This window comes from Arctopsyche grandis, chromosome 9 (genome assembly GCF_051622035.1).
Source record: "Arctopsyche grandis isolate Sample6627 chromosome 9, ASM5162203v2, whole genome shotgun sequence".
In the NCBI taxonomy this organism is placed as follows: domain Eukaryota; kingdom Metazoa; phylum Arthropoda; class Insecta; order Trichoptera; family Hydropsychidae; genus Arctopsyche; species Arctopsyche grandis.
The window spans coordinates 21,944,915-22,059,572 of record NC_135363.1 but is presented as its reverse complement, the minus strand read 5'-3'; the positions used below and the strand labels follow the sequence as shown (position 1 = coordinate 22,059,572).

Genomic DNA, 114,658 nt, shown 5'->3' with positions numbered 1-114,658 from the left:
ATCTCATTTCTCGAGAAATTTTGTAAAACATTTTTTATTATACAAAATTTGTTTTTTTTTTAATATTTTCAAAAATATTACAATCACTGCCCTTTATAAAGCTACGTTACATTATATACATTAATAATTAATGTATATATGTACATATGTAATGTAGCTTTATAAAGGGCCTTTATACCTAATGTGCATACTTCTTAGAAGGGGTCTAGGAATGATTTTTAACTTTCTAACGTACCTTTTCTTATCTTATTTTGACCTGGACATTACAAATGTGTCAATCTTTCGAAATACTCAATTATCCTCTGAATGCATTGAATACACCGTAATTTTTGACCTGACTTTTTTTCTATTACTATTTATGTTTATTACTCTACCCGGCTTATTATAGATTATACAAACCTCTCCGATAAGAACAAAAACGTGGGAATCGGCAGAATGCAAAAAGATTTAAGAATATTTTACATTTTTGGTAAACCAAAAAGGTTTACTTTTCATGTTGTTTTTGTAAAATAGCAACGGTTATTAATGGAGAAAGAATTTAGTATATTTTAATCGATGGCCAATAGAACAAATGATTTACAGTGCTTATTTGAAGCCTTGTTGTCAATTAAACCAACGTCAACACAAAATGAGAGAAATTTTTCCACAGCCGAAAATTTCTGAACAAAATAAAGAACCGGGATGTCTGTCTCTACTTTAGATGTCATGTGTTTTTTAAAGGCATATTTTAAAAATAATATGTAATAATGTATCTAATATTAATTCATACATATGTAATAATAAAATAAAATCAACGTTGTAAGAGATAAAGTTATGTAAATTAACGTTATAATTAGAGACCGGAATCTGAAGGGACTGTTTATTGTTCAAAGATTGTAAATGCATTGTTAAAGGTTTGCCGAACCTCTTTTACAAAGGATTTACAACAATGGAACAATAGGCGGCGCGTTTCCGGCCCCTTCAGATTCCGACCTCTAGTTATAATTAATAAAATAATTTATAATTTCTAATTTTTTTTATTTTAATTATGTATACACTAAGATAATACATTCAAAAATTACATAACAATAATGCCAAAACATTTAACATAACATAACAATAATGCCAAAACATTTAACATAACATAACAATAATGCCAAAATATGTATTAGTATTCTTGAATCCAATTATGTCGAATAAACGATACTTTACTGTGTTATATACATTTTTTGGTTTATCAAAATTTCTCGAGAAATTTAACAATGGATACAATGGATACAACAATGAACAATGGATAGTCACAGTGCTATCCATTGTTCGGCAAACCTTTAACAATGCATTTACAACCTTTGAACAATACACGGCCCCCTCAGGCTCCGGTGACTACTTATCAGTGAGCTTTACGATTTTTTTTATATATTTGTTTTAAACACGTTTGAGAAAAATAATTTAATCAAAAAAAGAGAGAATATGTCTATAGAAAAATCTCTTCGCCAATCTGCACCTACATTTGTATGTATGTACATACGTACATATAAGGATCTTATATTTCAAGTTTTATAATCCCAATTGGTTAGTCAAGCTTAGTATTTTTGATATTTTAATGCTCTCCTCACAACGTTTGGATATTTATCTAATTTTTTTCTGTCAGCTCGTACATGCACTAAAAATATCTCATTTTTTTTTGTCGAGACGTTATCTGCAACGAATTCTCTGAAAGTGCTTGCATCGTGACACAATTTTTTGATGTTGTTTTGTGAATTGGGTTACAATTTGGATAACGGACAAATCGCCCACTGTTCGCCAAAAACAATAAAAAATGAACGTTGAGAAACGCCTCGAAATGCAAATTAAAATGGTGCTTGAAGGCTTTAATGGCGAGTGTGTCTAAGTGAGCCCCCGCAAACAGTTCGACCACTTTCCTTTTTAACCAATTTGGCAGGAGATGTGGAGAAACAATCAATCTCCAAATATCTTCTCGACGAGATGATTCAATTTTGCATAGAATCCATTTTTAAATTCAGCATCACATTCGATGTGACCTTCAAGTGCAGCCATTATCAATTCAATGAAGTTTTCTTAGACTACACTGTAGATTGTCCTGTTCCAGTTTGATACGGCTTGTGCAATTTTTTTCGTCGACAAAATCAACCTACCGTGAATGCTATTGCAAAATAAATTAACACTAACCAAGAAAAAATCTAGTACGGACCAATGTACTGTTACGCTTTGTCGAACAACGGTTTTTGCTCTTGAAAGTGGTTAAAATTTGCACCCGTGCTGGAATTTATAAACACAATCTTGCCAAAAATTGATAATTGCATGCTATCGAGAATTTTTTCCCTTTCCCTTTCGCGAACTGCAAGGTTGTTTTATATACATAAGTATATAGTTATGTGTACATTTTTTTTGTTTATTTTTTGTTAAGCACTATTCAGATTGATTCTTAGAAGGATTTGACCCGAATGAAACTTTTAACCATAATTTTACCGGAGTATCTATTATTGTTGTTGCTGATGGATGGCAAGTGTGAAATATGAGCCTATTGTACTGTCTGGAGTATCTTTTGGCGGCTCAGCGTCAATGGGTCTTTTGAAAAACTTGAGAATTCTTCGAAATTCCAGAAAATAGCATGTTCTTACAAGATTCTTCCTCTCGTTAAGAACACACTTGTAGGAGTACGATTTTTTTTTAACAAATTTAATTAATTTTGGTTGAAAAAAATGACTTAATTATCATGGCAAATTGTTTGTCATTCCAATGTCGAATAGGCGAGCCTCAAAAATGGACGCCATTGATTGGTTACGGACTAAGAGAAAAATAATAAAAAATGTAATAAAATCATATAACACTTGCGTCATGATACTTAAAACTTCGACAAGGCCAAAATTGAGTAATGAACCAGTTATAAAATGCGCCCAAAAAATCTTTTAGTACAATTATTGAATTATATTATTCTACCTTCACTTTTTCTGCAATACTTTTTAACGCTCATAGTATAGTGAAGTTTTAAAATTTTTTTTGATTTTTAAATGCTTTTTATTATTACGAAATTATGTTCACAATACATCTTATATCTATTTTAATAGCTACTGATCTACTGATCATTTTCTATTTTACAATTTAATTTAATTTGGTTATTAATCATTTCAAGTTTTAAAATGAAAATAATATAACCTATGCAAATGTACATAAATGCAAACGAGCTTGTAAAATAGACATTAAGAGGGCTGTTCACCCGAAACCTTAATTTTGTTGCCGTTCCTTTCTTCGATATACATATATATTGAGTGAATGTATATATTGAGTGAATGCGACAATATATATCAATATATATATATTGATTGAATGCGACAATATATATCAATATATATATATTGAGTGAATGCGACAATATATATCAATATATATATTGAGTGAATGCGACAATATATATCAATATATATATATATATATATTGAGTGAATGCGACAGTTGCGCTTCGACCAGATAATACGTATTTTAAATTGACAAAATCGAGGTTTCGTATTCTCCAATTTTCTCCTCCGACCCTGAACCAATTTTTAAAAAATTTCATCAACGGTATGAGAAAGATAGTTTCTATGCAACTGTGCGCGTATTTTTTTTTAAATCGACCGTTAAATAAGCACGCTGGACTCTTTTCGTTGGTGTAAAAAAGAGGCGATTTTATTGATGTTTGGCGGCTCCTAGCTCCTATAAAAAATAACTAATCAAAAAAATAAAAGCACAGATGCATGCCAATGGTGGATATCCATAGCATATTAAAAAATAATTTCTCTAGTGCCATAATTGAGGAAGGGAGAATTGTAATACGTTTGTATGGACGAGGCGCTGGTGTCCAGCCCTCTTAACCGTAATAATCATGATTAAGATGATTATATAAAGAAAATAATGGAAGGATTCATTTTTTTAATATTTATATGAAGCGTTCGAAACAGAAGCATGTGGGTGAGAAGGTTGAATAAAAGCTCTTAAAAACGTAAAGGCGGTATGTAAAAATAAAACGGTACATATGTATGTACATCGAACTAGTCTGAATGGCAAATGAAAAGTATCAGAATGATACACAGAAGTGTGTAACATGACAAGGATGATCAAATAGAAGTATGAAATAAGGAAAATATTTTTGTGGAAAATATGGAATACGAAGATTAAATTTTTCCAAGATCTAATTAGATTTATAATGACTAAAATAATCATTTTTTATTATACAAAATCTATATTTTTATAGGTATACAAAATCATTTTTTTAAATACCTATAAATAAATCGGCATAATTTAGCACAAAATATTTTTCATTCCCTTTCCCCTCATTACAAGTTATTTGTCTTAACCAACAGATGGTCATTGTTGTGTCATGGGTCAATGTTTAGAATATCTGGTCAAAGTCCGAAGTTAAAAGTATGTTGATTTTGATTAATTTGCATTGTAATTATCGCACTACATTTGCTTTCAAACCATTGTAACATATAAAAATTCTTAACTGTTGTAACTATGCGATACGGACTAGGATAATAAAGGCACAAATGCCCTAGTTTGTCACTAGAATAAATTTTGCCGACGGCCAATTAAGTGATATAATCAATTTAATTAATTTATTGGTTCTAATTTTTTGTCTAGGCCATAAATATTGGCCGAGTTTGCTGTAAACGGTCGAACGAAGATGAATACTACGACAGATTTCACCAAATCAGGGGTCGACGCAACATTTTGCCAATTTTTTCTGTGATTCTAAATTACCAAAAAAGTCAATTAAATTAATGTTTTAAATCTTATATATTTTCTATAATTTTATTTAGATATTTATTTTATTTTTACATATGTATATACCAAGAAGGCCTGACAGGTAGACCCCAATTCGCCTTCCTAGACAATTAATTACAAATTGCAGCATTTTTTTACATAAATTACTGTATTTTGAGAGGCTGAAGAACAATTAATTAAGGTTGTGGCTATTTGCAGGTACTATATCTGCGACAGGCGCAAAGCCTTCTGCGCATGCGCGTGAACATTCACTGTCAGCGTGTTTACTGTTAAAATTTTGTTTTAAACCTCTTAAAATTTAGTTCGAACTCGTAAAGTGACGTAGAGTAAAAAATATAATCCAAATTAGTTTATATCATTAATTGTTAGAAAATTATTATCATATACAACGTATAATACCTATGTACATACAAGTACAAGCGGCGAAATAGCCAAATGATATAAATCTATTATAATAATGTGCGAAATTTATTTGCCTCATGTATAATGAACGATTGATTAATAACAAGACTAGCATACATTAAATGTAAGAAATTATAATCGGATTATAAGTTCACGCGCATGCTCAGTAGGCTTTGCGCCTGTCGCAGATATAGTACCTGCAAATAGCCACAACCATTAATCAATCCATTGAGACATCTATGGATTTAGACTTCTACATAATTTTTTACATAATGTACAAAAATCAAATTCAGATATTTGTAACACGGGTAGGATGATTATTACCAATTTGAGGAACCGTTTCAACTATGAAAATCAGATAAATTGCCAAACTCTGATAAGAAACGATCGACTTTGAGTTACAAATATCCAAATCCAACCAGCAGTATTAAAGATTAGCACGGGATCTAACCCAGTAATCTCTCGGTGCTAAACATAACCTCCAAGCCAAACTTCTGGCTATAAATATAAAATAACAATAACAAGTCATTTTTACAAGCTATTTATCTGTATTGATACTTACTTTTACTTAAAAACGTAAATAGACAAAAGCTGACAGCTTTGACATTCAGTACGACATGATGTGGTTATCAAGCCGTTGTAGGGTTCACGACTCGACACAATTTTCAATATAGATTAACTGACACATAATATAATACAAATATGTATATATCATATGTGACAACATTATCAAAATGACCATATGAACATTATTATTATTATCGAAGCAAAAATTGTGAAGATGTGTAATGGTCACAAATACAATTTAATAAATATAAATTCAGATATGTACATACATATGCATCGTTAGAAACAAATTTCTAATTATACCTAAACCTAAACTGACAAACTAATAACTCTAATGTTATAAATGATGAATAATAACCATTCATTTGGAAATTTCCATATCCATGGTACACATAATACTGATTTGTGTAGTGTTATTTTATTTTCAATTGAAAAATTAATCTAGTTTGTTGATTACCAATGGTTGACGTTAATAGGGCTGTATACCTGAAACCTTAATTTTGTTGTCGTTCCTTTCTTTGATATATACATATATTGAGTGAATGCGACAGTATATATCAATATATATATTGAGTGAATGCGACAGTATATATCAATTTATATATATTGAGTGAATGCGACAGTTGCGCTTCGACCATATAAAACGTATTTTAAATTGACAAAATCCAGGTTTCGTATTCTCCTATTTTCTCCCTCGAAACTGGACCAATTTTTAAAAAAAATTCATCATCGGTATGAGAAAGATATTTTCTGTGTAACTATGCGCGTATTTTTTTAAAAATCGACCGTTAAATAAGCACGCTGGACTCTTTTCGTGGGTGTAAAAAAGAGGCGATTTTATAGATGTTTGACGGCTCCTAGCTCCTATAAAAAATAACTAATCAAAAAAATAAAACGATAGATGCAACCCAATGGTGTACATCCATAGCATATTAAAAAATAATTTCTCTAGTGCCATAATTAAGGAAGGGCGAAGTCTAATACGTTTGTATGGACAAGGCGCTGGTGTCCAGCCCTCTTAAGCCACTTCATAACATAACAAATGTACTTAAAAAAATTTAACAGGGAATATATAGTTCGAAAATGTTGTTATTGATTGTAAATATTGATTAAACGAATGAATCGATAAAATTGCTTCCATTGTTTATATAATAGATAAATACTTGCACTGTAACCTTTCCTTATGTATTAAAATGTACACATGTACGTACATGCATTGATGCAGATTATGCAAAACATCAACTTTGTTAGTATTATGTATATGTAAATATAAGATATGTAATTTTATTATTTGCCATATATCATGTTTAAAGTTTATATTAAATATGTATTCAATCGTATTGTTCAGATTGAGGAATACGTCTATTTTCAAGAATGTACTTTCAATCGTGTACATACATACATATATATAAATATGTATTTCTGTAACCAAATCAAATTTTCAAATTCTATAATAGTATGTACATCAGCAGCAGAATAGACTAGTGGTTAGCATATAATGCTTTGAACAGAGTGGTCACGCGTTCGATTTTCACTGGTTTCTGCTGGCCAGACCTTGTATTTGTGACTCCAGTTCGATCGTTTCTTATCAGAGTTTGCCAATTTATCTGATTTTCATTGAAACGGTTCCAACAAATTGGCAAGCTTACCCATTTTCTCGCAAAATCTCGAGTTTTCAGCAATCTCGAATTTCGCTGAATTGTATAAAATTCTGCAACTTTACAAATTTGACCGTGAATGTCTCTTTGGATGTAAATTGATATGTATTTACTAAGTTGTTTAAAATGCTGCAAATTTACAAATTTGGCCATGGATGTCTCTGTGATTATTAATTGATATGTATTTATGTGCATATTTGTATAATATTAATAATATTTGTATTAAATGTACAATATCTCTGGCCAGGAAGGCGCATTGGGGTTATCTGTTAGGCCTTCCTGGTATAAATTAAACATTAAAATAAATAAATAAATATCAACAAATATATATTTTGTGGACAAGTTTCAAAATTGTAAACAATAGAATTTTCATATGCATATTAAAAAATATAAATATTTTTTTCTTTTGTTAATTCGTTTTGTGATTTGAATAATTGTATTTTATCAAATGCCGTTTCAGGTTATATGCAATTTCAAAATAATTGTCATTTAATGACTTTAAATACAATAATAAATTATTGCATTTATGTTGAATATAAATAATATTGTTTAACAACTTAGTTCATATATTTTATTTCGAGTGATTAATCTCAAATGATCACCTACGCATACGAAGCGTGTTACATATACAGAAGGTCATATGTACGTGATAATATGCGTAAATTCGTTTAAAAATCTGAACGGACATGTTTGTTCGTATGTAGACATATGCATATAGAATTTGTCAAATAAAAAAATGTAATGTTCATACATAAATATGTTGAACGATACCGAAAACAAGACAAGCCACAAAGTTTAGTGGTTTTACGTAGAAAACTTATAAATATAATTATTATTTAATTTCTTACTGTTTTTTATACATATATTTATTTGTCGATTCCTTACAAGTGACGTGCAAGACTATAATAAAATAGGGGGATGTTCTAATGACATTTGTGATAAAAAAGACATCATAAAATTGATGAATTGTATCACAAATTCTTAGAAATTACACAAAAAAAATAAATAATGGCACACTTAAATAGTTATGTAGTTCCGGTTTCGAAGTTAATTTATTTTTTTAGTTTATTTAAAATAAATTACGATGTATAAATAAACAAGGACGGCTAGTTTTCAATCTCTGCACAATGACAGGTATGATCTATGTATTTTCACCAGGTATATATTCTATCACTTACCTATATACACATCTCGCATTTTTGGCGAGATCAGAATGGACCCCAGATTTAGTGAATGGATTTGTTTCCCTTTTAAAAATAACAACACTCACCAATCTCACCATTAAAAGGTAGGCGCCGGATAATAGAGGTTGAATTTTTACCTGAATTTCGGACACTCAATGAACGCATCATCGCTCGAGTCAAGAAATTTGGGAAACGATTATATGTGTACGCGACAAATGAGGGTTGGACACCCCTGGTAAGGTTGCGGAAGAGCAATAGGGTGGTCTATCGGTTCGTTGACAACCCTATCCAATTTCAAAACGTTCAGGAAACGAGCGGAAAAAAACCAAGAAGTTAAACAAGACAAATTTAGACATCCGCACCTTTAGATAATTACCACATTTGATCTGTTGGAAAGAATCAGGTGCAGTTCATTTCGGAACATAATTAATAAAGGAGAGATCGAACGGTTAATGTTTGTACCTCTGTATATTAAAGTGCAATTTTATCAATAATAATGTATGTATATATGAATACCTGAGACACGTATACATGTTTCATATGGTCAAGTTTTCTGTTCATTTTTCAGGTTGAAACTTTTTCTAAAGTTAACGGGATCTTGAAACATTGGATCGAGAAGAGCTTTTACTCATATAGCTTAACATTATTTATTTGAAAGAAGTCAGTAAACTGCAACAGCCTCAGAGACTCGTAGCTTCAGTTACATAGTTCAGTATCAATTTGAAGACCGTGGTGTACGGTTGCGCTTCGCCGAATGCGCACGCGACTTGCGAAAACAGTCAAATTTTGAATTAAAAATCAATGTGAATGAGTTCAGAATTGATGTACTGTAATAAAATTATAATTTTGAAGAGTTTCGCAAATTTCCCGCGCAAAAAATATCTCCGTTTAGCGACACGTGGTTGAAGTATGTCTAATATCTTTTAGTTTGTGTCAAGTGTTTTTTAGTTTTTCTTAAATTTATTTTGAACATAAAATAATAAAAAAACCGTGTGAAATCATCCCGGGTTCGAAGAGAGCGTCACTTCAGTGGAAAGTTTTGGAATTCGGAAGACTCAAACCGGTGGTTTATATCTGGTTTTCTTTTTTGACTGGTAAGTCAACTTGGATTCATATCCATACACGTCGACTGCAAGGTATTTTTTTTTATTTATTTATACGCATTTATTCTTTTTTCGTGTCGAAATTAAGTTAATGTTAAGCAATTATGTTGTTGTAGCTAGTTTAAAAATTAAAAAAATTACACTCCCAGTAATTAGTCGAAAACAAAATGATTGCGAGAAAGTGTTTTTTTTTTTTTTCATTTAATTTTTACAATATATATATATATATATATATATATATATATATATATATATATATATATATATATATATATATATATATATATATATATATATATATATATATATATATATATATATATATATATATATATAAAACGTACACGTATCATACGTACGTTATTTTTTGCGCTATTGTATTTTCACGTAACTTTGTATACAAAAGATATCTAAAAATCTGATGTAACATCTTACGCAAGTAAGATTACGTAAATTGAAAACATAAAAGCATGCTGTCAATTTACGGAAAGCATGCTTTTATTTTTAAAAAATGTTCAAGATTCAATTCAACCATAAAATATAACAATTTATATTTATGTACAGTGGAAAATAATTATAATTAGAGATGCTGTCTTGTAATTTAATAAATGACGATTTTAGAACACAAAATCTATACATATCTACATACATACATACAATTAAATAAAATGAAAATTTATAGGAGACATGTGTACATAATTAGCTTTGTTTTTACAAGGCTTTTATATGTTTTTTGCTTTTACAAGTTATGTTATTTTACAATGTGCACTCATTAAACTGATAAGTATAGCCCTGTAAATCTCAGCATCGATAATACAATTAATCAGCAAAGTTTCTTTACATATATCAACGGTAGTTGAGTTTGATTTTCGTGTTGTATATTTGATAAATAGTGAAACATTGAATTTAGATCATAAACATACATATGAACAAAGGTATAATTTTCCATTTGAAAATGTTTGACAAAAACAAATAATGGTACAGCTTCTTTCTACATATAAATTTTGCATATTTACATAGAATAGAAGATGAGTTCAAAATGGTTATGAATCTCAACGGTAAATTAGAAATAATCTAATATTTTATTTTATTTTACTTTATTTCATAGAACATGAATTCGCCTTTACAGATCGCTCCAAAGCGACGAATTTACTTTAAACAGATACATATCAATCAATATATACATACATATATAAGCATTTTATACCAACATCTACAGTGACATCTATGGAGAAATTTTATAATTAAATTGGCGAACCTCAAGACGCTGAATAAATTGAGATTAGCAAGAGAGATAGAAAAGGTGATGCCGATTTTACAGGAATCGTTTCAATGAAAATCAGAAAAATTGGCAAACTCTGATAAGAAAAAATCGACCTGTAGTCACAAACCAAGACCCGGCCTACAGCGGGACTCTAGTGAGACTCGATCCCGTGACCACTCAGCTCGAAAGCATAATTCATATTTACTATACTATATTACTATAGTAGTATTTAATTTTCACCGAAATCATACACCAGGCATCCAAAAATCAAATACAATAATCAGTGGCGGACTGGGACTGAAATCAGTAGATGCCAGGAGTCAAAGGGGGCCCACCCAGGGTTAAAAAAATTTGTCCCCCCCCCCCCATATAACAAAATTTTCTTCTTTCCATCACGCTAAAAATCAAGGATAAAAAAAATTCAAAAATGGGAATAAACAAATTTAAGCAAAAGCAAAATAGATCCATAAATTACATGGTATATTTCGTTTTAACCCTTGTCCTAGGTAAATAGAATGCATCATAAAAGAATGCGGCATAAAAGCGGCTTTTACTTTCGGTAGAAAACAGACGGGGACGTCATTTCAGCTTTTTCTTGGGAGGGGCAGGCAAAGATTGGTCAAATTGAAAAATTTTCAATAAATCTTGTTTATATCGGAATAAAAATGGAAAATATTATTTGCATACACCTTATTGAGTTTTAAAATATGAAAAAATAAGCTTATTTTTGAAAAAATAATTATAAAAAAATATTATCTAAAAAGCGAAAAAAGTGGCGCAGGCGAAATTTTTTTTCTATGTACATACATACATATGTACGTAATAACAATAGAAAAAGTTTTGAGATCATGCAAAAATTCGAACTCATAATCGATCGCTGATCACGTTTACATAATATAGAAAAATGTGTATGGCTCTGTGTGACTTATTATTATTTATATTAAATAACTAAAACTTGTTTTGGACCGAATTCGTTACACATGAAGTTTAAATCCATCTCATTCGTTGTTTTGTGAGAATGGACGTCTGCAAATAAAATAAAATAGGAGAAATAAAATCATTTGTGATTTAACCGATTCAGTAAAATATTAATTTAAAACCTTTCTTGAAAACAAAAAATATACGAACATTCGGAAAAATAAACGTTACACATCTGTTTTTGAGACAAAATAAAGTAAAGGGGACCTTTCTAACGATTCGCTCCATAGGATGAACAATTTCTAAGAATTTTACCCAAGGCATACCACTTAAAAACCAAAATATACTTGTTTCGAAATAATAAAATCTTTTTTTTTCAAAGCACATAGCAGCGATTATTTTATTAGATACCCAAAAGTAACATACAGTAGCATTCATAGATCCATAGTATCTCATTAATCGTTCTCATTAATAATTCATAGTATTTTCTAAATTCACACTATTCCTTAATTTAGGGAGGCGAGCGCCCCCCTATTACGTCCCTGAAAAAAATGCATAATATTTTCAGTTGATGTTAATCGAAAATCGGGATTTTGGGGAGGGGGCCCCTATCCTATATTTCTGTATACATGGTTGTGTCTAGATTAGGAATAGATTTTATATTCCGAAACTGTTTAAAATTGTGTATTTAAATCTTACTATATCGTCGAAGTATAATTAAATGTTATTATGAAGTAAATTTAAATCGCTGGTTGATGATGAATCGTCCTATCAAAATTGTTTTAAGCAATTCAGTTTATATTATTCACAGAAATTTGTTTATTCCCATTTTTATTTCAGTATGTAGTTGTTACATAGGTATTGGTATATACATATACATAATCTTAAGGTTGGAAATGGGCCCGGCAAAAGGGCCCACGCAAATGTTGAAACTTACATTTCGAGCCGAATAAAAAAAAGTTAACCGATCCTTGGGCTGTTAAAGCAGGTATTAATTGTTTGTGTATATCGTAAGAAATTCGTTTTGTTAAAATACCCAAACTTTAGGTCCCAAAGTGCAATATCCTATAAATTTTTACACACGTGAAATAGTTAAAAAGTTATTTAATTTTACTGAGAGCCCATATTTTCTAACAGATAGTGGGGCCCACATGCCATCGGGCATGTTCGCTTGTATAGCCAGTCCGCCACTGAAAATAATCTAATGTTGAAGTTCAAATATATATTTACCTTACAGAGACGCAAGTCAACAAGTAACGAAAAGGATATCGAATTCACAGAAATCAATCCGGATAATCGATATACATACATACATATGTACATGTGTATATAATAAAAATTTTCCCAAAATTACCCGCACACGAAGTCGATTTTGAGTTGTGTGGAATTTGAACAACACGTGACGTTTATTTGTCGACATGTTTACCTTTTTTTACATGTTTGCAGCGATAGACTGTCGTCAGATTTGTTTAATGTAAAAAATATTACATAATGTATCAAAAAATGTATTGATTTATGAAGCTGCCTTTAGAGTTTCGACACATTTTAACACATTGACGTCGGTGCGACGATTTTTTTTTACTCTTTAATTTAAGTGGACAATTATTCGATTATAATCTTTGATAATATCAATTGACATAGTAATTGGAAAAGAATGGATACTTTGAATCCTCCTTTGCAACAGACAAATCGGACATTTTAAACTACATAATTACTTTAAGTTGTACAACATGTCTTATCTACATCAATACTAAATTTTGAAATGATTGACATTCGAATTAAAATCCGATCTTTTTAACAGCACAAATCCTTCAAGTCGAGTCGCCGAGTGTGCGGACAACTCTCAATTGAATTACCAAATATCTTCAAGGATTTCCCAAGTTTACATTTCACATCTGGTTTATTGCTAAAGCACACTGTATAATGTATGTATACGAGTAGTGTAATATCATAGTAACCGGATTAGATCGGATTTTGTCTCTTCCGTTTATTATTTCACTGGATAAAAGCGAACCACCACGCATAAAATTGGTGTGCGTAAGGCTTATTTTCGGATGATCTTTTATTTGTTACTAAATTGTGTTTACCCTGATCAGCGCCCAGTAAACCAGTCAGAAGTCGAATTGCTAATAATTAATTGAATACGAAAAACAAATAGGAGTAATAATAATCAGCCTTGTGCGTACAAATGGGTACGAGTGCGAATTGCGTCTCATATTTGATACATACATATGATTTTTTCTGTATTGTTACATACAGACGTATTGTAATTAAAAAATATGGGTCTGAATCGAACTTGAAAATTGGTGTCAATGCAAATTTTGATATAGCGTGTGCTCTACCAGTAAAAACCGCACGTGTACTACCAGCGGCAGACATAATAATTTATGTAGCTTTATAATAAGTTTCGACAAATTTCTCTTACATTTCCATTCACTGTTATTAATACAAGGATTTAATCCTGGGTGCCATAGTTGATTATGCGTGCTACCTAAATATCTCATGATAAGAAAAACACGTCCCGCGTGCTTCTCCGTGTCTACGCCTTAACCGACAGCAAGGATGTACATATGTATGTAGGTCTATTACTGAGAGTTGGCGCAAACAAATTAAAAAAAAAAAACTTGTGTAGTGTCTGTAAATAGGTGTATAGCATGCTGTCACACTGCATTCAATAATACAAAAGACGCTGTCTCTTTCGCGCGCATGTGCGTGAGTATAAGAACGCGCCAACTCTCGGTAACAGACCTGTATCTCCACAGAGTCTAATTTGCTTGGATTTCTTCAAGTTGGAAACAGATTGCTTCCAGGAAGGACTTTTTTTGTCTAATTTTTGCCCAAAACAGTCACCTTTGCTGAAGATTTGTCTATTCATCTGTCATCATCACCATCATCTATAGCCATTTAACATCCACTGCTATATGAAGGTCTTTCCAACACGGTTCCACCGTGTCTGTTTTGCGCAACTCTCATCCATCTCACCACACACATTTTCCTAATTTAGTCTACACATCTTCCCTGCAATCTTCCTTTTACCCTTTTGCATTGTCTCGGGTACCATTCTAGTACTTCTTTTGCTTACCTTTCGTCTATTGTTTTAGCCACGTGGCCCATTGTCATCGCTTCACTCTATCCACTATATCCACTACTCTTATAAACTGCTAAATTCCACGAAAGTAGCCTGTTACTGAAATAATTTTATATGGGGCGTGAAAATAGGAATTTTTGGAAAATAGTTCTACTATTTAGAATGAATTTCAAGAAATTATTGTCAACTTTTCAAATTATTATCAACTCTTTTAAAGTGAATTCACATAAATAGAGAGATTATTGTATACGTTACAGTCCAAGTGTTCGCTCCGGGTAATTCATGAATATATTAGTTTCTTCATACATGAACTATTGGTTTCAAATGCTAACAGTCAAAAGCTATCTGTAAATATTCTCACCAGGTGTCAAAACTTTTGAGCTATCAAAACCATTGATATGTCAAAAAGCTAAAATTCAAAGTGGAAATTCTATGGAAACTGTATTACCTCGTTGCTATAATTTCTATTTCCGCTAATATTAAAAATAGTGCAATCCAAGGTAAGCACACATACTCGTACATAGAGGATGGGACAAACGATTGGGAATACTTAAACCTATTAGATAGAGTATGAACAAACTACATAGTTAATTTTTCAATTTGCTATTTTGTGTGCACTATAATTGGCCAGACTGGTTTGTGTATAAGAACACACTAGATGTTCATGAATGAACTAAATGTACCTTGGATTGTAACATACATACATATACAAAGTTCAATGATAATAAAATCATTGAAAGCAAACGAAAATTATAACTTTTACATTACGCCCGTAACGTATTTTATGTGTGTTATAAAACATTTTGATAACCAATCTCAGAAACATCAAGAATAGCCAACATCGATTCCAGGAATGAATCTAAGAAACGATATTAACCCTTTCTTAGCACTTATTTATACTCATTTCGGTCAATTTAAAAATTAGTGAGGTAAAAATATATATGAAAGATAATGAGAGCATGTAATGCAAATTTTATAAGTCAAAGTGTAAAAAATATAAATATATAGGCGTTTAAACAATTAAAATCTGACAAAACGAGTGGGTGGCGGAAAGTCAAACATATAAGGCCACTAAACGTCATCGTCTCTAAAATTTTTGGATTATTAAACGAGTATATTACGATTCTTTTTCACCATCAATCTATCGGAAGCGATTTAAACTTCTATCGGTGACCAAACCGCGACAAAGTTTCAAACCGATCGGAAGAATGTAGGAAATAGTGTCGGACCAAAAGGCGAAGTGAAACTAATAAAAGCCTCAAAATAACCAATTCCTACTAACTAACGGGAGTCTATAATGCTAGAAGTCAAGTTAACTAAATTTTAACAATTACCACGTACATATGTACATATGTAATATGTATGACTAAGTAAACTCATACTATTGTTGAAACGTGACGAGCACACCCTATAGTAGTCTTATAAAAGCATCATACAAATGCTTCGAAATGCGGAATAACATATTAAAATACTTAATTTTATTGTAATTTATGTGTTTTGCTTCACAATTTCCTCGAGTATCATGTAAACTACATACATGAATACATACAAAATCTCTAATCGGTCTAGCCAAGAATAGCACAATCAATATTTATTTAGAGCAAACAACATTCTTCAAACAAATTCTTACATTTTATTCGATGGAGCATACATACATACATATATTGTTGTAAAATTTATCTTGGATAGTGGAAACCATAGTACTAACAGTAGTATTTCATATTACGGTATGTGCTGAACACTGCTGTGTATGAAATTTGAGAACCACTCGTATGTATGTACATATGTCGACCCTTTGCCCTTTTTTCCGGACTGATTCGAGTGTTTTTCCAACTAATTAATCGCCGATGACACGCTTGATTCATGGGTCAGTTCGACGACCCACCAGAACAAAGATGCGAAACATCGGTTCTAAAAATGTAAAGGATTATTAAATTTTATAAAATAATGTTATTCTTTGCCTATTTGTATTGTATATGTACTAACTGGTTCACACACGATCCAATCTAGCCAGTTATATATGTACATATATATATATATATATATATATATATATATATATATATATATATATATATATATATATATATATATATATATATATATATATATATATATATATATATATTGTACATAAAAGAACAAATTGATAAACGATATTAGGCACAAGTTGTCTATTGATATTGTCAATCATTTGCCCCGTCTTCCATTCGGTTTTCTATGTCATGTTTGCTTACCCTAGTTTGCAATATTTAAAAAATTAAGACAATATATAAAAAAACCTAATTAAGATATCACCAATTCTCTCCGTAAACTTTGATCATGAGTATGGCAAAGTGCTTAATATATCATAGCGAGAGGGGGGCGAAAATGGAAAAAACGATCAGAACAGTGTGGAAAAATGGGACAGTGTGGACGATAGACGTCACCGTGAAGGAAGATGCAGTATTTTAAAACGTGTCAATTACGATTATTATGGTAATGGCGGACGTCATTTCCACTTATATTGATGACCAAACCGAGCAAAATGGCAAAGTTTGAAAACGATCGGATTACAACCCAAACTTCGTCAGACGACAAAATCAATTCTGAACTAAGAAGAGGTTAGTAATTAGTAATAATAAAATAATCAATCGGAAACAATAATTATAGTAACGTTGTATTGCAGTTTCCGTAGGATCTCCAAAAGATGTTGATAGCTAAAAGTTGCATGCGGCACGTGGTGGGTATCTATTTATAGGTAGCTTTTGACTATTAGCACTTAAACTAAAACCAATAGTTTGTGTATGAACGAACCGGAGCGAACATTTGGACTGTAAAATACGGGTCTACCTCACGGCACCGAAAGTCTAAAGATCGAAAAAGCAAATATCGGAAGGCAAAGATCGAAAATCGAAAGATCAAAAAAAAATGGTGCATGGTAAACGGTACTATGTACATATATATATATATATATATATATATATATATATATATATATATATATATATATATATATATATATATATATATATATATATATATATATATATATATATATATATATATATATATATATATATATATATATATATATATATATATATATATGGAGTTCGGTCTTTCGTGTCATGCGGGGAAGACGTGCTTCTGCGTTCTTCCCGCTATTACTCGCTTAAACCCGGCTATTGCACGAAATTTAATCTAAAAATTTAACCATCTAATCACTTATTTTACTAATTGCATCCTAGTATAATTTAAGTGTAAAAATAAACAGACGATCGGCCGTTAACAGCGTTTTTAATATCAGTGATTGCAAAAAATTTTGTGTTAATTTTGTGTCAGTTACAAAAGCGTATACGAACGAGATACATCTCCCTACCTGAATACAAAAAAAAATAAGGGTCGCCAGTCAAAATTCGGTCCCACAGAAGCAATAAATCTTCCACATAATTGCTTTCAGACAAAAATTTTTAACGAACTTTACTTAATAGAATAATAGCAAACAGAAACGGTGTTTCCCAACTGTCTAATAGTTCTTTTTCATATTTAATTTATATTAAAGTAATTCGTGTAATTTTATATTCTTTACTAAATTTATTATTAAAATATTAAATTGCAAACCGCACTCACATATATAAATCCGTTGTCTCCAAAGAGGCGTCTCACGATAAAGATCTGTAAAAAAGTAGTATAACAATTGCTAATCTATTATTATCATAACTAACTACTTTCACTTACAAAGTAACCCTGTTAAATGGCATGTAATAACTCATAAGTGATCCAAGTGATACCTAGGATGACTATCTGTCAAAGCTGACCACAGAGAAGAGTCTATGGCGGTAAGAACTCACTCCTTGAATGGAAATCTCTCTCAAGTACCGCCTTTTTCTCAACACATCTTGGATAAATGCGAGAAAAATAATATCCAAACCTCCAACAAGGTAAGAGTGACGATGGATGATAGCTTAGCTAATAGAAACCTGTATTTAGCCACGTACAATGTAAGAACGTTATCGAGTGAAGGAAGTGTGCTTGCATTAGAGAATGAATTAGAAAATATCAAATGGGATATAATAGGACTTAGTGAAGTAAGACGAAAACAGCAAAACCAAATAATCCTAAAAAGTGGTAACTGTCTCTACTGGAGAGGGCTACCAAATGGTAGAATAGGAGGAGTAGGGTTTCTTATCAATAAGAGAATAGAAAGAAATATTATAGAAATAAGCGACATATCGGAACGTATATGCTATATAGTATTAAGAATCTCGAGCAGGTACACTTGTCAAATCTTCCAAGTGTACGCCCCCACATCTAGCCACCCAGACGAGGAAATAGAAGACTTCTACGAAAAAATACAGGACGCATACGATAATAGCCGTCACCACTTTAAAATAATCATGGGCGACTTTAACGCAAAAATAGGACAAAAGGCAAATACTGAAAGAGCAGTAGGCAATTTTGGTACCGGCCAAAGAAACGACAGAGGCGATCGCCTCATAGAATTCGCAGAACACAACAGGCTCTTTATCACTAATTCATTTTTCAGGAAAAACACCAACAATAAGTGGACTTGGGAGAGTCCTAAAGGAGACAGAAACGAGATCGATTTCATCCTAACAAATGCCCTGCACTCCGTTAAAGACGTTAGTGTTTTAAGTAAAGTAGATATAGGTAGCGATCACAGATTAGTCCGTGCCAAGATGGCCATTAATATAAATTGCGAACGTAGGAAATTAATAAAAGGATGCAGTAACTCTCCAGATTTCGCTCAACTAAGGTCTAGGAAAAAGGAATTCGAACTCGAACTTGGAAATCGATACGGGAAATTAAACCCAGAAGCAGACATCGAGGAATTGAACACTGTAATTAGTTCGGTTCTAACCTCAACAGGTAAGAAATTAGGTGGATTCAGGAAACAGATTAAATTAAGCAAAATTTCAGCGGAAACAAAAAACCTAATTAAGCATAAAAGGAATTTAGATAGGGATAATAATAAGCAAGAATACAATCTAGTAAATAAGGAAATTAAAAAGAGAATAGTCAGGGATGTCAGGGATTTTAACAGCAAGCTAATAGAAAATACCATTAAGAATAACCGTAGCCTGAAAAAGTGCAAACAGGATCTTTTCTTAGGCAAAAACCAAATGATCGCAATCAGATCAGAGAGCGGAGTAATAATTAGGAATAGAGAAGAAATCATAGACAGAGTTTACACGTTCTATGCAAAACTATACGAGAATGACAACGGCCAATTCCCCGCTCTGGAATCGACACACGGCCAAAGGGTTCCTGCAGTATTGCCTAGCGAAGTAGAGGCCGCGCTAAAAACTGCAAAGAACGGTAAATCCCCAGGGGAAGATAATATTCCCATTGACTTACTAAAATGTGGCGGCCCCCCCCTAATTAATATCTTAGCTAGGCTTTTCAGCAAATGCATCCAGAACCAAGCTATACCAGAAGGATGGAATAACGCAACTATCATTTTAATACACAAAAAAGGCGACAAAAGCGATATCAAGAACTACCGACCCATTAGTCTACTTTCAGCGGTCTACAAGCTCTTCACGAAGGTTATTACAGAAAGGCTGAAGAATATCCTCGACGAGAACCAACCTGTAGAGCAGGCAGGGTTTAGGGCAAATTTCAGCACAATGGACCACCTCCAAGTAGTTGGCGAACTAATCGAGCGCGCCAACGAATATCAACGGCCATTGTGCCTAGGTTTCGTCGATTATGAGAAAGCCTTCGATACAGTTAGTCATAATGCAGTACTTAACGCTCTAAAAACACAGGGAGTGCCGGAAACCTATGTGGGACTGTTAGCTGCAATATATAAGAATGCCACAGCTTCGGTTAAAATTTTTTCAGGTACAGATAGATTTAGCATAGGAAAAGGAGTAAGACAAGGAGATACAATCTCGCCCAAGTTATTCAATGCGGTGCTTGAGGGAGTTTTCAGGAAATTGGATTGGGATACAGCCGGAGTAAGCATCAATGGTCGCTTTTTGAGTCACCTTCGGTTCGCAGACGATATAGTTTTAGTAGCTCGTGATTCAGCTGACCTACTTATCAGACTAACACAGCTGGACAGGGAAAGTAGAAAAGTAGGATTAAAAATTAACGTAGATAAGACTAAACTAATGTTCAATAGTTATTGCATGCCTGATAGCATCCCCTTAGATGATAAACCAGTAGAAGTAGTAAATAATTATTTATATTTAGGTCAAATAATTGACATGTCTGGTAGTAAAAATGAAGAGATAAAGAGACGTATGAAATTAGGGTGGAGTGCATTTGGACGGATGAATGCTGTTTTTAAATCAAAAATGCCACTCTGCCTGAAGAAAAGGATCTTTGATCAATGCGTTTTGCCAGTGATGACGTATGGATGTGAAACTTGGACACTGAACGCCAAGATGCAAAATAAAATCCAATGCACTCAAAGAAGTATGGAACGCTGTATGCTTGGCATAACGAGGAAAGACAGGAAGCGGAACACGTGGGTGAGAAATATGACAAGGGTAGTGGACATAGTGGATAGAGTGAAGAGATTGAAATGGCAATGGGCGGGTCACGTAGCTAGGAGGATGGACGAAAGGTGGACAAAAGAAGTGCTTGAATGGTACCCGAGAGAAGGCAAAAGAGTAAAAGGAAGACCGCAAGGAAGATGGGTGAACGAAATTAGGAAAATGTGCGGAATGAGATGGATGAGTGTTGCGCAAAACAGAGACGAGTGGAAGCGTGTTGGAGAGGCCTTCATCCAGCAGTGGATGGCGAATGGCTGTAAATGATGATGATGATGATATATATATATATATATATATATATATGTACATAGTACCGTCACCCGTAAAATACACACATAAATACAATCTAATCTATATTTTAATCTATAATTTGGAAAGAGACTTTGTATGTATGTAAGTATCCTTGGTCGTCGTCGTCGTCGTCCGTAGATCGGTGACGTCATCGAACACGTGATTCGATTTTTTTTTTTCGATCCATGGGCGCCGATTTGTTTTTTTCGTTTCGCAAGGCGAGGCGAGTAGCTTCATGGGGCCCCGCCAGCCCTACGGGGTCCCGAAGGGGGCGCAGCCTCATGGGGCGCAGCCCCATGGGGTATGTACATATGTACATAGTACCGTCACCCGTAAAATACACACATAAATACAATCTAATCTATATCTAATCTATAATTTGGAAAGAGACTTTGTATGTATGTAAGTATCCTTGGTCGTCGTCGTCGTCGTCCGTAGATCGGTGACGTCATCGAACACGTGATTCGATTTTTTTTTTTTCGATCCATGGGCGCCGATTTGTTTTTTTCGTTTCGCAAGGCGAGGCGAGTAGCTTCATGGGGCCCCGCCAGCCCTACGGGGTCCCGAAGGGGGCGCAGCCTCATGGGGCGCAGCCTCATGGGGCGCAGCCCCATGGGGCCCCAAAGGGGGCGCAGCTTTCATGGGGCGCAGCCTTATGGGGCGCTGCCTTCTGGGGCGCAGTCTTATGGGGCGCAGCCTTATGGGGCGCTGCCTTATAAGGCGCAGTCTTATGGGGCGCAGCCTTATGGGGTGCCGCCTTATGGAGCTTAGCCGCATGGGGCCCCAAAGGGGGCGCAGCCTCATGGGGCGTAGCCCCATGGGGCCCCGAAGGGGGCGCAGGGGGGCGTAGCCCCATGGGGCCCCGAAGGGGTCGCAGAGGGGCAGCCTCAAGGGGCCCCAAAGGGGGCGCAGCTTTCATGGGGCGAAGCCCTAAACGGCAACTGATCATGGGGGCGAAGCCCTAGACGGCATTTGATCATGGGGGCGAAGCACTAGACGGCATTTAATCATGGGGGCGCGGAGGAACGAAGCCCTAAAAGGTATTAACTAAGGGGGGCGAAGCCCTAGACGGCAATTTATCATGGGGACGCGGAGGGGCGAAGCCCCAAAAGGCAACTGATCACGGGGGCGAAGCCCTAGACGGCATTCAATCATGGGGGCGTGGAGGGGCGAAGCCCTAAAAGGCATTAACTAAGGGGGGCGAAGCCCTAGACGGCATTTAATCATGGGGGCGCGGAGGGGCGAAGCCCTAAAAGGCAACTGATAATGGGGGTGAAGCCCTAGACGGCAATTAATCATGGGGACGTGGAGGGGCGAAGCCCTTATCGGCAACTGATCATGGGGGCGAAGCCCTAGATGGCAATTAATCATGGGGACGTGGAGGGGCGAAGCTCTTATCGGCAACTGATCATGGGGGCGAAGCCCTAGATGGCATTTAATCATGGGGGCGCGGAGGGGCGAAGCCCTGATAGGCATTTACTAAGGGGGGCGAAGCCCTAGACGGCATTTAATCATGGGGGCGCGGAGGGGTGAAGCCCTGATAGGCATTTACTAAGGGGGGCGAAGTCCTAGACGGCATTTAATCATGGGGGCGCGGAGGGGCGAAGCCCCAAAAGGCATTAGCTAAGGGGGGCGAAGCCCTAAACGGCATTTAATAATGGGGGCGCGGAGGGGCGAAGCCCTAAAAGGCAACTGATAATGGGGGCGAAGCCCTAGACGGCAATTAATCATGGGGGCGCGGATGGGCGAAGCCCTAAAAGGCATTAACTAAGGGGGGCGAAGCCCTAGACGGCATTTAATCATGGGGGCGCGGAGGGGCGAAGCCCTAATAGGCATTAACTAAGGGGGGCGAAGCCCTAGACGGCATTAAATCATGGGGGTGCGGAGGGGCGAAGCCCTAAAAGGCAACTGATCATGGGGGCGAAGCCCTAAACGGCAATTGCTCATGGGGGCGTGGAGGGGCGAAGCCCTAGAAGGCAAAGGCTCAGGGGGGCGCCGAGAGCGAAGCCCTAGAAGGCAAAAAAAATTGATTTTTTTTTTATTTTATTTTTTATTTTTTTTTATTTTATTTTTTATTTATTTTTTTAATTTAAATTTTTTTTTTAAATTTTTTTTTTAAATTAAATGTTGACTATTAGCTAAGTCATGTTTAAGCGGTTTATATTATAAATACTGAGCGAAGCCGGGTAATACAGCTAGTATAAAATAAAGGAAAAATTGAATTGTATTAGACAATAGTTTTCTGTACATCTTCATATAGTGAATTACGATATTTTAAATGTAATTTAAATGATGTTTACAACTAATTTCAATTTACATAATCTCATGATCATACTTGGTACAGGAAGTTGATAGAAATACACATTAGTCTTTGTTGTGGTGCAGCATTCAGATTGTCATTATCAGCTTACGAACAACAAAATAGAAAACTCTTAAACTTAATAAAAGTCGCAAATGTTGCATTTTATACGGCATTTGCAGCTTTCCGCATAACCTTAGCTATTCAAAATTTTATTTGTTTTTTTTTTGTTTTACTTTAATTGTTAAACCGGAGCCTTACTCTTTAAAGTGAACAACAAATCCAAATCAAGTTCGATCAACTTTCACCGTTTCCATTGATTGAAGTTGTGCAATTTAATTGCAACACTGGGCTGAACAACGAAATTATGTTGTGGGTGAACGGTGCATTCAAAAAAGCTATCAGACGAATTCACCAAAATAGCTATTTATAAAAAAAGTATAATCAAAATGCAATGTAGCTTAATATCCATAAGATGCTATGTAAATGCCGGAAACATTAATAATTTCTTCAAAACCAAAATGTATCAGAAAGTCTTAGCTAACAATGCAGCACGTGTTTTTTTATACAGTTTTGCACATGCAAAAAAAACGCTGGTAGGCCAAATCAGTACCGTCGTGTCCCTTCGCAAACCTCACACCCTGGAGTATTTTCGGTGATATTCATTGTACTGACATAGGTTTGACAGTGATCTATAACGATAAATCTCATATTTGAAGAAACGTAGGAGAAATTTTTTGAAATAATAAGATCATATAGATTAACCAGTAGTATAGCTTGGTGATATGTTTGATCCAGTGGGTTGAAGTCGACTGAAAATAATCTATTGTGAGTATTATCTGTAGTGCTGCTGGTCAGACTTGGATATATGAGACTCCGAGTCGATCGTATCCTATCAGAGTTTGCCAATTTATCTGTTTCCATCGTTGAAACGGTTCCTCATCCTCACTATGTCACCACTATTTGAATATAATAAAGTTTAATACCAACGATGTCGCTCAGGGGCAACCCGATAAAGGCATCAGGGGAAAATATAAAATTGGGTCCATCGGCTATGCTGCCTTTCCCAAATAATAAAATATAAAAAAATAAATTTGAATTAATAATAACGTGAAGATACGCTTCTCACAGCTAGAGTCAACCTACGCGTCCCGTGCCGCACTTTTGAGTGTGGTTGAGATTTAGTTTAAAGTTTAAACTAAATTTCATACATGGCTATCAATCAATAGAAGATGAGAACTTAAAGCCCACAAGCGGCTTTCTCAACACTTTGAGTGCTGACGTCTTTTCTGTTGAAAGCACGCCACGCTGAAAATTTCGCCAACATTTCCAGCTAGCATTATTTAGAAATCCAATAGAAAGTTTGTAAAGTTGTGTTTAGACTCTCTAATATGTAAATCTTGCAACAATATAAAATAAACAAAAGAAGTCTATTAATTAATGAATGTATTTTTCCAAAACTAGTTCCATCTTCTTCATTTTTGTTAAAATGTAATGCTCACAATCTATAATAAATGCCAAACCACAATCTAAAATACTCAGCAGTTAGGGATTACCATTGGGAAATTCTGCTATGGTTATAAATTCAGAAATTTCGGTGTAAACCAATCTTTATAAACGTTGACATATGAATGACATGGATTATACGACACATGTTCAATGCATTTTTTTTCAATGCTACCTGGAAAGGCTTAGCGGATAGTATTCTTTTTTACTTTGTATGTACATATATATGTATGTATAATGCCCTTCCTGAAAGCATTAGAAGTTCTAATAGCATTGCTGCTTTCTTGAAGGGTGTTAATGGATACCTTTGTGGAAGATGATTTATAATTTTTTGTTGTTATTTTGTTATTTTTTATTGTATGTATTAGCAGTTTTGCTATTTGAATAAATAAATAAATAAATATATATATATATATATATATATATATATATATATATATATATATATATATATATATATATATATATATATATATATATATATACATATATATGCTCAAAATACGTATTTCAAGCCCATGGACTTGTTGGCAAAACGCCGATCGGCGTTAGTCAGCATTCAAAGGGTTAACGAACGCCACTGTGGGTACTCAAGGTTTGTACTCTTGCTGTTCCTCTCCCTGTATTCTGTAGACAGCTATTAAATAAAATATTTAAAAAAATACTTTACTCAAACTATTTGACTTTATATGTATATGTATGTATGTATGTATGTACATACAACGACATGTCTACTATCCGGTACGGAATTCAAACTATTTTTCATCCTAATGTGTTAAACTATCAGTAATATACGAGGTAAAGAATCTAGTCAGATTTTACAAAATATGTACATACCTATTCATACAATACTTGAACTGATAATACGTATTTGATCAATTTCCAATACGAATTTGCAATTGCTGAGCAAACTTTGTTGTCAATTATAAGCTTAACCCACATACCCCATTTAAATTTCAAACATTGATTAGATAACAGTTATGTCACATTAATAATAATTACTTATTGGAAAATACACATCGATGAATGTATTTGCATGATGTGCGAAATTATACAATTGTGGGTCGAGAGTAATGTAGTAAATTAAATGATCAATGAGCAAATAATAAAGTACGCTTTATATACATAGTTTGCATAAATTCAAGGTATTCCATTCACCGTGTCTTGTGGTAATGAAAAGTGAGAAAAGTTGTGTTGGTGGTCAAGGTGAACATTTTACAATGTACTCATTCCGTTCTGACCTAATCTTAAAGAGATTATCTCCGGTTGTAAAGGCTGTATTTTTTAGCAATTAATTGCAATCGACCTGCATTCGCCGAGCATTCGATGTCAATTGCACTTTGACATTATCTATATAATTGCATTTACTACATATTTAAATATACATATATGTATATATATCAGACCCCTGTCTGATATAATTTAATAATTTGTGAACATGAATGAAGGGGGTGGGGTATACAAAACGTCACAAAATTAACAAATTATAATTCCCTTATTGATTTTACACAGCTTTTATATTAGGTATCTTAGGCTTTGACTCACTATCTTCGAGAAGGATTGTTGTCATTTCCAAATTTGTATTTAAGGGGAAGTACGGACAGCCCTTCGATTTTATCGGAGCTTAATTTTGGGCTCCTGAATATGGTAGAGCTTTAAATCATCGTTGAATTTGCTGATTTATAAAAATCAGCATTTTATAAATCAGCAAATTTTAGATGCTGTAAACTCGAATTTCGCGAGAAATAGGACAGGGTTGCCAATTTATTGGAATTGTTTCAATGAAATCAGATAAATTGGCAAACTCCGATACGAAACGATTGACTTGGGATATCCAAGGTCTGGCCAGCAGGACAGTCAGGGATTGAACCCGTGACCACACAATTGAACACATTACACGGAAACCATTGATCTACGCTGCTGGTAAGATAATAATTGATGAATAATTGGATTTTTCAATTATTATCTAACCCAGTAACCTGTCAGGTCACAGGGGTTATTATTTGTCATTAATTTTTTTGTTATCCGTTTTTTAATGTATTATATCGTTTTTACAAAGTATGCGATAAAAATTGTAACTAGGGGTGAAAGATTTTATCTTGGAATGGAATGATAAATTGAAAAATACCAAAATTCGTGTGTCGTCACACCTTACTTCTATCAACTGAATTTGTTAGTTTGTACCCACTCGTGCGAAATTACTCAAATTTGACGTAAATACTTTATCTTTTTATGTTAGCAAGTAAATATAAGTAGTATTTTTTAAATCACTGACTTATAAACTGATAAAGAAAAAAAATGCCACTCATATTTTATATGATGGATGTAGAAAGGATTTTCCCACTTACGTTCATTTTTACCGTTGAATTGAAAATTATTTTTAAACTATCACTCGATTATAAGTGAAATTGAATATAATTATTTGCACGATTGAAATTCATATAGGATCAAACTTCGACCCCAATGTCTGCGTCATTGATATCACAATCACAAATGTACTGGTAATAGATTGAACTCATGCGTATTCATAACACTATTCGAAAATAAAGTCTTTGAACTTAAATGCATAATTTTAATCGATTAAAGGGACCAAATAGGATTTTTTTAATCAACAACAATTCGATTCCAAATATAAAATAATTGTGTGGGTTGATTATTTAGAGTTCAATCAAACTTCACGCATTTCTAAAAACAATGGATTTTTTTTTAATTCTGTATCGAAACGGATTTGGTCGTATTGTGTTCGTTTATGGACCGATTTGCGCGAAACGAACGCTTGACAAAACTGTGATTGTTTTTGCAAATTCCATATGATAAAAATAATCCCAAGGTTGATCACATTCGTGGTCAAAAATCTTGGACCAATCGATGGTGGCGATAATGAATCCTTATGAACGAGCCGTAATAGAGATAATTGGTTTGATTAAATCTGCAATTCGTTGAAGAGCTTGTTGTCGACTGAAAAAAATAGGTGCCGAGTGGACTGACGTCGAAATTGTTAGATAAATTTGTAATAACAGATGGCGATTTTTTATCTTCAAATATTTGGATTGAGCATCTGACTACCTTTGTATGCTTACGTACATATACATATACATACATACATAATATCTACTTATCGTATCAAAGTACAATTTATATGTTTGAAACACGTGGTTTTGAAACACAACAATGACTTTAACTTATTACTGAATTTTCCTGGTTCGGTGGTTTTTCCATGTTTTTGTCCGTCAGTCTCGAGATTGTTTACTGATAATCTATTTCTAATAATTTATACATAAAGTGACTGAAAATGCAGCTATTAGAAAACTACAAAGTAAAAATTATAAAAAACATAGCAGTATCTCAAGCTTTGACATTTAATTTACATATTACATACATATGTATGTATATTTCAAATAAAGTTCAAATGTCCAAAAATGTGACTTATCAAAAACATATCATTGAAATTCAGTAAAATAAAAACTAAATCTGGTCCTATTAGGAAAAGGAAAAGACGATTTCATAGGTTTCAAACTAATCTGATTTAAATTTAAAAGCACACAGCCATATGTATGTAACATTTTTATTATCAAACTTAAGAATTTTGATTTAGATGATGGCTCACATAATTTTCAATTGCAACCCCAAGCTTTCTAGAAATCAAAAAAGCCCCTATAAATATTTTACAAAATCTCAAAACCAACTCTTTTAGATTTTATAATTAACATAATTATTGTTTAAGTATAAAAAAGAGCTTTGTCTGTCTGTGCTAAAAAAAAATCTGCTAGCCACTATGCTAGACGCCAAGTGTCCAGATAAATGTGTGTTTTAAGTTGAAATAATGCAAAATCTGTTGATTATTGTAATCTTATATATATAAAACCGAAACGGCGTCTGTAATTCGTTTCTGATTGGCTGTCGTCAAAGTCTATTCTGATTGGCTGGATTGGTCAAAGACGTTTGTGATTGGTCGGTCGTTAAAATTTTTTTTTTTTCGATTCAAATAAAATTTATTAAAAAACAATCTGGTAGTGACACTATTTTCACTACCAGACTGCATTTCCATTTCAATTTACTTCTATTATATCTGTACTAAAACGGAAGAGATCGTCAAAAGTGGAACCGAGCGAAGCCGGGTAGCTCTATTAGTTAGCTATAACAATCATTTTATCATATATTAAACGTCGAATAATATAAAATAAATGTAAGAAATAAAAAAAAATAATGGCTCAAGCAAAACCGTCATTCTAAGGTGGATATCATTCTCACACTGACGTATAAATAAATCACATATACCATATATATTTGCTTCCTGCAAAAATAATTATTCCTGTTGATTGATCAATGTTTTTATTTCGTAATGACATAATTCGGATCATAGAGGTTTTGATGAAGAATACATAAAATATGAAGAGCCTGCATTCAGTATTTGTAGAGAAAAGTAAAACATGAGTCATGGTCACTCGCTATCCATCATAGTGCGGCAAGTGTTAATGTTTCCAAAAACTCTAGAAACAGGTCATTTTCTATTTTTTTCTACGTACATATATGTATGTAGAAAAATAGCTATTGCACAAAGCGTTTTGAGTTTTTTATAACCAATACCGTTTATAGAAACATGAAATTACATAACGAAACAATTCGGTTAATAGCAAGTCAGTGGAGATGTATCTTGAGATTGTATACATAGGTATGCATGAAGTGTCACGATAGTATCGATAAGTGTGGCAAAACACAATACGTCCGATGAGAACCTATTATTAAACGTCGTATATTATAGGCATACCCACATGTAATATATCAGATGAAAGAGTAACGAACCCGCAGCTTGATCCGGTCACATTTCACCTCCGGTACCTTTTCGTACCTGTGGCAGACGTATATTGTACCCGGTACGAAACTGGATATATGTACTTACATGGGTATTGCCATGCGAAAAGGTAGAGGTTTTGTCCTTGAACTCGTCATCGATTTCCAACGGTAGGCTTTGGTATTTCCAGACTTTTTCCTCTTAACGTCAATGTCACACTTTTCAGACAAAGAAAGTGCATCGGTTTGATTCCAACTTATGAAGTGATTATTGACACATTATATCGAACATGAAAAAAAATGTGGTAGGTCAATAGAAAAGTAATTATATAGTATCTAAGAAAAAGCAGAAGAGTGTGAGAAAATCCTAATACTCCTTTGAGTAGATAAAGTAAGGTGTGGATTCCAATGATATATGTATGTATGTACATATGTTGGCATAACGAGGAAAGACAGGAAATGGAATACGTGGGTGAGATGTATGACAAGGGTAGTGGATATAGTGGATAGAGTGAAGAGATTGAAATGGTAATGAGCGGGCCACGTAGCTAGAAAAATGGACGAAAGGTGGACAAAAGAAGTGCTAGAATGGTACCCAAGAGAATGCAAAAGGGTAAAAGGAAGACCGCAGAGAAGATGGGTAGACGAAATTAGGAAAATGTATGGGATGGGATGAATGACAGTTGCGCAAAACAGAGACTAATGGAAGCGTGCTGGAGAGGCCTTCATCCAGCAGTGGATGGTGAATGGCTGTAGATGATGATGTATCTTGAAACAAAAGTTACAGAAATGGAATTAATTATTGATAATTTAATGCATTTCTTTTATTTGAAAGTAAATAGATAAATTTTGACGATAACTATGGTCCAATGATGAAATCATCATGATCATATTTACAGCCATTCGCTATCTACTACTAGATGAATGTCTATGTATAATATTAGGCAAATATTATTCATCTCATGCCACATTTTTCTGATTTCATCCATCCATATCTCCTGTAGCCTTTTACATTCTCTCAGGTAGCGTTAGAGCACTTATTTCATCCGTTCATCTAGCTACGTGACCCGCCCATTGCCATTTCAATCTCTTAACTCCCTCAATTATATCAACTATGCTTATCATTAGAGGTAGGATAGTCACAATGCTATCCATTGTTCGGCAAACCTTTAACAATGCATTTACAACCTTTGAACAATACACGGCCCCCTCAGGCTCCGGTGACTACTTATCATACTTCTCCCCCCCACTTATGTATTTCGTTTTCTATCTCTCCACATTATGTCAAGATAGGTTATATAATGAGGAAATTATATCTAAAATTTAACGAACTTATTGGTTATGAAAAAAAAAGACTACACCTATGAACTAAGCTGTAGTATTCTCTCGAATGAGATGATGCTTTTAACAACTCGAATGAAAAAAAAATCTGAACGGTTAAAGTTATTCGTCTGCTGTGTATCTCTTGATGCTTTCCAGATGTGTCTGTGTCTGGACAAGTCATTTCCTCTGCCTCACCATTTAATGTCCCCTAAAAGAGCAACACAGTTCGAAATCCTTTTTCTGCTGACATTATTTTATTACTTTATTTTTTATATCTGAATCTGCGAATGACACTTTAGAGCTTGAGTTTCCGAAACTAAAAACGAGAAATATCTTAAAATTGAAATTTATCACAATTTTAAATCGAAAATTAAATTTTTACTCTATTCTCGACATTGACCGTGGTTTTATGGTGCGATAGACCACTTCCGGTTGCGATTTTTGGAGGACTACGAGTCGGCGAACTGTTCCACGCACCGATCCAAGTTCGGTAACCACATTTGTATGCAAATTGAATCTGATAAATTCCTTTAAACTTGCCTTCCATATTGTAATTCTGGTCGTTGCGTAACTGACGGAGAGTGATACGTGTAAACGCGCAATGTTTTAAAGTCGCTTCTTCATTAAATTAGCAGCGAAGCGTGTTATGACAGTATTTTTTCATTTACACATGTAAATTCAAAAGCAGATTATTAATCTCTGAACCAAGGGTCAACTGTTGAAGCGTGTACGCTGTTTATACGATTGAGATGGTCGCGAGACTGTTAACCCTATTGGATCTTACATATATCTTAACGTGGTGTAATAAACAATCTTAATGTAGTGTAATAAATTGATATTGAATTAAAAATAAACTGTTATCTTATAGAAAGTTACCTAATAAAACGAAACTGGCGATTCTTTTCGTTGATAATACGCGCCATATTGTCCTAGTTTTAAGAAATGATTTAGAATAGTACTCGTATTACAAGAATTCAGGTATATGAATATTATCAAAACAACAGAGCTTTATTTTAGTTTAGTCAGAAACAATTGAATTATGTAATAGTATTTTTAATTTTTTTTTTTTAAATTATCAGTTTGCCTTAATTTTTGAACAATAATTCAAGTATTATACTAAAAAATTGTATTCTTTGTACAATATCATCTCAAATTCGTGTACATTATATGTATGTACATATGTATGTACAACAATAGGTAAGCGTCCACTGTTAATTTATTGATAACGAAACGATAAATTATCGTATTTACAAAAATTATGAAAAATGTCAATATGTGAATTGTTAAACAAATATTTTCATAGAACCAAATATGTAGATAATGTAAAAAAAAGCAATCAAAAAATTATGCAAACACACATTTTTGATATTCGTGATTTTAACATTAACGATGGAAAATTTTTATTTAGCGTTCATTTGCGAATGTATTATGTATGTATGTTATTATTGACATTCAAAATCTCCGCCTCGTCACGAAATTCAACCATTGTATTATATTTTTTCGATGAACGATTTGAATAACGGTTCATGAATATGCAATCGCTCTTTTCGGCGCCCACTGTGTATTGAAAACAACGATTTGGGCAAGTTGCTATGCCCAATAAAACTACATAATTATAATATCCACCAGACAAAAAATAAATAAAATAAGAGTATTTTATAATTTATTTTATTATTCAAAAATTTTTGCGGGTCGTGTTCAGTGGTTTTTAAGTTCAGATGTCACTTTGTGAATTTGTGAGAATGCCTTCAATAGCGGTGGTTGCGTTTATATTTAATGCCAATCTTTAATACTGCTGGTTAGATTTGGATATTTGTGACTCCAAGTCGATCGTTTCTTATCAGAGTTTGCCATAATTTATCTGATTTTCATTGTTGAAACGGTTCCTCAAATTAGTAATAATAATCATCCTACCTGTTGTCACAAATATCTGAATTTGATTTATGCACAATATGTTAAAATTTATGTAGAAGTCTAAATCCATAGATGTCTCAATGGATTAATTAATTGTACTTCAGCCTCTCAAAATACAGTAATTTATTTAATAAAAATGCTGTAATTAATTGTCTAGGAAGGAGAATTGGGGTCTACCTGTCAGGCCTTCTTTGTATGTACATATATATCTATGTATAAATCAAATAAAATAATTCCCTCGTCATGCGTCCAGGTGTCATGGAACTAAAGTATTCATTATTGTCTTGATTTAATTTAATTTAATTTAATTTCTTTCTACATTCTATTTCATTCTACATTCTACATTCTACATACAGGATATTTATACAACTAGCTCTATATACATTGTCTATTTATCCGGCTGAATCATTTGAGGATGAAATCTTATCAATGGTTTCACTTTTCAACTATCACAACACCTAGTCACCTATATGTACATATGTATTTAATATTATAGTATATATGCGTCAGCTATGCTGACGCATATATACTATAATATTGCCATAATATATACTATAACTATGCCAGCAGCATAGCTCGGACGTTAAGCTTCTGCTTACCGTCAAGAAGGTGCCGGGTTCTATCCCTGAATGAAAATGAATTTTTCAGAGTATGCTGTTGGTCAGACCTGGATTTGTGACTTCAGGTTGATCGTTTCCTTATCAGAGTTTGCCAATTTTCTCTGATTTCATTGTTGAAACGGTTCCCGGAAAAAAAAATTGGCTAAAAATCCTTCCTACCTACTATGTCACCACTATTTGAAAAATTTGATTGATGTACAATAAAAATTTATGTACAATTCATAGATGTCTCGTTAATTTGCGAGTTTTTTCAGTGTCTCGCAATTCAACGACTTATAATAAAAATGCTGTATTTGTATTTGTAATTGGCCAGGAAGGCGCATTGGGATTTACCTGTAAGGCCTTCCTGGTATATATGTAAAATAAAATAAAAAAATATGTATATATATATATATATATATATATATATATATATATATATATATATATATATATATATATATATATTATTTTTTTTTAATACGCATGTCATATTTAGTTTTACGTGTTTTTATCTTATTAGAATTGCAACCCACAAACCAAGACCATTGCCTTTTGTTTTATAAAATATTTTTATTTATTATGAAAGATAAATGACCACATCCTCTACATATTAAAATGAAGTAAAAAGCGATATCATGGTTAATGGTGATAAGTTAATCAAAAAACATTATATGTACATAAAAAAAAAATTGATTATGTATAATATCTGAACCGAAAAAATAACGACTGGCTCAACTCTCATTATGTTAACAATAATATTCTTACAGATACCATAGAGAGACGATTTTATCTAATTTCATAATTTATTTCACAACCCTATTATATTTTCTTATTCAAAATGCGGCATAAAACCTTTTTACCATTTTAAAAAGGTAATTTTGCCGCAATTTTAATATATGTATGTACATATGTTGCATTTGACATTAAATTTTAATTTATAATATATAAAATTCCATTCTCAACATAGCATTGACACAAAGCAAAAACACATAAATAAGTTTGTTGACTTATAAATAATAATCATAGCTCTTAATTGATTCCGTTGCATTAGTAAGCTAACTTCAACGATAATAATGAATAATTAATTACGCTTCTGTCCACTTACGCGAATCTAATTGACAGTGTAAAATCAATGTTTTCAATCGTTCAATATAACGAATCGATCAACGACAATCTATCAATGCATGGATAAAATCTAAACTACAAATGAGGATTAACTTTATGACATAAATCCAATTGTTGCCAAGCCGTGTATGTAAACTGATCGTAATTTTCGTTTCAAGTAATCTCTGATAACGATCACTTCAATGAAATCGTGTCAGATACGAGATGATGTGAGTTGCATTATTTATCTTACACTTTCGAAATCTATTAATATTTCAATCTTGACACTATCATAAAAGCAATTAACTGTGGAACTTTTGATAAGGGCGTTAATGAAATTGAGAAAACATGGAACCCACATATGTATTAGGTGAATTCGCTTTTATTCGTGAACGAAAATTGGAATTAAAATCCACTTTCAAATCGATTTTCATTCGTTTTGAAATTTCACACAGATAATAAATTATTACAAGTGCATTCAGGTAGTTATGTTCGAATTATGCAGTCAGAAAATACTAAATTATACGGTTTTCATTGTTATTGGCTTTGTTGCGTGTGGTGAAATTTACAATTTATAAACCCAGAAATGGTGATACTGTTTATTCTTCCACTTTATTTGTTCAAATGTCCCGCATGGTCTGAGTTGTGTGAGTTAGCATCTGATTTATGTTGAATCTGGAAACATTTTTGATAAAAAATTCATATTTTTGTTTAAATATATTGTATTTTATACAAAAAATCGTTGCTGATAATAATTGATCCTTGTTGGTATTGGTAACAGTGAGTATAAAGTTCTAGCGACTTCGTAAATTAATATCAATAACTGACGAATGTACTGAACACAAGTTCATAGGTTTTTTTCCTTTGTCCATGTTTTTCTAATTTTGTTCCACTGCAATACAAAACAATATTTTATTGTAATTGTGTGTTTTCCTAATATGGTATTTTCTGTAATAGTTGTGTGTTGGTCACAGGGATTTATTTGAGAAATGCGTTGAACTCTTCGGAATTTTTCACCATTGAGTTACTGAAACCAGTTTATACTGTTTAAACGCACTTTGCCAGTTAATAATTTGCGCGGTATTTGAAGTGTAAAAATTATTCCTAAATATATTTATTTCCTGAATCTAACAACGATAATTGCCCCTCAACAATGCACTAACAATTCAAGGCAATGAAATAAGACTATTTATAGTGAAATTAGTCTATTACGCCATCAGCAGAATGTTGATTTTGAATAATGATTAAAGTGATTTCTTAAATATCAGATTATTCATCAAAATTACTAGTTGATAGATCAAACAAAACAAAGTACATATATCTAAATAACTAATGTTTGAGTTGGGTGACACTTAGTATACATACATATCTGCTAGTAAGCTACATGAAAAGTTATTAAGAGGGCTGGACACCAGCGCCTTGTCCATACAAACGTATTACACTTCTCCCTTCCTCAATTATGGCACTAGAAAAATTAATTTTTAATATGCTATGGATATCCACCATTGGGATGCATCTATCGTTTTATTATTTTGATTAGTTATTTTTTATAGGAGCTAGGAGCCGCCAGACATCTATAAAATCGCCTCTTTTTTTACACCCATGAAAAGAGTCCAGCGTGCTTATTTAACGGTCGATTTAAAAAAAAATACGCACATAGTTGCACAGAAAATATCTTTCTCATACCGATGATGTAATTTTTTTAAAAATTGGTCCAGTTTTGGAAGAGAAAATAGGAGAATACGAAACCTCGATTTTGTCGATTTAAAATACGTATTATCTGGTCGAAGCGCAACTGTCGCATTTACCAATATATATATATATATATATATATATATATATATATATATATATATATATATATATATATATATATATATATATATATATATATATATATATATATATATATATATATTGATATATATGGTCGCATTCACTCAATATATACATTCACTCAATATATATATATATATCGAAGAACGGCAACAAAATTAAGGTTTCGGGTGTTCAGCCCTCTTAAGGGCAAACAATAAACAGCTATGTATATATACATGAAATGTTCCTAGATGTACATATTGTTCTTAAAATATGGTTGATTTTAATTTAATTTCTTTGTTTATTTTAATTTAATTGTTTTATTTTTGCAACTATGAAGGCTTAAAAGTGATTTGCTAATCTTGACAGAATGATACCAATATTTTTATGCGTTGATTCAAAAAGTAAACAATCTTTTAAACAAATGACTATTGTCGTCATACAATTTGAAATATGCATTCATTTTATTCGTCGTTAAATCGTCTGGTGGAAAAATGCTTATGCATATTAGCTTAATTTATTGTTCAATTTAAGTATATACATATACTAAAAGCAAAATTTCAAATGGATGTTTACATATTACTAGGACATTAAATTAGTCCATAAAACCATTCACAAAGATTCCAGAATGATATTGAAGAATTGTCACTCTGTGAATAGTTAGGGCGAAAACACACTGAGTGAGACATGGTACGTGTTTTTTTTAGATACTTTAAAACATGTGAAAAAACGCAGCATCCCTAGCATGGTACATGGCACACAGTTCCAAAAGTCACCCCCTGGTGTGTTTTCAGTGATATTTTATCCTTGTATTTATCCTTACTTGACAGTGCTCGATAACGGTGAATCCCATATTTGAAGAAATGCAGGTAAAACATATGCACTATCCACGTGCAACGACAGCCGAATTCGGTTTGGGGAACACCCACTGTCACAGCGTGGAGCCAAGGACGTGACGTTCCGTACTATTCAGTGTGTTTTCGCCCTATAGTTCCTTCATAGTTTCATGATCCTAAAGTATTTAAGTTTTTAAAATTAAATAATTTAAATAATAAGTTACGTATTATACTGATACTAGTATTGTACCCAATGAAGTATCATCGCATGGGTTATGGCATATTAAGTTATTAAATAAAAAAATAAAATAAAAAAAATATATCGGTGCTGTGTTCGATCCGCACGCGGTCGTACCTTTTAATACCTTTTAAATACATTTAATTTAATATTTATATTTAATTGTTTTAAGCATAAAAGGAATTTAGATAGGGATAATAATAAGCAAGAATACAATCTAGTAAATAAGGAAATTAAAAAGAGAATAGTCAGGGATGTCAGGGATTTTAACAGCAAGCTAATAGAAAATACCATTAAGAATAACCGTAGCCTGAAAAAGTGCAAACAGGATCTTTTCTTAGGCAAAAACCAAATGATCGCAATCAGATCAGAGAGCGGAGTAATAATTAGGAATAGAGAAGAAATCATAGACAGAGTTTACACGTTCTATGCAAAACTATACGAGAACGACAACGGCCAATTCCCCGCTCTGGAATCGACACACGGCCAAAGGGTTCCTGCAGTATTGCCTAGCGAAGTAGAGGCCGCGCTAAAAACTGCAAAGAACGGTAAAACCCCAGGGGAAGATAATATTCTCATTGACTTACTAAAATGTGGCGGCCCCCCCCTAATTAATATCTTAGCTAGGCTTTTCAGCAAATGCATCCAGAACCAAGCTATACCAGAAGGATGGAATAACGCAACTATCATTTTAATACACAAAAAAAGCGACAAAAGCGATATCAAGAACTACCGACCCATTAGTCTACTTTCAGCGGTCTACAAGCTCTTCACGAAGGTTATTACAGAAAGGCTGAAAAATATCCTCGACGAGAACCAACCTATAGAGCAGGCAGGGTTTAGGGCAAATTTCAGCACAATGGACCACCTCCAAGTAGTTGGCGAACTAATCGAGCGCGCCAACGAATATCAACGGCCATTGTGCCTAGGTTTCGTCGATTATGAGAAAGCCTTCGATACAGTTAGTCATGATGCAGTACTTAACGCTCTAAAAACACAGGGAGTGCCGGAACCCTATGTGGGACTGTTAGCTGCAATATATAAGAATGCCACAGCTTCGGTTAAAATTTTTTCAGGTACAGATAGATTTAGCATAGGAAAAGGAGTAAGACAAGGAGATACAATCTCGCCCAAGTTATTCAATGCGGTGCTTGAGGGAGTTTTCAGGAAATTGGATTGGGATACAGCCGGAGTAAGCATCAATGGTCGCTTTTTGAGTCACCTTCGGTTCGCAGACGATATAGTTTTAGTAGCTCGTGATTCAGCTGACCTACTTATCAGACTAACACAGCTGGACAGGGAAAGTAGAAAAGTAGGATTAAAAATTAACGTAGATAAGACTAAACTAATGTTCAATAGTTATTGCATGCCTGATAGCATCCCCTTAGATGATAAACCAGTAGAAGTAGTAAATAATTATTTATATTTAGGTCAAATAATTGACATGTCTGGTAGTAAAAATGAAGAGATAAAGAGACGTATGAAATTAGGGTGGAGTGCATTTGGACGGATGAATGCTGTTTTTAAATCAAAAATGCCACTCTGCCTGAAGAAAAGGATCTTTGATCAATGCGTTTTGCCAGTGATGACGTATGGATGTGAAACTTGGACACTGAACGCCAAGATGCAAAATAAAATCCAATGCACTCAAAGAAGTATGGAACGCTGTATGCTTGGCATAACGAGGAAAGACAGGAAGCGGAACACGTGGGTGAGAAATATGACAAGGGTAGTGGACATAGTGGATAGAGTGAAGAGATTGAAATGGCAATGGGCGGGTCACGTAGCTAGGAGGATGGACGAAAGGTGGACAAAAGAAGTGCTTGAATGGTACCCGAGAGAAGGCAAAAGAGTAAAAGGAAGACCGCAAGGAAGATGGGTGAACGAAATTAGGAAAATGTGCGGAATGAGATGGATGAGTGTTGCGCAAAACAGAGACGAGTGGAAGCGTGTTGGAGAGGCCTTCATCCAGCAGTGGATGGCGAATGGCTGTAAATGATGATGATGATGATGATTTAATTGTTTAATATGAAAAAAAAATGGTAAAAACTACCTACGTATAAACAACTAACTATATATATATATATATAAACAATATAAAACACCAACAGAAAAATTTATTCAATAATTAATTAACTAAATAAATTGGCGCTAAATGCTCAGAGACTTGGCACTGTCTATTAGCCTAGAGGAAACATTGGTAGCAAACAGTATATATATATATATATATATATATATATATATATATATATATATATATATATATATATATATATATATATATATATATATATATATATATATATATATATATATATATAGAAGTTTTTTCTTTAGATATTATATTCGTACATTATATTGGCAATGGTTTAGCTATGACGTACTATGTCGAATCGAAGCGACTGTTACATTACAGCAAGCGTTATTTTAAATACACACACATACACACAGAAATAGCGATATTATATATGTATAAGATATCTGAAAGAACCTTTCTTTTTTAATATAAATTTTATACTTATAGTTTACAGTCTTCAAGTGAATGTTTGTTCATTATTAAAATAGTTAATAAATAATAAATAAAGTGGAAGCTTATTTTTAACAAACTTTTTTTTTCTTTTCAGTAAAGCAAGATGTCGGCTAAAGAGAAAAGTGAAAAACAAAGACAAGAGTCTCCATCACATGAGAGTGGCATAGGAGAGAGTGGTGGCGCCACACCCAAAAGTGGCAATCAAGAAGAAGCAGAATTGGTAAATATTGTTCTGCCTGCAGATATTGTTCTAATATTTAAGCCTAAAACTTATTATAAAACAAGTCTATAACTGAAACAGACTTCTTATGTCAGCGTTACCACAGCAGACATTATCTTACGCGTCGCCAGTTTTCAGCTGTGACAATATTTCTTCACCTGCTTTTTTAAACGCCTTTTAAATTTACGACCGTGTTTGCGAGCTTGTCGTAAATCAAGTGCTAGATGGTCGTCATAGACGTTAGACATGTGTAATTCTCGCTTCAGCAATGAAATTTTCAGCGTTGTTTGGACGCAAGTTTGCACCTGTTTTGCGACAATGTGACACAATGTCGATACGTGCAACGTCTTCCATTAACAAGATTAATCGTGTCGATGCTGCGATCAGATGATTGAACAATTATTATTAGACGATCGGCTTAATATGATTAATTGCGTCCTATCAAACTGCACTCTTGCGCAACATCACTCACTGATGACCTAGATTTCAAGGAATGATATACTTTTTCCTTTCTTCACAAGGCGCTTGCTTGTTGGGCATTTATTGTGATCAAATTTCAAATTTAACCTTCGTATTAAACTTGTAGTAATCGTTTCAATCGATTTTAGCTTTATTGAAAGTAGCAATTATATATTTTTTATTGCACATTCGAAATACTGCTGTACCATGAAAGCATTTTAATTACATAAAAAAAGTATTGTGAAAGGTACATTTTAGCTCATTCGGTGATTATTCCGCAAAAAGCGATCTCGCACATGTCACTAATATCTCGATCACGGAACATCTGGCACCCAAAAACGGCTACACGACAATTGGTGCAAGTCCAAAAGGTTCAACGACAAAATGTACCCGCGATTTTTTTTTTACATTTTGTCGCGGGTACATTTTGTCAGTGCACTAATTTTCGGGTACATTTTGTCGTTGAACCTTTTGGACTTGCACCAATTGTCGCGTCCCCCCCAAAAACTGGCACGCAAAATATTGTACTAACGAGAACTCGAGTGCCAGATATTCCGTATTCGCGATTTTTGTGGCAACGATTGTCGTGCGCGCAATCGCAATGTGCGAAATAATCCGTTTACCATTTTAGCTATTTTCTGTCGTCTTCTAAAAGTTACAGAATCGAGTGAAAATTTGACCGATATGCTGAATACCTGATCAAATAAAAATTGTCAAAGAAAATTTTGTAAATTCTAACTAGAAAGTCTTTTACATGTATAATTTTTAATTTAGAGTCAGAATATGAATCTGTCAATTCTTGTTAATTAAAAATTGTGACTTATTGCAGCAAATTAATAACATAATATAATAAAAAAAAACTCTTAAGTGTTACGCACATTGTATCAGTTACTTTATTACGCCAATTAATCTCTCATATTAGGACATTGAAATGTGAGATGAATTAATTTCCCTTTTGGAAAACCCTGGAAAATTTCACTCGTGCTTTTGAACTCCATTTACGTCAGTCTATGACCTTTTCTACCATCGTTTACATACTTAATATATGAGCCGTTATATTTGAAAGTGGCAGAAGTGCAATTTTCAGTTCCAAAAACACTATTTCTGTTTAATTAATTCACAAATTGTTAACACTTATTTTAATTCGACAACAGAATTAACGTATTACAGGCCGTCAGTATTTTTAAATATTGTAAAACATTATATTTAGTGTTTTGAGAGATATTTCTCGAAATGAAGAAAAGTTGACTTACGCCAATTTCAATTATAACGGCTCATATGTTGAAAATATAAAGTAGTATTATTTAATATTCAATTAAATAATACTTATTAATAAAAAAAAATCATCTCTATTTATATTAATTAAGGACTTATGTATATTAAAAATTATGTAAAATTTTCAGATCGTTCCACCAGATGGAGGTTGGGGATGGGTTGTAGTCGCAGCATCTTTCATTTGCAACACATTAGTAGATGGAATCGTTTATTCTTGTGGTTTACTTTTAACACCTATGAATGAAAATTTTGGAGTAAGCTACCATCACAATATTTTTAAAAATGAAATATGATTGACTTATCGATTAAATATACTAAAATGTGGTTGCTGTTTCGATCCAGGTGTCCGAGGCGAAGATGGCTTTTATCAGCTCCTTACTGTCAGGATTTTATTTAATTGCTGGTCCATTCGTTAGTGCCTTAGCCAATCGTTACGGATTCAGAATAGTGACCATGATTGGCGCCATAGTGGCTGCAATATGCTTTTCAGTTTCGTATTTTGCAACTGGAGTTATTTTCATGTACATAATTTACGGAGTCATTGGAGGTTTGTTTCTATACTATTACTTTTTAGAATGTATTGTTAGCATTTGGGTCATTTATTTTTATAATGATAATTGTTTTAGGTATTGGACTTTCTATGATTTATATACCAGCTGTTATCACTGTCGGATTCTACTTTGAACGGTGGAGAGCTTTAGCTACGGGCATATCAATGTGTGGATCAGGAGTGGGAACTTTCCTTTTTGCTCCGCTCACAAATATGCTTCTGAAGGAGTTCGGCTGGCAAGGGACTTTAATAGTTCATGGAGGTAAGTGCAAATTTTTAACATATGGTATATCTTCAATATCTAGTCAATGTGAAAACACTGGGCCTTTTAAAAATTATATATTTTTTGTGATATAATTTAATATTTTATTCATTTTAGGTTTAATATTGCTCTGCTTCCTTTGTGGAATTATGTTCAGACCGTTAAAACCGGTACGAGTGACACTTTCAAACTCTGATGGGGAAGACAGCAAGCGCAAAGATGAAGCCGATAAGTTGTCGTTGCTGTTAAAAGCTCAACAGAAATCAGATTCTGGGTTCGTTTTCCCAATTGAGATGCAGAATAAAGCATCTCCGCACACCTGGATGGGTGTAGCACCTAACGACAGTTATCCAACAGCTGCAGAAGTGTTTAGAAAGAGCCACACAAATTTAGAAATGAGACGTATGTCAGGTGGAAACGTTAAAAATTCAGAAACACAAGGAAATGGTCAAAAGTACATAGTAGTATCGAATGGAAGAGATGAAAATACAAATGACGCTACCCACGAGAACGGCAAAACTGAAAACACTGTACCATTGTTAATCGATGAGAGCAACGGTGAAAGAAGGAACACTGTAAGCGGACGACAACCCAAAGAGCACAACAGAAGTAGGAGAGGAACTTTAACTAATGATACCCAAGTATCACGTCCCATGTACCGAGAGGATATATTCTTCGGTGGAAGTATGAAGAAGATTCCGCAATATCAGAGCAAATCCTCAATCGGTTATCACATGTCAGTAACACATTTGCCTACTGTAGAAGACGTGATTGAAGAAACAGAAGCTAAATGCACAATGTGTCCTGTAGCCGTCAGAAGGACTTTGGCCACTATGCTTGACTTTAGTTTATTGAGATCGCCTTCGTTTATGCTGCTTGCTTTTAGTGGATTTTTCTCCATGTTGGGATTTTTTGCACCCATTATTTACATTCAAAAGAGGGCCATATCTGGCGGTATGGATTCATCTGCAATGTGGCTTATCAGCTGTATCGGTATTGCAAACACCGTGGGCAGAGTGCTATGTGGAGTGTTGAGTTCAATCGAAGGAGTTAATGCTTTATGGATCAACAACATTGCTATAACTATTGGCGGTTTGGCCACAATGGCCAGTGGAATCAGTTATTCAGTCGGATATCAGTTTGCATACTGTGTCGTATTTGGACTATCAATTGGTTAGTATATATCCCAAGAATAAATTCATTGTTAATTTGAAAATAAGAATTGTGATCGTTTTGTGATAGAACGTGATATGCTCTCTATGTATTGTATACTAGTGTTTCTACACGGCTTAGCTCGGTATTTGTAATATAAACCGCTTAAACATGGCCAATCTAATAGTAAACATTTTAATTTATTTGAAGTTTTATTTTATTTAAATTTATTTGAATATTCATTTGTTTTTTATTAAAGGTTGTGGCTATTTGTAGATACTATATCTGCAAATTCTTGGCTATTTGCAGGTACTCAATCTGCGACAGGCGCAAAGCCTTCTGCGGATGCGCGTGAACTTATAATCCGATTATAATTCTTAAATTTAATGTATGCTAGTCTTGTTATTAATCAATCGTTCATTATACATGAGGTAAATAAATTTCGCACGTTATTATAATAGATTTATATCATTTAGCTAGTTCGCGGCTTGTACTTGTATGTAGGTATTATACGTTGTATATGATAATAATTTTCTAACAATTAATAATAATAACTAATATGGATTATATTTTTTACTCTATGTCACTTAACGAGTTCGAACTAAATTTTAAGAGGTTTAAAACAAAATTTTAACAGTAAACACGCTGACAGTGACAGTTCACGCGCATGCGCAGAAGGCTTTGCGCCTGTCGCAGATATAGTACCTGCAAATAGCCAATAATTTGCACAACCTTTATTAAATTGAACGTCACGGATTCTACGAACCAAACAAACATACATACATACAAAGTCTCTTTCGAAATTATATGTATATTAGATTATGTATATGATTTGACTTTATCTAGAATTTAGAATGATTTTAATTGATACATTATTTTCATATATCTAATATGTATTTTATTTTGTGTTTTCAGCTTGTTTTGCATCTTTGAGGTCGATCATAGTAGTCGAATTGATGGGTCTAGAAAAGTTGACGAATGCTTTCGGTTTACTTATGATGTTCCAAGGTATAGCGGCTATCGTCGGCGTTCCAATTGCAGGTAAACAATCAATTGAACTGAATTGTGGTTCCGCTTGATTATTTCTTACAGTTACTAATAATATTTCTGTTTAGGCATCTTTTACGATTTGACGGGATCCTTCGACGTGTCCTTTTACATCGCTGGAGCATTTTATACATTCTCAGGATTGTTATGTTATCCGTTGAAGATGATTTCACAGTGGGAGAAGGCGAAGCAAGAGAAATCAGGAAAGAAAAAATCAGACAATATGTGAAAATCGCATATATTGCCAATCGGACATATCCACGGTGTGAACATTTTACACACATTCAACTTAATAAGTGATTTTTTATAATGAAAAATTAAACAAAGGACTGATTTTTTGATATTAAACTTCTGATGAAATGCTTAAAAGAAAATGTGAACAACCGGGCGTTGTTAAAACCTCATTTATGAATTATTTTTTAATATTATATTATATGATGAATATATTTTTATATTCTTTGTAAATAACATATAGCTTGTATACAATAAAATAATTGTATACTGATATGTGGGACTGAATCATTGTGTCACTTAAGATTCAAGTATGAATGAACGAATGAATAAAATATAATTATTTTATTATGATAAAAATATTACAATTTTAATGTAACGATATCGAATTTACATTTGTAAAAATATTTCATTCCTATAGAAGAATTGTATTTATATTAATTCATATTTATTTTTATATACATTTACACGAAGTATCTTAAAATTAAAAATGATATTACACAATAAAGTGATAGTGCTATTTACAAATTGCAGTCAACTAATGAATTGGAAATAAAAAAATTATCAAACTAATGAAATTTAAATATAAATAATATTATAAAACTGTATAAGTTCGTACAATGCATTCCGTCGTTTTAGTTCCTATAGAAATCCGCATCTTGTTAGGACTTTTAATTTTAAAATAATTATATTGGCTGTGTAAACTTTAATTCTGTTAATGTATTTGTATTAAAATATATAAATTCAGATAGTCCTAATTATACCACTTCTTCAATGAATATTCTCATTGTGCATTAATTAATAAAATGAGATTATTGTATTAATTATGATACAATAAGATGCATTTGTATCGGAAATGTTTCATTGAGAGTATCTGAACCAACTCAGTACCATCTTCTTTACACAGAATTTATTTTATATTTTCAATATCAATTATTTAAAGCTTTACAATTAAGAGAGTTAAGTTTATTTGCTCAAGTTTATTGTTTATCTGGAAGAACTTTTTTGAATCATTTGTTAAACACATTTTTTAATAGTATATGTATATAATATGTAATTTCGTACTTCTGCAGCTAAACCATTATTAATAATGCATTCCTAAATATTGACATAATACTCAAATTCTCGTGCCAAATCTTCATTTGACAATTTATTGTATCGATTCTTAATCTTCTATCAATTTCGTGTCTTCGCAACAAAGCACGACACGAGAGTGGAAAAGACAATTATCTTTTTATCACATTCTGTACGGTGGTTGTAGATAGCAAAATCTTTATTAGACCATTTAATTTTACTATTTTTAATTACAATATACTCGTGACTTTTGAGGATTGTATTTTAAACATTTTTCTAGTCACTTCAGTGTTTTGTATAGTCTATCACTGTGCTCAATAATAACAACTGAACTACTAAAATTATGTATTATCTCATTATTTTAGTATTCAGTTGTTCTTATATAAAATAAAGTAAAAAAAATAATTGTATAATAGATAGATAAGATCATTACTCCTAACACATCCTCATATCCATTGTTGAACATATCGGTTATTGTAATTAATAATATACGTACATTATTATTTTGAAGACATGTTAATAAAATTAAGCGTTTATAAAAGAAAGTCATTTGTTTTAATCAATCTAATATTATATAAAGTCGAATAAAATAACTTTTTCAAGAGCTTCTCTTGAAACGTAACCTTAACTTATGTCGCGTTTACACCTTACTTGTTTCTTGTAATTGTCAACAAGACAAATAAAGTCATTCACATAATATATCAAACAAGAGAAGGAATCATTTTTATTATGTATGCAATGGCAGATTTAATTTGGAGTTCACCCTCCCCTTCCCCTAATAATGGTGTGATCATTTTGTTCATTGTGAATTGTGGGTAAATATAATAAACGTATTTTGAATGAATTTACAAACCTATTAACAAACAAACAAAAAATGGAAAACAATTTAAGGGGGTATTCTAGTCTAGAGGGACAAATTTTGGGGGTTTTTTAATATTCAATAAAACAAAAACTAACAACATTTTTGATATGCATTTTTTTATTATATGTTTATTAATATTTCAATAATACATAACAAAAATGAAAAGAAAAAACATTAAAAATTAGTAAAATAACAGGCTGGTAAAGTGGGGGAGGTAAAAAAAAGGGTGCCTCCATCTTGATACGATTACAACCCTTCTAGTCATCCGAAAAAAAAAAAAGTCATTTTTTGGCCTTTTTTTTCAAAGTTTTGAATTTTTTAAAAATATTAAAATACAATATTTTTACATAATTCTGGTACGGACCACAGAGGGATATATAAAAAAGAACCGTGAGATTTCATAGTGGGGGGGCTGCAGACATTATTCAGGCTGTAGTAGCTCGTTAACCAAACCGGTGATCGAATGAAGACAAAAATAGCTTGAATATGTACTATACTGGGAGGTCTGCAGCCCCGCAGCCCATATGGATGACAAAAATAGCATGCATTTGTACTGTACTGGGAGGCTGCTACATCTGGCGATCCTCGTCGGGATTACCGAACGAATAGACCGACTCAAGTGGATACTAAATAGCAACTGCTGTTAGAATTTACCGCGCCGCGGGTGAAGCCCGGCCGGCCGTAAGAGCACAACCAACGGCCATGAAGGCTTTTAGCTCGAAAAATCGTACTCGAGACGTACCGCGTAATATTGACAGCAATTATTTATTTATAAGAGCCCTTCTATTATTATTACATTTTTCTGATCGAGTGCCAGATATTCCGTATTCGTGATTTTTGTGACAACGATTGTCGTGCGCGCGATCGCAATTTACGAAATAATCCGTTTACCATTTAATCAATGCCATTTATAAAAATCAAGTTGAACATGCGACAATACAAGTAATAGTAACGCTCTTAAAATAATTGGATCGATGACTGATCGAAACACGACACATTGAAACTGTTGATATTGATATTGGCGCCATTTTTCGTTCAGGACCTGATGATCGGCTGTTTTTTCATCACAATGACAATAAAGATAATTCATCACAATGGCAATAGAGCTTTTTCATTACAATGGCAATAAAGTTTCTCTCCCATAAAAACTGTTTTACTTTCTCTTTCAGTTTGACAGGACGTGAAAAAACACTTTCTCAATGATCACTTCATTTCCACAGGGAGAGGAAGATAATTTTATTACGATTCCGAGCAAACCCAGGCGCTGGGAAAACAAGATTAATGGATAATTTTTGTGAAATGGAGGAGGTGGCTAATTTTATAATTTCGAAAATGAAATATTCCCCCTTTTTCGACATGTCAAATCATTATGAAAAAAAAGCATGTTTGAACAAAAAAAATTGAATACCTTGAATGTAACTATGTATTTTTTTAATGTTAAAATCAACATTATTGATATACCTTCAAGTTGCAGGTAAAATTTTGAAGAATTTAAGATTTTTTTGATAAAAAAAGCCTTTTTAAAATTATATAAAATTCAATTTGGGATACCCAGCGAATAGATTCTTTGTTTGCGAGAGTTCATAAGGTTTTGGTTTGATTTCGTAAACGTATCAAATTTTGTTTTTTATACTTCTTATATTCCTCAAATACATAGATTAAGTCGTTGGTTGCATATATAAATAAATCGGATTGACAGGATTCTGCTGGCCCAAACTTTTAGTAACATTAATCAATTTGATTAAGACATAAAATAACATGCATGCTCCTGGCCTGATCAAATCTAGGGCGGGGGGGAGAAAATGCCCCCCCCCCCCATTCTCCTCTCTCTTCAATTCTCCAAACTCTTATACAGTGTTGTGAACTTCCAGATGCTCATATCTCGATTACATTCATTATATGTAGTTAGTTAGTTAATAAAGCTGTTGAAAGAAAGCAAATAATATTCTTGCAATACCCACAGAAATCCCCTAAGCAGTTTAGATTTACTCTATTGAAATTTGCTCTACAGATTAATTTTGTTTAGAGAAGTTTGCTCTTTGCACTCCATTACTTTTAAGTTTCAAAATACTTTTTTCTTGTCTTCATGCATTGGAACTTTAGTTTTAGTCACAAGAATGACAAATCGTTCGAAATTAATACTATTTCGATTACAACAATTTTCTTTACATGTCTATAGGACCGAAAGTGAAATGGTCAAAAAAGCAAATATCGGAAGGCAAAGATCGAAATCGAAAGATATTAAGTCGAAAGACCAAAAAAAAGGGTGCATGGTAAACGGTACTATGTATATATAATATATATCAGTGGCATGCGGTGAAATTATCTCTCTTTTTGTCATATAGCCTTGTTTAATGTGCGCGCGCAGGATACGGGAGGAAAATACTAAATAGCAAATGTTCAAATGCTGAATAGACATCGAACGTTAATTGATATTGTGTAAAATTTGGTAATGAAATATTTTTAAACTGTTTTAAAAGTATACGAATATGTCTTAATAAACAAATTCAAAGGAACCCTTCCCTCGAGAGCTGGTTATTATTTAAATTTTATAGATTCTAGCACTCCACTGGGTACATAAGACGGTCGATTGTGATGCCGATTTCAATGCTCATTTTAACTATAAAAATAAAAAAAATGAAATGAGTTAAAATTTGGATAGTACTGAATAATTTCTCAACTACAAACAAAGTACTCAATCAACGAAATAATTTTAATAATTCACGATAGTCCGTCGGGAATTCGTAAGAATTGATTTTTAGCTTTGTAGGCCGATTCCACACCCACGATTAGAGCAATTCATGAATGGCCCAGTGCGTGAGTAAGGGTCGAAGGCTGAAAAGGCGGAAAAGCCGGAAAATTCAGTGTGTCGACGTGACGTCACGCGCGTGCGCCCCCTCCGCCTCCTCCTATTGATCGGGGTTTCCCGGCGGTCCGGATCGATCCCTGTAGTTCTCACAAGTCCCGAAACACCCTGTATAGCCGGTGGAGAGCACCACACATGTAGCAGTAGCTGAGTGGGCGCAAGGTAGCTCCGCCACTGATGATGCAGAGCGGCGCCGACATGGAAGACTATGGGGACTATGGGGGCGCCCAAAGGCCACCCCCTGGACAGGCAGTCAGGCCCATGGTAGACCCCTCTGCCGAAGGCGAGGTCGACACTTCAAAGTTAGTACATTTAGTATCGATCAAAATCCCAATTCACTTCATTAAAGTACAAATATAAAACATCGATTCTAATTCTTGCTCATATCTTCATACATATGTAGTACTTATAATTGAATGAATCATTTATTTACCGTTGAAAATTTTCACGTTTTTAACAGTTTTTACTTATTTTATTGAATTTAAATTCTGTGTAATATATCGAATGTATTTTTTATCGATTTGTTCAAATTTATTTCATTCACATTTAGTTTATCGACTTTCAGCTCAATGTTAATGTTGGTTTTCCAAAATTAAAATGACATAATGTGTACAAGTATATAATAAATTTCTTATATTATAGTAAACATATTTGTGAGCCGTTTGATTATTTGTGGATTATATCTTAATATATAATTTCGAAAGAGACTTTGTAAGTTTTGGGTCACAGAATCCGTGACGTTCTCGAAAAAACTATAATTTTCTATAACGACGAATTCGATTCCGATCTCGATTTAGATTCTGGTTTTGGATTCCTGTTTCAATTCCGGATCCCGATTTTTTTTCCAGTTCCGGTTCCGGATTCCTGTTTCAGTTCCAGACCCGATTCCTTTTTCATTTCCAGATCCAAATTCTTTTTCAGTTCCGGATCAAAATTATTTTATCAGTTCCGGTTCCCTTATATATACAAAAAACCATTTGTGTAAAGAAAACCCGTGTAATTTATTTCTGATTGGCTGTCGTTAAATATTCCTTTTTTCGGTTCAAATAAATTTAATAAAAAAAAATGAATTTTACTATTAGATTGGCCATTTTTAAGCGTTTTTTATTACAAATGCCGCGCGAAGCTGGGTAAAATCACTAGTTAGGTATATTTAAGTCACCGCGGAAAAGTATCGTTTAAAAATAAAAAAAATATATTTTCAAGATAAAATTGAGTTTTCAGGATAAATCAAATTTTTAGTATAAAATTAATTCCATATAATATTTGGAAAAAAAATCGATTAATTTATTAAACAAAACAAAATGGTGTCAACTTTAATTTTAAATTAATCATCACTTCTTTTACAAAGCCATTCGTTGAATGTCAACTGGCAAAACACTAGCTTAATGATGATCTTCATTTATTTCGAAGAAAAATATTTCTGAATTTATCTTACACATATAACATGTGTATGTAATTGTGGACAAAAAAGCGACAATTAATTTGTTTTTTCGTATAAAAAATAGTTTCTTTTGTTTTTTAATTATATTTTTCATAATTAAACACATCATTGATGAAAATAAAAACGTTATAATGAAAGAGGTATTACATCACATATGTACATCATATGTTTTCGTAATTCTTTAATAAAAAAATGGCGAAGTTTGAAAACGATCGGAAGAGTAGATAAAATCCAAATTTTGTCAGACGAAAAAGCGAAAGCAACTTGATATGAGGCTTGTAAAAAAGCATATATGTATTTACATATGTAAATATGTAGATATGCAATTACATAATGTAATCGCAGAGGAAATCGTTCTGATATTTGTCTATCGATCGATTGTACAAAAATCTCAAAAAAGTCTACTTTTTTCGTTTCCTCATGAGTCATGACTAATGGTTTTAAAAATAATTCAATCGATATATTGATCGAAGGATCGAAGACTTTCTTATTCCCCTAGTGAATGAAAATTTCCAGAAAAGCTATCGCCTATTATTTGAATTATTTCCACTCTACTTCATTGCGATATTAACATATTTTCCTGAATATTCCCACCATTACAAGGCTTTTTGTGCCTCAGTAGGGAATATGTTTAACCAAAATGAAATATGTATGTATTATATATTAAATATGTATAATACATACATATGCCTAACAATTTCACTATATACATATTAAATTTTCATATGCTAATCCCACACATGAAAAGATAATGGCATTTGAAATATGAAAATGAGCGTACGTGAGCCGTTTTTATAAAGAGGATGCGGAAAAACACAGCCATATAAATTCTCATCGCATTTCCTAAATTCTGGAATTATGTAAATATTCGGATGTTTTTCAGATATCCCCAACCTAAAGAGGCGACTCATAAAATTCGCGGCCGTTCTGACATCATCGAGCTGCTGTTTGGAGCTGTGGATCAAGAGCTGCTCACAGTCAAAACTTTCTACTTCTTCTTTTATTCTGCTTTTGGTTCCTTGTTTCCGCTCATGGGGGTCTATTTCAAGCAAATGGGAATGAACGCCGGTCAATGCGGTCTTCTTATTGGAACTCGTCCTTTCGTTGAATTCCTCTCAGCACCATTTTGGGGATCTTTAGCCGATAGGTAATATTAGTTCAGCTCAATTTTCTTACCACATACCCCAATCTTCCTGCGAACTAACTTTGTTTGTAAAATTTTAGATGGCAAAAGGGAAAAATACTACTTCTTGCTTCGCTATCTGCTTGGATAGTTTTCACGCTGCCTTTGGGATTTGTTCAACCACCAGCAGCCAGCTGCATAGCTCGCAAGAATGCTACTGATTATGAACTTCGATCTCCAGAGCTACCTCAGATACTTAAAAGATCAGTCCCTCCCAATGAAGGACCACCCGAAACCCCCCTTTTCCTTCTCAACGACAATGAAATTCCTGGATCTGCGTAAGTTTATAATATAATTCCTAATACTTACATACGTATCTACTTAATGGTGAATTGATAATTTTTCTTATAAATGGTATTTCACAAATTGAATTCATATATTGTTGCAGATCGTATTCAAGAGTGGCTAGAGCTGCTCGACCATCTTCCGTAGCTGGACAATCTCCATTGGATGTCAGATATGCTTCAAATTACGACGATGTCAAGCATAAAAGTTGGGTGTCCCCGATGTTCTCCTCCATAGTGTATCGCACGCAAGATATACAAAAAGCGTTCTTCCTTTTGCTGCTACTTGTTATCATAGGAGAATTCTTTAGTGCTCCAGCCATCACCTTGGCGGATTCAGCTGTTATAACGCTGCTGGGTGAAGATGCTGATAGATATGGCCATCAGAGGATGTTTGGTTCCCTCGGTTGGGGTTTAGCTATGTTCTTCGTCGGTATTGCCTTGGATCACTCAACAGCATTCCCAGATCATCCATGTGGACCAGAACGACAAGAGAAGAACTATACCATCTGTTTCGCCACTTTTTCAGTTTTAATGGGCGCTGCACTTATTACAGCCACTCAGGTATATAAAACTTTTGTATTTTATTCAGAAGAACTAAAGTTGATTTTATCAGTTTTTTTTTATTATTGAAATAGATCAATTTTAAATATGACTATCCTAATGTGGAAGTAGAAGTACAGCAAGATCATTCTCTACCGACAGAAGAAGAACGATTACAGAGTCAACTAGCTGCTCAGCTCAATCTACCAGGATTGGACACCTCTGCGGCAAGTGCTCCAGAGAAACCTATCGCACAAGTTATTATTACTATTTTTTATTATACTATGAATGAAACACTTAATATGAGAGATTCATACTAAAAGTATATTCATTTATATTTTCAGACCAAAATGTTTGCTCAGACAACCCGTGAAATGCCAGAGTGGGTGACCGTATTGAAGCAATTCAAGAACTTAAAATGTGCTTCTTTCCTTTTCGTCGCTTGGTTTATGGGTTTCGGTATTGGACTCATCTTCACTTTCCTCTTTTGGCACCTCCAAGATTATGGTGGATCTCCAACACTATTTGGGGTTGCATCCGTCATCAATCACATTTCTGAAATATTTGCCTACTTCTTCAGCTTCAAACTCATCACACAAATGGGACACGTGAAGGTACTACAATATTTTTTTTATATTATTTAAATACATGTGTCATTTGAACAGAAGTGATAATTATTTTTATATAATACATTAGGTGCTTTGCATTGGATTGATCGGGAACGTTCTTCGCTTCTTATACATATCATGGCTACGTAATCCATGGTGGGTATTGCCCTTCGAATTCATCCAAGGTGTTACTCATGCAGCTGTATGGGCAGCTTGCTGCTCTTATATCGCCCATTGTACACCTCCAGGTCTCAGGGCTTCAGCCCAAGGTGTGCTGCAAGGTATTCACCACGGCTTGGGCAGGGGTTGTGGTGCTGTCATAGGTAATGTTAATTCTTATGTCTTCTTCAATTATGCTATAACATATGCTACAGTGAGAGTGATTTAATTGCGTTATATATTCAGGTGGAATATTTGTAAGCTACTATGGCACAACAGCTACCTTCCGTGGCTATGGATTGATATGTTTAATGGTACTCGCCGGGTTCATCTTCATAAACTTCTACAGAAAGGACACCGGTTTTGTATCTGATCTGCCTGTGACTGAAGATCCTCATCAGGTATGTTTCATGTGTACATAAATATATTATAGTATAGATACGAAACAAAAGAAATTATTCATTTATTTTCAAATTCCCATGAATGAATGATAACACGTTATGCAAATGCATATAGTCTTTCAAACAAACATAAATTCTTTTATGTAATGCTAATTCGTCAATAGCTTTATTATTCGAATTGTATTAATAATAAAATCATTCATTTCTAACCTATAATTCATTATGTCTATAATAACAGATAAGTGTGTGTATAGGCTTTTTTATACCTACGCAGTGCATTGCCTAAGCAACGGCAAATTCAAAATGGATTAAATTTGGTAATTAACTCCCTAAATGAGTTATATCGAAATCGAAATCAATTTCAATAGAATTTTTAGACCGAAAAGGGGTAAAAACGAGAGTTGCTTTTTTACCAGTTTCCAAGACAAGCAAATTGACATACATATTTTTATTTTATTTTTATTGTTACAATCAATATACACTCGTGATTACAGATCGCTCCAATGCGACTGTACGATAACGGTCAGAAATACAATAATACATATACAATCAGAATACATAGCATATAACAATTAATCAGTACAGAAATAATAATCATAGAGACATCTATGGATTATTTTTAGATTTTTGTGTACAATTATTATTACAATTTTATACATATAATAAACACGAAATTATAGAGATGTCTATAGAGATATATATCTATAGATTTCAGATTACTGTGCATAATTTTTACAAATTATACACACAGATTTTGTGACAACAGGAAATGATCTAATACCAATTTTCAGGAACCGTTTCAACAATGATCAGATAAAATTGGCAAACTCTGATAGAGAAACGATCGATTTGGAGTCACAAAACCCCCAAACCTAACCAGCAGTTTGACGAGGACTCGAACCTTCGACCTATGTGATAAACATACACACGTGGAATTCAATACAACATATCATTTAAGGATATTTTTATCAATGTACAAATTTTATACGGCCTGATTTTTTTAAACTTACTAAGTTTTTAATATATAAACTACTATAAGTATTAAGCATAAGATTATATAAGCAAAAAAAATTCCGATTCATTATTAGAAATAAAGTTGACTATGATAAATATATTATTAATTATATAGATAATATTAATGATAAAATATATAGTGTAGATATGCAGGGATTTCCAGCCCATATTTATTTTCCTTTACATATTTTGAGTTATTTATATATTTCTTTTCGGTTTTTTTTTTGTTTTTTATCTTGATATTTGTAATTTTTGTATAACTTTATGATACCAAAATCCTTGGGCCTATCAACTATGCTGTCTTTCCCAAGTATTCTTGAATAAATAAATGAATTATTGAATTTTGATTAATTTCTTAAGGTGGCGGAAGAGACGGCTCACTTAGCACCTCACGGAGTCCCGAGCAATCCGTTACCTCGAGCCCTATCGTCAAGCAGACTCTCTGATCTGAGCAATCAGGAGACATATGGTGCCACTCGACAGCAACCATCTGGACCCAGTTTATCAGTACCAGGTAGTAATCCTAACAATCCATTCCGTCAAGAGGCTGCTCCTGCTCCAACTGATTACGGTTCATACAGATAAAGGTAAACAAACAAATTGTTTATTAATAATAATAAAAACATATGTATATATATTATAAGAAATATGATTTTAGGAACTCGTTGTTCGAAAAGAAAATTCTACAAGATACTATCATTTACAACGCATTTTCAAAGTAATATTAATTATATCATTATATACATGTTAAAAATTATATACATATATGTATCATCGTTTTCGTTTAATCAGTGTGTTTTAAAGTTGATGTTAAAAAAAAAACATAGATACATTATAATTGATTAAAAATAACAAGTAAGCGGATGAAAGTGTAATTACGACGGCGATGGAGATATGAAAATGTTAAAGCACGATAGTTCCGAAGATTAATGATTAGGTACATTAAATAAATACAGATTATACATTTATATATTGGATGTCTCTTCGAATATATAAAAATATTTTTTGCTTATATTAGTGAAAAGTTAAAATAAGAAATAAAAATGTGTTGCTTCGTCATTTGCGTGTAATTTGAAAAAAATACACAATATTATACATTGATGACCAATAAGCAGAAAGGGCCATTGAAAATTTAAATGACTTCCTGGGAATACTATTTCGAACACTAAATAAATTGATAAACTCGTCAAACAATGTATATGTAAACTATATGAGTCATTTTGGAAGAGAGTATAATGTTTGCGGTTATCAATTTATAATATGTGTTAAAAAAAAGCACATCTTCCTATTGTTCATTTTGCATATCATACGTGTGATTTTTAGAAATAAGAAAAATGTAAAAAAAAAATACATATACAAAAAATATATATACATATTTATTTAAATACTTTCGTTTAATCTCGATGTATTCATATACTAATTATTATTATATTTAATTAGTAGGTACAAATGGTATTTATCTAATGCTCGTAACATGTGTGCATGTGCATCTGACGGTGCATTATAAACGTATTATTAATTTTACGTTAAAATATTATACAATGTAAATAATATTTCTTAGCCATCACTGTTAAAATGCTCTCTCTCTCTCTCTCTCTCTTCATTATATTGTATGTAATTAAAAAATAAATCAAATTCGTTGACTTTGCATTAGTTGAAATTTAAATAAAACATATTACATATTTAAATTTAACGGGGCCGGGTATTGCAATTCGAGCGTGTCATAACACACACGCATTTAGTAATAGTTTATTTAATTGAGATAAAAATATAATGGAATGTATACACACACGATTATATAGGCCTTCGAGTTTTAAAACATACATCGTCGGAAAGACTGACGGATGGATGCACCATATTTTAGACCGTGTCCAGGCAATGTGACCTTTCTAGTGAAGAATATGTAATAAAATTGAAACATTTCAAACATATACAAAGCTTGGGCACGCTAGTTATGCCACTTCTGCATAATATCACAGGTTCGATTTAATCCTGTGCCTTGTTCGATTAAAACCTACTTTGATATTAGTTTTTTAATGTAAGGTAAAGTTATCATTTTCCATCTGGGACACAGTCTTTGAGCAGTTTTTTCAATAAGATGCGAAATTTTTGGATGAAGAATGATACCATTTCCTTATATACGTGTGTTACAGTCCAAGTGTTCACTTCGGATCGTTCATGAACGTACTAGTTTGTTCATACACGAACTATTGGTTTTAGTTTAAGTGCTAACAGTCAAAATTTATCTTCAAATAGACTCAACAGATGGCGCATGAAACATTTAGTAGTCGAAACCTTTAATATGTCAAAGCGCCAAGTATATAAAAGGGAAATCCTATGGAAACCATATTACATCTTTAATGAGGTGACCATTCGTACTGATTTTACCAGGACAGTATTGTTTTTTTTTGTGTATCTTTACTGGTAAGTGTCGAAATTAAACCAATACACTTTTTTATGTAATAGATTTTTTTATCTAATATACAAATTCTTGTAAAATGATGTCTCTTACATCATTGCAAAATGTGATGCAAAAATGATGTCTCCTACAAAAATATTGGCAAATTAATTAAATGTCGTTTTCATTTATCAGGAACAAATGCACCAGCCAAAGGATTTTTTACTTGGATGAACAATATATAGTCAAGTGATTAAATCTTGAAACTTTAAAAAGTTTGCTTATCACTTAGTATAATTTTAACCAGTCTTGTGTAGAATTTTATAAGAGAGTTCATTTTTTCATAAATGTGCATCCATGATTTCTTTTAAATAATTGAAGTATTTAGAAAAATGCTTTTGGAAAAAAATGTCCTGGTTTTGAATTTGGAAAATGGTCACTTTAATCTTTGTTATAATTCTTGTTTCTGCTAGCATTTAAAATATTGCAACTCAGGGTAATAATACATACATAGAGGATGGGATAAATTATTGAGAATGCTTATACCTAATAGTTTGTGCATGAGGAAACTAGTCCGTTCGTCAATTGGTTCTTTTGTGTACACTATAACTGGCCGGATTGGTTTGTGTATGAACAGATGAAATGTACACTTGGACTGCAACATGTACATGAACGCTAGTGTTATATGAATTAAAAAAAATGTTATTTTTAATGTATGATATATGTATGTATTGTATTGGATATAAGTTTTGATCACTATTGGAATTTGCTTCTCAAAAACAATTTATATTATAAATTGAATGTATCTATTGATAAAATGTTCTAAAATTAAATATGTAATATTTTAATGTCCTATGTACCTAATAAAATGTCAAAGTAAAGCCTTTGTAAACGACAGTGCTGAACGAAGGAGCAAATCCAATCCCCCACCGAACGTATTGTATAATATTATACGCGTCGATTTGCTCCGTTGGCTCGCACTCAGTACACACCACAGTTTGATCCAGAATGGTAAAGGAAAGTCTAAACCGCGAATCTGATGTGTGAAACGTTATAGTGATTGTTTTAATATGTATTCATTATGTTTAACTAGCTAAATCTTGAAAGTGGTTCGATCGACGGACTACGGCGTTCCACATCCGTCGATCGAATATGATATTTTTGTACGAGACCTGCGTAAATATTGCAAACAGAGAGAGGAAACAGTCCTTCGACAAGATACAAATGTTACGCCTGCTCGTTTCGTTAACGCTACAAATATACTAGCTTGTTAGCAGATACGGTGAATATGTTTTGAGGTGATACATGTATTTTTGTAGTGTTTAAAAATTTCAATGTTCCAGTTACGATATGAATGTATGTATGTATATGTATATTGTTGATTAAAAATTAAGTAACGTGCACATACTATTTTATCAGAGGTTACGTATTTTTCCCCCCACACACCTACGAAACGACATTTGTAAAATATACTCCCGATGAAGATAAAATAATATATAAATATGTACAGTAAGAAGTAACAAGAGGCACCACAATATATGCACTGTTGAAATAAACACATTATATACATATTGTCTATATGTATACTTTAATAATTACTCGTGCTGTTTCATTTATAATACCTAGTCTCAAATTTTCCCCTTAGTTGCGTAAATAAAAGACGAATATACCGTTGTATCAATTTATGTGTAAACAAAAAGGAATAATTCACATACACATGTATAAATAGGGTTGGTTTTTAACATTTGTATGAAATGGGTTTATTTAATTTGAGAAGATCAGGCTTTTTGCTGCTGGGCGACCAGCTCTTGCTGTGCCGCTGCAACGTTCTTCATTCCCTCTTGAATGTTGTTTAAATTTGCGCGCCACAAGTATAGCAAATCTTTCAACTGTTGCCACTGGGCTTTGCCGAATGTTCGGTGCATGGTGCTGGACACGTGGACCTTCTTCATGGCTTCGTCCATTCTTGCGCGTACTAGTTTTGTTTTAAGCACTGAAATGATAAAATTATAACACATTTATACAACAAAACGAATTATTCAATGTCAATGAACTAATATGTAATCAAATTCGTGAGTACGGCTACGGAGACTCAGTCTTTAACCCTTTGCCCGCGGCAATAAATATAGCGAACGAGCCCTGTACGCGGCACCTTTTTCGCGAATTTGGCAATCGAGTTTTCGACCTTAAATACAGATTTTAATATTTACTCAAGTAACCAGATATGTTAATTAACACAAAGTATTATTTTAAACAATAAAATACATAATATATCTCGTAGTTTTGGCTTAATTGTCAAATAATCATTCTTCATACAATTGAGACGTATCGTCGCCATTGTTCAACAGGCGTGACGTCACATAAACGAGGTTTCAGTATGGTTCCACAAAAAACCTAATTTTGACTGGTATATATTCATTTTAAGCAAATTGAATAGATGGCATTCAACTCTCAGTAATATATTCAACCAATTTTGAACCTTAAAACAGTTGAAATAGGCGCATATAAGGCTCAAAATCCCGTGCAAAGTTCAGAAATTCTATGGAAGACAGCCGCGCTACAGACGTGTCGCGCAAAGCTTCCATAGAAGACGGCCGCGGGCAAACAGTTAAAGCATTTTTACAGTCTGAGAAATCAAATACTGGTAAGATAAGGATAAAAATTGGCCCAATAAATTTTATTTTGTCAAGTTATATTGAACATGTTACAGTTGAAGTGTATTTTCATTTGTAATATATTCCAATTGATGTTTTAGGTCATTCATATTCGAATACAATATATATAATATATTTGAATACAATATATATCAATACAAGTGTAAATACGCTTTCAACAATGTGCGCCAGTTGTAATATAACAGTTGAGTTTTGATAGTTCTAATGTTTTTACGAATGCTTTAATATTTGCTAGATATTATGAATAAAGGTAATGATTAACATATTTCGATAACTCTAAGAATGCGTTCAAAACAAAAATGTGACTTTCCAACTCAATTTACTAGTCGAGTGACGTTTTCACGAAAACCTTACTTATAATTGAACTGCATTTTCAGATGTAATAAATTTTGAACATTTGGAATTTAATTCGCTATATGAATTTATTCTATAGCGAATATATCCTAACAAAATGTATCACAACTGAAAATACGCTTTAACTAAAACAGTAGTTAGTATCAGGATAGATGGAATATAATACAAGTGGAAGATAAACTTCAACTATAACATATACATTTTATTCTACGGTGTGAATGAATCGTTTCTCACGATAAAGCATTTAAATTCTGAAACAAGAATGCAGATTCAACTGTATACCTTCAATGATGAATGCTTCCACTTCTTCCTCTTCCAATTGAAGTTCGCTTTGGATAAGATCAAACGACATTTCAGGGTTGCATTCAGCAAGCTGCATGAACGAGAGTAATCGCATCTTCTTCATATTTTGTTCGTGATTTAATCCTAAAATCCACACAACAATCTCAATCCAAAATCTATAAAAATGACACTACATTTACCATCAATTAGAGTTTTACCTTGATTTTGGACAAACTCTTTGTGATCATTGTAGAATTGTTGATAGCTAGATAGCTTTTCCGAAACAAATATCGACAGTAAATCGTGGATAAGTTCACCCTCCAAGAATCTGACCGGTTTCAAAGATAACAGTGGATCGAGCAAGAAAGTGTTGGGATCGGCAAGAGCTGTCACGATGCACTTGATAGCATCTTCGCGAGCATATGAAGCATTTTCTGACGTATATGTGCCCAATAATTCAATCATAACCTTAGATGCCAATTCACTGTAAAGCAAATATCAATGTTAAATAAAGCAAAATTTTAAATGTTTCAATTCACAACAGCACAATATAACCTTTGATTATCTTTTAAGACTTCGTGCAAAAGTCTGTAAAGCTTTTGCATTTGTTCGGAAGATGGAAGACACGCTGAGAATTCTTTTTTGAGTTGGTCAACACCACTGAAGACTTCTTTAACCTGTCCGACACGACAAGCTATACCGACCACGTGATAGTACACGTGATATCTCAATGGAGACGTACTTTCTAAGTTCTTGTACAGCCGCCATAGACTGTAAAATGTAAAAAATAACATAAATTTATATTCTGCCTTAAATATACCATACTATATTTTACTAAACGACACTTACGATTGTAGTGCAACCATGCCCAACTTTTGGCCTGGAGCTTTCGCTAACTTTTCACTAAAAGCAAGAATTAAATTCTCTCCGCGATCCAATGATATCTAGGACAATATAAAACAATTATAAAAAAATACATATATAGATATAATGCAGAATATAAATTGAAGAATACTTACAGATACCATTATGGAGACAATACTGTTAAGGATAGCATCGATTTCCTCCTCGTTGCCGACTTTGAAACAACTGTCACACACCCCAACGATTTTGTGCAGGTCATCTTCTATACCTTTAACAGACTTTTCCTCGGATATTTCGGCACCGAGGCTTTTGAAATATTTCCTCAATTCTTGCGCCTATTAGAAATAACATAACAAGAACTGATATTCAATACACCAACTAGATGAACAATATGCTTTAATTGAAAACAGTTTAAATGTCAATATGACATATGCTAGTATTGGAGGCGCGCCCAACAACATAACCTCAATCGCGTTGTATACGTATGTGTGAGAAACGTACCTGATCTTCTAGCGACAAATCCATAAACACCGCTGGAGCCTGCATCGTGGCGGCCGAAAGAGACGCGGGGCTCACGAAATGGGGCGGCGCCTCACAGAGTGGGGCTGCGCTCGTTTTTGGAGCACCGGCCAGAACGCCTGTCACAGTCCACGCGTTACGATAAAGGAAGACTCCGCTTTTATCGACCCAACAGCAGCTACCTGTTTTACCGACGTTTTTCACTTTGAGGTACATAGTTTTTACTTTATTTCAATAGATGTCACCATCATAACTTTCACATTAAATTCATTTGTTTCTTTGCATATTATTTCTTTTAAAGCTTTTATTTTTAACTGAAAGATGAATTTTTGTTCACTATACATATCTACAATTTTCAATTTAGTTATTTTATATCATGGTATGTACATGGTAACTTAGTCATAAAGCTATAAAATTTCCTGAAAAGCTTTTACATATTTTTTCTTAACTTTCACCGCTCGAGTAACGCCAGACAATTTGATTATACACAATAAAATAATAACATTGATATACTTTCAATTGAAATTAAATGAAAACTTTTGAACTGGTCGATAATTTTTCAACAAAATATATATTATACATATTGAGTTAGTTATAAAATTATTTTCAATTGGATTGAAATTATCGAAGAAAAAATGTTTTGAAACTGACCGAGTATGAAACATATTCAAATACGTTAGTTAAGTTGGACACAAATGTAGTCTGTTTTAACATATTGCGAGAAAATAATTAAAACGTGTTCGTTATAAAACGAAGCCTTTTCGAAGTCACCTGTGAAGGTTTTTAAGAAAAATTGGGTCTAACAAATACATAAATCGTTACAATTGCAACAGTGGCTTCAGTGTGTCGTTATTGCGATCAAAGGAAGAAATGTACACGACAAAAAAAGTTAAACATGTGCTCTATCCTTGCACGGCAATAAATCGTAAAGAGGACGAACAGAAACAATGTGCCATTTTACAAAAAGGACATAAAAGGAAATCTAATAATTTATTTTCAACGACACAAAAGAACTTTTGCTACCCTTTGGTCGCCGGTGGCCAGTCGAATTTATTTCACTCTATGTATGTGTGTTTTTATGTATAATATAATCCGAGAATCCTTAAAAACGGCGGTCGGTCGTAGAGTCTCCCATTGCGTCGTCGTCTTTGGTTCACTTTTATCATTTATATTTATGTGTGTCAATCGGACAATGGGGCCGGTGCCATTGTCACGGTGACCATTCGTCAGAGGCGGACTGGAAGATGCCAAAGAAAAAAAAAATACCACACCAAACTGCCCCAACTCGTTCTAAAATCGAAAGCCGATTTATTACGTTCGATTGCTCGTAAAGGGTTTTTCAATTTTCACTAAAGGAAAAATCATTCAAAATATTTATGAGAATCTAATTTATCTTCTAACCCAACTCATACGCACACACACATACACACATTGCAATTAATGAGATTGAATAAAACAACATTCAATGAATACAAAAAATGTTATATTATCTTCTATGAAATATTGAATTGATGTAAGCTCTTATACTAATCTTATTCCACTTTCTTCGAATTTCCGTAGTGAAAATAGCGACAAATATTTTTAATACATAATGAATTGAATTAGTGATCTTTTCTTTCATCAATTTTCTTTACATCATCAATCAAGTCGTTCGTTTCCTATCAAAGTTTGCCAATATACCTCATTTAATTGTTGAAACGGTTCCTCACACAATTGGTTACCTACTCTCTATTTGTCACCATTGTCTAATTTAAGATCATTTTAAATTCAAAATCCAAAATGAAACTTTGCCTGAAGAAAAAAAATCTTTGATCAATGTATTTTGACAGTGATGACAGAGGTAGGACCGGAAGCGTGCTTTTTCCAGGAAACAGGGTGTTTTGGGTATATTTTCCAGGAAATAGGGCAAACTACAAAGATAGAGAGCTTGAAAAAAAAGGTTCATCATAAAAATGAACAAAACACGCCGAACAAAGAACAATGAATGGCGCAAAGCTGGTCCGCTCTTTAGTGATGACGTATGGATGTAAAACTTGGACATTGAACGCCAAAATTTTATACAAAGTCCAATGTATGCAAAAAGTGTAGAACGCTGTATGCTCGGCATAACGAGGAGAGATAAAAAACGGAAAACGTGGGTGAGAAGTATGACAAGGGAAGTGAAGAGATTGAAATGGCAATGGATGGGTCATGTGGCTAGAGAATAGATGAAAGGTGGACAAGCGAAGGGCTTGAATGGTACCCGTGAGAATGTAACAGGGTAAAAGGGTGAATGAAATTAGAAAAATATGTTGGATAAAAGGAATTAGAGTAGCACAAAGCAGAGACGAATGGATGAATGGTTTTCACCCATCAATCGTTGTTAAATGGCTGTAAATGATATAAATTCATATATGTTACTTATATTTTGGCCATGTGTGTCGATTTGGGGCAACCTGTTAACGTATACGAAGAATTATAGAATTTGCATCAAGCAAACAGAGCTAAAGATCTTCTTGATGACAAGTTGAAGATGTTTGTATTCATCCATAGGATTATTTATCCTTTCTAATTTAAACGTAGTACATACTTTTTTGTTTCGTTTTATAAAAAATCCACTTATGATAGATTTACCTATCCAATCATATTTTTAAAAAGTTTATTAAATATCAGCTGGTTTGTCTAGGGATGTGACAGTATGTGTGTATGTGCATACCTATATGTAGATAACCAATCCGTTCCTGCAACATGGACCATATCCTTTACATGTCGATAATCTATCCTTTACGTGTTGCGCAGCCGAAGAGCAAAAAGAAAAAAAGGCATAGAAAAAAGGAGAAGAGAAACTCTTTTGTCGATGCAGTCTTTTGCGATGCAACTGTTTTATTGTTGCACTCGCACAACCCATTAGTAGCAGTGGCATTTACGAGCTACAGGAGCCATCCAGGGCCATTGTCCCCCTCTGTGCGCGAAAAATTTATCGTCCTTTGTGCAGTTTTATGCATCGCTCTGGATATTGATGGTTATCCGGGAATCCGGCCTGATATGTTAATCGCCGCACAAGATTCTGGGACACCTTGTGTTGCATTGTTCAGGTGTGGGTGTGCTAATGATGTCCTCACAATGCGACTGCATCTTTAAATGCAATTTTCGACTGCTTTTACAAGACACTCACTTCGTTCGAATTCCATTAGTCACTTTGATGATCGCTCATGGCACCTACATACAATGTATTATATTATGCCTAGAAGTGCAGCAGAGACACGGGCGATTTCAAAACCTCATTATCTCATTCACAAAAACGATTGAAGTTTCAGAAAATGTATTACATTAATGCATTATAAAAGACAAATTTTAATATTCATAATGGCACAAACTTTATTTGATACTTAAGAGCATAATTATTATATAATTGTATGGTATCGTTGCCGTAACGTATGTACATATGTATAGGTATAAGACTTGCAAATCATTATTGGTCAAAATCAATGTCCTTATATTATCTAAACACAATCTGATTTATGTAGATCGTGGACTCTAAAGAATCTTTAGTTAAAATAATATTCATACATACATAAAATGTATTTATAAGAATTGTAAATGGGTTTTTGAGTTTTTTTCATATTATGCCGTTTATTTGTATGTTTCAGTCCAAGTGTACATTTCGTCCGTTCATGAATATACTATTTTGTTCAAACACGAATCAATCTAACCAGTGTACACAGGAAGAACAAATTGACAAACGAATTGGTTTGTTCATGCACAAACTATTAGGCATGAGTTTGAGTGTGTATGTATGCTTACTTCTGGGTTGAAATATTTTTAATATTAGCGGAAACGAGTATTATAGAAACGTTATGATGTGGTTTCCATAGGATTTACCTTATAAATACTTGGCGTTTTGACATATCAAAAGTTTTGATAGCTAAAAGTTTCATGCGACACCTGGTGATTCTATTTGAAGATAGCTTTTAGTATTTAGCACTTAAAATAAAACAATAGTTCGTATATGAACAAACTTGTATATTCATGAACAAACCGGAGTGAATACATGGTCTGTAAAATGTTCACTAAATAAGATAATTAGATATAGAATAGTTGTTCTATATCTATGTATGAAGATAATACTATATGTGAATACTACCCGACAAAAAAATGTAAAATAGATAATGATCAGTAACTATGAGAATAGACCTATGTATGTACATAAGATGTATTGTGGACATATGTATGTCATTTATAAATAATAGAAAGCATTTGAAAATCAAATAAAATATTATGTTTTAAATTAAGTACATATTTTAAATTTATATCTATGTTTAAAGATAAGGTCGAACAAGCGTGATAAAAAATGATGAAAGCCGTACAAGATAAAGGTCGATAAAACAGTTTTTATTATTTCTATAAAAATTTAATTTTGGATTTACAAAGTTTAAAAGCCATATGCTAATTAAAAGTAAATTATAATAAATATAATGAAATTAGTATGTAGGTACTTTCAATTCAAACGAAACGTTGTTTTTTTAGTGGTTTACTTTTCAAACTAGCAAATTTTTTTCCAACAACAACCAATTTGACAGTTGATAGCTGATTTGTACTCAATTTAGTTTGCCATTTTATTATAAATAGACTTACGCCAGAACAACCCATGCAAATTGTGCAAATTTATTTCAAAAATCTATTCTATTCAAAAATACGTTTAAAAAGTATTTGTTAAGTAAGCAATAGCGGTAAAATTGTATCAATAAATAAAAAATAACATTTTATACTTAACATTGTATGAAATAAAAACAAAAGAATCTAGCATTTCAAACAAATCCATGTTTTATAATATTTTTTGACTTTTGATTAGAACTTTACATTTCGCACTTATGCATTTATGACATCATCCCTGACAAGTGTAACCGAAAAGGTTAATGCGAAAGTTGCCCTTTCGCACAATTTAATATGCGCCGCTGCAAAACCCTTAAATAGGCTTTTTCTTTTTCACACACACACACACACACACACAATTACACGTACGAACATTTATGCGTTTGCTTTAAAAAAAAAAAGTAAAAATCGCGAGCGCAAACATTCACGGATGGCAGATTACATATTTCCGCGGAAGCTCCACCGAGGTTCAAAGCTGCTCCGGAGCTTTTAAAAGAGGGACTCTCGGGAGGGAGGGACGGGAGAGAGACTCCGGAAGAGGAGGAGGAGTACCCAGCGCCTACACTTTATCAACGAGTCTGCCTGCTTTCTTCCTTTCATTTTCATCAAACTTCATAAAACATTCATGGCAATCCTTTGATGTAAAGGGGGTGGCGGGAGAGGGTGGTGCGAGCCCCCTCCCGTCCTCCGAGGCTCTCTATTCACGGGACGAACATATTAAAACACACGGAAAACAGAGACGAACCCGTCATTATGACGGCTTTCAACACCACCCCTCGCTGCCTCCCTCGTTCACCCCGTAACGTTCGATTGCTTTTCTTTTCAGCCAAGAGGGGGTGGGTGGGGGGTGGTCGAGGGGGTGTCTCTATTTCAGATGCTCAAAGTTCAAAAAAGTATTGAAGTGCGACTCGCGTAAAGGCGTAATCCTCTCCATTTAAATGGGTATTTTAAAAATGACGTCATTCATTCGTTCGAGTCTCGGTGTGCGTTGAAACTAAGTACTTCATAAGTACTTTTATTATTTTGAAGAATTTTAATAATTTTCTCCACATTAATATGTACATACATATATGAGCCGCTATATTTGAAAAGCCAGCAGCATAGATCGGTCGTTAAGCTTCTGTTTAGCGTCGAGAGGCGCCGGGTTCGATCCCATGAGCTGACCTCGATTGAAAAGAGTATATCTGTAGTGCTGTTGGTCAGACCTGGATATTTGTGACTCCAGGTCGATCGTTTCCTATCAGAGTTTGCCAATTTTCTCTGATTTTATTGTTGAAACGGTTCCTGATTAAAAATTGGCTAAAATACTTCCTACCTACTATGTCACCAATATTTGAGTATGATTAATGTACAATAAAATGTATGTACAATTCATAGATGTCTCGTTAATTTGCGAGTTTTCAGTGTCTCGTAATTCAGCGACTTGTATAAGAAAAGTGCTGTATTGTTTGTAATTGACCAGGAAGGCGCTTTGGGGTTTACCTGTGAGGCCTTCCCGGTATAAAATGTAATAAAATAAAATAAAATAAGAAATTGGCGTCAGTTCACTTTTCTTCATTTCGAGAAATATCTCGCAAAACTTCAACAATATTTAAAAATACTGGTGACCTGTAATACGTTTATTCTGCTATTCCGAGATTCTGGACATACCGCATTATGTCCAGATTATCAATCAGCGAAGTCGAGATGCTGTAGACTCGAATTTTGGGTGAAATAGGACAGGGTTGCCAATTTGTTGGAACTGTTTCAGTGAAATCAGATAAATTGGAAAAGTCTGATTGGAAACGGTCGATCTTGGAGTCACATATCCAAGGTCTGGCCAGCAGCACAGTCAGGGATTGAACCACAAAATTAAAAGCATTACACGCTAACCACTGATATATGCTGCTGGTTAAGATATTGATACCATATTGTACATATGATTCGTTATATTTAATAGCGGCGTAAGTCCACTTTTCTTCATTTCGATAAATATTTAAACATTAAAGATAATGCTTTGCGTTTAACAATATTTAAAAATACTGGTGGCCTGTAATACGTTTATTCTGCTATTCAAAGATTCTGGATATATACATAGAATTATGTACAGTGATAACAATTTGTGAATAAAATCAAACAGAAATAGTGTTTTTGGAACTGAAAATTGGACATCCGCCACTTTCAAATATAACACCTCATATGTACACGTTGTTAGAATGATAGACAGAAGAAGTGCTAGAATGGTACCCGAGAGAATGTAAAAGGTGAAAGAAAGGTTGCAAGGAAGATGGGTGGACGAAATTAGAAAAATGTGTGGCGTGATATGGATGAGAGTTGCGCAAAACAGAGACGAATGAAACGTGTTAGAGAGGTCTTCAACCAGCAGTGGATGGTGAATGACTGTAAATGATGTAAATCCCACAAATGTAAAAATTTGGCCATATGTGTCGATTTGGCGCATCCTGTTATGGTGGTTTGGTGATTATTCCGCACAAAGCACTCGCCCGAAAATTCCATCCATCGAGAGTTACTCACGCGAACTGTCATGCTAACGAGAACAACGTGTGCATTCTATTTGCAACGTGGCCGGCACATTTCCTTAAAATATAAAACGATATATGATTTGAAAGGCTGTAAATGTTTAGAGGGAGTTTTTGTTTTATCTCACACGTCCATGTATTGGGCGTCTCTATAGCTACCTTGAAAATTCATAGGTATTGATTTCGATAATATTTTACAGTACTATATTACTCTCGTATACATATGTATGAATTATATTAATTAATTCCTATGTGTGAATTAAATTAACTTAGAGTTTATAAGGTTTTGGTTAGAATTCGTAAACCGGAAGGAGTAATATAGTTTTTAAAAGTAGTAATATTTTCATATCTTCTTGAAATTTAATATTTATAGTGATTTTAAGTAATAAAAAATTTTTGAACAAAATCAGACAACTGGAAGTAGAGCTTTTGTCTTGTGTGAGTTTCCTTACATTTGCGCTCATTTTTTTCGAAAATGCTCTCATAGCCAGTATGTGTGAACGTGTATGTATTCTTTATTGTCGTATTTTGTTTTTTATACTTATTATATTCCTAAAATACATAGACAAAGTCATGGGTAGATCACATCCGAATTTTTTACTCGAATTTTTTAGTTTTCACATACATAGATAAGATAGTTTGATTGTAATAGAGTGCACATATGGATGAAAAGATTAAATTTTTTATTACGAAAAGCGTGAATGCCAACACCTTTTAAACTCTTTTTTATGTTTTATTATCCGGAAAGGGTATAAAACGGTTGCCGGTTTATCGCGCATCATTGTCTGATGTTGTACATCAAAATCAGTCAACCGATGATTCGGTCTTTCTTGATTCAGTGACGTGTTTTTCGTTACGTTCGTAAAGAGGCGTTGAAAACGCGATATTTTCTTTCAACCCTTTGCCGGATGAATCGTCCTGAATGGAATGAACCGTTCAACCGACGAACAGATGGTACAACATTGCACAATATTTACAATGTCTGAAGTATCGGCGTTAATGGGCTACAAAAAATGCAGATAAGTAATATACGGAGATTGAGTGATAATCAGTTGTTTTTTTTTGTTGCGTAACTAATCAACCCTTTAGATGGCTCCCGCAGCGCGACAATAATGGCCGCAAGTGCAGTTGAATGCGGTTGACTTTCGCTCGTTTGTCCGTATATAAATATGATGGTTATGATTATGGTTGTTGTTGATGTTGTGGCTGTCGAGGGGTTGAATGGTGTACCTGCGATGTAAACCCTTTGTCTGCCGGCGCCATAAAGGGTTGCAGCCAGCCGTGTAATGGCAGCCCTTTCACACACTTCGCATTTTCGCCACGATAAATAATAACTGGCGTATCATCTACCAATGACCATACCTTCCAAAACTTTATAATACATATATAATGTATTAAGGTGGCCATCGAGGTAGAAATTTGCTAGCAGAATATCATTCATTGGGTTTCTGGTAGGGTTTCCGATTTGCCGGACTTTTTTAACTCCCGGGACACGTGCCGGGATTCCTGGAATCTCGGGATATATGACGAAAAAATATGTTTTTCCATTTTATTTATTTTTTAAAGTTGTGGTTATTTTTTTGTTGTTGTTATTTTGTAGTTTTGTCTTTGATATCTCCTTATTTAATTCTTCATTCATCGTCAAATACACAATTGTCTCATCTTCATCAGAATCTAAAATAAGTCTTCCATTGTGGAATCGTCAATACAAGAAGGATAAACTCGCTTTATAAGAGTTTCATCGTAGGATCATTACACATTCACATTTATTCAAATGATTTAAAGAACGTTTTGATTAACATATTTTTCCCGGGATTTTAGATAAAAATTCCCGGGACATGAGACCAAAAATTCCGTTAGTTCCCGGGAATTTCTGTCCCGGGTCGACCGGACAGAAATTCTAGTTTCTGGCCATGATATATCTACGAGATAAATTTCTCAATTTCATCCCATCGTTTAAAAATTATTTTATATGTATGGTTCATTGTTTAATAATACGTTGAATCCTTAAAAAATAGTAAAAACACAAATAAGACCCCCCGACTGGTTATATTGAACCTTATCTTTTTGTAGACATGTTGCTGATCTCTAAGGGTAAAGACACCGAAACTTACGCGGCTTTTATTTTTAGTTTTAGTTTTGCACATACATACAAAAAAACGCTAGTATGTTTAGTCTGTACCATCGCGATCTTACCAAAACTCACCCCTGTAGAGTTTGACAGTGATCGATAACGGCGATTCCCATATTTGACGAAAAAATAAGATCGTACGAATGTTTTGAAGAAACGCCCTTTCCAACTGGAAACCACGAGCACGTCCATGCCATTCGTTGTGCTTGCGCCTTAAGAAACAGCTGAATAGATAAATTTCCTGAAACTTATCTGCCGATTTGTCTTCAGAAAAATCATATATTTTAATAGATATACAATTTTCATCAATTTATTTACATACATATCATTTTAAATGCTGATTCTTAAAACAAATGTTTTTTATATCAATTTTATAATAAACTATTAACCATTGTCTCAATTGCTGTCAATATTATAGTATGTTATCCAATGATAGTTGTGATACAAAATATACGTAAATCATACCGAATAAAGTTTGGAAATCCACGTTGCCAATCCTTTTTTTTGTTTGGCTATCCAGCACGTCAGCAATATGTTGCATTGTATATATTTTGTGTCGGAATTTGCCGTGGATGCATTTGCAATAATTACGTTCGCATTTATCATAATCGGTGGATGAGTTTAACGACAGGGGGTTCGAATTCGTATGGGAGAGAGAGCACGGGGATGCGATCGCTGAAGGGTTAGCCCAGTGTTTGTCTCGTCGAAAACATCACTTCAATTATCCGTCAGTTTGAGTAAATACCATGGAAGAGAGAAAGGTTCGTTTTGTTTGTTTGCAACAATGCAAACGTGAATTTCGATACGCCATGTGTAATTGGAAACGAAAGTGGACACAGAGTTGGTAAGAGATGCTTTCACAACATCGATTAATTGTTGTTTGTACATATTTGATTATTATAACAAATCCCAAGCTACCAAATTTAATTGTAAATAGATACTCTGGCGATCAGTACTTTGAAAATTTATATATTTTCTTACATATATTTCTACTTCTATATTTCTACAAAAAAAAAGGTTAACAATAGAAATTGACAAAAGGATCCCATTTTTTTCTGTGCTGGCGCAGTGACGCGCCGATCTCTGCTCATCACAAGTCATATTTCTGATCCATGTGGATATTCCATTTCTGATCTCTCCTTGTTATGCCGAGCACGCAGCGTTCCATACTTTGAGTGAAATGCAATTCGCTTTCGCAATTTCACATCGACACGACATCTCTAGACTTTGGCGTTGGCTTGGTGCTCTTAAAATAACTATAGAACTCTCCATTGGTTAACAAAGCAAGAGAGCAAAAAAGCATGGTTGACAATAGTGAACCATCTAGCATTGTCACCGCCGATCACTGGTCATCACTACAGGTCGGCGCTCAGCGTGCTAAATGGGATATTTTCCAGGAAAGAGGGTTCATTACTGTAGAGTTCGAGATATAGGGAGGATTGCAGGAGAGATAATCAAAGGCGATCTTAGTTCAACCTTATACGTTTATTGTTCAATATAAGAATATAAACACGTGGGTGCACGCACCTAGCCGGTGGCCGCGGTCCCACTCTACTGTCAACCGGAGTCTGGGGTACCAAATCCTAACAGTGGTACTCATGTGTACCACTGCCTGTACACCACCCCTCAACATTACTCATTACATAATTCACTCACACACATGAAATCCCACATTACTATTGTCTCGACAAAGCTAGAGATCAAAAAAAATTTACAATATAAATTGACAATGGTGAACACATTCAGCACGCTGAGCGCCGATCTGTAGTCATCATTAGAGGTAGGATAGTCACAGTGCTATCCATTGTTCGGCAAATTTTTAACAATGCATTTACAACCATTGAACAATACACGGCCCCCTCAGGCTCCGGTGACTAGTCATCACTAGCAAAACTCATTGATTGAAGATCTTTTTCTTTAGTCTAAAATATATATATACATACATATGTAAATACATTTTACAATAGGATTGAAATGTACATATGGCACTTATGATACGAGTTTGTTTTCCTTCAAATTATAAAGTTCCAGTTAATAAATTAATATAAAATCGATTTATTTCAGTTGGTGTGCGAATGTGTGCGTATGACGACGCTGTTGGATTTTAGTTGGTCGCTAAAGACGAGGAAAAGTTCGAGGACTTCATTCACCCTCTCTTATTCAGCCCTTCCGAATGACACGTCCCTCTTCCCGAACGTAATTTATGGTCAAGGGAAATAAAAGCATGAAAAAAGTAGGAGGAAAAACGACGTCGCCGGGAAAAAAACATCGAAGAGGAGAAGTAAAGAGAAAAAAAAGAAATTGCAGTTTTTTATGTGTGCGCGCTTCACTTATCGCGACGCGAGTTGGGGTACACCCACTGCCCAACGATCAACCAATCGAGTTTGACGCCACATGTGTTTATACCCACGCAAAAAATACTAATATAACTATTGCTATATAATAAATAATCGCAAATTCGAATATTAACCATAGAGTGATTTCGGCGAGCCCCGGCATGTGTCTACCTGAGTGGTTTCGGCGAGCTCCGTCACGCATGTACTTAAGCGTAATAAAAGTGGCGTAAAATTAACAAACATTCAACGAAACAGTCAATATAAGCTAAAAGATATTCTTAGAAACGTTTTTGAGTATTTTTTCTATAACAATTATTATTCAGTACGTTTTTTGTACTTTGAATTCATTATTTATTCATTGAATCTACTCTTATGCTTCAATAAGATTTTTTTGTTGTTGAGAAAAATCATTTATATTTGAGACGTTTACGACAAAGATTTGAAAGCAAAGGTCTATTCATATTAGCACAATACGGAAAGTATTTTTTGGTACATTCTATATGTACACATTCATAGTTATGCATTCACTCATTCATATGCGCCCATATAGAATGTACCAAAGAGTACTTTTCTTTCTTGCTGGTACTGTGCTAATATTAATAAACCTTAAAACAGTCGATCAATAGGCAATTAATAAATGGACAATAATAAGAAATAATGAAATTGAAGGCGAGTTCCTCGAAACCAATTCCTATAATTTATGAGAAAAAGTTATCTAAGTTGAATTTAGAGGAAATTAATAAAACAAGCTTGATTTAAACTATTTTGATTTTCAATTCAATACCAAAGACTAGTGGCCGGACCCACATCACGCCGTTTATTGTTCAATTGTTGTAAATGCTTTGTTAAAGGTTCGCCGAACTTTTTTTTTTTGTACTCTAGCTTTGTAAATAGAGCCAAACCACCCCGATTCCTGAAAAAAGCACGGTCTGTATCCGTAGTCTACTAATGATCAGACTTCGGCGTTGATTTGGTGCTCTTTAAATAATAATAGACCTCTCCATTAGTTAACAAAACAAGAGAGCAAAAAAGCATGGTTGACTATTATTAACCATTTTTTTAGCCAAAAGCATCTTCCCAACGCCGATCTTTGCAAATGACTAGTCTTCGCCGTTGCCTGTAGAATAGAATAGGAGAAATAAAAGAAATAGACAATAGAATAGAATCAACAATAGTGAATCATTTTTTGTGCCAAAAGCAACTGTTTTTATCCTTAGTCTGTTAATGACGTTGAACTTGAGTTGACAGTTTATACCGTTAAACTTTGCAGCATCTCTTTGGCTCATTCCATACTACATACATACATACATATGGGAATTAGTTCTCTTACCTAGAATTATGCATGTAAGAATGATTAGATTGGCATGCATGAGTTGAAAAATGGTTGAGTTGTCATCTTGTACATGTAACGCGTCAAACGATCGGGATAATTGTGGCGCTTCGCCGAGGAAGCAATGTTTTAAACCGCTCAACGAGTCTCATTTCATTTTATATATCCTGACAACCAGATCCTCCATACATATACATATCTAATCTATAATTTGGAAAGAGACTTTGTATGTATGTATGTATCCTTGGTCGTCGTCGTCGTCGTCGTCTTCGTCGTCCGTAGATCGGTGACGTCATCGAACACGTGATTCGATTTTTTTTTTTTTTCGATCCATGGGCGCCGATTTTTTTTTTCGTTTCAATGGATTCACCCCCGCGGGGGCGCAAGGCGAGTAGCTTCATGGGGCCCCGCCAGGGGCGCCACAAGGGGCGCAGCCCCGAAGGGGGCCCGGGGGGCGCAGCCCCGTGGGGCCCCAGCCTCATGGGGCGCAGCCCCATGGGGCTCAAAAGGGGGCGCCACAAGGGGCGCAGCCCCGTGGGGCCCCGAAGGGGGCCCGGGAGGCCCAGCCTCATGGGGCGCAGCCCCATGGGGCTCAAAAGGGGGCGCCACAAGGGGCACAGCCCCGTGGGGCCCCAGCCTCATGGGGCGCAGCCCCATGGGGCTCAAAAGGGGGCGCCACAAGGGGCGCAGCCCCGTGGGGCCCCGAAGGGGGCCCGGGGGGCCCAGCCTCATGGGGCGCAGCCCCATGAGGCTCAAAAGGGGGCGCCACAAGGGGCGCAGCCCCGTGGGGCCCCGAAGGGGGCCCGGGGGGCCCAGCCTCATGGGGCGCAAGCCCTAATAGGCATTAACTAAGGGGGGCGAAGCCCTAGACGGCAATTAATCATGGGGGCGCGGAGGGGCGAAGCCCTAAAAGGCAACTGATCATGGGGGCGAAGCCTTAGACGGCATTTAATCATGGGGGCGCGGAGGGGCGAAGCCCTAAAAGGTATTAACTAAGGGGGGCGAAGCCCTAAACGGCAATTAATCTTGGGGGCGCGGGGGGCGAAGCCCTAAAAGGCATTAACTTAGGGGGGCGAAGCCCTAGACGGCTTTTAATCATGGGGGCGCGGAGGGGCGAAGCCCTAAAAGGCAACTGATCATGGGGGCGAAGCCCTAAGCGGCAATTGCTCATGGGGCGTGGAGGGGCGAAGCCCTAGAAGGCAAAGGCTCAGGGGGGCGCCGAGGGCGAAGCCCTAGAAGGCAAAAAAAAATTTTGATTTTTTTTTTTTGATTTTTTTTAATTTTTTTTTTGATTTTTTTTTTGATTTTTTTTTTGATTTTTTTTTTGATTTTTTTTTATTTTTTTTTTATTTTTTTTTAAATTTTTTTTTTAAATTTTTTTTTTTAATTTTTAAATTTTTTATTTTTTTTTTAATTAAATTAGCTTAGTCATGTTTAAGCGGTTTATATTATAAACACTGAGCGAAGCCGGGTAATACAGCTAGTATGTTTATAATTACCGATTTTGTGTCAGACAAACACCATGATGTAATGTATTAATATATGAACCTTCTCGTTATCGTAAAATTAACACGAATTTGTACATAGGATTTAAATGTGAATAAGAAATTGATTTAAAAAGTGTGATATATGTATGTAGTTCAATCGAATTCTTGTATTATATGAATTTGATTGATAGAAAATGTATTAAAATTTAAAATAAAAAAAAGTATTATATGTATATAGTACACTAGCTGTATTACCCGGCTTCGCTCAGTGTTTATAATATAAACCGCTTAAACATGACTAAGCTAATTTAATTAAAAAAAAAAAAAAATTAAAAAAAAATTAAAAAATTAAAAAAAAAAATAAAAAAAAAATAAAAAAAAAATCAAAAAAAAAAATTAAAAAAAAAATAAAAAAAAAATAAAAAAAAATAAAAAAAAAATAAAAAAAATTTTTTTTAAAAAATCAAAAAAAAAAATCAAAATTTTTTTTTGCTTTCTAGGGCTTCGCCCTCGGCGCCCCCCTGAGCCTTTGCCTTCTAGGGCTTCGCCCCTCCACGCCCCATGAGCAATTGCTGTTTAGGGCTTCGCCCCCCTTAGTTAATGCCTTTTAGGGCTTCGCCCCTCCGCGCCCCCATGATTAAATGCCGTCTAGGGCTTCGCTCCCATGATCAGTTGCCTTTTAGGGCTTCGCCCCCCGCGCCCCCAAGATTAATTGCCGTTTAGGGCTTCGCCCCCCTTAGTTAATGCCTTTTAGGGCTTCGCCCCTCCGCGCCCCCATGATTAAATGCCGTCTAAGGCTTCGCCCCCATGATCAGTTGCCTTTTAGGGCTTCGCCCCCCGCGCCCCCAAGATTAATTGCCGTTTAGGGCTTCGCCCCCCTCAGTTAATGCCTTTTAGGGCTTCGCCCCTCCGCGCCCCCATGATTAAATGCCGTCTAAGGCTTCGCCCCCATGATCAGTTGCCTTTTAGGGCTTCGCCCCCCGCGCCCCCAAGATTAATTGCCGTTTAGGGCTTCGCCCCCCTTAGTTAATGCCTTTTAGGGCTTCGCCCCTCCGCGCCCCCATGATTAAATGCCGTCTAAGGCTTCGCCCCCATGATCAGTTGCCTTTTAGGGCTTCGCCCCCCGCGCCCCCAAGATTAATTGCCGTTTAGGGCTTCGCTCCCCTTAGTTAATGCCTTTTAGGGCTTCGCCCCTCCGCGCCCCCATGATTAAATGCCGTCTAAGGCTTCGCCCCCATGATCAGTTGCCTTTTAGGGCTTCGCCCCTCCGCGCCCCCATGATTAATTGCCGTCTAGGGCTTCGCCCCCCTTAGTTAATGCCTATTAGGGCTTGCGCCCCATGAGGCTGGGCCCCCCGGGCCCCCTTCGGGGCCCCACGGGGCTGCGCCCCTTGTGGCGCCCCCTTTTGAGCCCCATGGGGCTGCGCCCCATGAGGCTGGGCCCCCCGGGCCCCCTTCGGGGCCCCACGGGGCTGCGCCCCTTGTGGCGCCCCCTTTTGAGCCCCATGGGGCTGCGCCCCATGAGGCTGGGCCCCCCGGGGCCCCACGGGGCTGCGCCCCTTGTGGCGCCCCCTTTTGAGCCCCATGGGGCTGCGCCCCATGAGGCTGGGCCCCCCGGGCCCCCTTCGGGGCCCCACGGGGCTGCGCCCCTTGTGGCGCCCCCTTTTGAGCCTCATGGGGCTGCGCCCCATGAGGCTGGGCCCCACGGGGCTGCGCCCCTTGTGGCGCCCCCTTTTGAGCCCCATGGGGCTGCGCCCCATGAGGCTGGGCCCCCCGCGCCCCCTTCGGGGCTTCACGGGGCTGCGCCCCTTGTGGCACCCCCTTTTGAGCCCCATGGGGCTGCGCCCCTTGTGGCGCCCCCTTTTGAGCCCCATGGGGCTGCGCCCCATGAGGCTGGGCCCCCCGGGCCCCCTTCGGGGCCCCACGGGGCTGCGCCCCTTGTGGCGCCCCCTTTTGAGCCCCATGGGGCTGCGCCCCATGAGGCTGGGGCCCCACGGGGCTGCGCCCCCCGGGCCCCCTTCGGGGCTGCGCCCCTTGTGGCGCCCCTGGCGGGGCCCCATGAAACTACTCGCTTTGCGCCCCCGCGGGGGTGAATCCATTGAATCGAAAAAAACAAATCGGCGCCCATGGATCGAAAAAAAAAAAAATCGAATCACGTGTTCGATGACGTCACCGATCTACGGACGACGACGAAGACGACGACGAAGACGACGAAGACGACCAAGGATATTTACATACATACAAAGTCTCTTTCCAAATTATAGATTAGATAGAAGATGCTAGAATTTTATAGCGTTGCGATCACTCGAAATAATATTGACCTTGTACCGAAAACATAACAGTATATTCTGCGAAGATTGTATTTTTTTCTGTATTTATACATTTTTTAGTAGACAGTGAAGCCTTTGAGAGCATCTGAGAAGTAATTCCGACTTGGAAGTATGGGTCTCGTTATTTTTTATGTGCGGGGTGGAAAAAAAGGGGTGGTCATATCGGCGGCCATGTCGGTGATTTTTTTTACGTCGGGCAAGTGCATGACTCGATCAGATTGCAACGATGCAGACACGGGAGAAGAGATGGGGGGTGAAAGATGAAATGTTGCGGAAGGGGGTGCAAATGCAAGCTGCCCACTGGTGGACAACCCTCTTCGTAGGGGAAGCTGGACCATTAGGCCACATACTATCGCGTGCTTTGCATCGAAACGCCATAACCAAAAAGTGGAATTACCCCACCCCCTACATCACGAGTGTGAGTTTTGCTCGCAGTATCTACTTAATATACTCGTAGTATTATAACGAGTGAGATTATTGATCATGCATCAATTTCCTACATGCCTGAATGTCTAGTGTGAATTTTTATTATATCGAATTTTATTTATATAGAAAACTATTTGCAATAAGTATGATTTTAAAGACAATCCGTAAATTTTTTTTAAACTATCATGTATAGTCTACTATCTATTTCTTAACTTATTCTGTGAAAGTCAAAAGTTGTTTGGGTCTTTATATGATTCAGCCTCTTAAGAGAGCGTTTAAATAAAATTTTGGTAATGAAACTTTGATCATATTTTAATCTTTCTAAATTTTTAAACAAGACCAGGCCTCATTAACAACAGTTGTCAAATACTAAAACGCGATCGAGGATCTATAAGTCAATCCTCGCCATATTTTTGGCCAAGGAACAGGAACAAAGGCTTGAAATTTTCTTAATTAGGAATCTAATAAGATTTTTAACTTTATAACTTCGGTGGTTGCGTAACTACTAACCACCGAGAGGTTGCCGGGTTCGATCCCGTGGTTTGACCTCGGTTGAAAAGCATTTATTCCGTGTATAATATGTAGTGCTGCTGGTCAAACTTAGATATTTGTGACTCCAAGTTGACCGTTTCGTGTCAGAGCTTACCAATTTATCTGATTTCATTGTTGAAATGGTCAACGCTATTTGAATATGATTTCAAAATTTATAATTATATAAATGTATATACATATGTATATACAAGCTTAATACCATACATGTCGCTCAGAGGCAACTCTATGGTATAAGGACATGAAATAATTTATTTAAAAAATATATACATACATATATACCTATATATAAAAAACATAAATAAAACTCGTTTATACCTACATAAATAGTTCAACAAATAATTGTAAATAGGTTTTTGATATTTTTCTTCTATTATGTCTTAAACACTAACACTAAAATCATCATCATCATTGTTCACAACCATTCGCCATCTACTGCTGGATTCTTTTTTGTTTTTCGTTTTTGTTTTGGGCAACTCTCGTCCATCTCATCCCACATATTTTTCTGACTTCATCCACTTATCTCCCTTGCGGCCTTCATTGCACCCTTTTACATTCTCTCGGATACCATTCGAGCACTTCTTTCATCCATACGACGTCAGTTCTTCTAGATATAATAGCCACATGACCCTCCCATTTCCATTTCCATCTCTTTACCTTCACCATTACATTAACCACCTTTGTCATACTTCTAACCCACTTATACATACATATATATCTCTTATAAATACTAACAAGAAAAATAATGTGTAAAATACGTAATGATCACTGGATTAGTAGCTATTAGAATATACTTAAGATGTATTGTGAACTTTTATATGAGCTTTTAAATATGAGATTTTAATCAAAATCAAAATTGCTTAGCTGAATTGCAATGACTTTCGACATTGTTTAAATTTAATACTGAAACCATTTTAGTCAGAGTTCTAGTATCAAATTCACACTATGAACATATGAATGTAGTTTAAATACAATATAGCAATTTTGTACCCAAATTTTAGCAATGTTAGGAAACAATGATGGACCTAGCGTATAACGAAAAGCACATTAGACAAGAATGCCATTTTTTTCTCATTATATTTGCAGTAAAATTCATTTTAAACATAATACAATTTCGCTGACCGTTCTTCTATGTACAAAAAATATCGATTGTTTCCATAATTTACGATTGTGACAAGCCCCACGCGATTCGAGGCTCGTAAACTGGTCAAAACGCAATATGGCGTGGGGTGAAAAGTGGCGGGACCTTGGAGTTCTTTGAGTCCTTTTCACCCAATTTGACTGCTGGTCTTTCCCTTTTTTATCTGGCTTTTTATGATATGCACTGTGAAAAAAAAACAAATACCGTTACTCAAAAACGTCAATGCGCAGTTGCATAACAATCGGACAATGAGCTGTGCGCTTTGTGAGCAAAAAATGCATACTCTTAAATGCACACTGACGGCGAACAATAAATTTATGAAATATGGCGTGCAATTGTCTACCGTTAAAAATCTATTCAAATGTATGCAATTTTTAGAAACTGTTCCGACATATTTTTCCCTTGTCTTCGAAACGAGAGCGTGCGCTTCTCAAACTACATATTATGCTAATCTCGATATTTTTATATAACGTAACATATACAGAGTAATTTTAAATTAAATATAAACTCATTTTAAAGTTTGCTTCTCGAGATGTAAATATAAATAGTTCGCATTTGTATCATCATTCCCATGATTTACATCTATTCGTCATCCATTGGCGGATGAAGGCCTGTCTAACAAGCTTCCACTCGTCTCTGTTTTGGTAAACTCTCATCCATCTCATCCCACACAATTTTCTGGTTTCATCCACCTATCTCCCCTTTGACCTTTCTCGCACTCTTTTACATTCTTTCGGGTACCATTTGAGCACTTCTTTCGTCCATCTATTATCTATTATTCTATTGCCATTTTAATCTCTTTACTCTCACCATTACATCAATCACCTTTGTCATACTTCTCACCCACGAATTCCTCTTTATATGCATATAAATAATTGAACAAATTCTAAAAAAATTTAGCCTTACACGTGGTCTTATTTTTACTATACATATAAGTTTTCAATTGATTTTGATAATAGCAAAGTGCTAATTGATATTTTGTTTTCGGGAGGATTTCATTGCTTTCTAGAATTATCGAAAAACAATTAATTGATATTTGAGAATTTTTCCATATACATAACTGCCTAAAGATATCGCTGTCAGCTTCACAGATTGAGATTGTGCTCCAGTGGACTTAATTTATCATATGATTGTACAATCTTACACCTCTGAAACCAGGCCTTTCTTCAGTGTCAATCCCAATATCTATATATTCCATACTAATTTTACAAGCTTTTTAATTATTAAAAAATGAATAAGTGTATAAGAATGAAAAGTGCTTAACAATCATATATTTACATTTTTAAAATATCAATTTCACCCTAAAAACTATTTATTTAAATCGGTTTAGTATAATTGAAAGTTTAAGAAACCCTCCCTATTTTTTTTACCCAATTCGGACGCAACTACTGTACGACAATTCTACGGGTACTACAGCGCGGTAAAAAAAACTTACCCTAAAAAATAGAAAAATACTAAAAAAAATCACCGGTGCAACGAAAATAGACCGGTTTTGACGTGCGTCGCGCGTGCATTTTAAAAAATGCTCCGGAGAAGGGGAGGTGGAGGGTGACAATGCACCACGAATGCATCTAAAATAATGCACCGGAATAATGATGGGGTGGGAAAGAACCCCGTTTCTAGTAAAAAAAGTTAAAAAAAAAAATACAGCATCATAAGACATAATGAAGCGTATTTTATCTGCGCACGCGCAAGTCTTCTCGCGCCATCGTGAAAGGGGACGTTTTTTAACAGACATTCTCTTTAGTGAGATTTTTTTAATGGGGTGTCTTTTTCCGCGTGTGCTGAACACGCGTTGCAGATAAATAAACACTTTCGAAGAATAGGGATGATCCGTAGGAGCATGAAGTTATTTTTTATTATTATTCCTTGCACCTACAATGGAACAGGTCGAAGTGCAGTGGAATCGAATCACACGTATGTAAAAAGGTGCATCGTAGGGGTTCTTTTCTTATGTAGAAAAGGAAGGGTTGGTAAATAATTAACGGGTCGTTCGGGTTGATGTGTTTATATTATACTACATATATCAAGTATGTGAAATGATACATCGTTAATTATAAGCTTTGGACAGGTACTATTTAAATTATAGGATAAATATTTATATAGCGATACAAGGGTTACTTTAATTGTATATATTCTAGTATTTCGATATAAAAAATCAGTCTTCAACCATATGCTAGTTTCAATTATAAGCATATCAGAATATTCCGACGTCATTCAGTGAAAATAAATTGATATCAATACAATAATTGAGTGATTTCATTTAAGTTGGCTGGGTGTTTTTTGTGGATAAGTGAGAGTAAATACTTTTGAGTTCTTCGGAGGAACTAGGAGTTCCTCAGAAGAAACTATGACAAGCAAATCTAAAGATTTCGTAGATTCCAAATGTGGTATAGGACTTGTAGAGACGGCTGGAGACGTTGAAACTCTTATAATAATATAAGAATCATCATCATCTACATACATATGCATATCCACTGCTTGATGAAGGTCTCTAAAATACGCTTCCATCTTCACTGTTTTTGCGCAACTCTCATCCATCCCACCGCACACATTTTTCTAATTTCATCTACCCATCTTCCTTGCAATTTTCCTCTCATCATTTTAAATCCTCTCGGGTACCATTCTAGCTCGTCTTTTATCCACCTTTCGTCCATTTTCCATTCAATCTCTACTCTCTCCACAATATCCACTACTAATGAATAAGCAAAGAGGAGAGAAGCAATACATTATTTCACAGGGCTAGACTTTATATAAAAATATGATAATGTTCAAAGATAACCATCGTTTGATTCCATCTGATAATCCAAAGTGAAGAGGAGTGACTGAAATAGTGTAAAAACTTGCATAAATTAATCAAAATTCAGACTACTGTTATAATCGGGGCTGTGGAGTTGGTTCAAAATTTACCGACTCCGACTCCGACTTTATTTTATGATTCAACTTCGACTCCGACTTCAAACTGAACGATTTTAATAGGTTTTCAACTTGCCGATGTTTAAAATTGTTAGTAATCAAAATAATAGCGAGTTTCAAAATATAAAAAATCACAAAACATTGACATGTAACCCAATTTATTGAATTATTGGTAATTAAATAGGTCTAAATAAGAAGTAAGTACAATAATAGCATATGTGTATGAATTTCATACCCAAATAAATCAAGGAGAAAAATGAGAATAATATAAAAACATGTGACGGAGGAAACAATCGGTTTTGGCCACAAGATTTTATTTATAATGTAATTTAAATTCATGATTTTTATAATGAAATTATTAAATTTAAATCTATTAGTGGATTTACTTCAATAAAATTAGAGAATTTAGGTGACATATACCGTAATAATATTGATTAAATAAAATAATAAAAAAGAGTCGGAGTCGGTTGATTTTTTACGACTCTGACTCCGCTTGAAATGCGACTCCACATCCCCGGTATAATCTAATTGTACATAAGATTTGGTCTTTAGATTGGAACCCTGAAACTGTCAATGGATTTTTAGAGCGGTAAAAGTCAGATATTTTTATTAAGAGTGAAAACACATAGAGATAAACGGAACGGCACACGGTTAAGGGCGAAAACACACAGCAAGGAACATGGCACGTGGAACGTCGACAAATTTCTCCTACATTTCTTCAAATATGGAATTTGCCGTTATCAATCACTGTCAAGCTTATATCAATACAAGGACAAAATATCACTGAAAACACTCCAGGGAGTGATTTTGAGACGGTGTGCCTTGAATATGTGCTAGGCGTGCCGCATTGAATAAAAAAAAAATCATGTGTCGAGTTCTTTTCAGTTTGATTTCGCGCTAAACAATTGAATCTTTTTTTTGGTATTCAAAAGTGAAAAGCGATTGTTTTTAAATATCTTCAAATTTAATCATTATTTTTAAACAATACTAGTATAAAATTGACGAATAATTCTGGCTACAATTTTGTCAAACATATTTTATAACGACGAAAAAATTTCGGATCATGCGTTTGGGGAGTGCTACGCGTCCGTTAACCCCTTCTTCCAACCAGCATCCCCATAACGGCGCCTTGACCCTTCGACGGCCCTCCCTTCGATGCAGTCCCCTCTCCAACATCCCTCCTCCCATCTCACCCTTTACAGTATGGCCGCAGCCCAGACCTTCGCAATGGGCCTAGACAGGGCGCTTCCTCATCCCACGATGGTAGCGAATCTGGTGGTAGCGAGGGGGTTACCTACAGCCGCTCCCAACCTTTTGATTACTCTTTCATGGCGCGAGGGACTTCGCCAGTCTAATCCCGAAACGTCGTATGTCATCGCGGTCCAAATTAAATAATAACATAATCTGGACTCACCGCTGAACGTATTAAATATTACAATGTTCCTTTGTGGTTGTTACTTGTACGTTTTCGGGCCTCCTACTGCGCCCACGCTAATGGCTGCTTTATTATGACCGAAATACACAGATTAACTGTTTATGACAATGTGTAGGTAGATGTACATATATATTATATGTAGTCGCTCTTATCTCATCATAAAAAATGAAAGTACATAGTAAGATTCGGCGTAAATGAAAGGATTCGCATTGTGAGTATGGAACTAAGTAGTAATACGTATTTTATATCACGTAAGAATAAGTATATATTATATCTCAGAGTCTCAGGATTGATGTATTTGATTTACTTCATTAATATTATGTTATGCATGTATGTACGTAATTCGCATGTTCGTGTATGCGTTGATGGACCAATTGAGACCAAACTATAAACATCGATTCAGCAAGAATTTGAATGAAATATTATGTATATGTAAATAATAATATGTGTTTTTATAAAATCTATCGAAAGATCAATTACATTTGTGTACAAATGTATATCAAAAAGTAATTAAATTTGAATGTAAACATGTGCATCTGTACCACGTATAATTGACAATATTATATACTTTTTTTATTTATATATGACATTTCTCGAGCAAAGGATGATACTAGAAAAATTATGATAAATGATAACAATAATATCTAAATAAATGTTTAATCTACTGTATGGATCTAGCATTCCATATACATACATATATATGAATGTACATATGAACTGTTATAATCGAAAGTGGCGGAAGTCCAATTTTCAGTTCCAGTATTCTTAAATATTTTTCACATATCAAAATCCTTTTCTATCATAATCTAACTTAATTGTTTTTGTTTAATTATGTATGCAATATAAATTTAATGTTCAATGATGAATTAGTTCTAAATACATTAAAAAAAGAAAGCGAAAACTTTCCACGCCACACATCTCAATGGACCATAGAAAAAAATAGGCAATAATAATAAAAAAAAACTTACTTCTCCTTCGGTGAGAGGAAGGATTGCCGTTTTGAAAAGGCTCCATTTACTGTCCTTCTTTTACGGTTAAATCATAATGTTGCGTCATAAAAGTGTTAGTCGACTAATAGCGTCCCGTTTTGGCCATTTTTTGAGGCACAATGTTATCGTCATCATAATCACGGGGTTATACAACTCTTTCACCGCCTTTTTTTATTGCGGCCGCTGCTTCTTTGCCACACAAATAAACAATGAGTGATGTTGCGCAACGAGAGCTTTTTGTTGGTTGGTGTTGTTGTTGGTGTCGTGGGTGTTTTGTGAACGTCCATAATGTTTATGACACCCTTTGAGCAACGCCCGTTATCCCTTTATTTATCACCGAACAATGTCTTTTTACAACACTCTCGGCTACCGAAGATGTAACGTTACGCAACCCTGAATATCTGCAATTATTATTGGCAATACATTGTAGAATTAAATAGTAAGCTTAATTCTACCGATTCTGTTGCTTAGATTTGACTGGAAGTACAGTACACATTAAATATAACCTTGCAGAAAATTTGAGCCGTCGAAATTGTATTATAAATGATAACGTCATTATTGTATTTTAGTGGAAATATCAAAGCACACTCCAAGAGTTACAATGGGGGTGGTTTTTCGCACAACGTCGCAAAAAGGGATTAACGTCGAACGTGCACACTCTCACACATACACACGTTTCCGTATATAAATAAATATAGCCCGCACTATCACCCTTCAGGATTGTGTCGCAGTGCAACGGAAGGGTGCAAAAGGGGGTTGGCCGGCCTCTGCAATCCTTCCATAGGGCGTAGACCACCCCCATACCCGCCCTAAAGGGCTTTAGTTCTCTTTTTGCCAGACGTTGTGTGCTTGTCGATCGCTAACTGAATTTCAGAGAAATTCTTTGGGAAACTACAGACGTCTGTCTGCTTTCGTGTGCTGCCAATATTGACCGTTATATCGAAAGTTGATCTTATCATATATATATATATATATATATATATATATATATATATATATATATATATATATATATATATATATATATATATATATATATATATATATATATATATATATATATATATATATATATATATATATATATATATATACATACATACATATGTTACAGTCGAAGTATATCTTCAGTTGTAATATATTCCAATTGACGTTTTATGTCATTCATATTCGAATACAATTCAACTAGTAAATTACCTGTGTATATTTTTACACAAACACAAATACACTTTCAACAATGTGCGCCAGTTGTAATATAACAGTTGAGTTTTGACAGCTCTGATGTTTTTACGACTGCTTTAGTATTCAATTATGCGTTAATATTTGCTGGATGTTACGAATAAAGGTAATGAGTACCGTATTACGATAACTCTAAGAATGTGTTAATAAAAAGTGATTTACCAAATCAATTTCGAGTCGAACGACTTTTTCACAGAAACCTAGCTTCTTCATCCTAACCTGGTACCAACTTATAGTAGAACTGAATTTTCAGTTGTAATATTTTTTGGCCAGTTCGAATGTAATTCGCCATATTAATCAACTTCCGTTTTTTAGACGGAATATATTCCAACAAGTCAACATATATTACAACTGGAAGATACATTTCAACTGTAACATATAACGATTTAGTGCATGTATGTGCATATGTATGTACATACAATGTACTAAATCGTTATGAGAGCATGATTTGTTTTTAAATTACGTTGTAAATTGATCACACTATAAATGATGCTTTTATTTGTGTATATAATGATTAAATATAATATATGGATTTTACGGAGAAGTGTATTCATTTACATAAATCTCTAATTTATTTGCAGAATAATCATTCTTTAATGTATTTGTAGACATTTAAGATATATACATACTTCACGAGTTCGTCTTCTAAAATCTACATAAAATGGTAAATGAATTTAATAAATAAATTCAAATATGTATATACAAATAATAAAATCAATTCACTTATTTATTTTTATTCGATTTCAGTCAACGACTAACGGACGAGCCACGCACTAGACAAAATATAAACTAGGCGAATATTCAACGTTTCAATTAGTTATCGATCAGTGCGATGATGTTGTTCGCGAACGAACCTGCAAATATTTAATAAAATTAATCACAATTCAAGTGTCGACTATAATTTTATTCAATATTTATCGTCTACGAATCCGTACTTCTTATGCAGCATCCGTGTATTTTAGTCAGATAAATCATCATTCGCACCGCTTACTAGTGACTATTAGATAAAAATATTGTGATACAAAGTGATTCAGTGCGTGTTTTTCATAATAATTTTAATTATTTAGTTGTGTTGAAATTTTCCTTCAAGTGTGAAAAATAAATTCATTTGTTTTAATATGAAGTGAATTTAAATATTAAAAATAAATAACTCAATTCTAAATAGTATCATAAATGAATATCAATTAGTATCGATAATATAACAAAAATATTTTGTGCAATCTTTTTAATTTGAAGAAGATGATTGGCATAGGCACTTAAACTATTGCTATGGAGACTACATACACCTGGTGAATTTACATTGTTTTATATTGCTGTGCAACTTTTTTAATAATATTTCATTTTAAATATCATTTTTAACTTTTTAGATTGCAGCGGAGGTAGGAGATTTAATTTAACTAGCGGAGAATATTAACATGTAAGCAATTTTATCTATTTTTATACATACATACATTTTCGTTGGTGAAAATGTGTAGGTAAATTTTTTATTTATTTTTATTATATACATACAGCATATGTGCCATGACAGAAATTACCCAAAGGCGACACATTTTTGTCCATAAATATGTACAAAAGTAAATGCTTACAATTTTTCAAACATAACAGTAGATGTAATAAAATAACGCCACAATTGGACAATCAAAAAAACGAGTTCGAATTTTCGCATGATCACAAAACTTCATCTTTTTGTTACTATGTACATAGATAAAGTAAATATATGTATATATATATTCACTAGAAAATACATTATGTAGGTAGCATATTTTATAAGATTTAAAAAAATCTAGATGCTTATAGTTATAACTCGAATTTGCGAGAAACTGAGAAGAAGGAAACCGATTTATTTTATCCATCACAACAATTAAACTATAATAATCTATAATTCTAACAGGGAACGGTCGAGTTTTTTAAACAACCGAGAATAATATTTAAAAAAGATCTCGCCAGCAGTGTTTTTGGCCGAGACTTGAGCCCACGACCTCTCAACTGGTATGCAATAGCTCTACCAGTGCAGTACGCTGTGGCTACACATGTAAATATTTACACTGTCAGCAAGTAGACAAAACATTCGCGAAAATCAAGCCACTCATTAACTTTGCCTATATAATACATATCGAGTTGTTTCAGCATGGTTTTATATGTGGAAAAAGCTGCCCAAGCTGCCATTGCAATAAATCAAGGGTTCCAAAGTGTTAATAGTCGATCAAACGAGTCTCGCATGTGTTGCAAGCGATCAATTACAACTTCGGCTTACGAATGCACAACGAAAAACAACATAAAAGTCGCATACGATTACGAAAACTGTACTGGGGAAACTGGCACGCCTGTTCCAAAACGCTTGGAGGGGAAACGCGAGAGAGAGAAAGAGTATGGACCAAAAGAGAGGAAGGGAAGGGTGTCTATGTGTGTGTGTGTGTGTGTGTGGTAAAAAAGGACGCAAACGTGGCGCTGACATAATAATTTATTTTCCGTAAAAATACAATTTATAGTTGCGATTATTTGTGGCCAGTTGCGTCACGACGATTACTATCAAAACGCGCCTCGATATATGGGGGGTGGACGAGGCGGTTGAAACCCGCCCCCTGGGGGTGGTTTTTGTCGCGGAAGAGTTGGTCGGTTTAAGGGTTGACAGTCAGCAGATGTGTGTCTGATGAATCGAGGCTGGTGCTATGAGAGATTTCTCTTGAATTCTTCGTCAACGCTCCCCGCAAAGGTTACTGGAGCGACACATGCTCGGTGACAACGAAAAAAAAATTCAAAACGATCCAAAAAAAGGGTGGACTCGAGAACAGGAAAAGCTGGATTCGGGCAGTTCCATGTATGCATATTGCGCATTCAAATTTATAGTGAATTTATCCGAGGACATCAAGTTTTAAAATGTTGTTGAATTTCAAGATCTTGTACTTATGTATACCAGTTAGCTTTCATTATATATGTACTGGTAGTTGAAAAATAGTGAACCATTTGTTGTTTTATTTTTTGACTTTTTAATTGTTCAATTAAATGTTTGAATACATTCTAGAAAGCGTATATACATATATGATATACATATGTACATATTTGAAACTTCTCGTGATCCAGCTGACTTACTTAAGCGACGTTCACAGCTGGACAGGGAGAGTAGGATTTAAAATGTAGGAACGTTAATTTTAATTAGATGATAAAATAATAGAAACAGTCAATAATTATTTATATTTGAGACAAATAATATATGTACATGTCCGGTAGTAAAGAAGAAGAACGAACTTGAACGCCAAGATACTACACAAAGTACATAGCACTCAAAGAAGTGTGGAACGCTATATGCTGGGCATAATGAGGAAAGGCAGAAATCAGAATACTACGAAGGTGAGAAATAAGGCAATGGTAGTGGATAGAGTGAAGAGATTAAAATGCCAATGGGCAAACCACGTGGATAGAATAATGGACGTAAAGTGGACTTAATGAGTGCTAGAATGGTAACCGAGAGAATGCAAAAGGGTTATAGGAATACCGCAGGGAAGATGGGTAGATGAAATTGGGAAAATGAGTAGGGTGAGATGGATGAGAGTTGCGCAAAACAGAGGCGTGTGGAAACGTGTCGGAGGCCTTCATCCAGCAGTGGATGGTGAATGGTTGTTGATGATGATGATGATAATACAACATTTTGGATGTTAGATTGATTTTATGATTAAGATTTAGTTGATTGTATATACATAAGGAATGAATCAGGTGCATTTTGATCTGGAATACGGAGAGTATACATAAGATGAAATAAATTGTATTGTAAATATGTATATGTACATATGTAGTTTCTCTGACAACCATATAAAAGCTGCACTGCAGTTGCATCTTTCTGTAACTACATTTCTATTGTATTTGAACTACAAGTATTACAATGAAATTCAAAAGCTTTCTCTTTTATATCATACAAATATGCTTTTCTTTGAAAGGAAGTGTAAACCAACTTGTATAGTATTTTATTCTAGTACCCGCTTATACCCGGTTATACATAGTTTGGTTGATTGAATTATTTGAAGAATACGAATATGCATAATTAGAAAATAGCTCATATGAATTTCCTCATTGGGTTTTAATTAGTTTTTTTTTCTGAATGAGTTACGAATGCGGTTGAGAGCGGCTGGTATCGATAATGGTCACAAGCGGAAACTGCAATGGTAGCGTATTTCGAAGGGCTCAGGTTGCAACCCGACACTGCCAATGCATTTTGGATGAGGATGCTTCAAGGGCACAGCTTCCGTGTGACCCTATGTTGGGTTCTGCATACTGTATGCTACCGTCAATATTCCAAAAATTAAATCAACTTTAAATTGAGAATACATCTTCTATGGAAGTTTTCTTCAAAAATGTTTTTTCCAGTAGATTTCGCTGCCTTTTTTATTTAAGAAAAAAAATGTCGATTTGTCAGTGAATCGTTTGCCTACATATGTATATATGTATGTAGTATATGGATTTCATAGCTACCCAAATCTTACAATAGATTCGATTTTTACGGTCTCTCAATTGATATGAATGCAGTAAGAAGTGAATTGGATTGTGGCTAATATCAATCTGTATTTGACAATGTATTACACAATTTGGATATACAAAAATCAAGTAACCAAAAAACGGTTGATGCAAATGAGCAGTATAATTTATGAAAAACTAGTAGGAATCGAAGATGACTAGAAATTGATTTCAGATTTGGATGTACATTGACTGCAACGCTTAGAGGAGATAGCAAAATGTGTCCGAGTAGATTTATTGCGTCACTTTAGGTTCCACTTTTTCAGCAAAGGGCTCAGCTATAATAATCGAAGTCAAACATTCGAGAATCACTCCTGCGACACAGACGTATCCGGTTGTCACATTTTGAATCTTGACTCTGAAAAATGCGGTCCGAAAGAAGTAAACACGATTCATTGTTTTCATTGGAGAATTATTGCATTCGTTTCCTGCTCGATGCCATGCAGTTTCGGTGCATTATTCACGCTGCCCGTGGCGGTGCAATTTTTTTTGTCGTTTCTTCCCAAAAATGCATAGCGCGCGGTCGTCCATTATGCAAAAATAACAATAAACTTTTTCCCCAAATATTCAGAAAGGGACGTACTAGCTCACACGTACACACACACACACACACAGGGACAAGGGTTTGATCTCTCCCTCTTCGGACCGACCAACGGACATTTGAGAATTGTTGCACCCTTCGAAAACCCATTAGTTTTTGGAAGGGCCTGCAGTTATGCAAAAACTTGCATAATGTAGAAATATTATGCATTCTCTCCCGCCGCCTGCCCTCCCCCCTAGAGTGCATTTGTGACGTTTCGAAGCGTGATCGTTTCGAATTAAATTGCGAATGTTCGATTATCCGTGCCATTGGTTTCTCGTAATTAACTTTGTCCAACTGTACTTAGTATCACATGATACATACATACGTATTGAAATCAATAGTTGACGTATCAGTATGCATTTGGTTTATCAGTATGCATTTTGACAATAAATTATAGTATTTAAAATATGATGTAAACATGTATCTATGTATTTAGTATCTAAGGACACTTTCTAGTGATTTTGGTCGTCCTCTTTGTAATATGTTTATTTAAAGGGAAAAAATGAATAATTGATAAAAATGAGAAATGAGGAAGAATAGAAAATCATACCAATTAAAAAAAAAAACACAGATAAAGTTAAAAAAATACGCATTCAACAAAATCAGATCGACGACAGAAAGATCGACTTTTTATTTCAATATTATCCAAATTGTACCATTATCAATTTATTTTGTCAATATATGTATTGTTGAAATTTTGTTAAATCAAAAAAATATTACGACAGTCAGAAATCAAAGTATTAATTTAGTGCCCAGTGAATTTAATAAACATAAAATTGAAATTAAAACTTCTGTCAGCTATTATCATTATTGATGTGTAAATATTATTTATAGTAAGCTATGTACATATATAAAAATGAAATATGTATATAAAATTAATAAATCGTTTATTAGGGAATAGTAGGGGCGTGATGATATGATTAATACCGCCATATCGGTTGATTCTATTTATTCTTCTTCGACCAAAAACGTATCGATCGATCGCCGTAAACACAAAATATATAATAAATAATAGAAACAGCGCATTGTGCAATTTTTTCTCGACCAAAAGCCATAAATTGTCATGGAGCCACACAAGTACTGTGGCAATCCCACCACTCGACGGCACGAGGAATTCATCACGCCGCACAATTGCGAATCCTTTCGACGACGACAAATTCCACGCATTTAATACCCGATCGATAATAATGCCGGATAAAAAGAAGGGGTTTTTTTTCACCCCTTCGATCGCAAAAAAATCATCGTAAAAACGGGACAAATGGCAAAAAAATGCGATCCGCGGCACGCGAAACGGTTATAACCCGAAAAACCCCTTTCTGACCCAGTTTTTAACTATTGTTTGAAAAATTGAAACGGGGTGGAAAAACGACGCACAAAAAGTGGTAAAAATGGGGTAAAAATCGGGCGTGAATGATTCACTATAGCGATCATTGTGCGTTGCAGTTCAGTATACTATACGGTGACGTGTAATCTGACGTGACAATCTGCTGAAATCAGAATGTTTTAATTTAAAAGAAATATTATAAAAATACTCGGATCTCAAAATTTTAATATTTTAAATCTCATTATACTAATGACCAAAAAATATGATGATAACTGATTGGATCCGCAAACCCTACGAATTTTAATGTTTGAAAAAACAAAGATTTATATATGTATGCATATACATATGTAAAATATAAAATTAGTTATTAACTATTAAGAAATTGAGAATAATATGCTAAAATTAAAGACTAAAGAAAATGTAATAATTTAATTCGGCTTTTGAAAGGCTTAATGTAAGTACTTTTAATTTAATTTAAATAGTTTTACAAAAAAAATAATTAATCAAAAAATATATTTAAATAGGAACCTACATAAATTAGCTGAAATAAAACTATTATTTATATATACATATATAAATCAATGTTTGTCTGTCTGTTACATATATGTTCATATACCATTCAACCGATTGCGGTGAAACTTACATGAGTTATTGTGTGATTGCCCAAAAACGGGAACGGAAACGGGAATAACGGGGATGAGTGGCATTGCAACGCAATAATTTCAAATGCTTTCGCGTCGCCACCTGCATTGTTACGGTAAAATAGACAATCAATTGAATAATTTCAAATATGTTCGCCGCCTGCGTTTTTCCGCTGTTAAACGCTGGACAAGTCAGATTACCACGACTTTAACTCAGGAACGGGAACGGGAACGGGAATTGCATGCGTTATTGTGGCATTGCAACGCATGCCGGGTTCAGCTAGTATTATATTAGGTAGATACTTCAATGAAATTTAAACGAAATTTTATAAAATTTCGCTTTAAGTGGCATTAAAATAATACTGAGAAATCAATGATAATTACGGATTTTATTATCTTCTATGTGCACTATTGACTACACGACATAAATTAATATGAAAATTGTTATACATATTCATATTATATATCATATCAACACATAATTTTGTAAATAGATTCTTCTAATCAATTTTCGGCCCAATTATTATACTGATCGGAATTGTAACACAATATTCCAAATTTGATAACCCGATTCGTCATCGAGAATTAATAGAAGCCATGTTAAATAAATGGTATGTATCCGTTTACTCGTTTACCATACAATTAATCAACATTAAGTAATTAGTATGTGAATATATCATGTTTTTTCAATATGACGATATTCAAAATGTTACTCAAAAAATATTTGTAAATGATAATAATTTAAAATCTTCAATTCTCGCTGTATGAATTTGGACTCTTTTAAAATTATGAAACTTCTATTCTAACCATCCATTCATCCGATTGGAAATACGTTGCTTTCTATACGCTTCTATGTAGTTTCTATAGTTGCATTTTGTGCGACAATTCGCCGAAATAATGGTGAAGAAGTGCGGAACCCGTTCTGAACCCTTCGATCCACCTTATGCACAAGGGTTGCGGAAGGGACCTACCCTTCCTGGGGGGAGACACCAACAGGGTTGGAGCTCCTGCACCCCTGCAGCCGCTATCGGTGCGGGTGCGTTTACGCCATTCTGGGGGAAACGCAATCAGAAATCGACAACCATTGCAAATGACTCAACCCTGAACAGTCCACACTTATCCTGTGTAGGTGATATCACCGAAGCGAAACCACGACTAGTCAAATGTAAAGCATGTTTAAACTCCTTATCGGTATTTGGGATATTTTCCTTACGCTTCTATGACATCCTTTTATATCAACACGGATGAAGGTTCAGATTATTTGTATACAAGTGTTTGACTCGATCGTATGTTTTAAGAAATGTTTGATTTTTTTTTTACTAGAATTGGGTATATTTTTTCGAAGGTTGGGCGCTGCTGATGTGCAGCATGGCCGGCAGCTGCACCCTACCTTTATTTCACGAGGATTTTTTTATATGTATGTATGTGTGTGTGTGTGTCCTTGGAAATTTACGCAATGCATTTCGGCAGATAAACGTTTGGCTCGTGTTGTGTTAAAGCCGATGAATCAGGAAATGACAAGCCTTCCTACAAGTTTTAAATTTAATTTTGTTAATAATAATTAATTAATTACCAATGTTTGGAATTGCATTATAATGTTATTTAAAACGAATTTCAATATATTTTATAAAATGGTTTATTAAAATAACTATAAATATCAATGACCTTTTCATTTTATATGAAATACGAAACGATAGAAATGCTGAAGTAAAGTTCTATAACAACGTAATTGCTTTCTCTATAGTTAAAACTTTATAAAAATTAATCAAATGTTGTATTAAGCATTGTATTAAACATTTTGATTGCTTTAGTGGTCTACACATGTCCATATGTATATGTATGTACATAACTACATACATACCTACATACGATATATTGTAGTATGCTACTTAAATTTTCACTTTTATAAACGTATTAAAAAATGTAATAAATATGATTATTAAAGTGCAAAGAGTAATCGGTGAATATATTTTATATTTGTATATTAGCATATATTTTTAATAGTGTAAGTATTCAACATCTTACTTTGATATAAAAACGATTTTTTTTATACCACAGCTAATATTGTAGTTATAAAGATTATTGTAAATGTGATTAACGATTGAGATTTGTCTATACAATACTATTTGCCATTATCTGAACCAATGTATCTAATAAAATCAACTAATTCTAACAAAAACACATATTTATACTATATATGTCGAAAAAACGAATAATGTTTTCATCTTATAGTAAGTTAATATGTGTTTGTATGTACATATAGATATGTACAATATGTATAAACTAATAATACTTTCTTCACAACTCTATATTTTTATCTCACTCGGATCTTCTATCATTCCTGACTAAGTATTGCCAATTATAATAAAACTTCCAATATTTTGTGGTGCACTCATTGATATTCTCTCTGTTTCCGAATTCAAAATAGTATCAATACTTTAAAAATCTCACAGTATGTGCCCTAGCCACTGAAATTAATCTCTTATCTTTACGTTTTCATTTTAATCTTTTTATAAATAAAATATAAATTATACAACAAATTTTTCATGAAAACGTTCCATTGAAAACGCTCTAACACAATAAGTCGCGAGTCATTAAATACTAACCATAAAATTACCTTCAATCCGATCGATTCGATTAATTCCGCAATTTAATATCCAAAAATTATAGTCCTCGGAAAAAGGACTATTAAGTGTTCAACAAAAGGCTTTTTATTATCGATACTACTAATCGAAACCGTACACTTCTAAATATGAAGTGTATAAAACCCTTTATTGTCGCATCGATCATCCGTTAAATTCGCTTGTACTGCCGCAAAAAAGGGGTAAACGCTAATAGCGATCGTCGAAAATACACAATTTTTTCAACTAAACCACAATTATGACATAAGGGTGTAGTGTCGACACAAAACCAACCCTTCCATTTCGCAAATTAGCCGGTTAAACCCTATCGATAATCTCATTGACGGTTAATAACAACCCTCAAATGTATTTTTTTCGCTCGGCGATTGTTTAACGATAAATTACACGCGATTTGTGCGACACAATCGCGAACCCTTTGACGACAATAAAAAAGCATTTAAATGACTGTACATACATACATACCGCATATACCCCTTTCAATGAAAACCCTTTCGCAACAATGGGGTACATTGTACGTACTGTTGTGGCGCGTGCGTAACTTTTCAGGTACAACTATTTTTTTCCGTCGTCTCAAAGACGCGAACCCTTTTTTTAGCCGAATAATGGAAGGGTTCATTTGTGCACGTGAAAAAAGGGGTTTGTTGTAAAAAAATTCACCTGTTTATCGGATGACACGCGGCGGGGTAAACACGCGCGTCTTTTTTATCGTGGATTAACCTTTAAACGCGTTTCGCGCACCTGTTCCGTCGCGATAAAATCGTCTAGGTGTCGCTCCCTTGATCGGATTTGATCATTTGTCAATTTGAGATTCCATTAAAGTGGCGATTACATAAAATGACGCTTCGATAATTCGACACCGCTATAAGTGAATTCGTTCGCACATTGTGAATTTATAATATGAATTTCGAGCTGATGAAAATTTATTGATCTTTTATAAAACATTTCAATTATTTAAGAGATATAAGATGTAGTTTAAATGAAATTGGTAATTGAAATAATGGAAAATATATGGTGTGACAATAAATTCTTATTATTTACTTAAAATATCGCTTTCACACGAAAGCGAAAAATTGTGGTAAATACAATACATTATGTATATTGAAATGAGAAACAAACCGCACAACATGATAATAAAACTGTAAAAACAACTTTTAAATGAGATATACATACATGTACATACATATGTAGTTTAACTATTGATCTGATTATACGTTATACATATAAAATAAATATATGATATAATTTTTGTATGTATGTACATACACATGTTGCTAAAATCTAAAGGAGGGAAAAGTATTTTAGTTAATTCAAATCTTTATTATATTAATTGTTAATGGGACTCTGCAACTCATAGACAATAGTAGTTGGTTTGTAATAATATTACTAATAATAATAGATATGGAGTATTTATATATTTAAATACAGTGTCAATATTCAGTGTGGACATTTACATTCAGTTAAGTCTTCATTAAAAAGGCACAGAATGAAGAAATGTTAGTAATTTAATAAGTCGTTATGACTGATTGCATTATCTAAAAACAGATAACGTAAAAAATGCTGGCCGCTGTCTATGCAAAGTCAGTCTCGAAATTGCATAAACAGGAAATTTGAGGTTAACCAGAAATAATAACAAAAAAAATGAAAAGATATATACATACATACATATGTAGAATCCGTAAAAATAAGAGAAAACCGAGTGCGAGATAACCGTCGAGTCATTACGGTTATTATTACTAATCAGTCATAAATAATTTATGACCAGACATTGACTACCCTTTAGTTTGGAAATTTATACGGTCTCATTAACTTTTTGAATAGTAATGAAGGAGATGTTTATCGCGCGATGAACATGTCGGGGGCGAAACAGTATAAACACGTTAACGGGAAATCGACCTATCTAATTAAAACATTTAAAAAACCCTTTCTCTTCCCCGAATACGGCTCATAAAAAATATATACAAAAAAAATTAAACACTACGAGGAAAAAACGCGTCTCGCGGGCTAAAAAATGCATGGCGCGCGCTCAACCCTTCTATCTAAACGCGAGGACCATTCTATTAGTTGCAACCAGCAATACTAATAATATAACTCGATCTAAAGTATACACTTTTTATATTTCACTAAATATGTATGTATAATTCGAAGGATTTGCATAATTCTTAACTTATTTTTTTCACGGACAATACTGAGTATTTAGCGATCGAGAAAAGAGAGAGAAGTATGGAACATTACATATATTTGAACTCTGGGTTGGTGAGATTACTCAGATTCCATGTACCGGGCAGAACAATTAGATCCAATCATCTTCTTGATATGTCCCAGCTTAACACCAATTATTCATCAAACTCAGCGATGTCAAGAATGGACAGACTGAGTAATGACCTGTATATGTTTGATATATTTAATGTCAGTATATGTAAGCTAAAATGCGATTTATTCAAACATTTTTTAACATGTTGCAGTTTATTTGTATTATTATTCTTTTTCTTTGTGTAAAATGGTCATTTTTTTATCGTTTAAATAAATAAATATGCTAAAAGAGCTAGGAAACATAACGCTAAATATGAGAGGTAAAAGTTATTGATACAGCAAATGAATATGTAACGAAGTAGAGAATACTAATAAGTGTATCTAAAGATAATGTAAAGGAGTACAAACGAGGTGATATTAAGAGGATGAGCTTTGCTCAAAATAAGACGAACAGAAACGTCTTGGAAAGGCCTTCATCCAGCAATGATTTTGACAACTTTTAAGCAGTTCCTCCCTTCAGTACCTGCCTTGCACCGACAGCGAACGGGTTACACCGTGCGGCTTCACACAAGAAAAATAACCCCTTTTCACCGGTTAATGGCTTCTGAAAGGGCTGCAGCAGGTTCATAACGAGCCAGGGTACGTTTTTTTCACCGATTACACCCTTTCGCTTTTTTACGAGCGCAAGTTACACGTCGGGTACTGAAATTACCCGCGCGCACGCGCAAGGGTTAACGGATCCCATTATGTATACATACGACAAAAAAATTGTTATGAATAAAAACTCAGAGGGTCCCCCCTTTGCCGTATAAAAATGATCGGTTTTTTTTTATTAACATATTTAATTTTTTCCTAGACATTGTCTTTTTACCTGGAGGTGAGTTTTTTACGGCTAGGTTTTTTATTGGGTCTGATTGCGCTGCGGGGAAGGCTGTTGTTCCGGAAATAGTTTCGAGATACAAAACGACTTGAATACACTGTTGTGATGATGATAATAATAACCAGGAAAGGGATAAGGAGGCCCTCTAAATTAATAAATACGGCTCGTGCCTCAAACGGGAATTTTATACAGACCGTGCAATTTGTGTTGGCACGTGTCTTTATATCCACCGTTCAATAGTTCGAATTCGTATTGAATAAATTGATTTTACACGATTATTCTAGTATGTGGGTCCTAAGGGTTGTCTCTGGTAATATAAATTGCACATTTGGTTGTGTGCAGGGTGCATTCGCAGTCCAGCCTGCATTTAATCGGTCGGGTCGTAAACGCATATAAAGAATGTCCATTAATTTGTAGACCGTCACAACCGTGCCAACTGTTCGAATGCGAATGTGTATAAAAAAAATATGTGCCTTGTTCCACAGGTATTTAGATACATCATTCTGGGGCACGTATTAGGATGGGAATATTTTTTTTATTATTATTTAACAACAATTGCATATTAGAACTTTATATTTATTAGAATTCGTTCAGAATTCATGGTAGGTACAAGTTTCATGACTCTTGTTTTTGAATTGAGTTCTCAATTTTCAGTCATATTATTGTAGTACTATGTAGCTGAACCCGGCATGCGTTGCAATGCCACAATAACGCATGCGATTCCCGTTCCCATTCCCGCTCTCGTTCCCGTTCCCATTTGTCGGAAAAACACAGGCGGCGAACTTGACTTGACTTGACTAAAAAAAAACAATAGAAAGCGGCGAACACTTTTTCAATTATTCAATTGTTTGATTATTTTACCCTAACAACGTAGGTTGCGAATTGATTTGAAATTATTTGCCATGCAATGCCACTCATTCCTGTTTTTTCCGTTTCCGTTCCCGTTTTTGGAGATTTTTCTTAGTATTTTCATTTAATTAATTATTTTATTATGACATTTTCTCAAAAAATGCTATCTATATAGATCAGTTTGAATGTCTATAATGTATTTTCATAATTATCTGCAGTCAGTTTTACATAATTATCTGCAGTCAGTACACATACTTGAAATATACTAATTTCATCAGCCAATTTTCGTATCTTTATAGTGCACAATTGGTTTTACCCCGCTTCAGTTGGTATATGTAATATAAACCTCTTAAACATGGCTAATCTAATAGTAAACATTCATTGTTTTTTTTATTAAATTTATTTCAATCAAAAAAAAATAATATTCAACGACATCGATATCTTCGTCATAGAAACTTTGATTTGTTTTCGATGCTCCCACCCTAACCTTTAAACCTTACATACAAAGTCTCTTTCGAAATTATATATTAGAAAATTTGAGTTTAATTTGAACTAACACGACCGTTTAATGTATATAATGCTAAAAAAAGATTCAATTAAGTGTTCTATATCTAATGCCACCTTCTTATGGATATGAGGATATTGATTCACAAAATAATAAAATTAAAATTATGTTACTTTTATTAAATAAATAAGTTTTAAGAGACAATACAGAATGAACCGATTCGGATCTGTGTGACTTTTTGGCTCACTTTCCTACTAATTCTACCATTTTTTTGCTATCTATTTAGAACCCATTAAGTTTCATCTGCCTTCGATTGTCCAATTTAACATCTTGCAATGTTTTTTATATGTGTGCCAGAACCCCTTCTGAGAAGTGCGCAACGTCATTATCGATTTCTCGTCATTTACTGGCTTTACTAAAAATTATACACCGGTCAAATATCGTAGTATAGGAGGGCTAATTTATTTTATATAAAATATGCATGATTATGAAAAAAATATACTTATAAATATTAAAAATATACGGAAAGATAGGTGTATTATAATTTCTTAATTTTTCTACTTAAATCTAAGCGAGCAAATATAATTAACCTTTAAAAATACCAACTAAATATTCACCGTGTGAAATTAATACTCCTTATTAAGGGGGTGGAATCATTATCATTACTTTTTCAATTTATCGCTCGATATTATTTCAAATACATCTAAGATACCTACATATACGACAGTACATATGACAACGCAATTAAAAAAAAAGTTCGTACTCAACCACCGTAATTATAGGGTTAAGGACCATTTTTTTTTTGTAGGTATTAACTTAACCGCACCCTGTCATTATTTTTCAAATGGACATGAGTTAACGTAAAAAAAACTGATTATTAATTGAAAAATGTAATGTGAAAGTGGAATAGAATTTATATTTATTCACAGATGTCAATGTTCGCATTATTGTTTACAAGAAAAGAAAATTTTACATCGTGTTACCTTTCGAGTGTTTAAAAACGTTCACGATAACTATACAGATTATTATATATGTATATATTTTTTCCATGGTACATTATATAAACATTTTTATCACCCTTTTTTCTTAATATTCGTCACATTCGACACTCGCAAATATCAACACCAATGGTCCTTTTTATCAGAGCTTTCAAGACGAAAAGCTTGGGATTGTTTTTTTCGTTACTGTAACCAACGGATGAAGGGTGGTGATAGCGAAATAAAAAAAAAAACAACTATAGACTAAGTAAATATGATAGTAAAATAGATGTGTAACGTAACCGCGACTTCCCGGATACTAAATATACGTACGTATATTATTTTATCAATATGAAACTAACCATAATCTGAAAACAAATATGCGTATCGCGGTTTTTTCTTCAGATGCAAATAAAGTTGAAACCCCAGATGGCTGAAAAAGAATTTCAAATTTAGTATATTTTAAATATTAAATATCCCTTTTTTTTCTTTACTTAAAATGTTTCTACATATTGTAATACATACATAGATACATTGTATATACCTAGGTCTTTATTTCTAAATGCATCGATTTCAATGTCTTTCAATATGGTGGTCAGTTTAACAGTTATTCGTTTTTGTTAGATTTTTTGCTCGTATTTTGCATAACTGTTTTTCTAAACAAAAGATATGCTTTTAAAAATGCAAAACCGTTCCATTTTTTGCATGCATTGCAATAATTTATTTTCGTCAACTAGAGAATTGTGTGGCCAATGCGAACAATTGTGGAAAACCTGGCTTTCATTATGTAGTTTCTTAAGAATAGCAAAAAAATTGCATGATTTATACTTGTAATAGACGCAACTAGATATTGTTCAACTTACTTGAATATATTTTTCATATTTTATTTTTTTATTTTATTTTTACATATATACCAGGAAGGCCTTACAGGTAAATCCCAATTACATATATACATATTATTATTTAAATAATTCTATTTTAATTTAAGTTCAATATGATATATACATATATTTTGTTTTGTGGTTCAAGTAAAAAATGAAGTAGTTACATATTTTGAACGTTGACTAATTTTATTCAAATAAAAAGGGAAAATATTGAATGTTGTTGGAAAAAATATTTGTAGGTATCGTAAGTAAGGTTGGCAGATAAAGATGGTTGAAAAAATTCAGGATGTTTCTGAATTGCTAAAGTTAAAAGGATGCATATTTATTGCAGTCTGTGCAATTGTATGAAAGCCCGTCAAAATGTTACAAAAGGTTTTTGGGCATTTTTTTTCTTGTTACAATTTTGCACGAGCATCATTGACGTCCGTGAAATATTTATTGTGTATTTATGTTTATCATATTTTTGAATATATGTAATATGATTTTAAGACTTCAATGGGAACAAACCTGGTTGAATTATAATGAAAACAAACTACTTTTTAAATATAGTGTTTAAAGTCTAATAAAATATTCGTGAAATTATTTTAATTTATAATTATATTATTTTAACGGCTATATTTATATATAGCCTATATATGTACATAAGTAGGTACTTATAAATATATTGTTTTTTGTACCAGAAAACTTTCGAGCACGTCACTGGTTTTAGCTAATTACATGCAGCATAAATTATCTGCCTGTCGTAAGATTTGCATGTTTGTACCCTCAAAAAGGATATTCAAAAGAATTGTTTTAGGTAGAAAAGCCTTGAAGTGAACCCTGCAATAAAATTTCAATATCTTCGCAAACCTTTTGAACGAGTTTCTATTTGAATTGCAACGCAAACTTTTTCCGTGTATTCCAGAGATTTCTAAACATAAATTATGTTACGTGAATATTGTAGTCATTTTCCAAATATTTTTTATTCATGACGAAAATTATATTTCTGTCTGCCATCATTTTTTTTATTTTGGTTTCTCAAAAATTTTTAAAACTTGTTCTACAAATAATTTTGTCAAGCTAATATTCGAAAATTGTATAAACTAATATTAATGTACATATGTACATTTGTGTGTAAATGTAAAAATATTTTACGATTTTTAATCCCCAAGCCGAAAGTAACCCGATAGGAAGTATTTAAATGAGCGCTATGCAAATATTAACAAAAACCCTTTCTGAATAATTTGGGTTTTATTGCACCCCCTTTCGGCTAAAATTTTTGCAGTTTCATTTGCCGATAAAAGTTACCGACGTTTCGAAAGTATTTCTGAATTGTTTTATTGCACTTAGGATAACGTTTACTTTTGACGAAAGCCGAAAGAAAAACGTTTATGCAAAATTTAAGTGCAATAGGGAAATTGCGTGGACAATAGATGATTTATAGTGTTTTGACGTTTTACGCTTATCTTTAACTTAATATTCACAAATACTTTCGTTTAATTCGTAGGGATATTTTACAACAAACCAGTTTTTATATTCATAAAATATTTACAATGAAAAAAAATTCATGAATTTTATAATAATTTTTCAACTGATTTGTTTTTAATATCTTGTTTTTATGTTAATGATATAGGTATAATTAACTTTATATAAAGTATAATAATCTAGTAATAATATGGGTTTACTTGTATTGTCACTATGATCGTATTTGAAAAATAAAAGCAAAAATTTACGTGGAATAATTTCTACCTTAGGTAAGAGTGTGTCGGATGATATGCAAATTTCAAGGAAGTCCGTCCTTGAAACAGTCATTGTTTAGAAAAGTTTATGGCGACTTTTAAGAATGCGTTGCATACGAACAAAAAAATGAAAAGAAAGGGAAAGCAAGCGTAAATCCTTCGCGAACTAGGATAGACAATGAGCGTTTGAAGAATTTTGCTCGTTATTTATTGTAAGGCCAAATCCTATTATTCGAGAGCACCGACGACTACGAAGCGGAAAAAGTTTGCGACATGCGAATCTCGTCTATTCTGCGACAATGGAGTTTAAGACCATAAAAATTACTGTGGTAGAAGAACCCTTTCTGGTGTGCGGGGGCGATGTTGCGAAACGTTGTTCAATGGTGAAAGGGATACAACAATGGCACGAACGACTGTTGTGTCTTTCACTTTTACCCCTTCGGACAACAAAATGCGGAGGATTTTGTCCCTTTTAACTTCCTCCATGTACTGATGATCGCTTCAGTTAACACGAGGACTTAAAATTGATCTATTAAATACAAACATTCATCTTTGACGATTTCTGCATTCGTATCGTATACCATCAAATTTCCGTCGATTGAAATGAAGATTGCTCAAACGATCCAATACCTTTTTATTCCATTTAACTTGCTTAAAAAAATATAATGTTATTTGTCATTGGCAGGTCAATTGAAGCGTGTGGTCGAATATACATATCTATAGCAATTTTTCAAAATGCGTTTTTGATTGATTATAAAATACATTAAAACATCTACCGATATGCATAAACAAGCACTACATATAATATTTTGTGCACTTTGAAGGACTCGTTTATATTTTTTTTGGAAATTAAATTGCTTTCGTCAACAGTATTCGTGTGAAGAGCTGTCATAGAAATTCAATTATGAAATTAGTCTATTTTCAAAGACGGGTGTACGCACTTTCTTTGAACAACATATCGATTTTTTTATTTGTTTTAATTAAACGCCCGAGTATCGCGTCCGTTTATAAAAAATTATAAATTTGCGAGGGAACAAAGAACTGCGATAAAGTCTTTTGCGTGCTAGCAGATAGGTACTTACTCTCAAGTAAGTAAGTGCCTTTGTGTATAATTCGAAACTCGTTTTATTAAATTTATTGGAATCTTAAGAATCGTTCGCTCGTAATTCTCCCAGGTGCTTACGTAGGTATATATTTATCTGCAGACTTTTATTAATTAATTACAGATTATATTCCCCAGATCCGTTAATTAATCAGCGAAAATCTCTCTCGAGTATTTTACAGTATACGGCGCTCTCGACTCAAAATTAATACAACTCACCCTGCCACCCCCAGCCGCCCACCCCCGTTTCGTCTAAATTGAAAATAATTCACAAGCGACTGGTCCAGTTTCGGTTGAAGTTTTTGCGAAATAAAGCGTCAGATAATATGAGTGCTTACCGAGCTATATTGTATTACGTTTTCATGTCTTATGGGAATCTTGATAAACACATAAAGGAAGCGAAAGTAAATGGCCTTAGATCGATCATCGGTAACTTTACCTCTTTCATTACGAAATAAAGCAAAATAAACAGAACACACCGTCGATATAGAAGCGCACTGAATCCACATCGAAATATTATTTATATTTTATAAATAATAAATTAATCGTAATCGATGGTCAAATAGCGCATTGACAAAAATTTATACTTTAGCTGTATGTACAGCTAAATTGCTACATTTATAGCTGGATTAATCAAGATTGAATTTTAATTACATTACTCACTTTGGATTTATGTATATCGCTTATGAATTAACCAAACGTTTCGCAATGACACGCTGCGTACGAATTACAATCGTAAAATAATTAAATTTATTTATTCAAGTCATGTTAGAATTGCATTAATGTATCTTGAAATGTAATAAATTTCATTCTGAAATATTTATTTCGATTTAATAAATGTATCATGCTGTTTTAGATTATTATAATTAACGCGTAGAGATAATAATAACTGCTTCAAAACGTTTTCTGTTACGTATAATTACGTATCAAAGCAATTTTTATCCATACTTGTGAAGTGAATTAGGTATGCAATTTACAAAATTGATAAAGTGGATATGTATATGTAGTATTAAAAGTTTATATTTATTAATATTTAATGGGGTAGCATTATTGTATTTCATTTTGTATTTTAGTGCCGGTCCATCAGTCTACACCTCCCAGATATTATTTCAGCCGGTTGAGAGCAAAACATACACGCGTGGTCACCGGGAAAATAAAAGGAAAACCCACCGGAAAATCGACGATGGAACGGGTCGCCGTCGAGCGGCGTCATTTTCCCATTTTCATCAAGATCGGTCGTGTGCGAGTATATTTTATATTCGCAACTATTAATAAATATAGTACGTACACTGATTTGAAATAAATTTACTAAGAATGAGATCTGTTTGTTGAGAGTAAAATTTTTGTGATTGCAAATCGATTACAATCCCCAATCATAATTAAAATCGCCTTTGGTACATTCAGAATAATATGAATCTAGGTGTTTGATACATTGATAAGATGTTTAATGAAAAAAGGCATGGATGAGAAGTAACAGACACAGGACAATAGATGAGACATCAGATTGAATATGCTGGATCGGCGAAGCTGGATAAAAAAGAATGTCGTGAATTGTAAAGTTTTTAATATCAAAATTAGAGAATGTAAAAGGTTGACAGGAAAGCTGCAAGGAAGATGGGTGGATGAAATTAGAAAAATGAGTGAGGTTGAGAATTACCCAAAACAAAGACGAATGGAAGCGTGTTGAGGAGGTCTTCATCCAAAAGTGAGTTGTGAATGACTATAAATGATGGTGATAATATGTAGGTATATCAAAATACAAAAGAGTTTTGATTGCTTTTGAGACGGAACAAATACTGAACACATTACATATATCCGAAAGTAATCTTTCGAAAATTTGACTCTTTGCTGCGGCTGTTATCCACGTGCAGTCAGCAATATATATGTATAAGTACATACATACATATGTGGTTTTCAGTAAAAATGTTAACTCCAAAAGTGGAAACTTTATGCTAAATCTAATTTAGCATTCCATTTTTTTTTATAATATATGAGTGTTCGTTAAATATATAACTTTTTATTCCATTCTTCAAACATTTTAGTGGTTATTCTGAAACTCGATGGTTTTGGAATTGTTATTTTTCTCCCAGATATAGATTTCCGTATTTGTTGAATAAATATGTATCATGAGATTTCTATAAGAATTTCGTTGTTTTATTTTTGTATGTATTATTTCGAAAATAAAATAAAATACGTCGCAATTTGAAATAGATATCTCATCATTATTTCTACCCACCTGTAGTATATATACTACAAATTATAGTTACAAATACTTATATAATATTCATAGATATTTATGTAACTTTACTCCAACATCGTTTTCTTTCTTCGGTTGAATTTGAAAAGGGGAATTAACCACGTAGGTCGTAGAAGATTTGAACTGGAAATCGGTTCAACCTATTAACCGGTTGATACCTACCCACTCACACGGGGTGGTAAATCGCCACACATATAAATACATATAAACACACGCACCGCCAAACATACACATACGAAGGAAAAAGGAAAATAACAAAGTTTTCCGCAGTGAGACCGAAAATCATTAATATTATTAGAATATAAAGGCGCGCTTCTGCGGAGGAAGGAAGCTGGAGGACGGTGATCCATCATTCTTCAGAAGACCGCCGAAAATAAGTTGTGCGCGCAGAGTTTTACAAACAACGTCCAGCCACAGCGTGGACCCCTACCCCCATCCAGTTTCCTCTCATTCCTCCATCAACCACCTCCTCCTGCTTTCCTCCCCTCGGAGTTCCGACGGTTAGTCTCTACCCTCTCCGAACTCCCACACCCCCGTTGCGAGTTTCATCCCTTCGCACTTTATTCGCTAAATATCTTCGCGGGTATGTTTCCGTGTAGCTCGGTTCTGTTTGTGTGTGTGTGTCTGTGTCTGGTTTTTAATGGTTTAACTTTTGATCTGCGGTCAAGATTCGAGAAAGAGTTTTGTGAAATGCGCTGTCAAACATCGATGAAAGTTGGCGATAGAACGCAGCAATAATAGAAGGTACAGATTTGCGGAAAATACTTTTCCTCCATGTTGACGATGTACCTTTAAACTTTTGAAATTAATTTTGGAGATTTAAAGTTTAAACCTTACTTCATCGAAATTTATCAGACGTTCAATTTAAAGAGCTGCCTTAATCTTATGTTTTTATCAATCTAATTGACGAGCTTTATGTTCATGGTCGAAGGGTATTTGAATAAAATTTTCATCGGTATTAAGTTCAAACCTCATTTCAAATTGGGAGTAAGACGAAAAATATGAAATGTCCTGACCAAAATAAATATCATTTATGCTAGAGAGGTTCATAAAATAGCTCGTCGACCAATCAAAATTTAGATCCAGAGTTTTCCTACGGTCAAGTTAGCTGAAACGAACGATTTTATTCAAATGCTAATTTATCGTCATGAAATACATATATGTACATATGTATGTGAGTTTTCATTTTTATTAATATTTTGGTGGTTTACAACCCTTTGATTCGTGTTGCGTTCATGTGAGAGAGGTGTGTGTATGTGCGTGATTTTTGATTTATTTGCTCGCGTGTGGCAACCCTGCGGTCCGTACAGCGCACGCCGAGTGAATGTTGTGTACGTCTGTCTGTCTGTCTATAATAAATGAATTGGATGATGTTCGCCGGCCACCCTTCTATACCGGCTGCCCTACCTTGACAGGGGTCGTCAATCGACAATTTTGCGAAAGAAAAATGGCATTAAGTTAAACCATAACAGACTATAATAATCACAAAACACGAAATCTTTTCATAACCATTGCTGAGAAAGTTTGGTAGTAATATCTTAACTTTTTTTTATGATTTACCGAAGGTTAAATGAATGTCTAAATAATATAAATTCTAGAATCTGAATAGACTGAAGGCAACATTTGTCAAAAAACTTAGGATGAATCGATATTAGGCAGTAGGCAAAACTCAAAATGCTGTCCCTTTAGAAATATGATATAATTTTTTCATGATTTTATGTACTAGTTACATTTTACATTTATACATTTTATATTACGTTTTTTATCGTATATGTATCTAATCCAAATGTCTTAAAATTTATTTCCAATCAAATATATAATATCGTTATTCTGTGTGTCTGTCTGAGATAACGCTCGCCGTACTATAATAGTCGTTTCAATTCGAAATACAAATGTACGTTACAGCTTAACCACTGCCAAAACGTATACGAATATAATAACAAAAGAAAAAACTTCTATATGCATGTATACTGTTTGTTAATGTTTCCTCTAGGCAAATAGACGGTGCTAAGTCTCTGGGCGTTTACCGCCATCTATTGAAAATTTGTTTAATTAATTAATTTTTCTATTTGTGTTTTATATTGATTATATATACATAGATAGGTAGGTAGTTTATACCATTTTTTTCAAATAAAAAAATTAAATATATTTGAAAGAAATTCGAATGCGTGCGAATCGAACACGGGATTAACACATTACTTTTATTTATTATTTAGGTTGTGTTACCCGGCTTCGCTCAGTGTTTGTAATAAATACAGCGTAAACATGGCGAATCTAATAGTAAATATTCATTTGTTTCTTTTTATTAAATTTATTTGAATCGAAAAAAAAAATCGAATCGTCGTCATCGAAATTTTGACTTGTTAACGAAATTAACATAAATACTTACATATTTACATACAAAGTCTCTTTCGAAATTATATATTAAATTTAATAACTTAATATGCCATCACCCACGCGATGATATTTCAGCGGGTACAATCTAGTGCTTTAATAAAAGTAATAAGATGCATTTATCATGATCGGTTTAGCTATATTTAATGATAATAATCGTATATAATTTGCCACACCTTTAAGTGTGCTGCTCTTGGGCGTCGCCTTACTTACCTATGCAGATGAAACATCTTTGATCAAAAAGCCAATTAATCGATGAAAAGAAATTTTCCAATTTTTGAATTTATCAAATATTTGAAAAATTTTCATACAAAAAGTGGAAAAATCTGCAAAATTTAACTCCCTCCTTGGCTGCCCCCCCTTTCTTGGGGGTTCTCCTACATTTTTACCAAATATGGGATACACCGTCATCGATCACTGTCAAGCAAAGATAAATACAAGGATAACATTTTACCAAAATACTCCAGGGGGTGGTTTTGGGACGGTGTGCTGGGCGTGCCATGAATATGTGCAAAGCATGCCACATTTTTTCGCGTTTAAATGTATCTAAAAAAAACATGTGAAGTATTCCTTCCTGTGTGATTTCGCCCTAGCAGTGCTATTGTAGAAAAGGTGAGGCTGGACTGTCCTTTATAACTGACCTTTTTTTGCATTCAAATTGCGTTTAAAGAAACCTTAACGAACTTTTAATTTAAAAGAAACCTTAACGAACATCCCACTGAAAAATTGGCGACTTTCTGATAGTCCAATTCAACTTAAATTAAATACCAGAGATTTTTTTTTAGATAAAACATTCTTCAGTGAATAAATTTATTATTTAATTGGAATTTCGACAAAAAATATCCTAAAAAGTGAGCGGCTTAGGCATATGACAAGCAATTAAAGATTTAGACGAAACCAATCAATACACTTATTCATCTGAAGGTACTGGCGTTATTCACGACATCGATTGATAAAATGTTGACGACACCTGACGTGTCGGTGGGGTGGTTGCGGGTGAGGGGCGGCGGGGCCCAGTGACCAATGGCGGTCCAGAACTCCTCAATCAATATGATGGAGTGGTCGAGGGGTAATCCTTCTTTAAATATATGTACATATATACAAACTTATATATATTTTATATCACTCTCAACGGCCAACAAAAGTGAACGTTTTAATGGATTTACAGACGGACAGACGAAGATGACTCGCGCGGCCCACATGTTGATGATGGATCGCACACTGCTAACTTTACCTTTCATCCCATTTCATAGAAAAGTTCATGTACATGCATACATACATACACGTGATATATGCGGACTTAAAATATAGAAATATGCTTTTGGATTTTTAGTCCTGGTATCAATTATCCAAAATTTCTTTAAACTGCATGGCTTTCTTCGTTTAGTATTTTATTGTTATTTTATGAAAATTCAGAATAGATATCATATTTAATTATTGACAATATACATATGTAGGTACAGTTTTGAATAAACTGTTCACGGGTTCAAATTCCACTTGTTTCTGCTGGCCAGACCTTGGATTAGTCACTCCAGGTTGATCGTTTCCTATCGAAGTTTGACAATTTATCTGATTTTCATTGAAATGGTTCCAACAAATTGGAAACCTTACCCACTTTCTCGCAAATCTCGAGTTTTCAGCAATCTCGAATTTCGCTTAATTGTATAAAATGCTGAAAATTTACAAATTTGACCATAAATGTCTCTGTGGGTGCTAATTGATATGCATTTACTGATAACTGGCTTACCTCGATAAAATAAACGAATTTTTGTTATTAATCCACAAGAATAGTCGAAATATGATTTTTCTAAGTGGAATTTTATTTAATTCTCATATAAAGATAATTTAATATATTATCCATTCAATTCGGATTCGTGTAAATACGAGTAAACACTAGTAAGAGCTTTTTGTTCGAAATTTTACCGATTTAAAGTTCACCACACATCCAATTAACCCTTTTAAACGAAATCAAAAAATAGTGTGGCCAGAACATTATTCTAATAAACATGTTTCAAAAGAAAATACTCAATATAATATAGTATTAACAGTGGGAAAAAATCCCAAGTAAAAATACGTAATTTTGACTTTTGACTTGAACTAGACGACTACTTAGATAAATTTGAAAGCTGAAAAGTACTACAAATGAAAGATAAAATACCCAACTGTAGATTCCAATATTCATTTTGAACAGAAAATAAACATATTTTGAGAAATCGACCGAACAACACCAATATATAGAAAAATCGCGCGAT

At 34.1% G+C, this 114,658-nt stretch overlaps 3 protein-coding genes across 5 annotated transcripts; 2 read left to right on the top strand and 1 right to left on the bottom strand.

The window, feature by feature from the left end:
• Nucleotides 1-9,285: 9,285 nt before the first annotated feature.
• On the top strand, nt 9,286-47,516 carry LOC143916378 (monocarboxylate transporter 9-like). Of its 3 annotated transcripts, XM_077437453.1 has the most exons (9): nt 9,287-9,711; nt 33,739-33,774; nt 40,804-40,929; nt 42,792-42,917; nt 43,006-43,210; nt 43,290-43,475; nt 43,593-44,648; nt 45,543-45,668; nt 45,743-46,028. In XM_077437453.1, exons 3-9 carry the CDS (start codon nt 40,813-40,815, stop codon nt 45,901-45,903), a joined length of 1,977 nt encoding a protein of 658 aa, XP_077293579.1. In that variant the 5' UTR covers nt 9,287-9,711; nt 33,739-33,774; nt 40,804-40,812; the 3' UTR covers nt 45,904-46,028. The 3 variants fall into 3 exon arrangements, with proteins under 3 accessions (XP_077293580.1, XP_077293578.1, XP_077293579.1); XM_077437454.1 differs by lacking the exon at nt 33,739-33,774 and having other exon boundaries at nt 9,286-9,669; nt 45,743-47,516; XM_077437452.1 differs by lacking the exon at nt 33,739-33,774 and having other exon boundaries at nt 9,286-9,711; nt 45,743-47,516.
• Nucleotides 47,517-50,905: 3,389 nt separating this feature from the next.
• jef (major facilitator superfamily domain-containing protein 6 jef) lies at nt 50,906-57,666 on the top strand. The gene is made up of 10 exons (XM_077438793.1): nt 50,906-51,009; nt 53,035-53,298; nt 53,376-53,567; nt 53,723-54,182; nt 54,257-54,418; nt 54,506-54,775; nt 54,858-55,092; nt 55,175-55,329; nt 56,704-56,930; nt 57,002-57,666. The coding sequence occupies exons 1-9, from the start codon at nt 50,906-50,908 to the stop codon at nt 56,926-56,928; spliced, it is 2,067 nt and encodes a 688-aa protein (XP_077294919.1). The 3' UTR covers nt 56,929-56,930; nt 57,002-57,666.
• A 2,648-nt stretch (nt 57,667-60,314) lies between these two features.
• Nucleotides 60,315-63,603, bottom strand: eIF3m (eukaryotic translation initiation factor 3 subunit m). Its single transcript, XM_077438654.1, has 7 exons — nt 63,418-63,603; nt 63,072-63,251; nt 62,902-62,996; nt 62,608-62,823; nt 62,271-62,536; nt 62,053-62,196; nt 60,315-60,734 (listed from the first exon to the last, which is right to left on the bottom strand). Exons 1-7 carry the CDS (start codon nt 63,460-63,462, stop codon nt 60,520-60,522), a joined length of 1,161 nt encoding a protein of 386 aa, XP_077294780.1. The 5' UTR covers nt 63,463-63,603; the 3' UTR covers nt 60,315-60,519.
• Between the last annotated feature and the right edge of the window lie 51,055 nt (nt 63,604-114,658).

Excerpts from the sequence above, each read along its gene's own strand:
- LOC143916378 (XM_077437454.1), top strand. The coding sequence starts at position 40,813 with ATGTCGGCTAAAGAGAAAAGTGAAAAACAAAGACAAGAGTCTCCATCA. Across the intron at positions 44,649-45,542 it reads CGTATTTGGACTATCAATTG|CTTGTTTTGCATCTTTGAGG; the intron begins GTTAGTATATAT and ends TTGTGTTTTCAG. Across the intron at positions 45,669-45,742 it reads CGTCGGCGTTCCAATTGCAG|GCATCTTTTACGATTTGACG; the intron begins GTAAACAATCAA and ends ATTTCTGTTTAG.
- jef (XM_077438793.1), top strand. The coding sequence starts at position 50,906 with ATGGAAGACTATGGGGACTATGGGGGCGCCCAAAGGCCACCCCCTGGA. Across the intron at positions 53,568-53,722 it reads CCCAATGAAGGACCACCCGA|ATCGTATTCAAGAGTGGCTA; the intron begins AACCCCCCTTTT and ends ATATTGTTGCAG. Across the intron at positions 54,419-54,505 it reads CAGAGAAACCTATCGCACAA|ACCAAAATGTTTGCTCAGAC; the intron begins GTTATTATTACT and ends TTATATTTTCAG.
- eIF3m (XM_077438654.1), bottom strand. The coding sequence starts at position 63,462 with ATGCAGGCTCCAGCGGTGTTTATGGATTTGTCGCTAGAAGATCAG. Across the intron at positions 62,824-62,901 it reads GGCATGGTTGCACTACAATC|TCTATGGCGGCTGTACAAGA; the intron begins GTAAGTGTCGTT and ends TACATTTTACAG. Across the intron at positions 62,197-62,270 it reads AGAGTTTGTCCAAAATCAAG|GATTAAATCACGAACAAAAT; the intron begins GTAAAACTCTAA and ends TGTGGATTTTAG.